The sequence below is a fragment of the Mustela putorius genome, unplaced genomic scaffold, assembly GCF_011764305.1.
Source record: "Mustela putorius furo isolate JIRA1106 unplaced genomic scaffold, ASM1176430v1.1 tig00003853_pilon_pilon_pilon, whole genome shotgun sequence".
In the NCBI taxonomy this organism is placed as follows: Eukaryota; Metazoa; Chordata; class Mammalia; order Carnivora; family Mustelidae; genus Mustela; species Mustela putorius.
The window spans coordinates 72,316,187-72,424,654 of record NW_025422005.1 but is presented as its reverse complement, the minus strand read 5'-3'; the positions used below and the strand labels follow the sequence as shown (position 1 = coordinate 72,424,654).

The following is a 108,468-nucleotide window of genomic DNA, read 5'->3' as shown; positions in this document are numbered from 1 at the left end:
AGCTTGGCCATTGAAAGATATTTACTTATTACAAATGTTTGCCAACCAGGGACACTGACCCACCCAACACCGCCTTTCAACCTTCCCCTGCCCATGGAGGTCTGACTGTTCTGCATATTCAGTGAGCATTTATTTATTAAGTGTAAGCCATATACCCAGTTATCCTTTATGGTGTTCTCCCCCCCCCCCTTTTTTGTAACCCTCATTGATTTTGACATAGCCTCATCACCTCTTCATACCCCCTTACAGAATCCACCGGCACCAAAAAACATTAGAAAGCAACATACTATTGGATATTTTATAATGGAGAGAAAAGATAAAATTTACATATCACTGTGCAAAGCGAACACCCTCCGGTTTCCCATCAGACCTCTATTTCTCTATTCCAAAGCTCCCATTGGTCAATATAATGAAAATTAACAACATTAAATTATTTTATTCAAAATAAATGTCTCTCAGAATATGAATTATGGGGGCAGCTGGGTGGCTCAGTGGGTTAAAGTCTCTGCTGTCAGCTCAGGTCATGATCCCAGGGTCCTAGGATCGAGCCCCGCATGGGGCTCTCTGCTCAGTGGGGAGCCAGCTTTCCTTCCTCACTCTCTGCCTGCCTCTCTGCCTACTTGTGATCTCTGTCTGTCAAATGAATAAATAAAATCTTAAAAAAAAAAAAGAATATGAATTATGGACTGCCAGCTACTGTATAGACACTTCTAAGTTTGCTGAACCTCAGATGGAAACACAAATTGGTCCACCATTTCACAATATTCAAATTAGTTGAAATATCCGTTCATCCTGTGTCTTCATTTGGTCTTGACACTGTAGTAAGCATCTATTTCACCTTGTCCACCCCCTTTCTTTGACATTGGCTCATAAAAATTAGATTGGTATTTATAGCTAATAACTAGAATTTACTGCTTAAATACATAATCTTTAATACAAAGTGAGCCATTGAGATTGAGATAAAAACATTATTTGAGGAAATCAGGAAGAGTTGTTTTGAAAGAAAGTCCATCCCTTGGGGAAATTGACCAAGTTGCTGGGTAGTTGATTTCTCATAGGAGTGGAAATACTCAATTATAAAGTGGTTGTCCAGATGATCTAAATATACTTTTATACAAAAATAACTTATTCAATAATTGAATAAGCATATACATTTATTTTACATAAAAATTTATATCTAAAACATCTCACACCCCAACTATATAAATTTTTCCTGAGTTCCTAAAAAACAGAGCCTAAGGCAAGCTTATGTGTAATAATTAGAGAATTAAATCCCAGAACAGTGAGAGTGAGGGAAAGGGGAAAATAGTCGGGGATGGCTGGGAAGCAATGAAAGGTGAAATGTTATTGAAGCTGACCACTGTACTTGCCCTGATATCTGGGATGTCTACTAAGGGCCTATGGAAAGAAACCAGGCCTTAGAACAGTCTGTGGGAGGGAGGAAGGGGAAGTGTTGGGCTTCTCATCTCCTATAGGTGATCAGCTCCCTGAACTTTCTGGCTGTGTTGTCCAACCCCTTCAGCAGCAGCTTAGAAAGAGAGATCATTAGCCTTCTCATACTTAAGGAGGTACATTCCAAGTGGTGAATGGTTGGTCTCTGGCGGTGGAACCATTCGGGCCCTCAAGTAGGAGGTAGGGACTGAGGGGGAGTAAGTAACTGAGGGTCCAGTTGCACGGATGGGGCCAAGAAAATCTAAGGGGGTTCTGTCTGATCAATCCAACATAATTTACCCCTTCAACTGCTGGGATCCACTGTTGTCCTTCCATAATACTTAGCTCTAATATTATAATGTAAACTTTACATTTTGTATGTATGGGCCCAAGCTTTTTTTTTTCTCTGAAAGAAGGTACAAGTCTAATCATTCGTAGAATCTTCTTCAAAGCGGTCACCATTTGCAATCTCCTAAAATACCTAAAGCAAGAGACATACTAAAATAAATTAAAGTCTGCTGCTAGAGCTGGTCTCAAGACCATGTTAATTTTAAAATAAAAGTCAGTTCTTTTGCCAGCAAAATGGGTTTATTCAGGAATAATAGAGAATTGTAATTTGGGGCATGCCAGCTATGGCAACTTCAAAAAAAAAAAAGAAGGGAAGGGAACATTATTTGAGGAAATTGGGAAGAGTTGTTTTGAAAGAAAGTCCATCCATTGGGGAAATTGACCAAGTTGCAGGGGTAGTTGATTTCTCATAGGAGATGCTATGTACATCTTTCCTGGTTGAGGCATGTAAGGGATTATTTTTTTCCTATTGATGATTCTCTTTTGGGGTCTATAACTGACATTTCTTCCTGCAATTGATGTTGAGTGCTATGGTTCCCCCTTCTAGCCTCCTCTCCTATCCTCCTGATTCCACTTTACCGATGTTGCCCTGTATTAATTTTCTCAGCCATTGTGGATATTTATCACCTTCCTTTATCTCCAATTTCCCTCACTTTTAGCAAGAATTTTGGCTCATCTTATTGTTTGTTTGCCTATTGGTATAACCAGAGACTTCATTCCTGAAGGATCTGAGCCCTTAGCTGCCCTGCTCTTATTAGATTGTGACTTCTGCAGTTGCCTGTGACAAAGATGTGACAGACCCAGTTCAGGCATTTCCCCAGATTTGCCTGGCCTTCTCTGCTGACTGGGTCTTGGCTTCTTGCTCAATGGAGAGTCCATGCAGCTGCTGTGACTGCCTCATTTCCTCATCTTTGTCTCATCTTTGTCTCCACAGGGAGAGTGCCTAGTTTAGTATGAGCTGGAGTGGCAGCTCCACGTTCAGCCAAAACAGATTCACAGAGTCTTTGGCTCAGATAAAACATTGTACAATGGCACCCGGGATATGGTCTTGTCAGAGACAGCCCAGATGGGCCAGATGACACTAAGCAGAGGTACAGGAAGTTAACACCCTGAGTGACAACTTTTGCCAAAGATGTAAAGTATTTTCAGCATCCCTGAGTCTCTTTTTTGTTCTCTTCTAATCAGAAACCCCCACCCAAATGGTCATCACTATTCTGACCTCCATTGCCACCTACATTAATTATACCTGTTTTTGAACTTCATGTAAATAGAAATACACAGTACATCCTCTTGTATCTGGCTGCTTTCACATAACATTTGCTGCATGAAATTCAGCCATGTTGCATGTAGCAGCAATATGTTCTTTATCCACTGTATTCCATTTTAAGAATATAGCACAGTTTAGTCACTGGCTACTGTTGTAGAACATTTAGATTATTTCCTGTTTGGGACTATTGTTAATAAAACTATAAGCATTGATTTCGGTTGTATATATACCAAGAGCAGAATTGCTGAGTCACAGGGTATACATAGGTCTAGCTTTATTTATATATTTATTTATTATTAACTTTTAAGGTTTTATTTATTTGACAGAGAGAGAGAGAGAACACAAGCAGTGGGAAGCTACAGAGGAAGAGCGTCCCTGTCCAGCTTTTTGTAGTTGGTCTGCCAGACACTTTCCAAAGTGGTTTCACTGCTTGTTGCACATTTCTATCAGTATGTGGTAATGTCAGTCCTTATGATTTTAGCTAATCTAGTAGAAATGTAATCATATTGTACTGTGGTTTTAATTTGCATTTTCCCTAATGACTAATGTTGTTAAGTACCTTTTCATGTACTTTTGGTCATTTGGATGTCCTCTGTTGTAAAGTGCCTGTTCAAGTCTTTTTGCCCAATTTTAATTTTTTTATTTTTTAAAGATTATTTATTTATTTATTTATTTGTCAGAGAGAGAGAGAGAACACAAGCAGGGGGAGCAGCAGGCAGAGGGAGTCTAATTTAATCTTTTCTTTTATGGGTAGTGTTTTTTGTGTCATATTTAGAACAGCTTTTTCAAGTTCATGAAAATATACAGTATTCTGTTCTGCTATATTGTTCTGCCTTTCATAATTAGGTCTGTGGTCTATGTCAAGTCATTTTTTTTTTTTTTTTTACATAGTATGAGGTAAGATTCAAGATTTTTGTCTTATTTTGTTTGGTTTTCCTTTATGGGTGGCCGGTAGGCCCAGACCATTTATTGAAAAGACCATACATGCCTCCCACTGGATTGCAGTTGTGCTTTTGTTGTGAATGAGATGGTTGCAAATGTACCTGTCTGTTTCTGGACTCTTTTCTGTTTCATTAGTCTATGTGACTCTCCTTACCTCAGTAGTATAGAGTCTTAATTATTGCTGCTTTGCATGTCTTAACATCTGGTATCATTCTAGATTTGTTTTTCTTCAGGATTATTTGGAGATATTTTAAGTCCTTTGCATTTTGACATAATATTTAGAATGAGCTTTTCAATTTCACCCTCCACCCCCGCCAAAAAAAAAACCTGCTGGGTTTGATAGGATTCTATTGAATTTGTATATCAGTTTGAGGAGAATTGACCCCTTTCTAATACTGAGTCTTTCAATCCATGAACACAACCTTTCTCATTTTAGGTTTTATTTAATTGATCTTAGTTAATTGATAGGTTTTATTTAATTGATTTAATTGATTATTTTGGGTTTTATTTAATTGATCTAAATTAATTTTATTTAATTGATCTCATGTCTTACCATTTTCAGGGTAGAGGTTTTTCATTAGATTTACTTATAGTTTTTTTTGGAGGGTGTTATTATAAATGATATTTTTATAACTTTTCATTTCCTTATTGTTTATGCTGATATATAGAAATATAATAGGTTTTTATGTATTGACCTTATATTCAGTAAATTTCTTAAATTCCTATTATTTTTAGTAGCTAGATTCTTTTGGATTTTGTATATAATTATGCCACCTGTGAATAATAACCTGTTTACTTCTTCTTTTCCAATCTTATGTCTTTTCTTTTGTTTCTTTCACTTATTATACTTGCTAGGATTTCCAGTATAATGTTGAATACAAGTGAAGAGAATGGGCTCTTTTTTCATGTTCCCAATCCTGAGTGGAAAAGATTCTATATCTTACCATTAAGAATGCTTTTATCTAGAGATATTTTATAGATACCTTCACCAGATAAAGAAAGTCTCCATCTACTCCTAGTTTTCTTTTTTTAAGCCATGAATAAGTGTTGAATTTTATCAAATGCTTTTTTATAAATTTTTTTGGTTGTTTTTAAAGATTTTATTTACTTATTTGTCAGAGAGAGAGAGAGAGAGAGAGAGAGCGCGCGCATAGTCAGGGAGAGTGGCAGGCAGGGCAGACAAAGGGAAAAGCAGGTTCCTCACTGAGCAAGGAGCCCTGTGCGGGACTCAATCCCAGGACCCTGGGATCATGACCTGACCTGAAGGCAGATGCTTAACTGACTGAGCCACGTAAGCATCTCAGAATTTTATCAAATGCTTTTTTTGCACCTATTGAGATTATTGTCATTTTTCTTCTTTGTTTGGGTAATGGGGTGACTTACATTGATTTTTCAATATTAAATTAACATCATATTTCTAGCATAAATTCTATTTGATCATGATATAGTATCCTTTTCAATTTGCTTATATTTTGTTTAGGATTTTTGCATCTATGTTCATGAGAAAGATTGGTCTGTACTCTTCCTTTCTTGTAATGTCCTTGCCAGGTATTAGAATCAAGACTATCTCCCTCAAAAAATTAGTTGGGAAGAATTTCCTTTTTTCTATTCTCTGAAACAGTGTGCCTGAAACTGATATTGTTTCCTTCTTAAAATTCCTTTTGACTATTGCTTTAGCTTCATCATGTAAGAAATTTTGATATGTCACATTTTAATTATCATTCATTTCCAATTATTTTCTAACTTTCAAGTTCCTTTTTTTAACATAGGAACCATATAGAAGTATGCTGTTTAATTTCCCAGACATTTGGGTTTACTTTAAGTTATTACAGATTTCTAGTTTAATTTCACTATAGTCAGAAAACATACTGTAAATTTAAATATTTGGAAATTTGCTGAAACTTGCTTTTTGAATCAGATTATGGTCTATTTTGATAAGATCTTCCATGTGCTTTTGAGAAAAATGGGCATTCTGTAGTTGTTAGGAATAGTATTCTATATATGTTAGGCCAAGTTGGTTGATCACATTATTCAGATCCTCTTTATTCTTATCAATTTCTTGTCTGTTCTTTCAATTACTGATAGAGTTGTGTTAAGATCTCCAACTATGATTGTGAATTTGTTTATTTCTTTTTTTCTTCTTTCTTTCTGTCTCTTTTTTTAGTTCTGTCAACTTTAGCTTTATGTATTTTAAAGTTATGTCATTTGCTGAACACAAATTTAGGATTGTTATATCATTGTCATTATAAAATGCCTTTTCTATAGTACCTATACTTTCTCTAATATTTCTTGCATCAAATCTACTTTTTTATGATATTTGCTGTGGTATACTGTTATTTAAATATTGAAAAAATAAAGGAAAATAAATATAACACAGTCATACAATGCCTGGCACATAGAATGTATTTAATAAACAAAAAATAAAATAAAAACAAAAATAAGCATTTAATAAACAAAAAATTTATTTAACAAACAAATAATATGCTTTCCCTTCTCTTCCACTCACCCAAACCTTAACTTTGTGGTGAGAGATAGGAGAAAAACCAACAAGCTGGAGAAAGCTGGGGTTTTATATTAGATGGTATCAAGAATGACCAGTATGTATTTTAAGGTCATGGATACTTAAGAGTCAATTTTCTTTAAAGATTTTATTTATTTATTTGACAGACAGAGATCACAAGTAGGCAGAGAGGCAGGCAGAGAGAGAGGAGGAAGCAGGCTCCCTGCTGAGCAGAGAGCCAGATGCAGGGCTCTATCCCAGGATCCTGGGATCATGACCTGAGCCAAAGGCAGAGGCTTTAACCCACTGAGCCACCCAGGTGCCCCTGCTATTTTAATTGAAACACATTTATACGTAAAAATAAAAATTTTGGATTAAAGACCATTATTTTGAAATCCTAACATGTTCTCATAAGAGTCCTGTCTTCTCTACCCTAAATTTCTCATTTTTTTCATTACTTTTCTATTCCACTCTCCTTTTTCCCTTTTATCTTCTCCATCTTCTTGCTTCTTTCCTATACTGGTGTGAAATGAGCTCATGTCAATTCTAGAAAAGTTCCTTTAAGATGTTTGTCAATTTATATTGCTTCTGCTCCACAGAGCCAGGGAGGTAGAAAGCAATTGCCCACGGTACTGGATGGCTTCCTCCTTCTTGTGCCCTTGAGGCAGTTGTTTTCAGAAAGCAGCAGTTTGGATAAGACCGCCTGTAGATAAGAGGGAATGGGAAGTAAAATTAGCCACAATCTGGGTCAGTCTCCACCCAACCCAGGAACCATCTTGCTGATAAGAGTTAGATATTCTACAAACAAGAGGGATTTAAGGAGGGAGGCAGTCCTTCTGAGCCTTGGAATCAGGCTCTAATTACCTCCGTGGATATGAGCGTATGTTTCTGTATGCTTGAGTGCTTCTCTCTCTATCATCATGTACTCTATAATCAATATCCTTAACTTTCATGTTATTTTTGTCTCTCTCTTTGTGCCTGATCTATGCTTTTTCTACATCCTAAGATACATGATAGATCAGATTCTCATTTCATCAGAGCCCATTTCTCATCTGACGTTCCCTCTGCTTCTATTCCTCATTTCCCTATATTTTAAATTCATAAATCATCACACAGATCTTATTATGTAATGCACTATCCCCCAGCTTTATATTCATTCCCCTTTTTAATTTTTTATCAATTAGATTTTCTACCAGCATTTTGAATCTGGATCCTCTAATGTAGATCATCTTTATTTGAATTATTTCTTCTTTTCATTCTTGTCTTCTCAGCCACACTTAAATCTGCCTCACAGTTTTGTGTCCCCTTTCCACCTCACTAAGTCCACTTTTTCTTACATTAATGTATCAAATATCCTTATAAATGACCCCTTTCACTTTCCTACTATAAAGCATGGTTTCTTGGTCTTGGAACTATTGACATTTTCACTGAGTAATTATTTGTTGTGGGGCTGTTCTATGCATTGTAGGATGTTCAGCAGCATCCCTGGCCTGTACTTACTAGAGAACTCCCTTGCCTGTGAAACAAAAATGTCCACAGGTATTGCCACATGTTCCATGAAAGGGTAAAATCACCTCTGGTTAAGACCAATTGCTATAAAGATTGCTATAAAGGTAAGGATATAATAAGTTTATTCATATTGTTTCTTTGAGTTAACATTTATGTACAATAAAATGCACAGATCGAATGTACACAAATAAATGAATGTTGACAAATGTATACACCCATGTAAACCACCATCCCAATAAATATATATAAATTTTCATTACTTTAGAAAGCCTCCTTCTGCCCCTTCCAGGCAACTCCAACACTTCTGCTCTGAGACAACCAACCACTATTGGATTTCTGTGCTCAAAGCATCGAACTTCTTAGAAGTGGAGTCATACAGTGTGTGTTCCTTTGAGTCTGACTTCTTTAGCTCAAGATAAGGCGTCTGAGATTCATGTACATCTTTTCATCTCTTTGGAAGTGGAATTGCTGGGTCATGAGTTAGATATATACATAACTTTAAGAAACTGCCAAGCAGTATTCCAAAATGGTTGCACATTCACCAATGTAGGAAATTTCCAATTGCTCCATATCCTTGTTGACATTTCTTATTTTCAATCTTTATTCTTTAGTTGTTCTGGTGGGAATGGAGATGTATTTCATGATACTATTTTCATTTGTTAATGACTGGTGGTGTTGATAGCCTATATACGTGCTTATTGGTCATTTATATATACATTTTGAGAAGTGTCTATTTAAATTTTTGCCCATTTTTATTGGGTCTTTGCCTTTTTATTACTGATTTATAACAGTATTTTAAAATATATATTTTATTTATAATTTATAAAATATTACATATTTTATTTATATAATTTTTACATATTCTAGATAAGACTTCTTTGTCATATATACATCTTGTGAATATTTCTTCCACTCTAGCTTGCCTTTTCATTATTAGCTGTGTCCTTTCATGAGCACAAATATTTAGTTTTGATGCAGTCCAACTTTTTTTCTTTTATGCTTAATGTTTTCTCTGTTCTAAGAAACCTTTCTACACTGTAATTGTGAAGACATATTTTTTCTAGAAGTTTATATCTTAATTCTATTTTATATTTGTGATTCATCATGAATTTATATTTTTATAAGGTAGAAGTAAAATTATTTTCCCAAACTACATTTAGTTATTCCAATATCATTTATTGGAATTGAGTTGCCTTCCCCCATTTGCCTTCCCCACACACCTTTGAGGAAAATCCATTGACCATATGAGTATAGGTCTATTTCTGAGCTCTATATTCTGGGATGTTTTATGGCCTACCTCATGATCTCATTTGGTGACTGTTACATGAGTGCTTAAAAAAAAAATGTGTACTGTGCAGTAGTTGGTCACAGTATTTTATATATGTCAAGGTTGAATTAGTTGATAACATTGTTCAAATTCTTGTTCCATTGTTGAATGATACTTCATTCTTATTGAGTCTTCTCATCTAGTTGCCACAGTTTTTGACAGTGGGAGATTTATATATATATAAATATAATATTTATATATATATAAATATAATATTTATATTTATATATCCAAGGTTGATTGTTGATTGTTCTCCCTTTAGTTTAGCCAATTTTTATTTCTGGTATTTTGAAGCTCAGTTAATAGGTATATGCATATGCAGGATTTGTATATCTTATTAGCAAATTTATGTTTATCCTTATAAAATGACACTTTTTTCTCTCTTTTCTCAAGGCCTGTTTTGTCTTATAGTAATACCAGCCCTCTTATGCTTAGCATTTGCATAATATACTATTTCCTTGTTTCATTTTTGACTTCTATGTCATTGTATTTATTAATTAATTTATTTAGAATTAATTAAACAATTTTTTAAATTAACATGTAATGTATTATTAGCCCCAGGGGTAAAGTTCTGTGAATTGCCAGGTTTATACTTCATAGCACATAGCTTTCCCAATGTCCCTAGCCCCACCAACTTCTCCCTACCTCTCTCCCCCCAGCAACCCTCAGTTTGTTTTGTGATATTAAGTCTCATGGTTTGTCTCCCTCCTGATCCCATCTTGTTTCATTTATTCCTTTCCTACCCCTCCACACCCCCCATGTTGCCTCTCAACTTCCTCATATCAGGGAGATCCTATGATAATTGTCTTTCTCTGATTGACTTATTTCTCCAAGCATAATACCCTCTAGTTCCATCCACATCATCACAAATGGCAAGATTTCATTTCTTTTGATGGCTGCATAGTATTCCATTGTATGTATATATATATATATATATATATATATATATATATATATATATAAAACTTCTTTATCCATTTATCTGTTGTTGGACATCTAGGCTCTGTTGTTGGACATCTAGGCTCTTTCCATAGTTTGGCTATTGTGGGCATTGCTGCTGTGAACATTTGGGTGCACATGCCCCTTCAGATCACTACATATTTATCTTTAGTGTAAATACCCAGTAGTGCGATTGCTGGGTCAAAGGGTAGCTCTATTTTCAACTCTTTGAGGAACCTCCATGCTGTTTTCCAGAGTGGCCGCACCAGCTTGCATTCCCACCAACAGTGTAGAAGGGTTCTTCTTTCTCCGCATCCTGGCCAGCATCTGTCATTCCCCGACTTGTTAATTTTAGCCATTCTGACTGGTGTGAAATGGTATCTCATTGTGGTTTTGATTTGTATTTCCCTGATGCCGAGTGATGTGGAACACTTTTTCATGTGTCTGTTGGCCATCTGGATGTCTTCTTTGCAGAAATGTCTGTTCATGTCCTCTGCCCATTTCTTGATTGGATTATTTGTTCTGTGGGTGTTGAGTTTGGTAAATTCTTTATAGATTTTGGATACTAGCCCTTTATCTGATATGTTGTTTGCAAATATCTTCTCCCATTCTGTCAGTTGTCTTTTGTTGTTAACTGTTTCCTTTGCTGTGCAAAAGCTTTTGATGTTGATGAATTCCCAATAGTTCATTTTTGTCCTTGCTTCCCTTGCCTTTGGCGATATTCCTGGGAAGAAGTGGCTGCTGCTGAGGTCGAAGAGGTTGCTGCCTGTGTTCTCCTCAAGGATTTTGATGGATTCCTTTCTCACATTGAGGTCCTTCATCCATTTTGAGTCTATTTTCGTGTGTAGTGTAACGAAATGGTCCAGTTTCATTTTTCTGCATGTGGCTGTCCAATTTTCCCAACACCATTTGTTGAAGAGACTGTCTTTTTTCCATTGGACATTCTTTCCTGCTTTGTCAAATATTAGTTGACCATGGAGTTGAGGGTCTATTTCTGGGCTTTCGATTCTGTTCCATTGATCTATATGTCTGTTTTTGTGCCAGTACCATACTGTCTTGATGATGACAGCTTTGTAATAGAGCTTGAAGTCTGGAATTGTGATGCCACCAACTTTGGCTTTCCTTTTCAACAGTACTCTGGCTATTCAGGGTCTTTTATGGTTTCATATAAATTTTAGGATTATTTGTTCCATTTCTTTGAAAAAAAAAAGGATGGTATTTTGATAGGGATTGCATTAAATGTGTAGATTGCTTTAGGTAGAATAGACATTTTCACAATATTTGTCCTTCCAATCCATGAGCCTGGAACATTTTTCCATTCCTTTGTGTCTTCCTCAATTTCTTCCATGAGTAATTTATAGATTTCTGAGTACAGATTCTTTGCCTCTTTGGTTAGGTTTATTCCGAGATATCTTATGGTTTTGGGTACAATTGTAAATGGGGTTGACTCATTAATTTCTCTTTCTTCTGTCTTGTTGTTGGTGTGTAGAAATGCAACTGACTTCTGTGCATTGATTTTATATCCTGAAACTTTAATAAATTCCTGTACAAGTTCTAGCAGATTTGGAGTGGAGTCTTTTGGGTTTTCCACATAAAGTATCATATCATCTGCAAAGAGTGATAGTTTGACTTCTTTGCTGATTTGGATGCCTTTAATTTCTTTTTGTTGTCTGATTGCTGAGGCTAGGACTTCTAGGACTGTGTTGAATAGCAGCAGTGATAATGGATATCCCTGCCATGTTCCTGACCTTTGCAGAAAAGCTCTCAGTTTTCTCCATTGAGTATGATATTTCCAGTGGGTTTTTCATAGATGGCTTTGATGATATTGAGGTATGTACCCTCTATCCCTACACTTTGAAGATGTTTGATCAGGAAGGGATGCTGTACTTTGTCAAATGCTTTTTCAGCATCTACTGAGAGTATTACATGGTTCTTATTCTTTCTTTTATTAATATATTGTTTCAAATTGATTGATTTGTGGATGTTGAATCAACCTTGCAGCCCCAGAAAAAATCCACTTCGTCGTGGTGAATAATCCTTTTAATGTACTGTTGGATCCTATTGGCTAGTATTTTGGTGAGAATCTTCGCATCTGTATCCATCAAGGATATCGGTCTGAATTTCTCTTTTTTGATGGGATCTTTGTCTGGTTTTGGAATCAAGGTAATGCTAGCCTCATAAAATGAGTTTGAAAGTTTTCCTTCCATTTCTATTTTTTGAAAGAGTTTCAAGAGAATAGGAATTAATTCTTCTTTAAATGTTTGGTAGAATTCCCCTGGGAAGCCATCTGGCCCTGGGTTCTTGTTTTTTGGGAGATTTTTGATGACTGCTTCAATCTCCTTACTGGTTATGGGTCTGTTCAGGTTTTCTATTTCTTCCTGATTCAGTTGTGGTAATTTATATGTCTCTAGGAATGCATCCATTTCTTCCAGATTGTCAAATTTGCTGGTGTATAGTTGCTCATAATATATTCTTATAATTGTTTGTATTTCTTTGGTGTTGGTTATGATCTCTCCTCTTTCATTCATGATTTTATTTATTTGGGTTCTTTCTCTTTTCTTTTTGATCAGTCTGACCGGGGGTTTATCAATCTAATTAATTCTTTCAAAGAATGAGCTCCTAGTTTCGTTGATTTGCTCTACTGTTTTTTTGGTTTCTATTTCATTGATTTCTGCTCTGATCTTTATTATTTCTCTTTTCCTGCTGCTTTTAGGCTTTCTTTGTTGTTCTTTTTCCAGCTCCTTTAAGTGCAGGGTTAGGTTGTGTATTTGAGAACTTTCTTGTTTCTTGAAAAGACTTGTATCACTATATATTTTTCTCTCAGGAATGCCTTTGCTGTGTCCCACAGATTTTGAACCGTTATGTTTTCATTATCATTTGTTTCCATGAATTTTTTCAATTCTTCTTTAATTTACTGGCTGACCCATTCATTCTTTAGAAGGATGCTCTTTAGTCTCCATGTATTTGGGTTCTTTCCAAACTTCCTCTTGTGATTGAGTTCTAGCTTCAGAGTATTGTGTTCTGAAAATATGCAGGGAATGATCCCAATCCTTTGGTAATGGTTGAGACCTGATTTGTGACCCAGAATGTGAAATATATGGAGAATATTCCATGTGCACTAGAGAAGAATGTGTATTCTGTTGCTTTAGGTTGGAATGTTCTGAATAAATCTGTGATGTCCATCTGGCCCAGTGTGTCATTTAAGGCCTTTATTTTCTTGTTGATCTTTTGCTTGGATGATCTGTCCATTTCAGTGAGGGGGATGTTAAAGTCCCCTACTATTATTGTATTATTGTCAATGTGTTTCTCTGATTTTCTTATTAATTGGCTTATATAGTTGGCTGCTTCCATGTTAGGGGTATAGATATTTAAAATAGAATATTATGTAGTGTCCTTCCTCATCTCTTATTATAGTCTTTGGCTTAAAATCTAATTTATCTGATATAAGGATTGCCACCCTAGCTTTCTTTTGATGTCCATTAGCATGGTAAATTGTTTTTCACCCCCTTACTTGAAATCTGGGGGTGACCCAAAGACATTTGGGTCTAAAATGAGTTTCTTGTAGACAGCATATTGATGGGTTTTGGTTTTTTTATCCATTCTAATACCCTGTGTCTTTTGATTAGGGCAGTTAGCCCATTTAGCCCATTTACATTCAGAGTAACTATTGAGATATATTAATGGAGTGCCATTGTCTTGCCTGTAAGGTGGCTGTTACTGTATATTGTCTGTTACTTTCTGGTCTACTATTTGTAGTCTCTCTCTTTGCCTAGTGGAACCCTTCCAATATTTCCTGTAGAGCTGGTTTGGTGTTTACAAATTTTTTTTTTAGTTTTTCTTTGTCCTGGAAGCTTTTTATCTCTTCTATTTTCAGTGATAGCTTAGCTGGATATAGTATTTTTGGCCATATGTTTTTCTCATTTAGTGCTCTGAATATATCATGCCAGTTCTTTCTGGCCTGCCAGTTCTCTGTGGATAAGTCTGCTGCCAATCAAATACTTTTACCACTGTATGTTACAGACTTCTTGTCCTCAGCTGCTTTCAGGATTTTCTCTGTCACTAAGACTTGTAAGTTTTACTGTTAGGTGATGGGGTGTAGACCTATTCTTACTGATTTTGAGGGGGTTCTCTGTGCCTTTTGTATTTTGATGCTTGTTCCCTTTGCCATATTAAGGAAATTCTCTGCAATACTTTGCTCCAATATATCTTCTGCTCCTCTCTCTCTTTCTTCTTCTTCTGGAATCCCAATTACTCTAATGTTGTTTCATCTTATGCTATTGCTTATCTCTTGAATTCTCCCCTTGTGGTCCAGTAGTTGTTTGTCTCTCTTTTGCTCAGCTTCTTTATGCTTGGTCATTTGGTCTTCTATATCACTAATTCTCTCTTCTGTCTCATTTATCCTAGCAGTAAGAGCCTCCATTTTTTATTGCACCTCATTAATAGCTTTTTAAATTTCAGCTTGGTTGGATTTTAGTTCTTTTATTTCTCCAGAAAGGGCTTTTATTTATCCACACAGGCTTCTCTAATGTCTTCCATGCCTTTTTCAAGCCCAACTAGCACCTTGAGAATCATCATTCTGAACTCTAGATATGACATATTACCAATGTCTGTATTGATTGGGTCCCTAGCCTTTGGTACTGCCTCCTGTTCCTTTTTTAATGGTGAGTTTTTCCACCTTGTCATTTTATCCAGATAAGAACATATGAAGGAGAGAATAACATGCTAAAACGGTGGCAAATACCCCAGAAAAATGTGTGCTAACCAAATCGGAAGAGACCTCAAATAGTGGGGAGAAGAAAGGGGGTAAAAAGAAGTTAAAAATTTTTTAAAAAGAAAGGAAATATAGGTATTATACTGGTGACTAGAACAGAGCCACCTACTTAACTTTGGGAGACTTTGGTCTCTTAGAAGAAACTACCTCCCAAAATTTTAAAGAAAGAAAAACGAGTGTGTGTGTGTGTATACATATATGAATACACACACACACACACACACACACACACACACAAATAAGGGTAAACACAATGAAGGGATGGGATATGACTGTAAAGATGAAAATTTTTAAAAATATTCTAAAAAAGGAGTTGATAAGATAATTTGGTTGGGAAAAGAAAGAAAAAGAAAGTGGAAAGAATTTGCTCAGACTGGAGACTAGACGAAAGCCCTGTGCTAGATTTAGGGTATATTTTGATCTATTAGAAGAAGTTATATTCCAAAATTATTTAGAAGAAAAAGCTCTATATGTATACAAAAAATAAAGTTAGATATAATGAAGGATAAAATATGACTATAATAATGAAGGTTCAAAAAAATTTTATGAGGGCGCCTGGGTGGCTCAGTGGGTTAAGCTGCTGCCTTCGGCTCAGGTCATGATCTCAGGGTCCTGGGATCGAGTCCTGCATCGGGCTCTCTGCTCAGCAGGGAGCCTGCTTCCCTCTCTCTCTCTCTCTCTCTGTCTGCCTCTCCATCTACTTGTGATTTCTCTCTGTCAAATAAATAAATAAAATCTTTTAAAAAAATTTTATGAAAGGTATTGTTAAGATAAACTAGTTAAAAAACATTGAAAGAGGAAAGAATACAAGTTAAAAAATTAGAATAAGAAAAAAAATAAAAAAATTAATTAAGTTTGCAAGACTAAAGAATCATGGGGAGAAAGCCATGAATTCCATGCTTTGCTTTTTCCTCCTCTGGAATTCCACTGTTCTCCTTGATAAGTGAGCTTGGTCTTGGCTGTATTTCTTGCTGATTTTTTGGGGGAGGGGCCTGTTGTAGTGATTCTCAAGTGTCTTTGCCCGAGGTGGAATTGCACCGCCTTTGTCAGGGGCCAGGCTAAGTAATCCGCTTGGGTTCACTTTTGGGAGCTTTTGTTCCCTGATTACTTTCCATAGAGTTCTGGAGGGTGGGAATGAAAATGGTGGCCTCCCAATCTCTGGCCCAGAGGAGCCGAGAGCTTGGGGCCCCCCTCCTCAGCGCGCCCTCAGAGAAAAGCACTCAATTACTCCCATCTCTCTGGCCTCTGGCTGCACTCTGAGCTCACCCAGCCTATGACCTAGTGTCTCTGTCTCTGGCACACAGCCCTGCCTGGAGTCTCCAAACCCAGCAGATCACTGCTGCTTTTCCAGGGATATCTCCCCGGACCTGCCATTTGTGGGGTCTCTGCTCAAAGAACAGTGGTCTGACTATGCCACGGATCACTGTGCCCTGAGCTGAGAGCTCATTCCTCGGCTCCATATCTCTACTGGTTTCCCTGCTCTAATACATGTGAGCTCTGCAATACTCAGACACTCCTGATCCTTTGGTGACCCCATGGGACCTGAGACCACACTGTCCCAGTGAGGACTCCACCCCTGCTTAGTCTCTGGAGCGATATCCCTCCACGGAGCAGACTTTTAAAAGTTCTCATTTTGTGTTACATTGCTCCACTGCTTGCCGGGAGCCGGCCCCTTCCCCTACGGTCTATCTTCCTGTTGCTTTGGATTTAGTTCTCTGCAAGTCCTACCTTTCAGAAAGTGGTCGATTTTCTGTTTCTAGAATTGCTGCTCTTCTTCTCTTTGATCCCCTGTTGGATTTGTAGGTGTTCGGAATGGTTTGATAAACTATCTAGGTGATCTCTTGCTACCTGATGTCATCTCAGTCTGCTACTCCTCTGCCATCTTGACTCCCCTATGTCATTGTATTTAAAATGAATCTGTTGTAAATTCTATATAGTTGAGTCTGCTTTTTTTTATCAAGTCCAAAAAATCTCTGCTTTTTAGTTGAAGTGTTTATTTAATATAATTATTAATTTAGCTGGCCTTAAGTCTACCATCTTGCTATTTGCTTTTTGTTAATTACCTCTGTTCTTTGTCCCTTTCTTCTACTTTACCTGTTTTATGTTAATTGGTTAGTTTTAGTGACCATTTTTATCCCATTTATTATCTTTTTAGATATATCTTTCTCTACTATTAATGTGTGGCAAGGGGTTTATAAATGCATCCTTAATTTACCCCAGTGTACTTGAATATACAACTTTAAGAGTAGTGTAAATACCTTTTAACAGTGTAAGTCCATCTGTCATCTGTTCTGCTCTTGCTGTCATACATCTTACTTAATTATGTTATTAATAGAATAACACATTGTTTTTGTTTTTACTTTAAACAGTTAATTGGCTTTTAAAGGAATTAAAAGTAAAGAAAACCAACAATATATTGCATTTACCTATTTACAATTTCCAGTGATCTTCATTCCATACTGTAGCTCTATATTTTTACCAGAAATCATTTTCCTTTAGATTAAAGAAATTACTTTGGCATTTCTTGCTGGTGAACATGATTTTGGCTTTTATTTATCTACCTTCATTTTGAAAGGGATTTTTGCTGAATATAGAGTTCTGCATTGAAAGATTTTACTTTTGGCATTCAAAGATGTCATTTTGTCTTCTGGCCTCAGTTGTTTCTGATGAGTAATCAGTCATTATTCCTATGATATACTGAGGTGTTATTTTCTTTGCATAACATCTTAGAACTATGGGTTGAGAGTTTAAGTTAAATTGGGAAAAAATTTCAGCTAGTATGTCTTTGAATATTTTGTGCTCTGTTTTTCCTCCTCCTACTTCTGGGATGCATTTATATGTATGTGAAACACCTTGATAATGTTCCACAGGTCATTTTGACTTTTCCATTTTTTCAAAATGAAATGTTTCAGTTTGCATGATTTCTATGTTCCTGTTTTCAAGTCATCTGATCCTTTCATCTGTAGTTCCAGTCTGCTGTTAATCCATTACAAAAATCTTCTTTCATATATTGTATTTTTCTGTTTTAGTATTTTCATTTGCTTCTTTTTAAAGAATTTTGGCATCTTTCCTGAAATTTCTTCTCTATTCATTACTTATACCTATAATTTCCTATAATTCTTAATCATATTTATAATAGCTATTGTCAACTTATTGTCTGCTAATTCCAATTCTGGAAAAATTTTGCGTGTTCTCTTGACAGATTTCTATTCTTATTAATTATGGGACATATTTCCTGCTGGTTGGCGTGTCTATTGATTTTTTATTAGATACTGCATGATGTGTTGCAGAGACTCTGTATGTGTTTTCTTTTTCCAAGTTACGTTCTAGAAGTAGTTTAGTTATTCACAAATCATCTTGATTCTGTGGAGACTTGGTTTTAGGCTTTGTCAAAGCAGATCTATATCTGTTTTGCTCTTGTTCTAGAGCATAACTTCATCTGGGAATGTGGTCCTTGGAAGAGTTAAATATTTCTAGGCATAATCCCCACTCTCCTCCCACACCTTCTTAAATAGAAATGAAGAAGTAGTATGAGTACCTGGCTATACTCCTACATACCTCTGATGTTAACCATCACAGGCTTTGTATTATTCCCTTAACCTTAATTTTTTTTATCTATAAAATGGGGAAGACATTCAAAGGCTTAAAATCCACCACACCCCAACTCAGTACTATATAGTATCAACTCACTGAAGCTATAGAGAGGCAAATACCAGGCTAGCAGGCTTAATGGCAATGAGGGCAGAGGGACTCAGTGCCTAGGGACTTGAGTCTGCATCAGCAAAAATTTAGGCACTGTGAGACTTAGAATATTGTGTAAGACTGATGATTCACAGACATGTGCCCCTGAAGCAAATAATACATTATATGTTAGAAAGAAAGGAAGGAAGGAAGGAAGGAAGAAAGAAAGAAAGAAAATAACAAGTCAGACCTGGGATGTAGTCTAAGCTGTAAGGAGGCAGCTTGGGAACAGAGATTTACTGGCCATTTTACTCTTCAACACTGCTCTGAGTCTCTGACTCAGGCTTCTTTCTCTTTCCTCTTGTCCCAGTTTCCCACAGTTCCCTCCCTTCTTCTCCAGAATTTAATCAAATTTTCATTCTTAATTGGCCCTGGTTTTAAAATAGTTCTATTCCACATTATTATTTCTATTATCCAATAAAGTTTGAAGTTCTTTAATATACAAGGCAAATTATTCTATTGATCAATAATCTTTAAAAAAATAAGGATAGTAAAATTAGATGAAAGATGATTTTTATTTCCTTGTGACCTATGCTTCACTCTCTATTCACCCCCTACACCCATAGATAAATAACCTTTGATGGAGAAAGGATTCCTAGACTCTTTTTGAACAAAAAATAGAATCAGTTAACCATTTCCAAAGGTCACTTTTTTTCTTCCCCCAGGGTCTCCAATAGTCTATTCTGTAGTTGAAATAAAATAAAACCATATAGCCTGTGTATGCATTAAGATAAGCCCAGAACTATGTCTTTTATGCTTTATTTAAAGCCTTATGAGAGTTATAACCATTTTTATCAAATAGCACCAAGGCAATAACTTGGAAACCTGCTTTGATAAGAATACAATCTCACATGCAATAAATTCAGTAGACTTCTTTTACAAAACTAATGTTGTGGGACAGGGATAATACGCACATTTTAATAATAACTCTTACAGTGAAAAAAGATCGCTTTGACCACTTGCAGTGGGATTTGATCTGTTGTATAATTAATCAAATGTCAAAAGGTGAAGAACTTTACAATAGGGGCTTCATATATAAAATGCAGCTTGATCTTTAGTCATAAAAAAGCAACCTATTCTGAAAAGATAAGGGGAAATAAAAATTAATCAAAGTAACTGAGCAACTGTTCATATGGACAGTTATACCAACCTCCTTTCCTTTATCTGGGGCTATTTTTCCTCTACAATAAAACAAGCTTTTTTTTTTTTTTTAACTTTGGTTCAAGTTTTGCCCTTGCCTTTGCTTTTAAAGACATTACCTTAGAGAATAATAATTTTTATTATTTTGTCCATAACCAAAGCTTAAGAGTTTCCTAACTTCCTTCCAAAAAATAGTGTTATAAAAGAATTTTTGTCTGCTTACCATGTAAAAATCTGACCTGTATTATACAAAAACTCAAGGCATTTTTAATAGTTCTGGTGTTAATTTGACTTTACTGGTATGTTTTCGTAAAGTGTAAAGGCCATGGATTTTATATCTAAGGAGGAAGGTACTCTGTACATTTGCTCATATTAATTTTGTTCCATTCTTTTTCTTGTCTGCTCTGTTTTTCCTGTTTAAAATACAGTGTGTTATGACTATAGTGAGGCAAATGATTCCTATTGAACCCAATGCTGTCAAAACTCCTTTCAATATAAGGTTGTCTCTGGCAAGTATAGGAGCAGAATATGGGGGGATAAACAGAGATGCCTGAGCAATGTTAGATACAGCAGACTTTAAGGAGCTCCTGTCTATTGCTCGTATTGCCACATAAATTCTGTGGCTTTCTTGTGTCTCTCCATCAGGTTGGTGGTCAGGTCCATTTGTGAAAAACTTTGGTGAGAATGTAAATACCTCCTTGGTCCCAGCTTTCTGAGGATTTAGTTTTGATGTATTCACTAAAATGGCATTGTTAAAGTCATCTTGAATATTCTGTAAATGTTTACTGATTCTTATTTCATAGCTGTTGGCTGAAAATAAAAAATATAAATGGAAAGGTTAAGTCACTTGGGTAAATTTTCTAGTTTACTAAAAATGACTATGAGGATAGCAACAAAACTAAAAATACCTAGAAATAAACATAACAAAAATTGCATATGAAGAAAACTTTAAAACACTACATAAAAACTCATATTGAAACCTAGACAAGAGGAAAAACTTACTGTTTTTTTGGATAGGAAAATTCAGCGTAATAAAGATGTTATTTTTCCCTAAGTTATTTGTAAATTTTACATGATTTTATTAAACCCTCTAGGGGGTGCCTGGGTGGCTCAGTCAGTTAAGTGTCTGCATTCAGCTGGGGACATGATCCTGGGGTCCTGATACCAAGCCCCACATCAGGGTCCCTGCTCAGTGGGAAGTCTGCTTCTCCCTCTGCTCCTCCCCCCGCTTGTGTGCTCCCTCTCTCTCTAGCTTTTTCTCTCTCAAATTAATAAATAAAATAAAAATATATGTTACTTAAGTCAAAGGTAAAAGTTTAGTTCTGAGTTCTGGTAAGGGATATGTGGCTTAGACTAGTTCATAACAGGTATGAACTCTAAAGAAAGCAAAACAACAACAACAACAACAACAACAACAACAAAAACCCCAAAACCCCACAAAGCTAATAAATCACTGGATTCAGGTAAAAATAGGCAGAAACCAGAGGTGTTACAATCCTTAAAAGAAGGAAATCAAGTAGGGATGATTCATGTTTGTGCAGCTTTTCCTCTTAAGGCACTTCCCTCTCCTGTACAGATATGATAGCTGGAATGGAAAGCAGCTACCTTTTGGATCTGAGAAATCAGAAGACTGAATATGGGATTGCCTGAATAACTGAAAGTTGAGGGAGCTGGAGAGGGACCACCCCCAAATCTATGCACTGACTTTTTTCAGACCGTTGGAAGACTTCCAATTATTCATGTATGTATGAAACAATAAGGGCTCAAGGGACAAACAACAGCTAGAAGGCTGAAACACTGAATAGAGTTTTATTTTAATGCTCATCAAGGGTATAGAGTTTGGAGTGTGAGTCTTGTCAATTAGAGGAGCATGGTAAATATGTGAAGATATCCATTAAAACACTGAAAGAACGATGCTTTAGGAATAAAGACTGGGTTTCAGAATTAAGGGATATGCCCTGCATTAAGAGCAAAACTGAAATAGACAAACCCTAGCCAAAAGCAAAACCAAGCCTCCTCAAATTCAAGGTGAACCAAGATATATATCAAAAAAATTTCAAAACTCTTGGGGTGTCTGGCTGGCTCAGTCAGTTGAGTGTCTAGCTTTGGCTCAGGTCATGATCTCAGGGTCCTGGAATTAAGTCCTGCATTGGGCTGTCTGCTCAGCAGGGAACCTGCTTCTTCCTTTGCCCCTCCCCACTCTCATGTGCTCACTCTCTCTCCCTCTGAAAGGAAAAGAAAGATAGGAGAAAAGAAGGAAGGAAGGAAGGAAGGAAGGAAGGAAGGAAGGAAGGAAGGAAGGAAGGAAGGAAGGAAGGAAGGAAGGAAGGAAGGAAGGAAGAAAAGGAGGAAGAGAAAATATTTCAAAACTCTTCAGAAGAGTATAACAGATTCCAGTGTCTATAATTTACTACCACATGCCCAATATACAACAGAAAAATCCCTAGACATGCAAAGAAGTAGAAAATGTAGTATCAAAAAAATATTAGTAAATAAAATGAGTCACAAATGACTGAGATCTCAAATTAATAGATGAGGACTTTAAAGTAACGACTATGAGGACCACCTGGGTGGCTCAGTCGGTTAGGCATCTGCCTTTAGTTCAGGTCATAATCCCAGGGTCCTGGGGTTGAGCCCCACATCAGGCAGGGAGCCTGATTTTCCCACTCCCTCTGCCTATTACTCCACCTGCTTCTGCTCTTTCTCTGTCAAGTAAATAAATAAAATCTTAAAAAAAAAAACATGATGAGTATGTGAAAAGTCAGTAGGACAAGTTGGAGATAGAAAATGGAGAGATAGGAAATTTGAGGAGAGATATGGAAAGTTAAAAAAAGAAGAAAATGGAAATTCTAGACTTGGAAAAAAAATGAAAAAATTCATTTGACATTAATAGCAGATTGGACACAACAGAAGAAAAAAAAAATCAGTAATCTTGAAGACAAGTTCATAAAAATCAAACTGTAGCACTCAGGACAAAAGATAAAAATTAAATACAATTTCAATGATTTTTGTGATTTACTGACATACCTATTTAGTGTATGTGGGTATAAATATAATCATATATCATATTATATCAATATTATCTAGGAAGAAAAGAAGAAAAAGAATAAAGCAGAAGTTTTTTGAAGATGTGTTAGCTGGAAATGTTTCTGGTTAAAAAGAATACAGATCTAGGAAACTCAGCAATCCCCAAATAGAATAGGCATCAGGAAAACCACACTGAGGCACATCTTGGTCAATCTGGTGAACACCAAAGATAAAAACAATTTAAAGCAGCCAAAGGGAAAGAAAGACACTCTACACTCAGGAGAATAACAGTAAGAATGATAGCTGACTTCTCATCAGAAAAAAAAAAAAAAATGGAGCCATTAGACAATGAAATAACATATTTAAAGTGCTGAAAGAAAAATTTATTGTCCTAGAATTTTATATATAGTGAAAATGTACTTTTTTTTTAAAGAGTAAAAATGTACTTTAAAACTGAAGGTGAAATGAACACATTTTCAGTAATTGAATCCTCAGAGAATTTCACCTGAAGACCTGAGCTACAAGCAAAATGGTGATAGAGAAAAATGCAGACCTACAGAAAGGAAGACTTGAAATGGTGACTATATGGGTTACTAAAAAGGGTCACTTTTTTCTCTTTAAAATTTATCAAAAAGACAATGGATTGTTTAAAACAGAAGCCATAACAATGCAATGTGGTCTTTATAAAAATATAGCAGCACAATATATGACAGCAGCATCACAAAAGATGATGGAGGGTACATGGAATTATACTTTTGAAAGATTCTCACATTATATGTGAAGTGGTATGACATTAATTCAGGGCAGTCTGTGATAGGTTAAAAAAAACTGCATGTTAGAGAAAAGCTAAATTTGGAGAAGCTGTTGGCAGGAATTTTATTATTTTGATTTTCCTTATATTGTTTTGATTCTTCAAAATTGGAGTAAGATACATATAACATAAAATTTATCATCTTAACCAATTTTAATGTGTACAGTTGAAGGTATAGTTCAGCACTTTTTAAGTGTTACATTCACACTGTTGTGCCATTTTGATTTTCAACCATGTGAATGTATTACCAATTCAAAACTAAAATTATGAATAATAAATAATTATGCAAAAATGGAAGCCACCTGTAGTACTAACCCACTCTAGTAATATGATAATTCTTATCTACAATGGCAAAAAATAAATTTAATAATGAATAGAGCAGCTTCAAAGAAGGATTTTGTTCTGAGGAATGAAAACCATAGGATATTTCAAGTTTTAGTTAAAAATGAAAATATTCTGATGACTATGTTTTGAACAGTTTCCAATAATTTTTGATAGACTATTTCTATCCTGCCTAGTAATTAGAATAAAACACCCTTAGAGACAGTTGTCAAAACAAAATAGCTTTTATATTCAAATTTATCAATCAGCTGCTTCCCTCTGAGTAAACCCACTGGGCTTCCTGAGGTGGTTCCAATATAGGGGGGCAGACATGGGTGAGAAGCTAGGCTGACCATCCTCTCTACACTCACAGTGGAACATGTCCATTGCTCTCTCTGGAGAAAGCCCGCTCCATGGTGCTTTCCCAGAGTCCTCTCCTAGATAATGAAACAAGTAATATTTCATAAGTCTTAGCATTGACAAAGGTTTTCCACATCCGCTGCTCTCTCTGTGTGAAATTGATCATCTCATTTTAAATAAAAAGGTAGGGACTCGGGAAGTTAAATGTGCTACCATGATGAATAGTTAGGAAATAGTAGTGTTGGACATGAATTCATTTCTTCCAACTCCAAATCCCATTCCTTTCTACTATGAGCACCAATTAAACTTTATGCAGAACAGCTATGCAACTGCAAAGACTCAAACTCAGTTCATGCATTCATGGAGAAGCACCTTCCACTTACAGTACTTGTTATGTTACTTCTCTCCTTGTGAGAAAGAGAAGTCAGACTGGTTCTGCGTTTTTGACCTGTTGGGTATATATCTCTAGGTTTGGTCTCTCTTTTTTCACAGTGTATTTTAGCCAATGAAAGTAGCTCTATGGCCTTGGACAAGACACTTAGACTCTCTGGGTCATTCGCTTACATTTGAAACAACGGGGTCAAACTAGCACATCTTTAAGATCTCTTCTGTCTCCAAACTGTTACAAATGTTGGCATTTATCGAACACTTAGTATGGACCAGACATCGTTTTAATCCCTCTCTGTGCCTTACTTCATTCAACTCTCTTAACAACACTCTGAGATAGCTACTCGTCCTATCTGCTTTTGCAGATTAATAATCAGAAGGTGAGAGAAATTAAGTAACTTGCCTCATTACACAGGTAAAATGTGGTGTCTGATTTCACAGCCCAATACCTTAGCACGGTGCCGTGCAGCCTCCCACTAGGCTACACTTCCTGGCTACACTCCCTCCTGTTTCTTATTTCCCAGTAACTGTGCTGCTTTTCCAGTTATTGAGGCTTACGTCTCAATTAGCATCTTTATCAGTAAATTCCTAGTAGGGAAAGTTCTGAGAAAGACTGAGGTCTGGGGCAGGAAGCTGAAGACTTGGTCCCATCTTCAGGGAGCTCTCTCAACTGTTAACAGTTGCTACTTCCTCTCTTCACTTGAAATCCAGTTCATCCCCTAAGGATTATTTTGGGTCTCTCCTACATTAAGTCCTCTTCCAGCTTATAGTATGTATAACTGAGGGATAGAGGAGGGCTAGTGGAAAGAACAATTGCTGTTATGGAACAGCTTCTTCAGAAGCAGCACATTTTCAACAATTTTTAAAGACAGTAGGTTGTAGCAATGGTTCTATAAGAACATGGTGAAACGATGTCAGAGGAAGAGTGTGAATGTCAGGCTGTTAGGCACATAGGGAAGGTAGTTAATGCAGGGAAGGAGGTACAAGATTGGCACGTTTTGGAGTCTGGCCCCACTCCAAGGGTTCTGCTTGGGTCCTGGTGTAAGAACCTGGCTTCTCCTCTGCTCCCATCCACACTGATTTCTACAGCCTTTTAATTTCTGTGGCTTCCAAGCCATACAAACGGCACTGTGTTAATCTGTGGTTTTTGACCATTTTGTGCCTTTTTTTCCCTCAGCGTATGGTTATAAATTCTTAGAGTGCAATGACCATCTTAAATTATGCTTATATAATGTTTAGTGCTGTGGTGGGCATGAACAGTAGCTTAATAAATGTATTTTCACTTTAATTACTTTTTTAAAGATTTTATTTATGTAGCACTCGATGCCAGGACTCTGGGATGGTGACCTGAGCCAAAGGTGGACGCTTTATGACCTGAGCCAAAGGTGGACGCTTTATAGACTGAGCCACCCAGGTGTTCCTAATTTCTAAAAAAGAAATACAAAGGAGATGCACAACATGCTTGGTACTCAGTTTTAGCAATTATTTTACCCCAGACTTTTAATGAAAACCCAATGAAGTAACCCATTTCCATAATGCCTAGTCTGTATACATAATGGCGGTCTGATGTTTTGTTTATTCTGCATAACGGGTCATCTTTTCTAGGATATTGTGTATAGTAAAGGGCTGCTACCTGGAAAAATACTTATATACTTGTCCATATATGAGATATTCATTTATTGCTAACAGGTTTCCTAAGAATAGTCACATTTTTTATAATTGTGAAGCCAGAGACATACCCCCATTATTTTTAACTCTGATCATAAAGGTGAGAACGCCTTTCTAGACAATAACTTGTGAGGGAAAATAGGCAATGAAACCACATGTTTATGGATTAAACAGGTACCTATTTGTTAGTTGGTCTATTCATGACTAATTTTGCTGAATTATCAGATCAGTTATGACAGTGATTTTAGCAACTTAATACACAACCAGGCACCACCCCCCTTATCTTTTGTGGTTTATGGTTTTTTATATTATAACAAGCCAGGTCTACTTCAATCATCCCTCTCATCAGTGAAGATGCATGAAGATCTCTCTATTCCATTTGGGATGCCAATTCTAAAGTCCCATATGGTTGTATTTCTTCTTTTCAAGACGTTAATAACCACTAACACTGCACACTTTCTTTCTCCTCTTTTAATTCAGCAGTGTAGTTGAAATTCCTAGGGCTCTTGAAAGAAACAGTTTCCAACAGAAATGGGAGACTGAACTTGCATTTGTCTCTTTCAGTACAGGAGGTGTTTCTAAGGGAGGCACTGAGGCAAGTGAGAACACTAGGTTCTCACGAGGTGCCACTAGGTGGCACCACTCTTATTTTTAAATATAGGTGGGAGTGCTTGTGGCTCCTTAAATCTAAATAAAAAGCTAGATAGAAGGCCTTAGCGACAAACCAGCGCCCCAGGAAACTTGGCATACTTTCTCTTCCCTCTCTGATTTTATATGCGTCACTTCGTTTCCTCTTCACGGTACCTTATGAAATAAATATTTGTAGTCCTATTTTCCGTATGAGGAAACTGAAGCCAATAGAGGCTAAGCAACTGGCCAAAGATCAAACAGCTGGACTGAAAGCCAGAGTGGGAACAATTTTTTTCCTGACATGTATATTACAGCTTTTTCCTTTATACAAAGGACATACCCATCCAAGAGTTTCAATCATTGCACATCTCCAATCTTTAAAATGGGAGAATCCTTAATTCAGAGTGTAAAGTATTTCACTTCTTTCTTCTCTGACCCAAAGAGACAGATTGGATAAAAGAGCAGGAAGACAAAGCTACAATAGAGATGTTCCTCAGGAGCACAGAATTATTTGTAGTTGAGATGCTTTCTGATGCATGTAGTAAATGGGTAAAGAATTATAAGCCAAATAAAGATGACCCAAGTTGGAAAAAGACTGGCAAAGGCCAAAGGTGGTCACTTTGACTGATATTGAAAAAGTAAGCTTTCAATAGAGAAGGTTGGTTCCTACAGGCATCTCAATCAGAGGCAACAGGAAAGAAAGTATCTAATGTATAATCAATGATAACCATGTTTTGGTGATGGCAAAGCTGTTAGAAAAATTATTCTCTGAGGAAAGTTATTTTGTTGAGTTGCTACAGGGATCAAGAAATGATGCAGGAAGCCTGAATCTAGTGTAGACCTTGGAAAAAGGAATGTTGAGAAAGAACTTCATCAGTGTTCATGCACACAAGGGTAAGAAAGCCCACCTAACAGAACTGGGTCTAGTCTCCCTAACAAAAGGGATGGCCAGAAGTGGGGGTGAAAATGGACCAAGTTTTGCATGACTTATGGGAATTATTCCCCTGTGACTTGTAAATCTTTGAATTCACTATCCACTATCTAATCTTCAGAAAACTAAATAACCTCCGGTATTTAGAAGCCCGTGCTCTGTAATGCAGAACCCATTTCTGTTGACTACACTACTCTTACATACGGTATTTATGTTTCCAGTCAAGATTGCTAGATGATCAGTGTCAGTTCTTTTACTAGGGCTTTTTCAGTTCTGGGGGAGCTGACAAGCTCCTGTTCCTACACTCCAGCATATAAGGCCCTACCAACAGCTCAAAGCTTTTCATAACAACCCTCTGCAGCTTGGTTGGCTCAAAGCCCTCAAAGCTATTTTTACCCAGCAAACCCCTGACATAGTTATTAGAAACGCTACCTGGTAGAAACACAGGGAGTGAAACAAGAAACCTACCCTGGCCTTGGTCATAGTCTTCTCCAGGTGCTGTCCAAGATAAAGTCACCTCCTCTTCCACTTTGACAGCATGCAGGTCAGTGATTTTGCAAGGTGGAAACACATCAGGATGGGGGCCGGCTGGAACTCCTAGCACGGAAAAGGAGCCTCCGGAACTTATTCGGCTAAAGCCCCATTTTTGCTCCTCCTCACTCCTGCCTGCTGATTTTCTTGGGGTATTCATTTGAATGTTGCCTGTGACCAAGAAAAGAACAGCCAAAAACAACAAGTAACCCTTTCCCAAATAGCTTGTTTTTGAGAGATTCCGGAGAGACATTTTAAAAACTTTTTTTGGGGACACCTGGGTGGCTCAGTGGCTTAAGCCACTGCTTTCGGCTCAGGTCATGATCTCAGGGTCCCTGGGATCGAGTCCCACATCAGGCTCTTTGCTCAGCAGGAAGCCTTCTTCCCACCCACCCCCCCCAGCCTGCCTCTCTGCCTACTTGTGATCTCTCTCTTTGTCAAATAAATAAATGAAAATCTTTAAAAAAAAACAACACAACCTTTTTTTCTTTACGACATCCTTAGAATAATTGAATTTGTTTTTTCCACAATTCATTCATTCATTTGTTCATTCATTCATTCATCCATCCTTTCACTAAATAAATATTTTGAGGGTAGTAATCACAGATAAAAGAGTATCCCTCTTAGAATTTATAGTCATACTAATAAAACTATGTTTATAAGTCATGATAAACATAAGAAAAAAAGACAGGGTGCTGTGAAGAAAAATAACACAGGTACATAATTTATAGTGTTCTCAAGGAAGTAACATTTAAAGGCATCCTAAAGGGTGAGTAGGAGTCAGCCAGGCAGAGTGGAAGTATAATATCTCAGGCAGAGGGAACAGGTTGTGTAAAAACTCTGAGGTCCTAAAAAGCCTTGAAATTAGAAAAAATTTAAAACAAGGAGGCAAGTAGTTTAAGACCAGAGAAGACTCATAGAGGCTCGTAAAGGCCCTTGCAACCTACTCTAATGATTTTAGAGTTTAATCTTACAAGCTGTGGGGAAGCAGGGCAGTGACATGACCCCATTTCTTCCTAACAGGTCACTGTGGCTGCTCTCATTAGAGAATGGGCAAACACTGGGCTGTTGAGATAGCCACTGCAACAGTCCAGACAGGGTAACATGGCAGGGTGGGCTGGGTGACGGCAGTGGGGAGGAAGACAGAAGTAGGCAGTTTGAGATGTGATTTGGAAATAAAATCAATACAAGCTGGTGATAGGTTTGAGTATGGAATGGTGAAGGAGAGAAAGTTGGTAGGGGAAAAAAAAAAAAAAAAAAAAGAAAGAAAGAAGAAAAGAAAGAAACCGCTCCCAGATTTCTAAAATGAGCAACTTGGAAGGAGAAGCAAGCTAAAGGGAAGGAGACTGGTTTGTGATTCCTTTAAAATATCTATTTGAAGATGACAAGGAGCCAGTTAGACATGGATTTCTAGCTCAAAAAAGAGATTTTATTTAGATTTAATAATTTTAAACTTATGAATTGGGAAGTTATTAGCCTATAGATATTATTAAACCCATACGGGTTAATGAGGTTACCTAATAACAATTTGAACTGTAATGATCAATAGCATTTATTGAGTCCTTGGCTCACTACTTGCCAGGTACTTATTTATCTTACATATATCGACTATTTAATTTTCCTAGCAATGCTAGAGGAGAGTACAGTTATTACAGCCCCCCTTTTCAAGATGATGCAGCTAAAGCAAACAGAAACTAAGTAACTTGCCCAAAGCCACACAGCTAGCAGTAGATGGAGGAGCAAGGTTCCGAACCCAGGCAGAGTGGCTCCAGGTGATAGGGTAAGAAGTTTAGACCTGAGCTCTGAGAACTGCCAACACTTAGAGGCTTGATAGAAAAGGAGGAGCCAGAAAAGGAGCCTGACTCCCCCGCCAATCCAAAAAAAAGAAAATCCAGAGCATAAGAGGTAATTGTAGAAGCCAAGAGATGACAAAGACAAAATCAATCAGTTGTGACAGACACTGCTGAGAACTGACATATATTCTTTGGACTTAACAGCAGAGTGGTCACAGGTGACTAGGGCTAGAGCTTGGGTGGAAGTCAGACTGCGGTGAACAAAGTCAAAATTGGAGGTGAGAAAATGTCGGCAGCAAGTTTAGACTAATGTCAAGGAAGTTGATGACAGGGAGGTGGACAGTATCTGAAGGGAGACAAACAATAAATTTTTTTAAAAATATGGGATGATAATTCATGCTTGAATGCTGCTCAGAGGGGTCGGTAGAGTGGGCCCATGAAAGGGTGAGCTCTCAAGGCCTCTGGATGGGATCCAGAGCAGATCCAGCAGAGACACTGGCCTTTGGAGAGGAGAAGGGTGCACTCTTGTGTCTGGAGATTTGGTGGCATGAAAATAGAGCAGCTCCCATTATTTAATGAAGTGTGTGCTCAAAGTGGTCTTCTAAAAGTGAACTGATAAAGTGAATGTTATATTTAGTAGACATGCCTAGGGAAGCCTACCTTTTTCTTTCTGTGCTGCTCAGAGCCTCTACAAAATACACAAATAAAAAATACAGTTGAATATTACTTTTCCAGTCTCACTGAATACTAGATGCTGATATGTGTATCCTTCAGACACATAGATTTTAGAAAGATATCAGACAAAAAGGAAGCCTTCAAGCTCTTCAGTAGGAATCAAGTCTTATTCTGCTGGCCATCCCAAGTTCCTAGGACTAAGCCTATCACCTAGTAAGCCTTCAAATATGTTTGAAGTATAAATGAAAGAAGGGATATTTATTTATAACTAAAGTATTATATCTATATGTGAAATCATATCCACGCTGTAAAGCCATGTTACCTTGCAATTTAATTTACACAGGTTTTGATGTAAACCAAAGTAAATACACAGGAAAGTAAATTATATTTTAGGCAAAACTAAAATTATCAGGAGATGCAAATTCACTGGAGCATCTTGATTATTTTCTACTTAAGGGTACTTAAAAACCAAAAATCTGGAATCATGTATATGGAATATAAGTTATATATGGAATATAATTAGTTATAAGCTGCTAAAATTCATGAAAAGTGTTCATAAAGATTCTGCAGTTTTGGAAATAAGAATGTTAAGAAATGCTTTCTGAGATTGTTTAAAATGATTACAGAGTATTTTTGTTTGTCTTCATTCTTCACACACTTCATTAGATAATGGGAGCTGCTCTGTTTTCGTGCCACTAAATACTTTAACCACTGCTTCCCTTCAGGAACTATAACAATGGTGTTAAGAAAAGACGTATATCTTCTATTTATTTGGTGCTTTTCCCTTAAAGGAAGAAGCACATCTTCAGGAATCAGTCAGTTGTCTGTAACATCCAAATTCACATTTATTCAGGAACTCATTTTTGTGTGGATTGTTTGGGCTGTTTGCTTCCTTCTTTCAACTGCTATCAACTTTTGCCTCTTTTTCTTGCCTAAACCTCGATAGAGGAAATACAGGAGCTGTGAGTGAGAAAAAAAAAAATCAATAAATTTCTTTTAATTGTCAATAATTTTGATGAAACAGCCACAAGAAAGAGGTCAAAATAATGACTAAAATGAATATACCAAATATCTGTGGGAGTTATCTATTGCCTTCCTGATTGACTACTTTGAATCACTGAGGATTGAAGAGATAGCACAAATTAGATATTACTTAAGCATAAAGGGTTTTTTAAAAAATTTTATTTGATATATAGAGAGAGATCACAAGTAGGCAGAGAGGCAGGCAGAAGAGAGGGGGAAGCAGGCTCCCCGCTGAGCAGAGAGCCCGATGTGGGGCTTGATCCCAGGACCCTGAGATCATGACCTGAGCTGAAGGCAGAGGCTTAACCCACTGAGCCACCCAGGCACCCCAAACGTAAAGGGTTTTGAAATTCCATCTCTCTTTCTCATTCTCTTCTTACTCTCTCTCTCTCTCTCTCACACACACACACACACACACACGCACACACACACATACACCCAGATATATATATATATATATATATATATATATATATATATATATATTAAATGATGTTACTCAAATAATGGTGCTCATGATTCTTACCATTTGCTATGTAACCTGGTACGTACATAGCACGACTCCCTGGAATAGAATAGGCTAGGCCGCTTAGGCTGGGGGAGTGACTGACATGCACTTTCAAGCTATATCTACCATTTGCAGCAAAGGAGAAAAAATATCTTGAGTAAATTCCATCATTTTTTATAATATCAGCACCTGCATATATAAAAAGAAAGCTCAATATCACCACTTGTCATCACAGTTGATTACTAATATTTGATTAAATCATTAAATAATAAGCTTTACACTGATTCTTTCTTCCCATTTTAGCAAATCCAGTCATGGTCATAGCTACTTTTAATATTAAAATCCAACAGTTCCTTAACTTCTCCCTGTGATTCCTTAACCTCTAAAAAATTATTTTCTGAAGGTGAATGAATTGGGCTTCAGTGCTAATAAAACATTTAATAATCATGTTTAGAGCTCTCCTTCTTACCACTGAAAATACTAGTTTCTCATGGAAATCAAACATATTCTTTTTGCTTATGGTTATAGACTCTTTAAGATAAAAGCTATTCTGTTCCAGGAAATAAATATAGATGCATATATACACATTTCATATAATTTCAAGGGATTTATAAACACCCCAGAGCCCTGATGAAAAAAAATCTGGTAGTTTAAAAGGTAATGTGAAATTAATTTCCTCATTAGTGGGTACATGGAACTGTTGTTCTAGATTCTGAGGGGTTTGCTGGCTTGGGGTTTGACAGGCTTTGGTTCCATCCACTGTGATTTGCTTCAGGAGGCATTTGGAAAGCTTGGCCAGTGCTAGACTTTCCTTGAAGAGCAGTTCAATTGCGAACCAAGTCCATGGCTGAATACTGGGGAGGCCCAGACTTCAGGATAGCTGTGCAAGGTATAGCTTAGCCCAAGTGCAGAACACATTCACTCTTCAAGTGCAGTCGCCCGCCCCGCCCCCACCCCCAGGCAAATGGCTTGTCCTATCTTGGAGTCAGTTCACACCACACACTCTGCCTTGGCCCCTAGCTCTGTATCACTACTAAAGTGCTCTCAACTCCCCACTGCAAAGGCAGGGCTACTCCTTAACGTGAGAAAAGTAGGAGTATATTGAATTAAAATAAAAAGTGCTGAGCAACTTATTCTCATAATAGGTCTAAAAATTTTTTATCTATTGGAAAGAAATAAAATCTTGGTATTTAGTGGTTTACTGGTTAATTAGGTCAATCTATTTGTTAAGAAATGATAAAGGAAAATCTCTCCAAGCCACAGTTACTACATCCACCTCTTTTAATCCCTGATTCAGAAAGAAATGGGAAAGAACACTAGCTTGGAGGTCGTGGGACTTGGTTTTAAGGTCTGGATTCATGAGGTAGTAGCGGTGAAATAATCTCTCTGACCCGCAGTTTCTACATCTATAAAGCAGGGGCAACTTATCTCACAAGACTGTTGCATTTTTTAATCTCAGAGTGTTCACGAGAAAGCACATTTTAAATTATAAGGCACTTCATAAGTATACATTTTATTATTGTTCATGAATCTAACAGCATATAAATACTACTTCCATTATAAAAATAAGTTTTAGCTATGTGTTAAGTATTGGGGGGGGGGGAACCTAAATTTATACTTTCGTGCCTAGGCAATACTTTCCATTGTTTCTTTCATTAGAGTATAATATTTTTTTGAGTGAAAGAGTGTGAGCAGGAGGAGGGACAGAGGGAGAGGGGGAGAGAGAGAATCTTAAGTAGGCTCCATGCCCAGCGCATACCCAACACTGGGCTTGATCTCATCAGGCTGAGATCATTACCTGAGCCACAATCAAGAGTCTGACCCTTAATCAACTGAGCCACCAGGCACCCCTAGAGTATAAATTTAGACATCAAATAAATGAAATGGTTCCAGGGAATAAATATAAAAGCTGCTGGGTTGACTCAGGTGATCTCTCCTAAGAGAACAGGATCTATTCTCCAGGCTAGCCCGCAGGTTGAAGCAAAGGAGAAGCGTTCTGCAAAGTGTATTTTGGGACTATATACAGAAACTAAAAGGTGTGGCCATGGATAAGCAATCAGAGCACGAGACATTCATTTGGATCCATTCCAACAGGCAAAATGAGAGGACTTCTCTGCTGTTCCTCTGAGGTAGATTTGAACTAAAATCCTTTGAATGAACTTTTGTCTCACAGACATCATAGGGGATTGCCATAGCAAGATGCTAGCAGCTTGCCAAAACCAAGACTCTTGAAAAAATCATTATCTTTCAAACACCAGAGTGCAGGAGTGTGGTTTATTAGGAGATCAAATACTTGTGGCTACCCACATAGATTCTGAGATTCTGTTGTCCTTCTGAGAATTTAATTTAGGTAAAGAACAGAACAGAAAGGATAAAACAACAAAGGAGTTTGTTTTTAAGTCAAAAGGAGTCAGAAAGAGTCTAGAAGCTGCTATTTCCCGGCCTGATGCTGTGCTGTGTGTGAGGTGTGATGACGAGGTTCTGAACTCCATGTGCAGAATGAGTGCTTGAAGCAGGGTTTGTTTTTTTTCTTTCTTTGACTTTGTTTTCCCAGTGGTGGGAAAACCTCCATTATGATTCCACTAGGCTTGCTGGCCTGATCATCTTGTGAACAAATCACACATGTAAACTCATAAACACAGTCTCTTCCCTCTTATCATCCCTGCTGCTTGGCTAAAGAATAGTCTGGGGTTATCTCCTGGGTCATACAAGCAGTTTCCAATTTTCTCTTCACTCCTGGGCCTGAGGAGATCACCACTGCATCTTACTTCTTGAGTTTTCATTTGCTATTTTAATTGTCCAATCTTGTTATTTCAGTGAATAATACAGCTGGCAAACCTTAGAGGAATATGGCCATGTCCCGAGGACATAAAAGCCTGTTCTCTGTGACCTCGATGAGCTGCTAGTGTCACTGGCCAAACAAAAACTAAGACCTAGGTGTCAAGCTACTTCCTCCCACCCTTTTGTCCACCCCACAGCCACACCAAGGAACCTGAAGGATACTTCCCGAGTTCACATTCTCTTTCCTTGTGCAGCTGGGACCCATAACTACTCAGTACGTCAGTGACTCTCTTCAGGACTTGAAAATCTCAAATGATTCGATGAGAAAAATAATCAAATTGAAGGACTTTTACAGATAAGTTTAAGATTGATATGGCAGCATCATAACACAACAGCTCTTGAGAACGCGAAAAAAGACAAAAACGACATGACATTCCTAGTTACCTGCTCCATTGTCAAAAAGGTCCAGTGCAACAGGGTCTGCAGCCTCTGGCTCAATTATAGCGGTTACAGTGGCATTAAGAATGGGATAAATCCCCTTTCTCACATTTGCATAAATCATCACTGGATGGGGGAAACGGGTGCTATCTCTTTCCACAAAGGCTTCCACAGTAGCAGGGGGCCTGGCTGAGCTGGAGGCACGAGAGGTCACTGTCACTTTCAAGGCTTGACGAGAATGGTGGGTATTGTTCAGAGTGTAGGTCCAGAGCCCAGGCTGCAAAACAAAGTCTTTTTGTTTTGTCACATGTGAAGGAAAAAACCAACCCTTAATTTTAGCACATAAGTCTAAGCTCCTAGGGGTTTTAATCTTATTTTGTTGATGCTGTATCTTCTGAATTAACTACAGAAGAATGTCAGGAAAAGTAAGATCTGTTAAGGAATAACAATTCACTGTTTACATGGCTTTCACAGAACAACCCACTTTTATTGTTAGGTAACTCTTTAGGGAATTATACCATGAACTTCTTTGTAGGGAAGACATATTTTAATTCACATTTTTAGAAAATAATGATGTGTCTGGCTTCAAAGTATTTTGTAAATATTAATTTGAGCCTCTTCACCCAAAAGAAATTTCAATGTTTTTATTCCTTTTCTACAATTGAAAAAATTACAGTAAGCTAAGTCGATGATTATGATTTATGTGAATTCGATTAAAAAGCAATAGTATCCTTCCTTCCTTTCATGTCCTTCAACCCCCACCCTGATATCCAGAAATCTCAAGCAACAAAACCCACATACACTACTGAAGACCAAGAAATGGAATACAGTTTTTTAATAAACCAGTATTCTACAATGTCTGTGCTGAGGAATATATAGAAATATTTCTAACTACCATTGTCTTTTACCTGTCTAGGTAGCCTGGGGAAAACCTGCAAAAGAATATCAGAAAGAAAGAAAAAAAAAGCTTAAACTGCAAATAACAGAAATTTGTTCTTTGGATAAGATTAATATAAATATCCTTTTTTCCCATTCTTGCTGTTGCTTTTTTTTTATTTTTAATTTTTAGAGAGAGAAAGAAAGAGAGAGAGAGAGTGAGCATGCACAAGTGGGGGGAGGGGCACATGGTGGGGGGGAGAGAGAGACTCTCAAGCAGGCTCCACACTCAGCACGGAGCCTAATGCAGGGCTCTGTCTCATAACCGTGAGATCATGAACTGAGCCTAAACCAAGAGTTGGTGGCCCAACTGACTGAGCTTCCCACACATCCCACTGTTGCTTCTTATTAAACCCTAGAAGTAACAGGGGGAACACAGTAGAGCATGAGAGGAAAGAGAAAACAGCAAGTGGTTAAGTTTTGACTCAATGTGGAAAGTAAAGATGCTACCACACCCTACCCAGCCTACTTCATTGGGATTCATGTGCTTGGCTATTTTCCTCTGAGGGCATAATTCAAGTATTAAGATCATCTATTTATTCTTTTCTTTCTTTCTTTCTTTTTTTATAATCATAACATCAGTAACAGACACTTAATACAAATTTCCATATCAAAACCTTCTCTTTGGATGTAATGTTTGTTTTGCTACAGGGCACCTAATGCAGACTAAGAGGTCAGGCAAAGGCAAAAAAATAGGTAGTGTTCTTGGTTTTTATACAAAGAACATGACGTGGAAAGAACATGATGAGTTGAGAAAAAAGTAAGGAGGAGCAGAGCAGAAAGTGTTTGGGAAGAGGATTAAGAAATTAGCTTGGGCAAAAGTCATAACATAAATGGCCTGATATATATCAGTAATCACATGGATTTTATCCTGAGACCACCAATGAATTTTGAATAGGAGATAGGTTTAATCAGATGCTTCAGAAGAATCAGTGGGGTAGAGATGAAGCCCAGATGCAGGGAAGCCCCAGCAGAGGCTGCAACAGGGATCTGGGACCCAAGAGAACCGATAGTGCTGAGGAAGGACTGCACTTGGGCAGTGTACGAATGGACCTTGTTAATTCACCACCCCGCTGAGAACCACTAGTGGTTCTGTTTTGCTTTAGGACTCAAGCTCTTCTTGCTTTTTTGGGCATACAGAGCCCTTGCTGACATGGCTCCTGTTTGTGTCTAACCTCATCACTTCCTCTCTTTCTTTCCCCTAAATCTCCACCTTCCATGCTGCTGTGTAGTTCATCCATGTTGACCTACTTGTAGTTCTATGAAGAGCTATATTCTCTTTTTTTCTGAGCCTTTCTATGTGCTATTTCCTCTGCTGAGAATGTCGTTGACACCTCTGGCCTCTTTATCCTTCATATTTCCATTTTGATGTTTCAACTTCAAGAAGCAGTCACCTTCCCCCAAAGCCTGTGCATCATTCCTATATGCTGAGTACGCTGTTCTCATTCCTACCAGGTTATTTTATTGTAAAGCACCCAGAACAAGACCCAGCACATAGCAGATTCTCAAAAACATGTATTGCATATATTCATATTATAAATTCTAGGCATAGTTGTTTTGGTTTTTTTTTTTTTTTTTTTTTTTTTTTTTTGCTAAGCATATAGATAACTGTGTGAATTTTGCAAAGAAGAAAGTAAGCAAAAAAATTATTTGTACTATGCACATGTTAATTTCTACTATGAAGAGAGAAGACTTTGATATCCATTATTTGATGTTTTGAACATACCTTAGTTGTTTCTCTTAATTTTTAACATTCACAAAATGTGTTTGTATGAATTTAAAGTAAAATTTTGATCAGGATAGGATTTCTTTATAAAGTACACTTAATTACGTGATTCAACTGAAAGTTATGTACTTATCTACGAGTCATCATTATGAACAAGCTCACAGTACCTACCTCAGCAGTTCCTGGAACACAGAGACAAGCAGTCTGCAAAGATGGATTGGTGGCAAAATTATTTGTGTAGTATTTTCTTCCATTAGGATCAAGTAATAAAATCTCAGGGGGGCCACTGGTCTGCCATGTGACTAGAAAGGTAGTGTCATTGCCCACACTGTTATCCACAGTCACAGAGTCTTTCAATTGATGGTGAGGTTTAACATTTTCACCTGTACTTTGGAGCTGTTTGAGAAAATACACATATATGTGAAAGTTTCTAGTGTAAGCATAAACTTTTCATCTTTTTCTTTATTTCTGGGCAAACACAAATAACTGGGCAAAAATAAAAATAATTTATTGACATGTACGATATTTAGATAAATTACTTTTCATAAAAACACCTTGCCAAAGCAAAATGTTATATACTATAGGAGTACAAAAGATATAAAATATTATATTACAGTTAATGCAAGTGTCCCTTCGTTATTTTTTACGGAGAGATTTTAGCTGTTCTCATACTAGTTCTTATCCAAATCAACATTAGCCTCAGCAATTATAATAACAAGCTTCTTAAAATTTTTTTGTTTGTGAGTGTGCCGAAGGGTTTAATTTATACATTATCTCTTCAGATACTTTTATGGGCACAGAGCCTAGTGGGAGGCTTAAACTCATGACTCTGAAATCAAGACCTGAGCTGAGATCAAGCCAACTCTCAAATGATGGAGCCACCTGGGCACCCCTACTTTTATATATTTTAATAAGGAATAAAACACTGAGTTTCAGGGGTCTTGGGTACATTAAAATTATTATTTAACCATTCACCATAAGCCATGTGCACACACGTGTGTGTGTATGTATACAACACATACAGAGTGCAAGCCCATGACAGCACTGTGCGAAATGCTTTACATATATTATCTCACTTAATCCTCATGAAAACCCTCTGAGGTGAGTACTTTTGTTATCCACATCCACAGATGAGAAGACCGCAGCTTAGAGAAGTCCTGTGTCCAGTTGTCACATGGCAAGGAGTCGACACTGGGATAGAGCCCAGGCAAGCTGACATCAGAGACCCCACACTTAATCACTGTGTAGTCACAACAGACACAAGTCAGTAAATAACTTGGAAAATTTTTATTTATTAAATAAACATGCTGCGTAATGTTCTGTAATACTGCCCAAACTTGGAAGCATGTAAAATTTTTGGTAGATGACAGCAGAAACACTGTGGATTATTTGTTGAAGTCTATTTTACAAGTGTTTGTGGACTGCTGACTACCAGGACACATTCTGTGCTGGGCCTGAGCTGTTGAAGAGGATTTAGGTATAGTTTCTGCCCAAGGTCTAGTGAGATTAATGACATATAACTGGGGAGCGGTGGCCAAGTTTGGGAACATGAGGCTAGTTTGAGCCGTATGAATAATATTTTGTTAAATTTTTAAAAAACTTTCTTGAACATTTGTTTTTATTTCACATTATTAAAGAAGAAATTACATGGTAGATTATTTGGAAGAGCCCATTGCAATCTAATTTATAATATATGTTCTCATTTATGGTTCACCTTTTCTCACTTCTAATGATGGAATTGTGGCTATTGCCTTACAGTGTACACATAATCTTCATGTTAAATATTTTCTAAGAATAATTTAACTGCCTCCGTTGTTCCCATCAAGTCATTAACTTAGCAGGTTCACTTACCATCTGTAAGGAAACAGCAGATAAAATTTTGTCCAAACCCTCAGTTAGGTTCAAAATATCTTTAAAGCGCCTAGAAAAACTCTGGCCCTTTGAAAATGGCTTGATTTGAGGAAGCCTTTGTGAGCAAAGTCTAGTAAATTGCAGTAGTCAAAGAGATATTTAAATTTTTTTAGAATTTAATGAAATAGTTGATACTGGTAATATGAGGGAGGAGCTTCAAAGAAGTTTTTAAAGAAGCCAAAAATGGTAAAAGATTACGACTGATGAAAGTTATTATAGAACTAAAACTGAAGACACGGTTTCTTACTTTTCTTCTTGGCCTTACTTCCTCCCCACCTCCACCCTCATTTTGAGCTTTTAGGAAGGAGCACGCTCTGCTTCCAGACCTTAAAAGGCTGAGATAGCAATTGGAGATTACTCCTAGGGTGAAGAAAAGCAGACATCAGGTAAAAGTGAATCTGGGCTTTGGTGAGACCAAGAAGCTCATTAAAAGCCTTCTGTCTGGGCGCCTGGGTGGCTCAGTGGGTTGAGCCTCTGCCTTTTGCTCAGGGATTTCAGAGTCAGTGATTTCAGGGTCCTGGGATCAGGGCCCTAGTCGGGCTCTCTGCTTGGCAGGGAGCCTGCTTCCCCCTCTCTCTCTGCCTGCCTCTCCCTCTCTGCCTGCTTGTGATCTCTCTCTCTCTCTCTGTCAAATAAATAAAATCTTTAAAAAAAGAAAGCCTTCTGTGCAAGAATCACTACGTATTCAAATAAGATTAATGAGGCAGTTTGCAAAATTCATCTATTTTTCTTGCTTCCTCCTCCCTGCCCCTCCAGCCCAGTCTGTAGGTGTAGCACCAAGCAGAACCTGACCTGAAAATGTTGTTGAAAAATGTCTCCGGTTCCAGGAGAAATTCTACTGAACGCATCAATCATGCTGTTGGAGTTTGAGTCATCTGGAACAAAGAACTTTAAACCTCCTGAAATACGTGATTAGGATGTTAACTATTAAAATGTATAAAATAAAACGAAAAATAACACGTTAGGTCTTTTTCAACAACCTTTCTTATGGGGAAGGAGTTGGGCTTGACTTGCTTTGCATAGTATCCTACCGGCCACATGGTAAGCAGCAGAGGTGAGTGGTTTTATCTGTTTTGTTTACAGCCATAATGTCAAGGTCTAAGCCTCTATCTGGTATAGGATAGATATTTATTAAATATTCTTGTAAATAAAGTAATTTCTAGACAGCCTAGGGTAATTGCTATCTATCATTGCTATATATTTACATTTTCGTTTATATTCTGAAAACATTGCTTTCAATAGTAATTCAATAAAATCCAGTTTTCAGTTTTTAAGTCAGAAATAGTCATTTTTATTAATTATAAGGAATATAAGATAAAATTATTTCATGCCTCATTTGGAACAAAAAAATATGTATCTTACAATATGGTATGTGTCCTTATCATGGAAGTTAGTGCATTTAATCTTAAAAATTTTTACCTCTGTGATTATATATGATCAGATTGGTTTAACAAAGAAATGATAAAATTATATTTTCATTGTATCTATATAATTGGCACCTTCTAAGGAAAATATTTAAAAGTTAGGAAAATTTGGGGCACCTTGGTGTTTCAGTTGGTTGGGTGTCCAACTCTTGATTTTGGCTCAGGTCATGATCTCAAGGTCTTGAGATAGTCCACTGGGAGTGGAATCTGCTTGAGATTCCTTTCCTTCTACCCCTTCCCCACCCCCTTCTCTCTCTCCCTCTCTTAAAAAAAAAAAAAAAAAGTCTGCAAAATTTTGGCAGATTTTAACAATGATTTCTGTGTTGTTTTCCTTAAGATAACTGTTTCTATATTTTTTCCACTTAGGCCACACATTTTATTGACATCATCTAAGCTTCATGGTTGTGCTTTAAATATTCAAGTACTCTAAACTATAAATTTGTAGAAATATATTTACCTGTACGATGTGATAATTCCTCTAGATTTTCAACCACAGATGAACCCAGGGCAATGGAATGAATGGTTGAACCACTGCTGAGCACGGTGAGTAAACAGTTGCCAACATGCTCATCATCTCCACTAGTCACTAATATCATCACAGAGCCATAGGCTTTTCCATTCAGTTTTTCAACCACCTGAACACAGAGTACCAGTCATTTAGAAGGAAATATAATTCAAATCTTCTTATTAAACAGAAGAATTAACTCATTCCAGATTCTCCACCTTTGAGGCATATGCCTCTTTGAGGTCTTCTGTGGCTTGCTGCTCTCCATGCCCATCCCCATTCCGTCCTCAACTCACTCCATTCCAGGACACAGGACTTGTCACCCTACATGCCATTACTGGTTTGCTTGTGGAGAGGGACTCTTCCTGTTCGAATCATCACAGCATGCCCCTGGTTTAGAATAGGGTCCATGATAGAGGATATGGGGGCACATTCTTATGTGTTATCACTGCCTCTGATGTCCAGTGAATGACCACTAAGAGGACTTCTCAACCTTGGCTATGCATTAGAATTAGATAGGTCTAGAATGACTACACACAGAAGACAGACAAGCTGATTTTGACCAGAAAACCTGGTAAAAATGGCTATAGTTGGGACAGTCCCAGAATGGATAGGGACAATGTTAGAAATTGTCTAGATGATGCTGAAGTCCCCCAGTCTTGACCATTGTATTTATTATTTATTTACTCATTCCTTCAATAAGCATTTATTGAGCAACTATTACGTGACAGGTACTTTGCTAGACACATAGGGCTTAATGCTAAATAAGATATGGTTCCTGACCTTAAAATAATCCATCGCTACTCTCTTACAGTTAAGGCTGTTATGACCACACTGTAACAGATAACCCCAAATCAGAATCTGTTATCAGAACAGATAACCCCAAAACAGATAACCACAAAATGAAGGAAAGAAAGTGATGGTGATTTGAGGCAGGGGGTGCTCTACTGTACCTCAAATCCCTTCTTAAGCCCTGAGCAAATGCTGGTTTCTGCTTCTGCTGACACAGTCATAGGCAGATGTGAAACCAACAGCTTTCGGTCATCGTCGCTGTTAATTTGGTGTAGCTGGGCTCTGATCTCCCCTTTGCTGTTGAAACTGACGATGCCCACAAAGGTAAGGATTTCAACAATATGCATCAAGTAGAATTCTGCTGCTTGTTGCAGTTTAAGGAGTCTTTCAGCCTATGTCCCAAAAAGGAAAAAAAAGAAAGAAAAATAATAACATTTGGTTGTAGATGAAAGTATGACTAAACAACTCCATCAGCAAATATTTATGCGAATCATTTAGCAATGTCAGATTGTAATTTTTTGAGCTATAAAGTGTGATGCAATGCTGGAATCTTGTTTGATTAATTGCAAAAAATAAATGCTTTTCAAGGAGGGGGGCATGGTTTAGAACCCTGCTTACATTTACCACTATCTAAGAACACATCATCCCACTCTTTCTCTCCAACTCAGAATTCAAGATCTCTGAAACCAGTTAAAACCAGATTTGTAACTGCTTCTTTTAAAATCCAGTCTGGGTAACAGGAGACACTGCAAAGAGACCTGATAATAGAGAGAGGTAGCAGTTAGGATATGTGTGCTCACACTATGCTCTGTTACTGTGGTCATCTTAGACTGGGCACTTCATCTATAAAGTGGGCATAATAGTATTTTTCTTATTTATGAAAATAGAATTGCTATGAGGATCAATTGAGATACATATATGGCAGTACAGTTATACTTCGAAGTGTTAACCAGTTACAGAGTGGTATTAACGACCAGGTTTGGGCAGGTGATAATCCTGATGTTCAGCAGGGTCACTTGTTCTGAAGGCTGTGCGAGCAGTAAGCTGAGCTGCAGTGACCACCAGCTCAGGGATCACTGTAGTCTCTGTCTCCAACCCAGACATCTCCCTTAATATCTGGACCTACATTTCACATTGCTTAGGAAACATCACCAATTTAACATCCCACAGGTGTCTCAAACTTGAGACACTTTGAATTCATTGCCTCCCTTCCCAAATGCTGTTTCTTATACGGTATTGGGGAAGAAGTTGGTAGAGTGGATGAAGCAAGAACTTTGACTCCCGCCTTCAACTTTTGCTAATTATGTGACCATAGAGAAATCGCTCATCTTTTGTAGCTTCAGTTTTCTCATCTGCAAAATGGACTTCTAGCCAGCACTCGGTAAATAGCACCTATTTGCTAACCATGTCATCAAGTCATCATTCTTTCTTATAATTAATTCACTCTTATTAATCAGGATTTCCACTCCCAACTAGTTAAGCTAAAAGCCTAGAGCTGTCTTTTATTACCCCTCTGTTATCAGTCCCCATATTCTTGAAAAGTCCTATCAGCTCACTGTCTTAAATTTCTCTCCAGTTCATATTATCCCTCCAACTTATCTGCCATTTCCTTAGACACATCCAATGTTAGTTATAACCACACTAGCTAATGTACTTCCCCCAAACACATTTTTCTAATTTTGCCTGTTGGCCACTGCACAAATTCATCCCTTCCCTGGCCTTCCTCCCTTTTTCTCCTTCACATTATCTAACTTAGCAAGTACCTCCTCCTTCTTCAAGATTAACTCCAAGTTCATTCTCTCAGTGAAGTCATTCTCAGTTACTTTCTTCTACGGCCTAGATACTGCCTCATCAATGTTCCCACAGCAACTCACACCTCTTTGGAGCCTTGTCACATTGTATTATATTTATTCACATGTGCACGTTGTGGATCCATCATTAGATTGTGAGCATTTTTAAAAGACTTGATTATTTGAGAGAGAGAGTAGGGGGGGTGGGACAGAGGGAAAGAATCTCAAGCAGATTTCCTGATGAGAATGGAGCCTGTTGTGGGGCTCCATCTGATGACCCTAAGATCACGACCTGAGCTGAAATGAACAGACACTTAACCAGATGAGCCACCCAGGTGCCCCAAACTGTGAGCATTTTGAAGCAGAGACTATGTTCTGTCATCTTTGCATCCCCCAAGCCAGAACAGTACAGGCACCTAATGAATGAATGGCCATGTTGGTTCAAGTACAATATTGGCAGGAAAAGGGAAGGAAGCTTGTTTTGCTATGACTTTAGGCTTATTTCTCTTCTGCTTCCTTTACGTCTTCTCTCAAATAAAATGATCACTTTCGCTGTACTTATTCTTCCTCAATAGAGGCAGCTAGCCAATATAAATTACCCTGAGACCATATTTTAAAAGATGATGCCCTAGTCGACTGCAGGCAAGCAGGATTACAAAACTATCCATATGCTGAATGTATTAGTGGAGCTCCTAATATTTCAGAAACAAGTCAAGAAAGGCAAATTTTCTGGGACTGTTGATCTAGAGAATACAAGAGGATAAACTCTTCCTTAGGATAAGTACTATAATAAAATAATAACTACCATTTCTGAACCAAAACCTTCATATTCATTTTCTCATTTATTCCCCCTCAGCAGCTTTATGAAGTAGATGGTGGTATGCTGGAAAATGTATTTTAAAAAACTGGATTTCTGGCAAAAGAAAGAGAGAAGAGAGAGACTTTGTTGCAATTGACAATTTCTGTGGGGCAAATATTCCCACCATGGCTGATTTCAAGCTGTCACTGTGACATCACTGAAGTCAGAGTTGGGGAAGAGATGTGTAGTAGTAGACCATACATATACAACAGGCCAGAAATAATCTTAAGAGCATAGATCAGAGATCACCAGACATTTTCAGAAAAGTGACAGAAAGTTAAAGGTTTTAGGCTTGGTGGGCCATATGGTCTCTGTTGCAACTACTCAACTCTGCTGTTTTAGCATTGAAGTGGCCAGAGATAAGATGAAAATAAATGAGTGTTGCTGTGTTCCAATACAGTTTTATTGATGGACACTGGAATTTGAAATTCATGTAATTTATTCACATATCATGGAATATTATTACTTTCTTGATTTTTTTCTAAGCCATTTAAAGGGCAAATCCATTTGTAGCCTACGGGCTATGCAAAAACAGGCGGTGGGCCAAATTTGGCCCATGAACTGTTATTTACTGACTCTGGTCATAGATAACAGTAAAAAATAGTAGGAAAATAATCAGGAAGTAATGAGTTTTAAGCATGTATTATGTTTTTTAAAAAATATATGTTACTTAACTCTAAATCTACAGAGTTTAATTTTTAATAATGTCTATATTTAACTACTGGCTTGCAAATTTCCTAAAATTTAACAGTTGACTCTAGTGAACTAGTATAAGCTGATTCTGTTACAACACTAAAAGTAGGTATTATACTCCCTATTTTACAGATGAGAGAACAGTTCAGGAAGATTATTTTGCTCCTGATTATAGACAGCAAGTGAAGAAGCCAGGAGAGACTAAAATTTTAACCATTATCTGAGAGTGCTGGGTTTTCAGAAGTGGTTTTCTGGAAGGCTGTGAGCTTCCTGCATGACTGAGGTATGGTTTTCTATTCATGGTGACATGGAAAATACACACACAGTGGATATGTACACTCTTTGCAAACTCACCATTTCTTACCTCAGCAAGGGTTGTGTACCAGTGAGCAAAATATGGCCAGACAAGAGATTCTCTTACACGTCAGAGTTTTGTAAAAGGGTCTTGGTTGGAAAAAAGTTTCAATTAGTAGCAAAAAATCAGGGCTAGGGATTATCTGTGGGTTTCATTTATCTGCCTTATCTCAATTTCTGGCCTACATTCTAAATTTGTTCCTCCTGTCCCCAAGAAAAGATGAAATGCATGACAATTCCATACCTTTGGCCTCTCCTCTTCTGCCCTTAACCTCTGAAAATGAAAAGAATTAAAGAAAAAAAGAAAACAAAAAAACCCCAACAAGAATGGCTTACAGTCATTTTGGTTCAAATTATTACCTCTGCCATCTTACTGGACACATCTAGGACTAGACACACCACTTTGTTACCAGCCTGAACAAGGGAGAACACAGGAGGAGGCGGAAGCTCAGTCCCATTCATGGGAAAGCTGTGGTTAAAGTCAGCAGAGTCTGTGATTACATCCCACGCACTTCTGAGGCTGCACATTTGGTTCTGTAGGTTTGGAGCTTCCTGGTTGTGGGTACGTGCATTACAGAATTCAACCACCTAGAAAAAGAATAATTCTCTATCAGAGAAAGAATATTCTCTATCAGAGAATAAAGACACTCCTTTCATATTAGACATAATTCTTCTCAAGCAACTAAAGTTAAACAGGCATGGTAAGCTGAAACATGAGATATCAGCAGTGCTATAGCAGTCCTTTATCACTTCAAGAAAGACAGTGAGTTTACAAATATACCTTCACAACCTTTGCTTGAAACATTGGCACCTTTGTGGTACTTGGGATCAGTCTAAATTATAGTCTGTTTGCACTTGGAAAACAGAGAGCAGACCGTGTATATATATCTTAGTCTTAAGGAAACAAAACAATCTTCCACCTCTGTTAGTATGATAGTGTGTTAAAGAAAACACTCTACAAGATGTTATCTGGGTCAGCCTATTCCTTGGAACTATAGTTAATGGCCCACCTGTGCCTTTATTTATTGATCAGTCAACATAAATTGATCTAGTTCAAATATTGGTCTCTGTAAGAATAGGATAAGGGGAAAAAACCCCAACTTAAACCTACTTCCTGATCTTTCTCCCCATTTGGAAATAGAGATAAAATCAATTAATAATACCAAACATATGCCACCCTTTTTTAAAGTATGGTTTGCATTGCAAAGTAATGTTACCGCCTATTCTCAGTGGCTGTATTCCTGCAGAGTAGGTACTTCCTGCTAGCAGAGCCATGGGAGCTTAGAGCTAGAACAAACCTTGCTGGTCCCATCTCTAACTTCACAGAAAAGGAAGCTAAAGCTCCAGAAGGTTGATACTTGCTCAAGGACATGGTTTTCTCAGTAGCATGGGGAGATGAGAATATAACCCATTTTGGGTTTTGTTATTTGTTTGTTTTTGACTCTTTTCTCTCTTTTGTGACTATGGTTAGAGGACTGTGAAATTTTTTTGATGGGTTATTAATGATTAGGTCTTTCAAAGGATCGTGCATAGTGTGGATGAAATACTTAAGTTGGCTTCCAATATTAAAGCTAGAAATTAAAAACATAATGGATCAGACAAATATGAAAAATCACTTTAAAATGACAGAATGACTTGTAGCCTTGACTAAACCAGACTGAAGAAGAAAAGGTATTTAAAGAAAAGAATGCATCAATCTAATGGACATTGGTCAGCCGTGGAAACAGAAAACTTCAGACGCTTGTGTTCATGCGCTCCCAGCACCGTGGAGGGGAGATGATGCACAGACATGAGTTTTAGATCTTTGTGAGAACGGATGGCTAGATCAGGTCATGAAGACTGATGCCAGTAAGCCTCTGCATCAGTCTCCCTCCTTTCTGATTCCATTCCCTCCAAGCAGGCTTCTGGTGAGAATTTGGCTTTTTCATGGTGCTTCCTTCAGAGAAAAAATGAACTGGCTAGAGAATGCAAGTATTGGATCCCCATGACAGAGTACGATTTTTAAGTAATAATGTAAAAAGTGTGTTCTAGATCCATATACTAGTCTCTTGCCAATGCAGGATACTGACAAGGTTGAGTTTCTGAACCTGCAAAGCTAAGGGTTAGTTGATTTCTCTTGATAAGACCTGGTTTTCCTTTTTAATTTCTGTACTATGCAAAACAAGGGAAAGAGAATTAGGAAACAATTAAAATAAGAGTGATTTGTACTTGTTCTTCTTCTTTCATTTTGGTGGAGGCTGGAAAATGGTTTGTTACTTCAAATGAGAGAAATATAATCATGTATTATATCACTCTTAGTGACTCAATACATTTTTCCTCAATACTACCAGATGAGCAATTTATTTTGAAGTCTCCAGAGCTGTCTTGTTAAATCACCTTCCCTAGAAAGCAAATAATCACTTTTCTAAAGGAATTTTTTTTTGGGGGGGGTCATCTTTTGGGGCTTTCTTTGTTTTAGCTGTGAAATAAAAACTAGATGAACTCTAAGTTCCCCAAGATCTAAAATTTAGTGAATCTTAATTGCCTTTTTGTTTAAATACTTCAAATATATGAGTCCATCTAGGGAAGAGATGGCATATTGTAGGAGTTTGTCATTCCAAGGCCATACTTACAGAAGATAAACTTTGCATGAACATTATTGATGCAGTTGAATTTTGGGTGCTGTTGTATATGAACATACATCCTTCTTTGAAAAGTTTACTAATAATACAGTTTTCTTGGGGGCAAGGGCCTTTTTCACATACAAAAATGCCTGCGATGTCAGAGGAACACCTAAAAATAGAAAGAGAAATTGGGTCTATTTCAGAAATACTTATGTTTCTTCTTCATTAGCTTATGTAATAATTTGTTTCAAGGCTTGTAGCTTGCTAGATACACATTAAAACATTTTAAAAACTGCTCTAAGAAAGTTCATTAATTTAGATATGCACTCCATTGTGTTTTAAAGCATTTGATCTGGATGAGGAATTCTCTATTGCCAAGGGTTTTACCAGCTAAACAGGGTCAAAGGAAAAGATGCCAGGAAATCAGCAGGAACTTTTGGAGTCCCCAGGAGGAGCACAAGTGACAGTATCCTGAGTCACAGCTTCTTTGAGCTCATTGCCATCTGACATCAGAGCAGAAGAGAATGAACATGTAATGATGATATTTAAAAGGTTTCCTTCCTAAATAAGCAAACTCAAATCCTACTAATGGGAGTGAAGGCCTATACAACGTTTAGAAGAGAAGTATCTTCCCATTGATGATCAACTGATAATTAATTGCTCAGTATCTACCAAAATTACAGCTGTGGGTACATTTTGATCCAGTAATTCTTGGAAGTTATTCAATAGATATATAGATCTGCCTGCATACATGAAAAATAATATATAGCGTTATGACCTGCAGTGTTATTGGTAATAAAAAACTGGTAACAACCCACGTGTCCAACAATAGGAGACTGGTTGAAAATGAGTGAGATGGTACATCCACACAGTGGGACACTAAGCAATTATTTTTAAGAAAAAAAAGAATGAAAAAAGTATATATTCATATTTATTTGGATTTTCCTGAAGAAATACTTAAAAAATAAACAAGAAACTAATAAAAATGGTTACCTAGAGGGCATGAGAGGAACAGGGTAAAGACAACGGTGGGAAAAAATATCTTAGAGTATAGCTTTTTATAGTGTTCTCATATTTGAACCATAAATATTTACCAACTTTATTAAAAAATGAAATAAAATTTAAAAGTTTAAAAATGAAAGGATCTCCTCCTTGTCAGTTAGGTTTTAGCTACCATTATCAACTTTGTTTTAAAGTTAAAAAAATAAACAATGAATTTTAAACATGAGGAAAAGTACCAACCTTGTTACTTTAATTTGATTTTGCCCATTTATGTAGAAAGGTTTCTCATCATTGTATTCATCGAACACACCCCAACGGAGATGGGCCCATTCATGGACAAATACTCTACCTGTGGAAGAGAGACTTTGGTTTTGTGTTCCTGAAATCTCAGCGGTGGGCTTTGCTAACTAGTGAAGATGTAACATCACTTGACTATATATACTCACTATAAAGGCTTGAAGTGTAATTCTCTCTGACTTTTCACTTCCTCACCTTTCATTCCCATCTCCTGCTTTACCCTCTACCCTCATAAATGAGGCACTCTGAAAATATATTTAGTCCTGTAAATGTAAATACCTGAAACTAGTGATGAGCCCCACATTGTCTCATTTCCTCAGTGAAGCTGCCTAACACATTTCTGTTTAGCTTCTTACAGGCCTACCATTTCAGGACTGTGGGAAGAGAAAGAAGCTTATCTAAGTACAGTGGACTGAATGCCTATTATCCGCCTCCCCTGCCCAAATTCCTATGTTGAAATCCTAATGCCTCATGTGATAGTATTAGGAAATGGGGCCTTTGAGAAAAGATTAGGTCACAACGTTGGAGCCCTCATGAATGGGATTAGTGTCCTTATAAAGAGACCCCAGAGAGCTCCCTCCTCTTCCTATCAAGTAAGGACGCAGAGAGGAGATGGCTGTCTATGTACCAGGAAGTAGGTACTAGACCCCAAATCTGCCAGTACCTCGATCTTGGACTTCCCAGCCTCCAGGACTGTGTGAAATAAGTTTCTGTGGTGTATAAGGCACTCAATCTGTGATATTGTTATAGCAGCCCAAACAGACTAAAATACCAAACAAGCAAATAAAGTTTTCCTCTTCTTTAGTCTGTGTTATCCAAGCATATCTACTTTTTCCTTGTAAGTAATCCTCCTCTCTAGAGCAATGATTAAAACCCTGGGGCCAGAGAAGGTTGAAGTAGTAAAAAAGATCATAAGCCTCCACTCTAGCCTGGACAGTCAGTTCTCTTTTATTTTATCTCTGATTCTCCATGATTGTATTTGTCTCCAACTCTTGGCTCACGGAAACCCCCATCCTCAGCTTCAAATCCTTTATATCTTTATCTCTACTTCTCTAAATCTTGGATATCCTTCCGTGTTCCAATCAAAACCAGTCCCCAGGAGAAGCTTTTGGGACTAACTCTCTGCCAGAAGTGCATTTTTCCTTTTTTCACTTCAAACCAGGAAGTGTTTGAAGAGCTGACTGAGGCTGCAGGTGTTGCTCAAGTTTGAGGACAAAGGAAGGGAGGGAGCTAAGCCGAAGGTATTAAGGGAAAGTTTGTTCCTACTCAGGGAATTTATAAGTGCTGGTGAAGAGCAGCACCTCATAGTTACAGGGAAATTTTTTTTTAAGTGTGTTTTATACAGAGTGGTGCCCCAGTTCCCGCCAGTCATACAGAGGATAATAACATCTATTTAGATTTAAATGGAGTTAAGTGAAAACATCATTTGAAAGGCATTACTTCTGTTAAAATCAGAAACAAAAAATTAAGCATGGGATAGTTAGCCCTGGACCTGTTGATCTATTCTCTGGACAGTTTTCCCCTCAGATCTCATCCACTAAACACCAGTCCCTAAATCTATAACCCTGCGTTCTCTTCAAAACTCCAGCCATCCAAACCCACCGCGAGCTGGGTCTTCCCACCAGGACAACCGGCTGCTCCTCTCAATCAACTTGCCTTTCACTCTGTAGCAGTCAGACCTCTATTTCTCTTTTTTCCCCTCTGGAATATCTCCCATCACTTAGAGTTATTAGGATTAAATAAAACAACATTTGAAAAACAAATAGCACAACACAGGGCACATAGAAAGTTCTTGTTTTCTTAATACTCTTTCCTATCCTGACCTCACTGCTCCTATTCTTACTCAAGTCTTCATTTCCTGCCTGGACTTCCAATAATTCTCCTGATATTCACTTTCCCTCTCATTGATTTGAGGGAGCCAGATTATCATTATTATACAGCCGGATTCATCTTCTGAGAACACTGCTATGTTGATTTCACTCCTGTGCTCATAAACCTTCAGTGGTGTGGAGCTAACGTGGGCAGTCGAGGCTCCCCATCCCCCTATCCCTATCCCCCCATGCACTTCATCCATTTCTTCCACTGCTTCACTACTCACAGTCACTTTGCACCATTAGAGTGGCTACTGCTCCTGTCCCTCAAACATGCTCTGGATTCTTCTGCTGCCACTGTTTATTCATACTCTTTGCCCTTTTCTCTCTCATGGTTCCATTTACCAGCATGACATTAACCTTGGAGAGTGTCTCCTTTGTGAGGGCCTTTCTGAGCACCCTTAAGGCAAAAGGTTCTCTCCTTCTGCTGAATTCCTACAGCACTCACTGTCTAGGCCACTACGCTGGTGTCCAGCTTTTTTCTGGCTCACTTTGTTTCTTATATCTTTTCAAGGACACGTATCCTATCTCTCCCCATCCAGATGGTAAGTCCTGAGCAAGTTTCAGGTTCTTTGAGTTGCTTTTCAACACCAAGCACCAAGCACAGAATATTGTAAATAGTTTTGTCCTATGTCTGTTTCTGGATTGATCACACTTACCTCGTGGTCCATAGCCAGCTATTAAGTCATCATTTAGGAGAAAGTTAGATGTGAAATGAATGTATTTTCCCTCTTCTCCACAACCTCTATATTGTAGTGTGTATGGGTCATCTCCATGTGCCCCATACCGGTCAGTCACTCTGACATTTGCCTAAATGAAAAGAAATGCTTTATAATACTCTATATCCCAACTGTGATGTTGGTGACATAAACATATACATTAGTTAAAACACTTTAAACTGTACTTTTATGATCTGTGCATTTTACTGTATGAATTGTATTCCAATTTGATAACATTTTTTAAAAGGTATGTCTTATAAGTGGAGTTTAAAATGCATGCACAACTAAATATCGGTAAAATTATTTGGCACTTTCAAAATATCTATATTTTAAAAGCTTGGCAACTTTCCATGGAGTTTGACCTTTCCATTTTCCAGATTAGGATTTTCTCAAAAGTCCACACTGTGAAATTCTGACATTATAAAACCCTATAAAATATAATAAAAATATTTGAGTAAATGTTAAGAGCCATGAATGTCATTCAGACTGATCTGTAAAGTGTCACAGCCTGTTGTGAAAGCTTTCTGTGGGTTACTTCACCAGTATGGGATAATAAGTTGTGTTTGTTTTAAGCCATACCCTTTCATTCCCAGTATCAATTAGATCAGCAGTACAATCATTGGAATGAAGTTATATTTCATCTTGTACCCCGACCATTTCAACAATTATTGCCAAAACCAAAGAAAATATCTATTCAAATAACTATCTAGAGAATACAATTTTATATACAACATTGTTTCTTTTATTTCTAGGAAGAAACAAACATGTTGTTTCAAGACTTACCATTAGAAGTTATGTCCTTAACTTTTTTTAAGCTAAGCTGATTTTAGAATTATAGATCTAATATGATCCTATAAATACACATCACACGATCACTATCTGTACCATATGTGTACTGTTTTATGTGTGTGTGTGCACACCCCAGAGCAGAGGAAGGAAATGTTCTCATATTTATTTTCCATTATTTCTACAGTGTTTGATTTGTTTTTGCAATGAGCATGAATTACTTTTATAATAATTAACATTTAGTTTTCAAAAGATAAGAACTCAAGTCTGGGGCTTTGCAAAGCAACACCTACAAAAGGGCTACAGATGTCATGCCCTTGGATAGTTTTCACACGGACAAAACCTCATTTCTATGTCTGGAAATTTGTCCTGAAGCTAAAAGCAAGGAGAGCTTTGCTGGGCATGGAGTACTCAGAGATTGTTTGGGCTTTGTTCTATTATAATCCATAGTAATACAGCTCTTACCCACTTTTTCTACCTCTCCCTCCCCTCTCCTGCTTCCTACCTGCATTTGACTGTGGATTCACAGGGACAGGAGTCACCTTGCTTGTCCTTGGGTCCTCTATAGTGCCTAGCATGGCCCCTGTAGATAATGATAGTTCACTGTTTGCTTAATTGACATTTGAGGCTAAAGAAATCAGTATCCAACAGGTATAAAAATATCACTAAATGATTATTCTTTCTTTTAATCTTTCAGTTCAGTAATATTCTCATTTTTATTTTAATTATTCATTTCTCAGCCCTCCATTAGGATCAGGAGTATGACCTGGTTTTGATGCTAGTTGTCTCCAATACATCTTTGTTTCATGGAAGGTCAAATTGATTAATACTATCTATATAGATAACTAGAGACGGCATAGCTTGGTGCAAAGAGCATGGGTTTGGGAAGGAAATATGTGTAGATCAAAATTGTGGCTCTGTAATTTACTAACTGTTTGGGACAAAATCCTTACTTTATTTGAGCTTCTGTTTCCTAACTTATGGTAATAATTTGTGATAGCCACTAATTTTAAGGTGTGTAAAAACTAAACAACATATGTAGACTGCCTGGTGCTAAGTGAAAGCTTAAACACTGGCTCTCTCTGGGGCGCCAAGGTGGCTCAGTCTACTAAACATCTGACTCGCCTCAGGTCATGATCTCAGGTTCTGAGACTGAGTCCCCGCGTGGAGACTCCAGTCTGTTCCTGCCCCTTCTGCTAGCTGCCTGGATTCTTGTTCACAGTAACTTCAAACAGTCATTTGCCAAATGTATTCGACATTTGTTTATAGCGCGCAGACATAATCATGGATGCTTAACCTGCAGCTTATGAGAGTCCTTCGAAGGTTAAGTTCTTTTTGATTGGAAAAGAAAAAGCAGCCACTCCTCCCCTTCCCCCTTTCTGCCTTCCGTCTTATCACCACACTCCTCAAAAACCGTGTCCTGGACGTGGGTTCCTGTGAAATTCTGCTAATTTACACTCTGGCAGGAGAAGTCAGTCATATTTTATAGCTTACATTTCTGTCTGGACATGCATGTCTACTGCCCCTGACAGGATGGGAGAAGAAGGTAGTCATAATTGGAATTGTTCCCTGCACAGTTCATACGCAGTAGGATAAAACCAGCTTTTGGTCAGTAAGGAAACATTTCAGAAAGGACTAAAAAGGAAAGAGGCCTTCTGAGAGGCTACTTAGACAATGGCATTCGCTTATTTTTTGTTCCATAATCTGTACTCATTTATTATATTTCCATGTATCTTGGGATAACAATCTTCCCAATACTAGTTGTGTGTTAATATCAATGTCTTGTTTTTGCTTAAGTTCTCACAATTAAAGTTTAAACAGAGCATACCTTGGTTGTTTTTTTCTGGAGTTAAGCTCATTTAAGAAAACCCTGAATTCTTACCTTTTCATATAATTCTTGTTTTACTTTGCTGTAATTATTAGCTTTCCATGTGGCAGGTATTAAAATCTTTACATTTCTGAAAAACACTCTTCTCTTGGTAGCATTGAATAGGTAAAAAGAAGCTTCAGTTATCATTTCCTATAATCAAACAGAAGAAAAGCTTATCTTGGCACTTGTATATCTTTCATGTTTTGGTTTTCTGATTATACTTGAGCAAGTAGCAGTAAAGAATAATGAAAATATTTTAAAGCAGCCCATTTCTTTCAGAGATGGCCTTAGACTATGGGAAAACTTGGGAGTAAAATAAACCTCAAATGGTTAACAGGAAGAGATTTTAGGACACTAACAGTGAGTCTGGGTTTGCCTATGTAGTTTTTCCCAGTTTTGTGAAAGAGATCTAAGCTTTTACCAAACAAATCCCTTTCATATCCTTCCTGTGGGCATGTTCAAGACCACACCTTATGATGACACTGATTTCTCTAAAGCAATACCAACGGGAGGATCTTAAGTAAGGGAGCTAAGACCCTCCTCCACCACACTGAGGGGAAAATAGTCAATTACTTTACAGAACATTCAGGTGAAAAGAATTTTGCTCTTCAGCACTCCACCCAGACTCTCTTTCTGTCTGAGAATTCTCCGCCTCAGGATGGAATTCAACAACTTGATTTTAATAAGCACAATTGTGCTTATTCATCAGTCAAACATCTGGTCTTTGTTACCACAATAGGTTATTTTTTTTTAAGTTGCTACCCCAAAAACAGTCATGTTAGGAAAACAAAAATAGCTAAAAGCAGTAGTAACCAGAAAGAACAAATCAAGGAGGGCTAGCTCAACACTCTGAGCCAAGACTACGCATAATTAAGTGAACAAACTGGCTGGATCATGATTATAATTTTTGGTGCTTAAAAGAAATGCTGATCTCTTTACTATCTCAATACAGACCAGGTAAGGTTGTTAGCTCTTTAAAGAAAGCTACAATCCTGTTCTAATGGGATAATGGTATTGATTTCACCCCTGTCACTTACCTTAATGTTTGGGATGAGATTCTGATCTTCGGATACCTGAGGATTGATTGCAACGAGTAATCCATCATACCCATTGTCTTGAAGCTGCACTCCAGCTCCCAGGAATAGCAGTTCTGGAATTAGAGCCACCAGGAGAGTCACAAACTTCAGGCTGCCAAGGGGGCCCATGTTGTCCATATTGGTCATGTTGTAGAGAAGCCTCCAGTTCACTCACACTGGTCCTACTGGGTACATTGCACCAGTTTGTTCATGGGGGAGCTGATACTTTCTTCCTGAACTTGGAAGGTCTTAGACCTTGTGGTGAAGGAGGTGCCTTTTTTTTGCAAAACCTGGGTGGATCTCTCTGAGACCTGCCTCTACATGTCCTTTTCCTCTAGGCAACACCACACTTGCCTGTTCTGTGGCTGAGCTTCCTTTTGAATCACGGTTGAGCAAGAAATTACTCCTTATTCAGTATATCTTTTTCAGAAGGAAGAGGGAAATAAGACAAAAGGAGCTTGAAAGAGGGAAGCCTGGCTGGCTGGGCTGAAAAATCAGAGAATCTGGATTGTTCACTCCACTTTCAGTGGAAAGACAGAAATCTGTCGTGAGTCTTCTCTCTCCTCATCCTTGACAACCTCCTCCATCTGTCAGCTGCACTCTGGCTTCTACTGATTTTCTACTTCACTCACCTCATTTTTTGTTTGTTGTAAGATTCCCTTGTCTGCTTCTTCGGAATATTTGGAAATCTATCCTGCAGCCCTGTCCCTGGGGCCCTTGGGTCAGGTTATCTGGGCAAACTCTCAGCTGATGGCGGAGGGGAAGGTATCACATGTCCCCCAGGAAGGGCCAAGTGCCAGAAACTTAGATGCCTGGGCAGACCACAGACGCCTTTCCCTCTCCTCTCGCTGCATCTTCTTGCTGGACCAGGGGAAAGAATAAATTTCTCCTTCAGCCCCTCTCTCCTGAGGGCAAGGCTGTGCCTCAGTCTACCTTCCATTTTCGAAGGATCTATCACAGGGTCTGGTACACAGTAGGCGTCACAAATATTTTAGGAGTGAAAATGATGAAGTCCCAGAACCTAAGTCAGGTTCGGTGGGGTGAGGAGGTTCAGAGCCGACGACTAAAGAAAGAATTCTTAAGACGTCGTTGGTGCAAAATGGTGGTTTATTAAAGCACTGGGACAGGACCCGTGGGCAGGAAGAGCTGCTGCCCCGGGTTGTGAGGAGTGGTTGGTTATATACACAGGAGTTGGGTAGGTGAGGACAAAGGGGTGCTCAGAAGGGCTATTGGGGCAAAGAATACTATCAGGATATTGAAGGCTTAGTTGCTATCAAGTAAAGACAATTGGAAGTCTGGTGGAATGTTACATTCCTGCTATCAAGCATCCTTGTTAATGAGATTTAGGTTTTGAAGAAATTTAACTTTATTTACTTTTCCTTCTACCTCCACCTCCTTCGGTTTTTTTATGGAGGGGAGGGTGACATTAGGCTTGAGAAACTGAGTTCTGTGTCTTTGGAAATTGGGCTATTGATAAGGTAACTTCTTTGTTGTAATCTCAAGGACATTTGCAAACCAAGGGAGACTCCTGTCTTATGTAGGATTGTGATCTCTGCAAGTTAACTATTTATCATTTTATGGCAGTCAGGGGTGCCTGAGGAATGCTACACCTATGGAGGGGAGCGGATGAAGGGGGGGGGTGCAAGGCGCCAGCTTTTGCTTTGTCCTCAGCCAGCCTCCTGCTCCCCGTGCTTTAATAAACCACCATTTTGCACCAACGACGTCTTAAGAATTCTTTCTTTAGTCGTCGGCTCCGAACCTCCTCACCCCACCGAACCTGACTTAGGTTCTGGGACTTCATCATTTTTGGCGAGCCAGCCAGGAGGTTTGTGAGTCTTTACATTTGGACTCTGAGCTTCGGTGCAAAATTGGTGAGTACTTTCTCTCCTTTTCCTGTACTCTCATTCCAGGGCTTTTCAAGGAGTATGGGCTTAATACTACCTGATAACAACCTAATGCTTTAGAGTTTACAAAGGACCCCATTCAAATGTCAATTCTATGATTCGGGCATAACTCTTCTCTTTTTCAGTGAAGCCTCTGAGTCTTAGGAAGACTGAAAATGAGGCAACGGTGAAAGAAACTATTGTGTGATGACTTTTATCATGCTTATTTTATGGGTGAAAAAACTAAGGCTCAAAAAATCTAAGTAACTTGTTCAAGGTTGTGTGAGCATCATCATAATGCTAGAATGAGACCCATAGGTTCCCATTTCCATTGTTTTTCGCGATATCACATTGTCTTGTTTTCCCAGGGAACTGGAAATAAAGTGAGCTTTATTAGAAATGTAGAGCTTCAACATTGAGGGACAGTGATGGAAATTTTCCTCTGGCTATCCTTCTGCTTGGAACCTCTCCTAGGACTTCTTTTCACTTGTTTATCCTTCAAATTCCAGTTCTGGTCTGGAGCCTGAGCTGAGCTTCCTAACTAGGTCAAATCCCTTCTTTCATGCTATAGCATCGCGTACCTCTCCTTTGAACTATGATCATGGTCACGGTTTCACATTCATTTTGTGTGATTGGTTTTCTGCTTCCCATGAAAGGCATATGAGACGAGGGACTCTACCCTGTGTGTTTTTAGCACTACCTCCTTAGCACCTCGCCCGGGAAACTCTCAATAAATATTTGTTGAATGAATGAAGTTGAATGAATGAATGAATGAACTAAATAAAAGCTAGTTACGAAAGAACCCTGGATTATAGTGTGGAAATGCTCCTCCCAACTTTATTTTTTTAAGATCATTTTTTTAAATATGTGAGAGAGAGTGAGTGAGTGACAGAGAGCACAAGCGGGGTTGGGGAGGAGAGGCAGAGGGAGAAGCAGACTCCATGATGAGCAGGGAGCACAATGGAGGGCTGGATCCCAGGATCCTGGGATCATGACCTGAGCGAAAAGCAGATGCTTAACCGACTGAGCCAGCCAGGCGTCCCTGCTCCCCTCTGCTTTCAAAGTATCTCTTCTAGAAGGCAGCTCTTCTGTTCTGAAGCAGTTTTCTTCTTGCTCTGACTTAACAGAAGGCCCTGGAGTATTGGTGCTCCCCCTGGGTGTGTAGGAGAATGAACCTCTCTGGTAACCATGTGACTGCCATAGGCACTCACTCTGTCAGTTCACAGGTCAGCTTAGCTTTCTCATCTCTGGGGGCTGGTTCCCAGCCCTGGGGGTTCTTTACGTCTCTCACAATGCGGCAGAGCGGAAGTCCAGAGGTGTGGGGACGATGAAGGCTCTGCCTGTAACAGTGATTCGTTGAGCAGAACAATGAACTTTATTTCCAACTTTTCTTGACAGTTTATTTTCTTATGCCAGTCTCTTGTGCTTTTCAGAAAAACATTATTGGCATCAGTAAAACCATATGCTCAAAAATGAAAGCCAGAAGCGGTACAGAGAGTCACTTTCCAGCAACGACGAGAGAAGAGTTTCTTCTTGCCACCGTGCACACTTGTGTGAGTTGTTCTCTGGCTGAGGGGCTGCTGAGGACTGGCACAGAGCCCTCTCTCCACTTGTTCATGACAATAGTTACAATGACTGCTGTAGCACGAGGAGCGGAATGTTGGCTTGGGATGGCATGCTGCTTTATAAAGAGCAGCTACAAGGAGCAATCTTGTCCCATTTCATCTGAACAAGTACGCTCAGGTTTTGCTCCTCCTAGACTGAAGGTCGAGATATGTCCATTTTTGTCTACCTGCTTTTTGCGTCTTTGGGTTTAGAATCCAATGCCTGGATCTGGCCACTCGACTGGCATCCACTTTCATCATCTGTCCCTAGCGGATTCTAGTCACTGACCCATTCTCTGACCAGGTCTGGGGTGTCACATTCACTCCTGAAAGCCTTTTCTCCCACTTCTGCTTTGCCCTCAGCAACTAGGCCTGGGGCGAGGCCAGCTAAAGATCTCTTCTTTCTGCCTTCTGCTTTGACCTGGCCAACCTGACAGGAGACAAAAGTAAAAAGCTCTTAAAATTGACTTGGCTAAGGGACTTAAAAGTCGTTCCTGAGGTGAGTGTCCATTTCTGATAAAGTGTGACTTTGTAACCCCAAATCCCACAATTTATCCTTTCATTCCCCAAATATTCACCGCTCATATCTATAGCATTTTATGATATCTAAAAAATGAAATACACCCAAAGTGAAGAAAAATGGGAATTCAATGTTCAGGCATTTATTTCAGGTTGTAGTAATTCTAGGAATCTGCTCTGCTTTTATCTGCTTTCAAGAAAATAAGAGTTATTCCATTTCAGTAACTGAAGAATCTAGAGCACATCTTTGTTCATTGTCTGAATTTGCAGCTCTTCCTGGCCCCAAAGGCCTCTCTGTTTTTCAGGGAGTCTGCAGGCAGAAACCCACAGAGTGAGCCAAACATGCAGTTGGTATCGGAGAAGTCAGGAGATCTGACGTCTTGAAGAGTCCAAAGAAGTTTCGAGTGATTTCTTCTCAGGCTTTTGTTTTGTCTCTTTAGCAATCCTGTTTAGAACAGGAAAGCTCACCATGGGGCAGGGCTACAAAGCCTGTGGATCACTTTAGTTTTGCAACATTTATCAGATAAATCAAAATGGAAGTGAGACAAATTGTAAAGAGTAAGAGACGGAATAAAGCACAGTCTGCCAAGGACTCGGATGGCACATTTCATGGCTCCCTTATCCCATTTTCTTCAAACTTACATTCATTTTCAAAGCAAGTGAGTGAAGTGGGTGGTCCAGATAGAGTCCGGGAAGTCACTGGAGTTTTGCTGAGTCACCACCGTGTCAGAACTTGAAGCACTTCTACTTCTACTTCTTTTAATTCACTCCCTAGGCTTGCTGTTAAGCCTCCTCCCCATCCTCACTGTGCCAAGAACTGTGCAGATGATTTCATGCATGAAAAAACAAAAGAACCTCTAAAATTTACCAAAATGAATGGAAAACAAGAACTACTTTTAATGATAATCTAATAAAGAACATGGGAGAAAGGGTATAGAATATTTCTCATTTGCAAAATGGGCATAAAATTGTGTTCCATAAAATACTCTTTTATCTATTATGTACCAGATAGTATATAGCATCATGTGGATGTAAGATATTATCCTTATTATTATCTTTATCTTCCAGGGAAGAGCAAAAAGAGAAAGCAGACATGTAGTGGAAATTTTTTAAAGAGATGAAAAATAACCAGGGAGACTGAGAGGACAATAAATGAAAGTAGAAGCACAAAGACTACATAGTTCTTCCCTAGTCTCCCATTCTGTTTCCTTTCTGCTCTGAGTCTGTCCATCTGTGAACCTCTAAGGCTCTGCCAGATTCCCTTGCTGCCCCAATCCCAGCAAGGGGCAGCAGGTCTTTCCGTCTTCCTCCCTCTCCTTGTGCTGCTTCTAATGCATTTCACTCCGCCAGCCCTGCAAAGGACAAGGAGCAACTCCAACCGGTTGAAAGACCTGGAATTTGGGGGATTAGGGCTCCCCCTTCTGTCCTCAGGAGGCAGGTACCTGGGGCTCTGAATCTCCAGATAAAACTCTCAGCAAGCAGAATTGACCTGTACAGAGCACCCAATGTTATTTACAGTAGTACTTTTCAAAGTTTAATGTACCTAAGAATCACCTGTTCAAATTAAACTCTAACTCTGTAGGTCAAAGGGAGGCCAAGCTTGATTCTGCAAGTATAACAGGCTCCCAGTTGATGCTGAGGCTGCTGGTCCTTGATCCACGCTTGGAGTGGTCTCCTGGGGTGTATCCCCAGCTTTACTTTCTGATTACAGCTCCTACAGGACAAAGAGAAAGTGTATTTTTTTTTTTAACTTTATAATGGGAAAGCCCTCTGCTTTCCTCAGATCTCAGGAGAAAAGCATTGCATTAATTCTGCATTTCTATGGTGACACCATTGTTTAAATATTCTTTGTAAAGAAACAGCTATAAAGTTCAGAGTTAAAATTTTAAAACCAACAGCACAGGTGTGTAGGTTTTAGATTCTTGAAAGTCACTATCACCTTTCTGTGATCAGAGCCTCTGCCTTAAATTTAATCTATTTTCTTATGGAACCATGGTAAGATTATTTTAATGATCTCCAAAATGTAGCCTCAAACAAGTCATTGCGAAGGATGAACCTTATTTAAACAGGGGATCACTTCCTTAACTTTTAGTTTTCTTTTTTCAATCAGTTATTTATTCAAAAATAAAACTGTGTCAAATACACCTCAATAATGCTGTTAAGAACATAAAATCGTGTTTCTACTAGCTACTCGGCCACCATTCTAGGTGCTGGATATGTGTGAAGAAATGGAGTTTACATTCTGTCCTAATGAAGTTTATATTTGAGAAAAGGGAGAGAGACAGCAGGCAAACATAATGGGATATCTAATGAAAGTACATGGAAAATAAGAAATGAGGTAAAGGGGAGGAAATAATAAAAGGGTGGAAGGTGAGGGCTGTTGTTTTGTATCGGGTGCTGGGGGAAGGCCTCTCAGGTAAGATTATCGGGAGTGGGGAAGGAAACAAGCAAGCATCTGAGAGAGAAATGGTTCAGGCAGAGAGAAGGGCAAGTGGGAAGCCCCTGAGGCTGGAGGGGGCCTGAAGTGAGAGACGCTGGGGACAGGTCCCTGGGCCTGGGGGTCTGAGGCGTGGAGGCCGTGTCCTGTGTACAGACCACACAGGCTGGTAGATCATGGAAAAGACTGCAGTTTATCTGTGAAATGGGAAGTCAATGGTGGATGCAGAAGAGTGATACAATCTGAATCTCAAATTGCCTTTCTGTGAGGAGGCCAAGTGTGGAAGCGGGAGCCAGTGAGGGCTATTGCTGAACACAGGTGAGGCAATGGAGTGGACAGAGCTCAGACGACACTCTTGCTTGTCTTCCTTTAGCCTTCCTTCAGCTTTCTAGTAGTTTCCTTTGTCCTCTCCATCAAATATTTTTTGCTGTCGAGGTGAAATAAAAAGCCCTTCAGCTTGGAAGCTTGTTAAGAGAGGAACTCGAGGACTGTTTTGCTTGTCCAGGAATGTGGAGCATAACGCTGACTGACAGTAGAGGAAATAAAATGAGCAGCAGTGAGATGAAAATAATCTGAGGCTATTCATAGACAAATGACATGAAAATATAGTCCGAGTTTATAACAGAAAGCTGTGGTTCTTGATGTGTTGTCCACCGATGCTCCATAAATGGTAACTATCATTATTATGAGTTTAGTTATCTTCTGTTGTCAACTGGGACCCCCTTGTTCCTCAGAGACCTCCATACAGTTGGTTTTTATGAATGTCAATTCCATGACCTGTGGAAAACAAGTCCCCCTCTTCGATTTCTCCAACTACCTGCACGCTTGGCTCCTTAAAATTCCCGCTTCCTAGTTCCACACGAGCTGCTCCCGTGCTTTGCTATAGTGTCCCAAATACAGTGTTATGAGTTTTCCAAAGAAACATGTACATATCATGTTTGTGAACAATTTAGACTTTATCGAAGGGTTAATAGGTGGGACTAGAGAAGGATTTGTGTCACCGAAAAATAAAACAAAGCACTTCCCAATCACTGAAATCATCAGCCTTCTGGAAATAATTTTCCACAAATGTGGATCATCCTTGGCCCTCCAGTTGTCTCAGTGTCTTTCTATCCCGAGGGATCTTAATTTCTCCTCCTTTCTCCCTTCTCCTTACTTTCAGCAGTGAAAGGAACCAACTAACTACCACCGACAAAATCCCTGCCTGGCCCCCTATGCAGCCAGCGTGCCACTCCTCAGTCCTCAACACCACTCAGAAACCAAGCAGCAGGGGAAGATTGGAAATGCTCTCCTTCAACCTCAGACAGTTATAAAGTGTTCTCCCCAGGAGGAATTCTGGCCAACGGGGTTTTTTTTAAGACTCTTCTGGCTTAGACACTCATCTTTCCAAATGTCTTCAAAATTCACCTCAGCTCATTTCTATTTCTTCTCTACATTGGAAGTTAAAATATTTATTCTTCTACCATTATTTTTCTTGTGACATGTCATTTCAATTTTGTAAAGTTGCTATTTTCCCTTTAACTCACTGGGCCTAGCTAAGATCTCAGAGTTCTTCTCCTATCCCACAGCGCCTAGCACCCTACTTGGATCCCCGTTTTCTTGAATAACCTGCATATTTGTATCAAGAGTTTTGGCTGTGACTTGTTTGACAATCCCAATAGATGCTCTGCTTGAACTGAGACAATCTTTGATCTCCTTTATTTTTCCTTATTATTCACCAATTCTTTTTTGTCCCCTATTTGAGTATTTTCTCTCCTGCCTTTTTCTGTTCTCCTCCAAAAAGAATAGGGAGCAACTTAAAAAAAAAATTATTAGAGCAGTATATGTCTTTTACTACATAGCTGTTTTTATTTTTTTCTCTATTAGAAAGTAATTTTTTTTAGTAAGTTCTCTTTAGAGTCACATAATTAGGAAAAAGGAAAAATCAATCAATTCTTTAATATAATGCCATAATTGGTTACTAAAAATACAATAATCTTAAAAAATTTTTTTTATTAACATATAATGTATTATTTGCCCCAGGGGTATAGGCTTAGACATTTCAGAGCACTCATCATAGCACATACCCTCCCCAATGTCCATAACCCAGCCACCCCATCCCACCCCACCACCCCCCCAGCAACCCTCCATTTGTTTCCTGAGATTAAGAGTCTCTAATGGTTTGTCTCCCTCCCCAGTCCCATCTTGTTTCATTTTTTCCCTCCCCACCCCCCATGACCCTCCGCCCTTACTCTCATATAAGAGAAATCATATGTCTTTCTCTGATTGACTTATTATGACTTTTTTTGTTTAGCATAATACCCTCTAGTTCCATCCACGTCATTGCAAGATTTCAATTTTTGATGGCTGCATAGTACTCCATTGTATATATATACACAACATCTTCTTTTATCTATTCATCTATTGATGGACATCTAGGTTCTTACCATAGTTTGGCTATTGTGGACATTGCTGTTATAAACATTCAGGTGCATGTGCCCCTTCAGAGCACTACATTTGTATCTTTAGGGTAAATACCCAGAAAAATACAATCATCTTAAAAATGGATGTACAATGTACATGTACAATGTACAATGGATGTACATTGGATGATACATTTTAGCTAAGATCAGATGTTCACAGTATAAAAATATGAAGAGTATTTTAAAAGCAGTGGTTATAAGAAGTGACAAATTTTTTAAAAGAAACTTTTTGGGAAGCATTCTGTCTTTTTCAAAGAAGAAAAAAAGGATGAATTTCTTAGTGTCATAATTTATCCTAAGTGTCATTATATCAGATACATGTTTTATCTTCACTTGGATGAGTTATCATAATATAAATTATTGCAATGAGTCACACACTGTAAATTGCTTACTGAGTAGGGGATAAAGCCAAAAGAGTAAAATTCCAGAATGTAAGAATAAAATTTTCTGCCACATCTGTTTTCAGTTATATACACTGTTATTGGCATTCATCTTTAATCTTGTATTATAATAATCATGTATAAGCAGCAATTAAATCATTAAGTTTTTGGCTTTGAATGTTAGGCTGATAAGACTGACATCCCAGCTCTGGCTTTAACCAACCATGTGGCCTTAGGTAAGTTATTCAACATCTCCATGTCTGATTTTCAGCATTTGTAAAATTGGTATAAAATTTAAATAGTACATGTGATGATTACAACTTTGTTTAGGTCACAGTAAATGTTTAATTAATATTAATCCATATTAATTTATGGCTGTTCTTTGGTGTGCTTGGCACCTGCTTAGGCACTGTTGATTGTCCAGCTAGAGGCTTGCTTCTTTCTCTTTCTTGCGGGCAGAACCCGTCTTCTGTGACAGAGGTCAAACCTGTCTGATGCTCATTTTTCCAAGCCTCCCTTATACTGGGGCATGACTGTGACCTGACTCAAGCTGATAACCAGGATTAGTCTGCTAGAGGAGGGAGGTGGAGAAGATGGTGATGTTGAGATTGTTTATAGATAATATTTTCCTTCCTGTGAAAAAAGAGAGAGAGAGAGAGAGAGAGAATTACCTAGGAAAATCTCACCCTTCTTTCCTACAAGAGTGCAGGAGCTGAGGGAGATTCTGTGGCCCTTAGGTGGCCCTTAGGTGGAAGGTAAGGAGGGTAGCCAAAAAGTGAGAGTTAGTAGAGCTGAAAGAAAGAGCCCGTCTCCCTGATGACATTGGTGGCAGCTGTGCCAGTCTGGAGAGTGCTTAACTCCAGACACCTTCCTGTGTGAAGTAGGATGTATCTTTAAGCTGCTGTTAGTCAGCTATTCTGTTACTTTCAGCCTAAAATGTTCTAATTGATAAAGACACTTCAAAAAATAACACTGATAATTTCTAAAAAGTGGCGATCAATATTTGGAAACGTGAATATAAAGTGGTTTAACATCTAAGTTGTATGATATTTTGAGGAAAAAAATAATATTAATCTCCTAGATAAAATTTTGGCCAACCAATTTGATCTTCCATACAAAAGGGTCAAGCTGAACTTTCATAAATCAGGGGACACAGACCTAATGAAAGAAGACCATCCAAAGTAAAAAAGCTTAAAAGAAAATAATTTCCTTTAAGATTTTATTTGTTTATTTGAGAGAGAGAGAGACACTGCAAGTTGGAGGGAGGGGGAGAGAGAGTCTGAAGCAGGCTCTGGGCTGAGCACAGAGCTGGAGGCTTGATCCCACAGCTGTGAGATCATGACCTGAGCCGATATCCAGAGTTGGCCACTCAACAGACTGATCCACCCAGGCACCCCTAAAAGAAAATAATGTTAATTTAAAAAAAAAATTTATCATGTTCAGTTAAAAATAATTTTTAAAAAAGCAAACAACAGGGATGCCTGGGTGGTTCAGTTGGTTGAGCATCAGAAACTTGGTTTCTGCTCTGGTCACAATCTCAGGGTCCTGGGATTAAACCCTGTGTCAGGCTCCATGTTGAGAAAGGAGTGTGCTTGAAATTCTCTCTTTCCCTCTCTCTGCCACTCCTGCTCATCCTTTCTCTCTCTCTCAAATAAATAAATAAATAAAACTTTAAAAGAAAATGTCTTTTACAAGAATGTTCATAGCAGCCTTATTCATGATAACCCAAAACTGCAAACAACTAAATATCTGTCAACAGGAGAATTGATAAATGCATTAATATATTCAGATAACTGAATACTACTACTCCACAATAAGAAGGAATAAACAACTAAAATATGCAACAACATAAATCCATTTTAAAAACATATATATTGAGCAAAGGGAGGCAGATGCAAAAGAATATATATTGTAGGTCTGCATTTAAATGAAGATCAAGAATAAGTACATTTATCTCTAATGACAGAATTAGAAAGTGGTTGTCTTGGAGAGTGCATGTGTGAAGAGTGAAGGTAGTTTTGGTTAATGGGCTGGAAAGAAATGCAAATAAGCTTTCTGGGTTCATGTAAATGTTCTAGGTCTTGTTGTAGGTAGTAGCTTTATGGGTTGTATAATTATCAAAACTCATATTCTGAACATTTAATATCTGTGCACTTTATTGAATGTAAATTATACCTCAATTTAAAAGTGGCCTGTAGGCTGCAGGAATTAAGTAATTATTGAATGAAGTCTTTGATGAGGATGGCATAAAAAAGAATAAAAGATGGAGGGGTGGGTTTGCTATTTATAACTGCACTAAGACGCTTAAAGAAAAATGTGATAAGCTCAGAGAGTTTCTTTTTTTTTTTTTTTAAGATTTTATTTATTTGACAGAGGGAGAGATCACAGTCGGCAGAGAGGCAGACAGAGAGGCAGACAGAGAGGGGAGGAAGCAGGCTCCCCACCAAGCAGGGAGCCCAATGCGGGGTTCGATCCTAGGACCTGAGCCAATGGAAGAGGCTTTAACCCACTGAGCCACCCAGGCACCCCAGTTCAGAGGGCTTCTATGATTGCCTTAAAAATGTATCTCTCTAAGTTGCTAGAATGACACATCCAAATCAAGGATTAATGCTGTGAAAGGTTAAACTACAAGGTAAGTTAAATAAACAGACTCACCAGGTCTTTCAGGTAAAAAATTAAGGCATTGATTGAGAAGTTGGATCTTGAGAATTACAGAATCTTTGGGTCAATTTGCATCATTCTATCATCTTGATAGACCCTACAGAGCTCTTTGCTTTCTGAAGAATCTTCCTTCTTGTCTTAAAAGGCCAGTCTTGTCTTCTTTGAAAATTCTGAATTGACTTCATCTGAGGAATTTACCTTGTGAGGAGTTCGTGATTCTTCTCATAACTCACTGCTATCACTTCTTTATATTTTTAGACTAGCACCACCAGTAGAAATAGAATTTTAGTAGCAAAATTAAAAACTAAATTTAAAAAAGAGCTCAATTTAAATTTTAAATATCTTATTTAACTCAAAATGCCCCAAATATTATCATTTCAACAAATGATTATTATAAAAATTTTGTTCTTTTTTCAAATGCAGATTCAGTGTTTGTTTTGCCCATAAAACATGTCTCAGTTAATACTACTCACACTTTATTTTTAAAGATTTTATTTATTTGAGAGAGAGAGAGAACACAAGCAGGGGGAGTGGCAGAGGGAGAGGGAGAAGCAGGCTTTCTGCTGAGTGGGGAACCTGACATGGTACTCGATCCCAGGACCCCAAGATCATGACTGGAGTTGAAGGTGGACGCTTAGCCAACTGAGCCACCCAGATGCCCGAAGACTACTTGTATTTTAAATGTTCAGTAGGCATAGGTGGCTAGTGGCCTCTACATTCTCTATATTGGACCAGAATTTATTAATATTAGAATTGTTAATATTTGGACTGATTATTTTTTGTTGTAGGGGCTGTTCTGTTCATTGTAGAATGTTCAGCAGCATCCCTGACCTCTACCTACTAGGTGCCAGTATTACTAAGTCCATATATCTATTGAGTTTGATCTCATATAATCCAGGGTACAAGTAAAAATTCTGACTTTGGAGAAGTTAGAATTATGTTGGCAGAATTATGTTGGCAGAAAACTATGGAATATGACAATGAATTCCAGGAATGTTACACCAGGGACAAAGGAATACAATTTTGATGAGATTGAAATGATCAATATGGATATATTTATCAAAGATAATGGACACATAGTGCTTACCTGAGCACCTGGAAGTGGTTCAAGGTTTACTTGGTGGGTTGAAACCCAGATCCAGTAGTGTTCTGCACGAAATAAAGTTGAGATGCTAGAAATCCCATGATATATTTTAGAGGATTGACTTAAAAGACTTAGGGAGGTAGGATGTTAGAATGGATTTATCATGTGTGACTTAGTCACCTATAATGAAAAATTGCTGGATCTGATAGAGATCAGAACTTCACTACCTTAGCGGAGATTTACAGCACCTTGACCTTGCTTCTTACTTCATGGCTGTTATAATAGGAAGGTCAACTGGTAGGCCATGGAATGGCCCTTTTCTACTCAAACAGTTAACCTAAGTCCCATACCATATTTCTAGAGGAATTCTAGTGATTAGTGCCACCATTAAAGACTTGAAAGATACAAAGGTGATAATTCTCACTGCACTCTCTTTTAATCTATCTGGCTTGGGTAGAAGATCAACGGGTCATCTAATATGTGGATCTGGATGTAGTCTTTTTATCAGGTGAGTAAGTACAATTCCTAGCATCTACTATGCAGATATCGCTCTGGCAAATGTCTTTTATTCACCCTAATATGTGTAGAACAACTGAACTTGTTTTTTAATCTGGAAGTGAGAAAACGTGAGAGAATTTATTGCTTTATGTAAGAAGTATGTTAGTTCTTTAGTTCTCTGTCATACTATAGTGTGCTGAGACCATGATCATTTCATCGCCTTATGGGACATCACTTTTGTCTAATGCATTAATTGTGTTGTGCTGACAGAACCTGATGTTCAGAAAATGGCATATACCTCAATGCCTTGTGTAGTAAATTGTGTTTCCATAGACACAATGTGACTTTGATACTATCCCAACAAGAGATGGAATCTTTTACTTTTTCTCTTCTATTTGGGCTGGCTCTCTGATATATTTTAGATAGCAAAAAGCAGCAGAAGTGGTTCTGTGTAATTTGGGTGGCCTTAGATCTGCAGCTTCTTCCTTTGCTACCAGGGACACTCACTCTTAGGACACACCTGCCATGAACAAAAGCTCAAGTTGGCCACCTGCAGAGCCACATGGATAGGGTGAAGGAGGACTTAGCTTTCCAATTGAGCCCACTTAGTCTCCAAACACATAATTTTGGATATTCCAGCCTCAGCAGCTATCTGGCTACAACCTGATGAGAGACACAAGCAATTGCCATATGGAGGAAAAAACCCACCCAGCTGAACCCTGGCTGAATTTCTTACCACAGAATAATGAACAAATAAAATGGTTGTTTTGTTAAACCCTAAGTTTGTTAAAACAGCAGAAGAAAACCAAAACATGTTGGAAAGAACACAAGTAACTCAAGTGGGGAATAAGTCCTAAGAAAATAATTTATTACACAACCAAACTATTTTTTTAAATTGCTTTTTTATTTTGTTAAATTTTATTTGTATTCATCAAGTATCTTTAAACTACTATTTCATTGTTTACTTCTATTTCATTTTACTGTTTACTACTTTTCATTTCATTATTTCAGCTTACTATTTCATGCTCACTTTTACCATTATAGTATATATTTGTTCCTATGGGGAAGAAAAATAAAATTACTATCCAACATTGCACCTTGCATCCTACACACAGATGTACCACTAATGATGTTTTAAATGCTTTATATCAGAGGTCTGTACACTCTGTCCTGAGCCAAATCTATCCTGGTATCTACTTTTATAAATAAAGTTTTTAGGGAACAGAGCCAAACCATGTGTTTATGTATCCTTTATGACATCTGTATGCATCAAGGACAGAATTAAATATGACAGAGACTGTATAATCCACAAAATCTAAAATATTTAGTATGTGGCCTTTTACAGAAGAAAGTACACTGGCCTCTGCTTTAAATTATTAGAACATCCTTAATGTATTATTTTGTAAGTAGTCAAGTACTTAATGATATTTGGGGAAATTGACTGGCATTTTTGGTGGGCTGAATTAATTTTTTTTCCATTTAAATAATTTAAAATAAGGGATCTTTCTATCCAAAACTTCATTATCCAACCAGATTTCAAATTCAAATTTAGATTCGATTAGATTTAGATGAGAGATGCCATATTTACCTGGGCAGTTCAAATAGTCAGTTTGAGAATCTAATATAATCATCTTGAGATTTTGTGACTGCTTTTCCTTTTGCATGTCTTATAAAGGTGGTTATATCTAACACTGATGCAATCTAATTAAGTATTTTTCATAAGAGAAGCCTAACTTCTGTGTACAATTATTTTATTATGACAAGCTAGTAAGGTTAGCTAGAATCCCAGGTAAGTGTTAGAAAAACCCTCAAAATTACTTTCCTTGCACCGATTTCACGTGTCGACTTCCGGTTTTGTTTGTTTGTTTGTTTCTTAAACAAGGAAGACTAGCCCAGAGTAGCCGTTAGTTGACTTGCCAGAGCTCATGATCCATCAGTAAGAGATGGATCCGGTCTCCACAGCTTTTTAGCATTTGCGTATATGGAACAGTAATATGTTCTTTATGAATGAACTCTTAAAAACTGCCATGAACTTCCTGCTGGATAAGCAGCACTGGAAAACAAAACAAAACAAAACAAAACAAAGATAGCTTTGCTGTAATCATCAATGGAAAATGTTCTCAAATAAAACCAATAATGAAGTATGCCACGGTGTGGCTAAACTGCTCAACTGACGTATGAAATTCGCTCTATTTGCTTATCTCCCGTGATGGTGCACAATTCTTCACACGAACTTCAAGGTGAGGTGGACTTTTAGTTTCCCAGGTAAAACTTCGCCTGGCTGGTTCAGGAGCGTAGAGATCATACTCGTTGCCTGTTGTACAGATGCAAAGAATCTGAAATCTGAAAGTCGCCTTAGATCACCGTCCAGGTCCCTAATTGAACAGAAGGGAAGGCCTGGGGAAGATCTCCGCTAAACAGCAATACTATATACTTAAAGTTCCTTTGTAGGGGCGGTTGCTTGGGCTTTTTCAAATGTCCCCTTTAAAAAGCAAAAGCAGGGCAATTCCAGGCCAACTGTTAGAAAATGCGGAATCTATCGGTTATATTTCCTTTTCTAGGTTGAGCTCAACTGATAGTTTTGGTAACTATACGAAAGTGAGGCCTCTCCCGTAAAACAAAAGGTTTCAAGGGCGGGCGGGAAAAGTTTCCCCAGAGCGGCAACTGAGAGACAAAACGCCTCTCCCAGGCCCCGCCCCCTCATTCCCGCCAATCGCAACAGACGCAGGCCCTTGCTTTCCTGAGCCCGGCCAATCGGCTGCTTCGGCTGTGGGCCCGACGCAAAGGGCGGGGCGTCCGTTGCCAGAGAAGCCACAGGAGGTTACTAGCGCGGCTTTCGTCCCGCTTGCACCAGGGAGGGCACCCTTCCAAAGCAAGCAGTTCTAGGGATTCGCCTGCTTGCCACCTCACCTTGCAGCTCACCTTTTGGCTTCCTTTCTAGCTTTTACCTGCGGCAGTGCCCCCTGCGTCCCTCTCTCTCCTAGCCGACCCAGGGCCGGAGAGCACAGGTATACGGCAGTGGTTTCCACTAACGTTCGCTGAGGCGTCATCTTCGCGGCCCCTTTGGACCCTTCCATAGCTGAGCGGCACCGGGCTGACGTCACGGCGGCGTGCTTGACGTAGCGGTCGGGGCGTAGGCACGCTTTTGGGAGGGGGAGGCTTGGTCTCGGACCGCTTCCCTGCGGTTACCGCGGACGCATTTTGGGGTTCTGGAGATAAGGGCTGTGGTGGGTCCCGGAAATGAAATGCCTTCACGTCCACCCAGAGCTAAACCTCAGCCCCTTTTTGCCTGTACGTGCCACTTCCCCAGAGTTGACTGCCTGGCTTGGGGAAAAGGCAGCGAGGCTCGTCCTCCTAGAGAAGATGTGGTTCCCAGGACCCCAGGGTAGATCTTAGTAGATGGGCTTTTCCAGAACGAAGCCCTTTTCTGGCCGGCGTTTCCTTGTGAAACAGTTCTCTTACCCAACTGGCTTTCAAGCGACCACCATATAATCTATACCCGATTGTGGTAGGCCCTGGGGCCCCTTTAGTGAAGAATACTATGGGAAGCCTCGGAAATTAAGTCCTTCTCCAGGTTCCTTCTAGGTTTCCAGACTCTGTAGGAAACTCCTTCATGTGTGTGGCCTTGGACTGTCACTTAACTTTACTGGCTTCAGTTTCCTTAACTGGAAAACGAGAGCAATAATAGTCACTTTGAGGGGTTGTAAAAAAGTGATCAAGTAAACTACAGTGTCAGGTTTTGAGTACAGGTAGTAAGGGGAGCATTTTTTTTTTTGAAGATTTTATTTATTTATTTGAGAGAGATGACAAGTAGGCGGGGGGGAGGGTTGGGGGGGTGGGAAGGGAGGAGCAGGCTCCCCGCTGAGCAGAGAGCCCCATATGGGGCTCGATCCCAGGACCCTGGGACCATGCCCTAAGCCAAAGGCAGAGGCTTTAACCCACTGAGCCACCCAGGTGCCCCAGAGGTGCATGTTGATTGAGAAAACCATTACCACACCGGGGCTGGTATTTAGGATGTCTATTTCAGAGACAAAGTTTCCCTGTCACCTCACCCATAGTAAGGTTTCAGGTGTTTTTTAATTAATGAGGTGTTTGGAGTAGTTTTAAACGCTACTTGGTTAGTTAAAAGAACAAACTCCAGAAAACCTGTTTGTGAAATTAGTTTGCTTTCCTTCTGCTTAGAATAAGAGTGTCATGGTCATGTTCCTAATTCTTCAACAGTTAGGTATCCATTTTCTGCTTCACTTTCTTCTACTTTCATGGTTGATGGGTATAAATAATATGGTTTTTGTATCCAAAAAACCCAAAGGTATGAGAAAGTGGCTTTGTTTATATTGTACAGATGAATGAGACTCAAGGAGCTGAATATAGCAGTGAGGTTGGCATCTATCAGTGTCAGGTTTTGAGTACAGGTAGTCAATTCTTTTGGAAGTCAGTTGTTTTCCCTTGGGCTCTGGTTTAGTAGTCCTCAACTTATGACTTCTTTGATGATGATTTGTAATGATTCTGTAAAGAACAGATCTTGAAGGAATTGTTTTTAAAAGTTGGTTTTATACAGATAACCGAGGCCTGCAAATAATTTAAGGAATGGGGATTGACTCAGTATGGTTTTTTTTTTTTTTTAAAGATGAAAAAATTTAAAGAGAAGACCTGGTGGGAAAGCAGTCCCCAAAACGAGTCAAAGGGGCCCTAAATTTTAAAAAAAGCCAATCAAGCAAACAAACAAAAAACCCCACCTGTAAGTGCTGCTTTATTCTGTTCAAACCTCCCCACAGCTTGGCTGGCAAAGGTTTCTCCCATGTAGAAGAGGCAACTAAGGCCCGCTGTGCTTGAGAGTTGTCCATGTCAGGTGGTTCTAAGGACCAAGAACGGGTGAGTCTGGCTCGGTATTTTATTTTAATATGCTGCCTCTGGGTCAACAAGAATTAGTTAAATTATTCTCAGGCTACCTGTACTCTGAGAAAGAAGAAATAATACTTTCAGGAGATTTTCTTCAAGCTCAGAAGTTATTTTGGTACTTAAAGGGATAAGCTGTCATTTTCTGGAACAGGTATGTGGAGCAGTCCATTCAGATGGGTAAGTGAGGTGTTCTATTTGGGTCACTTTCTCTACTGATCTCTTGCTATTCTAATTCCTTCATTGCTTTTCAAGGTTTTTTTTTTTTTTTTTTTTTTTTTTAATCACCAGTGGAAACAACTTTTGATTGCTTCAAATTTTTTTCTAGGAAAAGAATGCTGGAATTTCATCTCTCTGGGACTTGAATAACCAGTTTCACTGCTTCTGCTCTTCTACCCTCATATGCATGGTCCAGCCTCCAAAATACCACTGAATTTATCCTTTAAAGATGCACTTTTGATCTGTTATTATCTTGCTTAAAATGATTTAATGGTCTGTCTTAATCTTTAGGAAAAAATTCAAACTTTTGAGCTTGGCATGCAGTGACCAATTCCATGTGTCCAGTTTCGTCCTTTGCCACTTGGCCTTACAAATCATGTCCCTTCGTGATTTCCTTCCTCTAGCATGTACTTGATCCTCTACCTAGAATGCCTTTTTCTCTTCCTTTTTGTCACTCCCATTTGTTCTGCAGGACTCTACAAATTCTTTAGTAAACTTTGACTAATGTGAAGAACAGTGAGAGAGATGAGCAGCATTCCTATATCTACTTTGTGTTCTTTGCTGAATATTTCAGTGAATTTTTCGGGAGAAGCTGTGTGCTCTTGTTTGAAGCCAGTGGGAGCTCGTTTTCCAAGAATTAACGTTTGGCAAAACAAATTGAAATCTTGAGGTTCTTATGCTGTTTTCTTCAGAGAGATTGGTTTTAAGTACATATTTGTCTGCAGCTGGTTCATTTACTTAGCGCAATCTAGTTGCTAAGGAAGGGCCTGAACTGGGATCTTTCTTTTCTCTGACCATGGCCAGCATTACAGTCCCTGAACAGCCATCTCTCAAATGCTAGTTGTTGGCCAAAATGGAACATACTTTAGTGAGTGTAGCGGGGTCAGCATAAACCATGACCATGCCTGGAAAAAGCTTTAAGTACATGCCTTTTTGATAGGGGACTGGTAAAGTCATCTCTGTATAGGAAATTTAATTCTTTAAACATTAAAATATGTTTAAATTGCCAGTCTTTAGGTGTTTGGTTATTAAATATGTGTGCAGAATATGTGTCTTTGTTTCAACACCAAGTTGTACAGAAGTATATTTGTCAATTGGCAGTATATTCCATGTAATTGAAAACATTTTCTTGCAAAACATCTGCTTTTCTGTAGAAGAATACATTTGGCTCACTAAAATGATAGCATTTTTTTGTAAAGGTAGGAGTTTTTATGCTAAAGAAAATTGTTGTTCAGCACACATATGTTTTTAGTTATAGTATTGTCACAATACACAAATGTGGAGTGCCTTGGAAACTCCGAACAATTTTTATCCTGGAAAATATTTCTAGATTATAAGAATATAATTGTTGATAATTCCTATGGATATATCTGAGACTTGATTTACATAGTTCTCTATGTTTTGAGGAATCCGTAATCAAGGTAACATTTCTGAATGTTGGGCTAAGAGTCATTCTAAGATCTCTGTTTTTACAATGCTTTAATTTTATTTGTTTACCCTTTATGGTAAGACACAGTTACTTTTTACAGGTGATGAAGCAGAAAAATGTAGTATTTCATCTTGTGATAAAACTTTTAGAAAAATTGTATAAATGTTGCCAGTAGCCCCCAGAGCCAAGTAAGAACTCATTTAAAAAATGTTGATACCAAACTGACTACCAATTGAAGAACCCTAATCCCCTTACAGTTATTTTTGAACTTTTATTCAAAACATAGGAAACATTTTTCTTTTAATGATTCCCCCAAAAGCTAAATCAATGAAGTGAATAAGTAAAAAGCAGCTGCCTTTATTCATCACATTAACTGCTCTAAGCCTTGAGTCCTCTCCTTCAATTACTGCTTGGCTTTGATAAGGCTTGTGGGTACTAAGGATTCAAACGTAAATAAGGTATTCTTTCTTTAGATTCCAGTGTGCAGAGCAACAAATTTTAAGCAAGTGAATGAATGAAAGATAAATACCAGTTCCTCTGTGAGTGGGGTAACTGTTGGAACCAAACGATAGTACTGTTGATTGCAGTGATTTATTTAGATCATATTCTTCTTCATCCTTAGGTTTGGTTTTACATTTGATTTTTTATATCCATCTATTTTTAATTCTTCTTCAATTCCTTAAGACTTCAGATAGCTCAAAATATTGTTATGTCCTACTAAAAGATGTTTCATATTTGCACCATTCAAGTAGATCATCTTAGATATCTGTAGGTTAGTTGGCAGTTCCATTTGTACATGAGTTGCTGGTATTTAAAAAATATTAACATGCTTCTCATTGGTCTGTATCCTAAATATTTGTTTCTGAAGTGTATAGAACCTTTAGACAAAAATAGATGTATTTTTACAGACACTTTCAAAGTGTCATTTAGAACTATAAGTAATTTTCAAGCTCTAATTCTTCATATCTAAAGTACTGAAAATTCCTGAACAAATATATAAGACAGGTTTATAAAAATAAATTACAAAGAGGTAAAATATCTCTGAAAAAATGCACAAGATATTAAATATAACATTTGATTTTGTATAAATGTAAGATGTATAAATATAAGTCAGGAAGACACAATATATTAGAGTTTTGAAAACACAGCCTTAATGATTGCTGAACTACTATTTCATTACTTAAAATGTAACAGTTCTGAAGAAATTCATTGAGTATTCCTGTTTAAAAAAATGATATCTCTAAGTTTGGGTGAAAACAGTTGTTTAGTTAAACTTAGAAGTATTTGTCATCTGCCTATTCGTTATCACCAAAAAATACTCTAGATTGAGCTGGGAAATGGGAATAAATCAATTTAATTTTGTAAATTTTGTAAACTTTCAAAAGAATAGCTTAATCTTCTTGTAGCTATTGTTGCCAGATACTTTGAAAAATATATGAAATTTCTACTGTTCTAGGCATACATAACATACATTTCCTATTGGGTAGATATAATGAAACTGAGGACCAGAGTTAACCATAGTTTTTATATTTTTTTTCTAGTATGACTGGATTAAGTTATTGTAATACTTCAAGAAATAGATTAATAAAAATTTCTACATTCTTGTGGTTATGTAGAAAATAACAAGCCTTTTGGAAACTGTGGAATTGGCAATTGTTGAATGGTTGTACAATGGAATTTTGATAGTTTTTAAATTAGTATCACAATGAGTAGCAGTTATAATTTCTGTTTTGTCTGTAAAATATTATTCTTTATACATGTTTAGGATTTTTATCTTATAGGTTAATGATAGAAAAAAGAAACTACTGAAATGATAAGTTTAATAACTAAAATATTTCTTAGCTTTCACCTTATGAAGAAAAGTTGTGGAAGCCACCTATAAATCCGTTTACCAAGTTTATGGAGAAACCTGCAATTGATAGAAGTCATTCAGAAGAATTATGTTCTCATTTTACAAGTACACCAGAGGACGAACATTTACCACAAGCTGCCAGTGAAAGTCATCTCAGCTGGTATTCTCAATTATAGCAGGGGATATCTAATTTTCTGTTTTTAGCATTTCATATTTTGTCCATACTGTTAATTATTTGAATCAAATACAGCATTCTTTCAATAATAACTTCTTCAACTCTAGAAATTCATATGTTTATTTAAACTGATTACAAATCAGTACTCGTTTAGCAGAATTGGTCTAGTTTTTTGGAATCTTAATGAAATCAAATAAAAATGAAGGCCTTAACTATTGAAAGTTATTAAAGTATTAAGCCTTATAGCTAAGGTAAATGAAAATAGAAATACTGTGGAATTTTGGAAATGTAGTTAATGAGTACTAATTCACTGTCATTTGGAGTATTGCTATATAACAAATACCTGTCATATTTTGCTATCTCCTTTAGAATAGGGAATACATGGGGGTGCCTGAGTAGTTCAGTCAGTTGAATGTTCAGTTCTTGTTTTCAGTCAGGTCATATGTCAGGGTCCTGGGATTGAGCCCCACACTGGACTGCACACCAGTTGGGAGTCTGCTTGAGATTTTCTCCTTCCCTCTCCATCTGCCCCTCCCCCCAAATAAATAAAATCTTAAAAAACATACGGAATATTTATATGACTCATTGCTCACTGAGATGACAGTCTTTTTTTTTTTTTTTCCTTTTAAGATTTTATTTATTTATTTGAGAGAGAGAGAGAGCACAAACATATCTGCTCCCACAGGGAGCCTGATGCAGGGCTTGATTTCAGGACCTTGGGATTGTGACCTGAGCCAACAGCAGATGCTTAACCAGCTGAGCTACCCACGTGCCCTGCAAAATGACAGTCTTAAAACACCGTTATTGTCACTGTTGATAGTATAGTCTAGCTTCTGTTTAACTTGTAAATGACAGTGATATTTGGTCATATATAATCATTTGACTTTCTTCTGCCCATGGTTTTTAATAATGGGCAACTGTTATTTACAGCCAACATCTTACACCCATCACGTTAAGCCAGCTGTAATTAAGAACACAGTCTGCTTTCAGACATAGCCTCTAAGATCCCATCAGTTGTTGATGAGCCATTATATTATGTTTTGTAAAGAAAGAAAAAAACTGCCTATTGAATAAAGATACAGTGCTTTTTTTTTTTTTTTTAAGATTTTATTTATTTATTTGACAGAGAGGGACATAATGAGAAAGAGAGAACACAAGCAGGGAGAGAGGGAGAAGGAGAAGCAGACTTCCAGCCGAGCAGGGAGCCCGACTGGGGGCTCGATTCCAGGACCCTGTGATCATGACTTGAGCCGAAGACAGACGCTTAAGAACCGAACCATCCAGGCACCCCGATACGAGCAGATATGTTTGTGCTCTCTCTCTCTCTCACCCCGATACGATGCTTTCTTATGACTTGTTATTTTATTTATAAATATTGAAAAAGCTCCTTCAGACTTAATTGTACATAGATTTTGACTTCAAATAACTCTATGCTTATATAAGAATAAAATATAAATGAAGTAAAGTAGGGTATTCTCAAAATTTTCTTATACTCAAAATCCGACTCTTCTGAGTTACTTTTTGACTCAGAGTTGTCCTAGCTATTAAGAGTATTGGTGATGTGGCATTTCTTAGGAGCATCTCTAACTGAAATAAGATTTACTGGTGCTCGGCTCTTAGAATATCCAGCAAGCCTGTTTTGGAGTCTTGCTTCTGGAATGTTGCTAAACATTCCTACATCACCAGCTTCTTCAACTCCTCCATGATCCTCGATTCCTAGGATTTAAAAAGTGCTACACCCCATTTCAGGTATTCTTGAAAGCATTGGCCACCTTTAAGTTCTAGGCATGTGCAAGAAAGAACTTACGGTTGCTTCTTAACTAACAAAGATTACAAGAAGCATCCTGATTTCAGGATGTAAAAATGTGACCAAAGAGATATCTCTTACAATGATACACAGTAAGTAGTGTCTAGGTAATTGAGAAGGCAAATATTAATAGTTTGTTTTGAATAATGATGTATTATAAAGCCAAGCATGAAGGATTTTTGAGATCTCGAGAGCTTTAGTTTTTCGTGTTCTATTTGTTTAGCTTATTTGTTCTTCTGGAGGAATTTTTGGTGAAGGACATGAAAGTTTCAAGAAAGCATTAGGGAATAAGGTCTAGAAAGACAAATCTTTTGGGTTTGGAGAAGAGAGAAGATAAGGAGGTAAAAAAGACATAAACATATTCCCACAAATCATTTTACAAACCAGAAAAGAGATGTTGAACAATTACAAACAGCACAGTGAAGCGTCGCTGTTGGTGGTTTTTGTGTGTTACATATCTAAATGTTAAAAAATTTTTCTGTGTATATTAAGTATAGAAAAATAAGGGAGTATAGGAAAAATTTGATACATTTTTAGTGACAACTTACTGTTACATTTTGGAGAGCAGTTTGTGTAACTGATAGTTACACTGTGTTATATTTGCATAAAAGTATAACTACTTGATGTGACAGATTTAACTTAAATTTTATTTGTATATATATAATTAGTCTAAAGCAGGACATCCTAAATGAAAAGACTGACCTGGAAGCAACATTTAAGGAAGCTGAGTTGGCAACCTGTTCTGTAGAATTACTTTTGCCATTATTTAAGAATACCATTGAAGATATTAGTTTTGAAAATGTGAGTATCTGACTTGTGAACATCTAATAAAATGTACAACAAGCATGATACTCGGGATACATTAATTGTAGTTATATCTTAACATAGTTATGGACACATACTGGTTTTTGATATAAAAAATTGAAGGTTTATCAGTCTCCTATGTCATTAACTGAAATTTTTTTCTTCAAAGATAATCTCAGGCATGCACTTGATAAGAGGTTAAGCTGGAAAGCATATACCTTGGTACTTGATTTATCTGAAGTTCAACTAGAGAGTCAACTATTTTAAGAGTAAATTTAAACTAAAATATTCTAAGATGAAATATATCTATTTTCTATAGTGTTGTATGGAATAGAAACTTGTATTCCAAAATTTCAGTGTACTAAAGTTTGAGTTAGAGATGAAAAATAAATTGTATTCTACTAGCTTCATTACAATAAATGCCTGAAGTACTGTAGGACTTATGCTCTTATTTTGATTTTATTAGTTTAATATATGATGTACTTTAATATACTATTAATAAACTTGGCAAAATTTACTCTTACCATATGCAAAAATGATTTTGTGGCTAGAATAAAGTATTCTTTGATACTTTACTGCAACATTGTATTTTAGGTGTTTTAATACTGTAATACTTAATACTTAAAATACAGTGACGCTGTAATTTAGGTGTCTTAATGTATCTTTAAAAAAATTTTTTTTAATGCTGTATCTTAAAAAGGTATGTGGTTCTTACATTTTGTCAGGCTGATCTTTTTGCCTCCAATTTGAAGAAGATCTCTGAACAGAAGGAAATATTAACAAAAGAATTAGACACTTTTAAACGTGTAAAAAAAACTTTGGAACGTCTTCTTAGAAAGACAGAATACCAACAAGTAAGGGCTCCTAAGCACTAATGTAATAGATGTATTTCTCACTTGAAGGATTTGCTATTTCTTAAACTGTAGAAATTGAATTATTGGTAAATTTGAAATGGAAATAATTCTTGAATTTTTGTTTGAAGTGGAAATCATTAAACTAACCCTTACTCTTAATGTTTCACAAATAGTTCTACATGAAAGCAGCATGTTTTTATAGGAAAAACACTTATATTTTCTATCTCAAAATTTTTCATCATTTGTTAAAGTTCATCTCATCTGGTAACGATAAAATTTTCTTAGAATTTAAGCTCCTTTGTACCATTGTATTCATACATGGATTAATCTTTGGTGGCTAACAGTTTTTTGCGAGATAATTCATATACCATACAATTCACCCATTTAAAGTGTACAATTCAGTGATTTTTAGTGTATTTACAGAACTGTGCAGCAATCACCACAGCCAATGTTAGAGCATTTTCAACACCACAAAAAGGAACCCCATGGCCTTTAAAAGTTTGCCCACCACCCAACCCCACCCACCCCTCCTTACCCTATTATCTGCTTTCTGTTTTTATGAATTTTCTGATTCTGGATATTTCATGTAAACAGATTCACATAAAATGTGGTTCTTCACAACTGCCTTTCATTTAACATAGTGCCTTCATGGTTCATTCATGTTGTAGCACACATCAGTGCTTCATTCCTCTTTATTACCAATAATATTTCATTATATGGCTATTCCATTTTTCAGTTGTCCATTCCTCAGTTGATGGATATGTGGGTTGCTCCACTTTTGGGCTGTTATGCATAAAGCTTCTGTGAACATTTATTTACAAGTTGATTATACCCAAGAGAAATGAAAATATATGTATGCCAAGCAATTCCACTGTGTCCCTCTACATAAGTCTAAGAGTAGGCTTCATGTAGTCCATGAGCCCTCTGAAATTGTGTGTGCAATTTTGCATTATATGTACATGGCATAAATGCTTTTGGGTGAAAGGAATTTATAGCTTTTTCACATACTCAAGCAGGAGTATGGCCCTCAAAATGAATAAACATTTTTCTATGTTCTTATTTAAAATACCTACATAGAATTCCTTTACTAATGTGCTGTGATTCTTTAAAGAAAAAAAAATTCTTGGTTGCCAGAATTAAGGTTGTTTATATTTTTTACTATTATAAGCAGCCCAGTGAGCTTCCTTTGCATACAATATTTTTGTGGGTTTTGTGTCATTGGCTTGTACTGTCTGAGGTGTTATTTAGAAATTAGTATATAATTTCATAAACCATGGGCAAAAGATGATTTGGAACACTTAGGCAGAAATCCATATGATGACCTTTTTAAAAATCTGAACAGTGCGTAATAGTTGTCCATATTAATTTCTTAAAAGATGCTTATTACTCTTTCTACTTTTATATGTAGAGAAATATGTTTGTTGATACTGATTTGTAATATCTTTTTTTCATAGGTAGGGGACAGTTTATCTAGCATGTTAGAGAAACTAACTGATAATGAAAGTGAAAATACTGTAAGTCTTTTTTATACTTCATGTCTATTCTGACATTTTTTACTTATATGCTGCTTGGTTTTATAAAATTAGCCAACATTATCCAAATTGTGGTTTTTCTTCTAACTCCTACATTATATTTGCTGAAGGCTCTTAAGAAGAAGGTACTTGAAAAGGAGACCTATATTCAAGAACTTTCTTGTTTGTTTCAGAATGAAAAGGTAAGAAAATTTTGAGCTTAATTCATTATATTTTCTTAATATTGACTCCTTTTCCTTCTTTCCATCCTGGTCCCCATATAATCAGAAATAAGCACAGAAGTGTTTTTATATTATTTGGATATTTTACAAGTTTTTTTGAAATTTCTTTTTTAAAGATTTTTATGGTATTTAAGTTAGAGTAATTGGGATAAATCACCATATATTAGGAACTATGAATAAATTTGTATTTCAATTTTAGTGTAAATTAAGGAAGTTTAGTGTTTGTGGGAGCATTTTAGATATAATTTACTTAGGCTAGGTAGGACTTCTTAAAAGGAGATTATTGGAGCCATTAAATAAAAGGGCAGAAGGGGACACAGCCCTATAGTTTTATATACAATATATAATGGGGTCATAGTTAATGTAAAATGGTACTTTACTTTTTGTCAACTTTTTAGATCATATCTAAACGTGGATAAAGTGAAAGATTGTGGAGAAATATATCAAATAACACGTCTTTTTGTTTTATCTGTTACAGGCAAATGCTTTGAAAGCTAACCGTTTTTCACAATCAGTAAAAGTGGTACATGAACGACTGCAGCTCCAAATTAATAAAAAGGAAGCAGAGAATGATAAATTAAAAGAACACATAAAGGTTATAAATATTCAGTCATTTTTATAGCTTAAGTGATAAAATTAGTGAACAACTATAAAGCCCTTCCTTAGTTCTGGAATTTGGTGGTTTTGGAAGAATTCAATTTAAGTATTGCCATGAGAAATACATATTTGAGGCAGATCTTAAGATTTCTGGCCCTTCTAAAGATTTGGTTCTAAATCCCAAGATGGAAATGCTCTCTCTGTTTAATACCAGTCTAGGAGGAATTTATAGAGCTTGAATTACTTTAAAAATCTTTCCCATTATACAGTTAATTTATGTTTATTGTGGAAAATTTATAAAATGCAAAGGAAAAATTTAAGGTCATTTAAAAACACCAAAACCGTTATTAATATTTTGGGATATAGTATTCCTGTCTATTTTCTACATCTACATATAAATAAATACGTACATTTAGTAGTCTGTCAGGAAATGTTTATTATTTTTATGTTTGCCACTAATGGTTAAAACTTTAAAATTAGTTACTTAGCTTTGGTGTTTAGAAAATTGAGTAACATTCTTGTGCAGTTTTTTTTTTATCAGTGTCATTAAGAGGAATATTTTGGCTTAAACTCAGTGGTTTTAGTGTTCCTCTGGAAGCCTCACAGGCACTTTGAAATAAGAACTTGAGGTCGCTATGACATGACACAAGCTAACTGGATCTATTGTCATTATTTTTGCCAAGAGAAAAGAAGCAGTGTTCTCGCTTGGAGAAGAGAATTGTACAATGATAATCCACACTGAGTGTGAGGACATTGGTGTTAAATTTCTGGTTGCTTTTGCACTCCTGAATCATGGCAGATGTTTGCAACTTGTGGCACGTTTCAAGACTGCGCTTGGGGTGTTTTGGCTTTTTTTTTTTCTTCAAGGGTAAAAAGCTTTTGCCTAGTAAGGGGACATTAAGCAGACTTATGCAAAATTTATATTTTGTCCTTTGTCCTCCTACATGTGCTTTTAAGCACTTTCCCCCAGGATTCCTTGTGTCCTTTGCATGGATGTCATAGGGCATTACAGATGAACATGTGGATTGACACCTGAGATAATCATCTGTCACAATTTATCTTTTTTTTTTTTTTTTAAAGATTTTATTTATTTATTTGACAGACAGAGATCACAAGTAGGCAGAGGGGCAGGCAGAGAGAGAGAGAGAGGGAAGCAGGCTTCCTGCGGAGCAGAGAGCCCGATGCGGGGCTCGATCCCAGGACCCTGAGATCATGACCTGAGCCGAAGGCAGCAGCCCAAACCACTGAGCCACCCAGGCGCCCCCCCCCCTTTTTTTTTTTAAGATTTTATTTATTTATTTGACAGAGAGAGTGATCATAAGCAGGCAGAGAAGCAGGCAGAGAGAGAGGAGGAAGTAGGCTCCCTGCTGAGCAGAGATGCAGGGCTCTATCCCAGGACCCTGGGATAGAGCCGAAGGCAGAGGCTTTAACCAACTGAGCCAACCAGGTGCCCCCTGTCACAATTTATCTCATACAAGTTTTAATTATGTCCTCAAATAGCAGTTGTGAAAATTTTTGAAAACATTTTTCTTCAATTTAAAAATGAAATATTAAGTAATTTTTTAAAGTTAATTTTAACAATTTTCATAGGATAATTTAGAGAATATAAGACTAAAATCTTAAGATTTTGCCATCACATTCTCCTAATACTATGAGTTTAAATTCCTGTACAAAAAACCCTACTGTTTAGAAATAATTACAAGAAGTTGCATTAGGTTACTGAATTCCCTCTAACACGCATTAAGTTATTGGGGGGGGGGTGAGTTCAGAATTTAGTTCTTCGATTTAGGTTTCACAGGGTTCTCTTTGAGTACAAAGATAATGAATTCAGTTTGACAACATAAATTTCACTTAATAGTTTGACTAAGTTGAGTCAATTCGTTGTAGTAGGTCTTTACAAAATTTATGTTTTAGTTCTCAGAGAAGTATCCTAAAGATACTTTAACCCATTTTTCTTTCTAGATCTTATAATATAGCAGTTAGGAATAGAATATATTCACAATTTAGAAGACACAGAATAATTATGTTTATAATATGCAGCATGTAGAGTTCCTTGGAAATAGGGAAAAGCAAATAGTTGACTTTAAAATATATGTCCATTCATTTGGCAAGACTGCGAAGAGTTACTTATTTTGAGCTAACCGGCCAGCTAAGAGTTACTTATTTTGAAACCATAAAAATAATTTGACAGTTTAGTATACTCCCTAATAGTGCCCAAATGTGAGATAGGATAAATCTAGTGAGGAAAGTCCTGACTATCTTGTTCCAAAAAATTTATTTCACCTTGATGTTTAAAATGGCTTAGTGAAATGTAGCAGTTATTCATGGTGTGCTGATGACACCCTGTGGTTTCCTGGAGGAATGGCAGCTATATTTCCTGTGGAGTCTGTTCTCTTAAGTAGACTTACACTGCTCTTACTCTTTTTTGTTTTCCCCCAGCTACTTATTAAAATATTTTATGGCATTTTTTAGTTTAAGTAGATTTCAATAGACTATTTAACAGTATTTTGCTGCTTGTCTTAATCTGCTAAGTTCATTTTTCAGAGAGGGCTCGTCTTTAAATCTTTTTATTTTTTTTATTTTTTTAATTTTTTTTAATTTTTTTTTTAAGATTTTATTTATTTATTTGTCAGAGAGAGAGAGCGAGTGAGAGCGAGCACAGGCAGACAGTGGAAGGCAGAGTCAGAGGGAGAAGCAGGCTCCCTGCGGAGCAAGGAGCCTGATGTGGGACTCGATCCCAGGACGCTGGGATCATGACCTGAGCCGAAGGCAGCTGCTCAACCAACTGAGCCACCCAGGCGTCCCTCATCTTTAAATCTTATTCAATATGTACCTCATCTAAATTTTAGTGGAAGTTAAGAAGCATAGTTTTTCGGGCACTTGTGTGGTTCAGATGGTTAAGCATCTGCCTTCAGTTCAGGTCATGATCTCCAGGTCCTGGGATGAGTCCCATGTTGGGCTCCCAGTAGAGCAGAGAGCCTACTTTTCCGTCACCCTCTGCCTTTCCCCCTGCTTGTGCTCTATCTCTTAATCTCTCTCAAATGAATAAATAAAATCTTTTTTAAAAAGGACATAGTTTTTATTGATCATGGAATTAAATAGAAAACTGAGTCTTACTGTGACTCCTTCAATTTTTTTTCATTAAAATGATTGTCCAGAAATTTTAAACTAAAACCTTAACTCTGTAATAATTTCTTCAGTATTATACAACTTTTACAAAAAATGTAAAGTGTTAAAACTCAGGTCTCTAAATTCTTAGCTATTTAGTAGTCAAATACTTTAAATACAAAGTCTTAAAAATAATTAGAAATAAAAGCATGAGAGTTACCACACTAAATCATATCCATCATCTGCCCGGCCTATTATTCTGTCTCTAGTTATGTAAGGAAACAGTCATGCCAATTAACACCATCAAATTCAATGGATAGAAACATGGCCCTTGAACATCTTTTCACCCTTACTGTTATGGTTCTTATAGTTATTCATCTAAGCCTGTTCAGTCTTGGAATAGTAACTTCCATAAAGTTACTACTTATTGGGTAAAGCAGTATGTTTATTGCCCTTGATGTAACTTTTAAGAATCAAGATGTGCCCCTTAATTCCAGTAAATTAACATTTGCAAAATAAGCCTATCTCATCTGCATCATTTGTGATCTGTAGATTCTGATCATATGTCCTTTAAGCCTTTATCATTGCAAGTAAGAGTTCTAACATATGTAGGGAGCTACTGATTCCTTTGAGTTTGTGTATTTTATTTTGGATTATCTCCAGCTCAATTATAGTTCTTTGATTTTCTTAACTAGTACCATGTATAATATTCTAGATGTGAAATTTTAACAAGTTCTAGTTAATTACAAAAATTTAAAGAAAGTTAAAGTTTAAAAAGAGTTTAAAAAAAAGCCTAAAAAATGTTTGTATAGTAATTGTATAATGTTACAAATAAACTTTGGTGAAACCAACTTCCTTTACTGTTTTGCTTTTTATTAATCCCATGATTAATTCTTTTGATAAAATCTGTGGAAGATTATTTACATATTTTTACAATGTTGACATAAACATTGGAGTTCTAAAATAATTTAAGTACTACTAATATTTTTTTAGAGCTTGGAAACCAAGATAACTGAATGGAACTTACAAATGAAAAAGAATAAGTATGAAGCTGTAGCAATGAAAGAATCAAGTAAGCAAAAAACTATAGCTCTGAAAAAGGCATCTAAAATTTACAGACAAAGGCTTAAGTACTTCACTGGAGACATGGAAAACCTTACCTCCCAAATTAGAGATCAGGTAAGTATATACATTCTTTCTTAACCGATCTATGTACTTAGTTTGTGTAGTTAACATCCTAATGCTTAATATAATAATTTTCTCTTAATTCTACTGATACTAGGAAGACTTTATTCACACTCTTTTGCTTTAGTCTTTATTTTGAAAGGTTTCAGAAAATGTCACATTTGCATATTGAATTACATCAGTATTTCCCTGGGAACTTTATTGAAGGATATATTAAAAGTGTCTCAAAGTGGGGCATTAAGAGGTTAAGCCTCTGCCTTTAGGTCAGGTCATGATCTCAGGGTCCTAGATCAAGCCCTGCATCCGGCTCTCTGCTCATCAGGAGCCTGCTTTCCGCTCTCTCTCTGCCTGCCTCTCTGCCTACTTATGATCTCTGTCTGTCAAATAAATAAATAAATAAAATCTTTAAAAAAAAAAAAAGTGCCCCAAAGCATCTCCGGCAAGTTAAGAGTACATACAAATTCCCCCTTGGAAATGGACAGTGTACATTAGCATATGAAAGACCCTGAGTAGGCAAAGTAAAACAGCATAATGAAGAGTTTTGAACTCAGAATTTCTCTCCACTTATTTAACCACAGAACTCTTGTTTTACCCACAAAACAGCTCTTGGAACTGGTTCTAAGGAACACCAGTTTGGGAACTGCTGATTTATGTTATTAGACCATATGACTCTATTCAGTAATTCACTTCATTTGAACTCTGTAATGCACTTAAAGCCATTCACTGACGTAAACACACCATGTGAAAGTTATCTTTGGGTATAGTACAAAGTTGAAAACTGGACTTAGTGCTTTGTTGTTTGTGATGAATTATTGTATTTATTCAATTAGCAGTTAATAAAATATTTACTCTTTTTAATGTCTCATGGGTATTCCACCTCTTAAGAACTGATGTTAAGGCTTACAGAATTATTGGAGGCTTTTAGAAATGACAGTGGGCTTACATAAACTTTTGTGTAAACAAAACAACTTAATATTTTATAAGCTCAAGTGTTAACACTTAAAGATGAACGACATTCGGAAGAATTTAACTAGACAAAGAATTGAGGACTAAGTTCATAATCTAGAAGGTCATTAGATGGAGTTGAATACCTGAAAATATTCTTGAGTGGTGAAAGTTAGTCAAGTCATTAACATTCTCAGGATTTTCCTGTTTAAATAGCATCGTGTGACACATACCCCAGATCATGGCATCTGAAGGCTCTTCTGCTTGTTCATCTTGTGACTTTGGGTGAGGTACTTAACCTCTCTAAGACTCCCATTTCTTCATCTATAAAATAGGAGATAGTAATATTCCTATCTCATGATTACTGGGAGGAATAAATGAGAAGAAGTATGTCAAAGCACAGTCCCTGGCCATCCTACATTTTTGCCATATTGACCTCCTTTCTGTTCCTCTTATCTGTAGAATTTTAATGTTTGCTATTTTGTCTGGTTGTAATGCTCTCCTCAGGTTCACAATAGCTCGTTCTTTTTTAATCACTCAGGTATCTTTTTAATCAACATCTCTTCAGAGGGGCCTTTCTTGACCATTTTTTTTGAAGCAGTCCCTTAACAGTCATGTCATATCTTTAATTCTCTTCACAGCATTTATTTTTATAGTTAAAATTTCTAAATATCTTTATATTTTAGTATATTACCTAACCTACACTATACACACACACACACACATACACACCCACCAACATATACTTCATTGTGCAAATTTAAATTCATTTTACATGAAATATGAAAACAGAATACTAGGCTTTATTCAGCATATCAACAATATTTTTGTAAAAAGGTATAAACCAAAAAATTCTTGCATATAGTATATGCTCAATAAATGCTTTTTCTGTGACTGGATGAATGGTGGAAGGAAAGAAAGAAGCCCCCAGTAAATACTAACTGCTATCATATTATTACTTCTGGGTCTTCTGATTAATAATTATTGGTATTGTCTTCCCAGTGAGTTTGTCATTTTGTAGAATGTTAGGGGACACAATGACTATAGCTCACTAGGTGGGTTCGTAAAGACTAGATTCATTTGACAGTTACATATTGAGTGTCTTCTGTATGCCAGGCACTATTCAAGGCCCTAGCAATGAACAAAACAGACAAGTCTCTACCTTGGGGAGCTCCCATTCAAAGTGGTTATGCCACTACTACAGTCTTCCTTTCTTTGTTGACAGTAACAGTGTTTGGGGACCAATGGGGGTGACCTCTACAAAACAGCTTGACATCATTATAGCAACAATAAATAAGGCTGCGTTATTAAGTGTGGAATTGTGGAATTGCAGAGAGCTTCTATATGTATCAGTAGAGGACTTCTTTCTCCTCTGATGCTTATGTGGTTGTTAGCATCTTCTATATATAGAATGCGGATTATAAGTTCAAGAAATAGGAAGGAAGTTATCTTCATTAGTAATGAAACATTGTTTGAAAATAGTTATATCAACATCCTTAACATGTTGTGTTAGAACTGCCACTATGTGCATATAAAACAATACTAATATAAAGATATTATCAACATTTACTTTAAAAGATTCCTAAAATTCAGAGTTGTACACTAAAATTTTCCATATAAAAAACTCCATCCTTTATAGGATAAGTGTTTCCTTGTTTATGTCGTATTTGTGTTTAGAGCCCTGCACAAAACCAAAGTGTTACTCAGTTACAGGATGAGTACTTGATGTATTTTTTAGGAAGCCAAGCTGTCTGAAACAATTTCAGCTTCCAATGCCTGGAAAAGTCATTATGAGAAAATTGTAATAGAGAAAACTGAATTGGAAGTTCAGATTGAAACAATGCAAAAGTAAGAAAAAAATTAAGAATCTTTTTCTCGTTTAATAAGGAGTGTTTTCAGTTCCTTCCTCTTTAAGCACTTTGCATTTTGGTTCTTCTGGGTTACATATGGTGAAGTTTGTCCATATGATTTGATATTTTTGCTATTTATAATGTTAAAAACTTTCCTTATTCTAAAAATACAATAAAATAATTACCCACTAAAAAGTGCATTGGTGTTCACATTTTGAACTTTGTAGGTTGGTATTTGGAATTGAGTATGTGTCATCTATTATTTGCTGTTAAATGTTAACACTATTTTATCTTAAAATGGAAGTGATAGTTCTCTACCAAACAAGAATATGTAAGTAAGAATATATAACAGAGCTTAAAATAAAAACACAAATGCGTTCAAAATCCTAAAAATTATTTTTCCCTAAAGCACATTAATTGCATAACAAAGAAATTCAATGAGTAAACCTCCTTCTTTTATGCTTTGAAATTTATTACTGATAAACTAACAGTAATGAACCCTGATCATTTATTTTTAAATGTTTTGTTTTCTGTATATTCTCTTCAGTATTATCATTGTAAACTACTATGTATCATTCACTTCTAAAGGTGAGTTATTGCCTCACTTGATCCTTTTATATAACCATGGCCCTGAGATTATGTAGATGTATGTGCATGTGTGTGAATGAGAGACAGATGGCCACTGAGGATAATAGTTCAAACATTTTACTGAATAGCAAAGAGAATGTTGTGTAATTTTTCATTGGTATTATCAGTGGGTAATTATTGCTACTCAAGGTTATGCAGTTAGTAGCCTGATAGATAACTGCTTCCTGTTTACCTTTTTCCGTGACTTGTACTTTAAAACTTCACATCCTACCAACATAATTTCAGAAACACACTTAAAAAGCACTATTTGAATGAAAATTTCTATGACTTTTATATAAAATATATCATTTATCTCATAAAGGCAAGTTACAAATCTTTTGGAAGACCTGAAGAAAGTGGAAGACCTTGGAAAAAATTCTTGTGAAGAAATTCTTAGAAAACTTCACTCAATTGAATATGAAAATGAAACTCTGAATCTTGAGAATACAAAATTAAAGGTAATATGTATTCTGGGGTGATGGCTAGGTCAGTTGGTGGAGCATGCAGCTCTTGATCTCAGGGCTGTGAGTTTGAGGTCCACATTGGGTGAAGAAATTACTTAAAAATAAAATCATTTTTTATGATAAGGTAATATGTGTTTGTGTCTGTATGGGTATATATTGTCTAATGACAGCTTAGTAGAAGTAGCTGGAATGGTAGCATGATTAGGGTAGTACTCTTGAGTCATTTTGTTTTTTGTGTTTGTGAGGGTATTAGAGGATCATTATAATATGCAACTTCTAAAGCTACATATATATCCATATTTATATATGTATAAATATTTATATATAGATCACATATTTATATGTGATACACATATTTATATGTAGATCTTCAAGTGTTTATAGTTGTACACAGAGATTTATGTTAAAGTTGTTTTTAGCAATATTAAATAATAAGATTTATAGCTTGAATAACTGTCTCAACTTCTAAAAAATTTATTCTTCAATTTTAGCTGTTGAGTCATTCAAAATTACATTAACTTTAACGCGTAAGATTTTTTTTCTGCGTGTCATGGTTACGATAGGATGTAACCTCAGGCCTGTTCTATTTGAAACCAGAAAGTATGTTCCTGGCTGCTTCATAACCAGAAAGAATTTTCCAACTTAATCAAATCCAAGGGGTGATTGGTTTGTATGTGTACCAGAGAAAAAAATGGGGAATAAATTTTTATACTTTCTGAGAAAAAAAATTGAGTTCTCAGTTAGAGATACAAGTAACCAGATGAGACTTGATTAAAGATTACTGCATGGGGTGCCTGGGTGGCTCAGTTCGTTAGGCATCTGCCTTCAGCTCAGGTCATGATACCAGGGTCCTAGGATGGTGCCTCACATCAGGCTTTCTGCTCAGCAGGGGAGTCTGCTCTCCTTCTCACTCTCCTTCTATACTCTCCTTCTCTCTTTCTCTCTCAAATAAATAAATAAAATCTTAAAAAAAAAAAAAAAGATGTTGCATCATTTTCAGTCTTTAATACTATTTTTGGAGGACAGTAAATAGAACACAGAAAAGAATCTGTGTAAAAAGGCCAGAGTTGGCAGTTCGAAGCAGGTATCACATCAAAGAACCAACCCTCTTTTTAGTTCTCTCTTCTGCCATTCCTAGGTTATGATCCTCATAATCCAAAATGATTGCTGGAGCTCCAGCCATTATAGCCAAATTTCAAGCAGTAGGATTGCAAGGGGAAAAAGATTAGTTATTATGCACCCCCCCTTTTTTTTTCATATCCTCTTAGGGAGACTTCCTGTAAGTTCCATACCTCTCTACTCTTCTACTTATTCAGGCACATGACCCCAACTAGGTATAAGGAAGACTAGGGAGTTTAGTCTTCTAGTTATCCTGGGTTCTAGCCAAATATAAATACTCGTTATTTCCTGCAGTTTATTCACATTTTCCTATATCTCTTCCTATAGTTTTAGTATATATACAATTTGGAATCATTTTTCCTAGTACCTAAGACCGGCCTTAGTTCAGCTCAAGTGCTTCTTCCCCCCAAAGTCTTTTTTATTTGAATGAGTCTCTCCTTATAAACTCCCCAACTTTGTATGCCCAGAATGCCCAGGAAAGGTGTCACATACACTTAGCTCTCCATGAATATTTATTGAATGAATGCTTAAAATGTTTATCTTGGAAGAGGAAGCGATTTTGTTATCTTTATTTTCTTAATTTCCTTGATAACCTTCAGAGAGAAAGGATTAGAATAATATTTCATCAATTATGAATCTAATTTTTAATCAAATGGTAAGTGGAATTAATTTTAAATTACATAGGGATAAGAATCATCAAGTTAGTTTACATCTTATTTTCTATTAATAATTCAGAAACATGTATTTTTAATGCATTATTCTTTTGATTTTTGTTTAAGGAAAAAACCTAGGTGCATCTGGCATATGTTTCTGCAATGTAAAATTGCCTAGATGTTGTATTTTGTTACTTTTAATGACTTCTGAATAATTTTAGATTTTAACATTTCAAATGAAAAAAGGATCTTGCTGATATTCCTTCCAAGACCCAGTGACCTCTTCTCTTGAAATTGCAAGAGGTTATTTGCATGGTTGTAAGTTCTATTTGTTCATTATAAAGAGTTTAAAAAAAAAAAAAACCAGAAAAGAGTAAAGGGAAAATTTTAAAAATCACTGTAATCTCACAACTCAAAGAAACTAAAGTTACCATTTTACCATATAGTCGAGGATTTTGAACTAGTTCCAGGGTTTTTTTTTGCTACTATAAATAAAAATGTGGTTAGTTTCTTTGAGTTTTTTGCCTGTTTCCTTAGGATAAATTTCTAGGATTGTAATTATATGGTCAAAAGGGAGGCTAATTTTTAGTGTTATGCATTTCCAAATTACCCATCATATGGGTCCTTATATTTTTTCCAATGCAAGACAATTTTAAAACTAATCTCTCCAAATTTGATAGGTGATCTCATCTAGTGTTGGGGCTTTAAGTACCATCTATATCCTGGGGCTCTCCAATTTATATCTCTTGCCTAGACTTTGCCCCTGAATTCCAGACGTATCTTCTATGGCCTACTTGAAACCTCCACTTAGATATTTAATAGGTGTCTCAAAGTTTAAAATAGAGCTCCTTTATTTCCCCAAATGGTTCATCCTACAGTTAGCCTCATCTTGTTAATGGCAATATTATCTGTCCTTCGATCTGGTTTTATCCCTGACTCCTTTCTCTCCCACTTGCTTCCAGTCTGTCAGCAGATCTGCTTCACATAGATGAGGATTTGACTACCTCTCCCCAACACCACTGCTGTTGTCCTGGTTGAAGTCATCTCTCATAGTTATGGTGACTTCCTGAGCCCCCTTTGCATCTGCCCTTGCCGCTATAGTCAGCTTTCAGTTCACCATAGCATAGTTCCCATAAAAATGAAAGTCAGACCATGTCACTATTTCACCCCAAACCCTCCAGTGATATCTGGATAATAAACACCTACAAAACATTATTCCATCTGGCTTTCTAGTACTTCTCCCACCTCATCTCCTTCCATTCTCCCCATTGTTTTCTCCCTTCCTGGCACACTGGCCTTGCTCTTTTCCCCCTAACTGGCCAGGGCTTGTCCCACAGTTGCCTTTCTCTGTGGGAATTCTCTTCCCTCAAAGAGCCACACATCCTTTCAGTGTTTGCTCTAAAGTCCCTTTCTTCGGATGCCTCCCTGGCCCATCCACAACATGTTATTTCTATTCTGCTTTTGTGTATGGTATATTTTACTTCATATTCTTGGTTTTTGTGAATTCTAATGATTTATAAAATCTTTTTATTTTTTCCTTGCTAGACTACACTTGAGGCTTTGAAGGATGAGGTGATTTCTGTTGAAAATGAACTTTTAGAATTGCAAGAAGTAGAAAAACAACAGAAAACCCTTACTGAAGTATATAAAACTCAGGTAATTATTGCACTGATTTTGTTGTTAAATTTTGTAGGCAATTTAAAACACAGTACTTTTTCATAATCTAAAGAAGCAGAATTGAAGAAAGGTAGAGCTATTTTATGATAGAACATATGTCCCATATTTCTTAAAGTCCCACATATTTTTATAGTAGATGATTCTACTGATTCTTTTTTTATTTTTTATTTTTTTAAAGATTTTATTTATTTATTTGACAGAGAGAAATCACAAGTACACTGAGAGGCAGGCAGAGAGAGAGAGAGAGAAGGAAGCAGGCTCCCTGCTGAGCAGAGAGCCCGATGCGGGACTCGATCCCAGGACCCTGAGATCATGACCCGAGCCGAAGGCAGCAGCTTAACCCACTGAGCCACCCAGGTGCCCCGATTCTACTGATTCTTGATTCAGGCCTTGGCTGTGTATGTATTGGCTATTCCAAAAAGTAGATCTAAAGTTAGTTATGTAGATGAAATGTGAATCTTATGTATAATCTTGTTAAACTTAGTTATATTGTCATTTTAGATGTTTAATGGCATTGATTTAGGGTCATTAAAACTCAGTACTCCCTCTTTCCCAATAAATAAAATTCTGATTTACTCACATGAAGGACTTGGATAAGAATTGTGAAAATATATTTGGAATAGAGCTATGTTCAGTGTTAGTTTATAGAAAACCTTATATTTTGAAAATGAGTATTCAAGAAAAACTTTATGAGAAAGATGGGACTTATGCAGATCCTTAATGATGGTACCAAACTGGTCAATAATGAGCTGGGTTTTGCTGGAAGAGAGAACATTTGAATTAAAGAATAAATAACTAAAGGTAAAAGCTTAAGGGGAGGGCATCCTGTGGATAAGTAGGAAGTTCATCTGGATGGTTTAGATGGGAGGATGGAGTCAAAACATCCAGGTAGAATCCTGCAGTCATGCAGCGCTTACCAGAGGTAGGAAGGAGGTGTGGTGGACTGTGGGCCTGTTACTGAGAATGCCAGCTGGGTGTTTGGGTTTAATCCGTCAGCAAGAATAATGTGCATGTTCTGGGCTCTGGGCTTTGTATAAAGGCCTCAGAATTTTTTTTTTTTTTTTTGAGCATTGCTTAAGTGTAAAGTAATTGGTTTGGGAGCCAGTTTATAAATATATATATATATATATATATATATATATATATATATATGTATGTATGTATGTATTTTTGTTGTTGTTGTTGTTGTTGTTGTAATAAATCTGACTTTTCTTAAATCCACATGTGGACAAATATGTCAGCAGATTTCAGTTACTCCTTAGTCTTCAGATTTCTTTTTAAAAATTATTCTTTAAAGTGACCTTGACTTGCAAATAAAGATCTCTAATATTCAGGCTTAAGGGGAGGGTCTAGAAATATGGTTCGGAAAAGACAGGTAAATCATAAAAGAGTTGTAGATTGGAGTAGAACACTGAGCAATTCTTCTATTAAAGTAGGAATAACATTAGATAAAGATATTGAGGGTGTTGATAGGGAAATAATGATTTGTTTAAAGATTCAGATGTTTAGTTTTTTAATTTATATTATGGTTTTAATTAAATATGTTGTCCTAATATATTTTATTTTCAGATACAAAAATTACAAGAGGCAGCAGAAATGGTGAAAACCAGATGTGAAAATTTGCTACATGAAAATAACCTAATTACAAAAAACAAAAATAAAAAATTAGAGAAGGTGAGTTTGATGTTTTAAGCAATAAAATAATATTTATATGTTTTGTATTTTATGAATATTATACATATTCTTTCATTATAGTCATTTTCTGTAGTTTTGATCTAGAAATTACCTGTCTTTAATCTCTGTAGGAGTTTGTTTTCTATGGAGATAGTGTTTCCTCCAGGCTTGAAATGTTTATTTGTGTGAATGTTTTTCTACTTTTTCCTTAGTATTTGAAAAATAGCATAAATGTTTAATTTTTCTGATATAAGAGCAGATTCATATATCTCAAAAGAATGGTTATCACTTATCACTGGCTTCATCAGCCATAAGTTGCAAACTTGAATATCTCTCATTTTTAATCCCACCTTTTTGTTTTTGGTACTAAATCTTTTGTGTCTAGAAAGTAAAGTAAATATTCGCTGTTAAATGCTTTTTGGAAGAAAAATATTATTTAAAAAAGCAGCATCGTTTCCCTTTTATCACCCCATTGCAACAGAATGAGGGGAAGGCCAGTGTTGGCAAGTTATTTTGTATTTGTGAATATTTTTAACTTTTTAAATGAAACCGCATCTCTCTTCCGGTCTTCTCATGTTGTTTTGGTAAGGAAGTAGTGAAAGTCATAGGGCACTGACTCCCGGCTGGAGAGGTCATGGGATGTTAGCAGTCACTTCCAACTGAGTGTAATAAGGTGACTGTCTCTGGGTTGCCCCCACATCTTGGGATTGAGAAGTCTGAGTGAGGCACAATGTGAAGAAGAGGTCAACCAGAGTAGGCATTCCGCTTGTGAAACAGAGATAAAGATAGCCCACCAAACATGCAAGTTACTACTTTCTTAGAATTACTTTTTACCTATTTTTAGCAGCATGTCTAGCATTTTATGTGTCCTGGTCTCTCTCTCTCTCATGAGACCGCAAAGCTGTCCTCTTTTGCTAGGCAGAACTGTAAATAAAACATCTTATTTACATCAGCCTATTCAGGAGGCTGATGGGGCAGAAGCCTGTGATTTTCAGATGCCGTGAGTCACAGTGTCTTCTAACTGGTATTAAACCAGAAAAGTCATTTTTTAAGATGAAATTTTTCCTTTTCCTTTTCCACTGGTTTTCTCATGGGCTCTTAGATATTTGGGGACCCAGAGGTAAGCTTTGTTCTTATTTTTTTTTTGTGATCAAGAATGCCAGATGTGCTCGGTAGCTCTAGGTGTTCCCTGTTTCAGGGAAAGACTCTGGGTCTTGTGTTTTTCCTCCTGTAAACATCCTACATGCCGGGGAACCTGGGTGGCTCAGTGGGTTAAAGCCTCTGCTTTCGGCTCAGGTCATGATCCCGGGGTTCGGGGATCGAGCCCTGCATTGGGCTCTCTGCTCAGTAGGGAGCCTGCTTCCTTTCCTCTCTCTCTGCTTCTCTGCCTCCCTGTGATTTCTGTCAAAATAAATAAAATCTTAAAAAAAAAAAATCCTACATGCCATATGTCTGTTTTTTTTGTTTTGTTTTGTTTTGTTTTGTTTTTTAAATTAACCATGTAAGCATTTCTTAGAGGTGCTTCTTGTCACATCTCCACAAAAGTGCCACGGTGAGGCACTGCAATGACCAAAGGGGTGAATGTAGGTAAATTTAGAGACTTGCTCAGAATTATTGTAATGATGAAATGGCAGTCCGCTGAAGACTGATGATATGAGCTATCTTGGCATAATACCGTAATCCCACCAGCTGGACTAAGATGAGTGCAGCAAGGCTGTTTTAATTGAAATATCTGAGTTACAAGATTGAATGACAAAGTGACAGTTACTTTAGCCTAATGGCTGGATGGTAGCAAATGACCATACCAGCGTTACTAGTTATGACTATGCTTGAAGATAAATGACAGGAATCAAAAAGTTTGCTTTCCTAAGTAGGTTAAACATTCTCCATGTAAGCTAATATAACTGTATGCGTTGAGTCAACAGACTTTCTTTAAAGACTATTTAAAAACTTCGAATTCTAATGTAAGTAACATACAGTGTTGTATTATTTGCTCAACAAACTTTTTGAAAACCAAAGTACAGCCCACTTTTGAGGTACGTGTTCTTGTTAGCCGAGTCTAATTTACCGTTTAATCATATTTATTTGGTTCAATCTTTTTGTTTAAAACCATTATGCCTAAAATACTTATTATATTATGAGCATATCTAGTGTTTAAGATAGTAAAAACATTAATGCTGAATGTGTGACCTTGCACTTGTTTCCTTAATGCTACAACTCAGATGAGAGGGCAGATGGAGTCTCATCTGCAGAAGTTAGAACACGTCCGCGACTCGTTGACGGCGGCGGAACAGAGGCTTCACGAGTGTCAGGAGAGTCTGCAGCACTGCAAGGGGAAATGTGCAGACCAGGCGCGCACCGTTAGGGAGCTGCAGGGCCAGGTGTCCAGCCAGCATTCTGCTTTCTGCTAGATAGGTTCAAGGAAACTTCAGAATGATTTCACTAGTTGAGGGCACTCCTGTTGGGGGTTGATTTTTTTTTTTTTTAACACTCCCATCTCCATCAATTTATCAGTTTATTGCAGAGACTGTAATATTCTGCAAGCTATTCTTTCAGTATTGTGAAAAATTGTTAACTAAAATTGCTCATTTTAGTTTATTCGTACAAATCTGCATTTAGATGTCTCAGAACATGGTAATAGCATGGGAGAAGGAGCAATGCTATGTTTACATACATAGTTTTTGACATGAGGATAAGCTAAGTTATTGTAAATTACCTGACAAAAATTACAATTCATTTTAATTAGAATTGTGCATCAAGCTCATTTGGATTATTCTTGGTTTGTTTGGTTTTTTTGCCAACATATACTTCTGTACTCCATCAGAACAAAGATCATGGGTGCCCAGTTAGTCGCCACTTAGCCACCTCCTAATTCAATGCTTAGCACAGAGTAAGTGCTTAATAAATATTTCTCTAATTATTTTTTTCAAAGATGCATGTGCAAGGAGGTAGTAAGTTTTTATTTGCGAAACAATTTTTAGGAACAAGTCCCTATATTCCAAATGTAATCTGGATTTTAATTTTGAAATGCATCCTGTTTTTAAAAAGCATACAAACAAAATTTTGCTAAATTTAAATTTCTGAGAAGAGATTTTTCTAGGAAAATGCCAAATCTGCATAGATAACCTAAATTATTAAGTAAATTATGAGAAAAATTTTATTTTCCAAGCTTCTTAAAATAAGTATAGCTTTTGAAGCAATAGGAAGAATATTCTGTCTTGATATCCCCAAATTTTCTGTGGTTGATTTGCTTGTTTTATTTTGTTTCTCACAAATAATCATTTTTACTTGTAGTTACAACTTCAGAGTAAATTATCAATCACTATCTTTAGGTAAAACAAGAAATTGTAAGAGTACCTAAATATCCAACAATAGGAGATTCATACTTTTTGGTCTTCAAATTTACTTAATAAAATAAACGCCCTTTTTCAAGAAATCATTGTTCAGAATGTATTAATTGCCATCGTTCAGAAAGAATTTTAGTAGATGATTTTACATGAGGCACTAAACAGGAATTCAAGAGCTTGTGTTTTAACAATGTAGTGTTTCTTTGTATCTCTCTGTGTAGGAGTATTAATAATAGTGATGTTTTCTTGTTTTTTATGATTATTCTAACGATAAAGTGTATAGATTTCTTTGGAAGTTGGTTAGAAAAAAATAACCAAGAAAACTTTATTTTTCCCCTTTTAGGTTGATGCAAATCATAATCTTCTGAGAAAGCTTTCTCTGGAAGAGGAAAATTATCTTATTCAGTTGAAGTGTGAAAACCTTAAACAGTAAGTATTAAATTGACTTAAAATTGGTGTTACATTTTTCTCTACGCACTATAATTTTAAAATATATGTTTTCTGTAAAAAGAAAATTAGAACAGATGGATGTGGAAAATAAAGAGCTTGAAAAGAAGCTGGCAAACCAAGAAGAATGTCTTAAGCATAGCAATCTTAAGTTTAAAGAGAAATCTGCAGAATATACAGCATTGGCCAGACAGCTGGAAGCTGCTTTAGAAGAAGGAAGACAAAAGGTACAGATGGCCTTTATTTAGAAACTTTTTAATTAGTTTACCCAAGAGTCGTCCTTTTAAACAGACAATATCTCATCTTACCAAACCTACAGTTATTGTTTTTATCCTGATGACAGGGTAGCTGTATTACTGGTGCAGTTACTTCAGTAGGTAAATGATGGTGTGGCAGGGTAGAGGCATAGATGGCAAACAGAAGGAGCTCCCCTCCCTCCTCTTTCTTTTGCTTTTTGTTTTTTTTACATAAAACCAAAGCAGTTGTTCAAATTGTTGAGCGTTTTGGTTTTGATCAGGATCTGGTGAGCCGTAGAGCTCAACTCCCTTTTCTTTTGGCCAATATTGTTACATTAAATACATGTAAGAATTAAATTTCCAGTTAAATCCATTTGGTTAGCATTTAATAAACATCTCACTGTGTTGTCAGCCACTCCGCTACTATTTGAGATGAAAAGATGAATAAAACCTTGTTAGTTTACAAGCTTCTCAGCAGTTTCCCTGGTGTTATGGGAAACCTGTGTACAGAGGGCACGGGGAGACCGTAGAAAGAGACAAACCACTCCAGGTTGGAAAGTGACAGGTTTGATAAGCGAGGCAACACAAGAGTTTTCTTGGATGGCCACAAGATGAATAGATTTCCACACCTGACAGAATCTTAAAAGTCTATATACAGGGCCTTAACTAGGTTCTGTCACGTACCCAGTCCAAATAGCCTCAACACCACATTCCTTTCTTAAGGCTCTTTACTTGGAGTGGCTTCTGGGAGCAGGGCAGGAAAGCAGAACAGATATCTAAAGCACAAGGGAGAGAGTGGGGAGCTTATAATTGCCCAGGTTCAGCTTGTGGGTCAGATGGAGGTTGCATCTTTTTTTTTTAAGATTTTATTTATTTATTTGACAGAGAGAGATCACAAGTGGGCAGAGAGGCAGGCAGAGAGAGAGGAGGAAGCAGGCTCCCTCTAACGCAGAGAGCCCAATGCGGGACTTGATCCCAGGACCTTGGGATCATGACCTGAGCCGAACGCAGAGGCTTTAACCCACTGAGCCACCTAGGTGCCCCAAGTCACATCTTTTTGATAACCTCCTCCAACAGACCTGGCCTCAACTCTCAGGACACTCATAGTCCAGGGGAAAGATAATATATAAACAGACAAGTGTCATCCAGCATGTCGGTGCTACAACAGAGGGAGGTACAAGGTGCACCAGAAGACATTGTTAGTTTATTGTCAGGGGTGGTGGTTGGAAATAATACAGGAGGGTCTTAACAGGTAAATTTATCAAATGACTTGAAAATGTAGTCTTGAAAGGACTTAAGGTGGGCTTTGGAGTCCAGCTAGAACTGGATTTGAACTCTGGCTCTAACGCATTACACCCTGACCCAGAGTGAATGACTTCTTGAAATTCTAGTTTCTTAATTAGTGAAATGGGGATGATGAGTTTCCTCATCAGATTGAATGATGCTAAAAAGAGATTGTCTATTCCATGACGACTCTTAGTTGTCTGTCTCCACCCCAGACTTCTGTCTCTCCTGAGAACTAGAGTCAGATATTATGCTGCTTACGTGACATCTCAAACTTAACATGTCCAATACCAAATTGTCTTTCCCTCTAAACTCTCTTCCACCCACGTCTTTCTCAAGTTTGTTAATGGCAACTTCATGTAAGTTAGATAAAATCTGATATCACTGAATTGTGGCTCTTACATCACACGTGCTATATACATACATATATACACATATGTATATGTATGTGTGTGTGTGTATATATATGCATATCTATCTATCTATCTATCTATCTATATATTTATAACTCTGGGAAACTAATTTAGATTTATTTTGAAAGATACATCCTTGGATAAAAGCTAGGTTGTAAAATGTATTGCCGATGATAGAAATGTAATCCAGATTTCTCAGCCCCATCAACCTTTGGGAGGAAAATAAAAGACTTTCTCCTAGAAATGCTAGGTGTCTAAGATTCCTTCTGAGAAGTGTTCAGAGTCCCCAGCGATGTGTCTGGCTTCTTTCTCTCCTGCTGCACTGGAATGTGAGGCTGTCTGTCTCTAGTTCCTGCCAGGTGAGGAGTGCTGTCACTGCCTTGTCACTATTGTCCAAACTGAGGACATTGTCAAAGGCTCTTTCTCCTATAGCTTCAGATCCTGCTAGCATCCCTCATACTGCTGCCCTTGGAACTGGTGCAAAGAAATCTTTGTAAATTACTTTATAATAAAGTAATCATGCAGGAGCATGATTAGAGGACAGTCCTTCCCACTAGCTCCTTGCTCCTTAACTAGGCCTCGTCTCAGCTCTTATTCTTGTGGCTCCAACCCAGCATTCCTGCAAATAGGCTACTACATAGCCGAATTGTTGGATGAACATAGCTAAGCTAGCTTTCTGCTAAAATAAGCAATCATAGAAATAAGAGAACTCAAATTCAGAGCGCTCTGTGAGTGAATGAATGAAAAACCAGTCTCTTGTTGTATATGTGAATGAAGTGTCTACATCCCATGCCCTGCCCCTATCTCATCTACCCAGTCTGCCGCCTGCACTGAATGAGAACTTGCTGTGCCCTACCCCCACTCTGAACACCACAGTGAATGTAAATCCATGCAACATGCCAGCTGGTCTCAATAGGTTATAAAAATATAATGTTGGGCAAAACATCTACCTGAGTCACAGAGGACTGCAAATATGTATACTTGTTCCATCTCAGGCTAATTTTGCAGATACTTTTACTGCAAAGAGAAGTAAGCATACTTATGTTATTTGTGTTTCCTCAGGATAGAACATCTTTAAATATTTTGTCATTAAACTGTTCAGAAAAAGAAGTACAGTCTAAGTATGTCAAGGCTTTAGATCATACTTGAAAAAAAGCATATTTAGTTATTTTGCTCTTTTAATGAAAATTACAGGTTTCTGAAGAAATAGAGAAAATGTCATCTAGAGAGAGGGCTTTACAGATTAAAATATTAAATCTGGAAACTGAGCTTAGAAAGAAAAATGAAGAACAAAATCAACTTGTTTGCAAAATGAACAGTGTAAGTATTAGTATGGCTTAATGTATTTTCATAAAAAATAAATTAGCAGTTAACATTCTTACCCTGTAGTTTAGTTAAAGTATGAAGTGAGCAGAATCAGGACTCATGCTTTACTGGTAATATTAAGAATAACAAATAATAAAACTCATAAAAATTTTAAATGTCATGGTTATGCCAAAGAATAACTACCCTGCATCCTTGGTAGCTCCCAGCACATTTCCCCAAAGTCTCATCAGGCCCTTTACTGCATATTACTTTCACACAACAGCTGCTTAGTAAATTATACTGAGGAATTTCTGGTACGAATTTTTCATTATTTAAGATATACAATTTAAACTATTTTGAGTTAGACTTTGATATCTGTCTTGAGTAATGAATATTATACTTTAAAAAGTGATGAGTTTGTATTAAGTAATATTCAAGTAAATTAAGTAAATTTAAGATAGGTACTGTGGGCCACTCAGCCATGAAATGAGAATCCCAAATTCACTGTGTTTAATTAATCATCTGATGTCTTTTCCAAAGTATTCATGAAAATAGTCAATTAGCATAAGATACTATGGAAGCTAGCACTAGTTGTGACTAAAGTACTTGAAAACAGTCTACTCGATGATATAGAAAATGATGATACTTTATCTTTTCTGGGAGTCAGAGGAGCAGGAAACACTATTTTTTCATTCCCAAGTGTCTAGAAAGTTGAAAACGTGAAAAGTTCAAAAGTTAAATGATTTTTGTTATGCAATATTAATTTAATTTTATCACCAAAATTTTATCATCAAAATTTCCATGGCAATTTAATCAGAACAAACATTTCTCACTTTTAATGTAGCATGGGTCTGCTCTTTATTCTAAATCTTTTATTTATATATTTATTCTTTAATTTTCTTTTCTCACCATCAGTATTTCTGATACTAAAAAGCGTGTGTCATTAAAGCTTCTGAAGAGGGCACCTGGGTGGCTCAGTTGGTTGAACGACTGCCTTCGGCTCAGGTCATGATCCTGGACTTCCAGGATCAAGTCCTGCATCGGGCTCCCAGCTACCTGGGGAGTCTGCTTCTCCCTCTGACCTTCTCCTCTCTCATTCTGTCTCTCACTCATTCTCTCTCAAATAAATAAATAAAATCTTTAAGTAAATAAAATCTTTAAGCTTCTGAAGAAATAAGTAGTGAGATGAGTTGGGTTTCTCTATAATGTTCTCAGTGCTTGATTAAATCTGCAAAATAAATGAGTTTAAGACGTGGTATTCTATTAAATTTGCTAATTTTTATAGTAATAACAATCTAGAATTCTAAGCAAGGATTTAGACATTGCTGAGTCTGTGTGTTCTGTCCCTTCCAGGGGACAATTCTGTGGGCAGGTCAGTATTTATTTTGTATGCATGTCCTAGCTCCAGTTGAGTTGTAAGCAGCCTGAAAGCCAGTGTCATAGTTGGTTATACTCTAGTGTCCTCTACAGTGCCCTGCCCACAAGCAGACTTCTTTGGATTTTCTGCCCCAGTGCTTCAGCTGGAGCAGGGTGAATGCAGAGACCCAAGCTTAACCTGAGCTGCCCTGCCTGAAGCCTGAAATGCTTGGTAGTCTAACAGATTATCCTAAAATCCATGAGCATTTTACATTCTCCCCTACAATAGAGGTGTGTTCTTAGTATTTTTCCCTCCAAACCGTTGAGTAAAACTGATGTTTCACAAAGATTTGCTGTATTCATTCTGTACACTTTGTGTAGCGCAGCCTAGCACATTGCTTCATACCACTCCACTGCCCCCAAGGGGTATTGCTCAGTTTCAGAAGGTATCACGTGTCATTGACTACCAGATAGGAAGGAAATAAAAGATTTCTCTTCTTAAGGTGCCTACATTTCAGTTGGAAGCTAGATGTTATTTGCAGCCTGTCTATCTGAAGTATTTTCAGTGAATAGATCTACTTGAGAATTTATATGCAACCGAATATTTTAAAAAAATATATTAGGCTTTTAATTTTTCCCTCAGAGAACACCTATTATAATAATGAGCGTTCCTTTTATTTTTAAAGGATTCTAAAAATGTTCATATTATCAAAACTAGAATTCTGTCACTTTTTAAGATAACAAAAGTCTTATAAATAAAATACGAATGTATAAAATACGAAAATACGAAATAAGTATTTTATACTTATGTATAAAATATGAAAATGGCAAAAACTGGTATTAAAATAGGTCATGTTAAATGTAATGAAAAATAGTTATGATGGTTTTAAATAAAATCTATTATGTTAATCATTTTAAATATGTAATCATTTGACGTTGATTGTATTACAACAAACTATATCACAGTAAGATCAACCATGTGTGTACTTTAGTTATGCTGGATTTTACTCTACCCTTTGATATGAATGTCATTATTGATTATCTTTATTTTTTCTTTATTTAGAAAGCACAACACCAGGAAGTGTGTTTGAAGGAAATACAACATAGTCTTGAAAAGTCGGAGAATCAAAATGAGAGTATTAAGAATTATTTACAGTTTCTTAAAACTTCTTATGTAACAATGTTTGGATAAATGGTTGGATTTATTTTCTAGAAGCAATAGGATTTTACTCTAAGTCTAAAACATGATTAGGTACAAAAATAATAATAAATATACTTTAATTTATGGGTGGTAGTAGTAGAGTTTTTATGTAGTTTTCTTAAATACAATTTATTATCCATTTGCAACTTTAAAATAAGATACAGATGTTAGTATTCCTTTTTGCTGGATAATTTTCATTTAGCTCTGGTTTAAATACCTATTTAAATTATATTGATTTTTGGAATGGTTTTCACACACACACAAAAAAGCCAGAATCATTTTTTGTGACTGTCTGTAGCCATCATTTAAGTGAATTTGTAATAAATCTAGGCCAGTTTTAAGCCAAATACATGATTTTGAATAACATATATAACATGTGTAGTTGTTTTACTTTGTGGTAATATATATATATTTTTTTCCTTGATTTTATAGATCTAATATCAATATCGATATCAATATAGATTTATAAAACAAGGAAAGTATTCTGGATATTAATTGTTAGTAATAGTATAATTATATGGGACACCTGGGTGGTTCATTCGGTTTAGTGGCTGCCTTCAGCTCAGGTCATGATCCCAGGATTTTGGGATCAATTCCTACAACGGGCTCCTTGCTCCGTGGGGAACCTGCTTCTCTCTCTGCCTGCTGCT

General features: G+C 37.1%; 2 protein-coding genes and 2 long non-coding RNA genes across 11 annotated transcripts; 2 read left to right on the top strand and 2 right to left on the bottom strand.

Moving 5' to 3' along the window:
* Positions 1 to 19,496: 19,496 nt before the first annotated feature.
* On the bottom strand, positions 19,497 to 57,683 carry CLCA2 (chloride channel accessory 2). The gene is made up of 14 exons (XM_004752661.3): positions 56,975 to 57,683; positions 55,950 to 56,087; positions 53,222 to 53,372; positions 50,635 to 50,743; positions 49,402 to 49,561; positions 47,150 to 47,377; positions 43,255 to 43,485; positions 42,254 to 42,431; positions 41,165 to 41,271; positions 38,633 to 38,857; positions 35,806 to 36,076; positions 32,599 to 32,769; positions 28,519 to 28,752; positions 19,497 to 20,725 (listed from the first exon to the last, which is right to left on the bottom strand). Exons 1-14 carry the CDS (start codon positions 57,158 to 57,160, stop codon positions 20,283 to 20,285), a joined length of 2,832 nt encoding a protein of 943 aa, XP_004752718.1. The 5' UTR covers positions 57,161 to 57,683; the 3' UTR covers positions 19,497 to 20,282.
* On the top strand, positions 46,573 to 61,953 carry LOC106005799. The gene is made up of 2 exons (XR_006601802.1): positions 46,573 to 46,718; positions 60,330 to 61,953. It is a non-coding gene; the product is annotated as an uncharacterized LOC106005799 (long non-coding RNA).
* A 9,471-nt stretch (positions 61,954 to 71,424) lies between these two features.
* LOC106005800 lies at positions 71,425 to 73,574 on the bottom strand. Its single transcript, XR_006601801.1, has 2 exons — positions 73,464 to 73,574; positions 71,425 to 72,855 (listed from the first exon to the last, which is right to left on the bottom strand). It is a non-coding gene; the product is annotated as an uncharacterized LOC106005800 (long non-coding RNA).
* On the top strand, positions 73,326 to 108,188 carry ODF2L (outer dense fiber of sperm tails 2 like). Of its 8 annotated transcripts, none has more exons than XM_004752665.3 (18): positions 73,326 to 73,549; positions 75,317 to 75,413; positions 78,928 to 79,097; positions 81,588 to 81,720; positions 82,449 to 82,577; positions 84,032 to 84,091; positions 84,220 to 84,291; positions 84,809 to 84,925; positions 89,029 to 89,214; positions 91,904 to 92,013; positions 92,965 to 93,100; positions 96,424 to 96,534; positions 98,125 to 98,229; positions 100,452 to 100,610; positions 101,920 to 102,005; positions 102,088 to 102,250; positions 105,151 to 105,276; positions 107,681 to 108,188. In XM_004752665.3, the coding sequence occupies exons 2-18, from the start codon at positions 75,384 to 75,386 to the stop codon at positions 107,807 to 107,809; spliced, it is 2,022 nt and encodes a 673-aa protein (XP_004752722.1). In that variant the 5' UTR covers positions 73,326 to 73,549; positions 75,317 to 75,383; the 3' UTR covers positions 107,810 to 108,188. The 8 variants fall into 8 exon arrangements, with proteins under 8 accessions (XP_004752722.1, XP_004752721.1, XP_044920741.1 ...); XM_004752664.3 differs by having other exon boundaries at positions 75,169 to 75,413; XM_004752663.3 differs by lacking the exon at positions 73,326 to 73,549 and adding an exon at positions 73,639 to 73,832.
* Positions 108,189 to 108,468: the final 280 nt, after the last annotated feature.

What these genes read in the sequence shown, in the direction of transcription:
- CLCA2 (XM_004752661.3), bottom strand. Translation starts at nt 57,160, where the DNA reads ATGACCAATATGGACAACATGGGCCCCCTTGGCAGCCTGAAGTTTGTG. An exon ending in ATCTCATCCCAAACATTAAG is followed by an intron (nt 56,088 to 56,974) that starts GTAAGTGACAGG and finishes GTTTGATTATAG; the next exon opens with GAAATGATAACTGAAGCTTC. An exon ending in AGACTATGACCAAGGCCAGG is followed by an intron (nt 20,726 to 28,518) that starts GTAGGTTTCTTG and finishes TTTTATTTTCAG; the next exon opens with CCAACAGCTATGAAATAAGA.
- ODF2L (XM_004752665.3), top strand. Translation starts at nt 75,384, where the DNA reads ATGTCAGGTGGTTCTAAGGACCAAGAACGG. An exon ending in CTGAAGTATATAAAACTCAG is followed by an intron (nt 96,535 to 98,124) that starts GTAATTATTGCA and finishes TTTTATTTTCAG; the next exon opens with ATACAAAAATTACAAGAGGC. An exon ending in AAAATAAAAAATTAGAGAAG is followed by an intron (nt 98,230 to 100,451) that starts GTGAGTTTGATG and finishes GCTACAACTCAG; the next exon opens with ATGAGAGGGCAGATGGAGTC.